General features: G+C 43.5%; 1 protein-coding gene across 4 annotated transcripts; it reads left to right on the top strand.

The window, feature by feature from the left end:
* Positions 1-5,037: 5,037 nt before the first annotated feature.
* On the top strand, positions 5,038-111,587 carry TNFAIP8 (TNF alpha induced protein 8). 4 transcript variants are annotated; one of them, XM_081132255.1, is made up of 2 exons: positions 5,038-5,190; positions 109,885-111,587. In XM_081132255.1, coding segments are annotated over exons 1-2 (567 nt in total). In that variant the 5' UTR covers positions 5,038-5,189; the 3' UTR covers positions 110,451-111,587. The 4 variants fall into 4 exon arrangements, with proteins under 4 accessions (XP_080988381.1, XP_080988382.1, XP_080988380.1 ...); XM_081132256.1 differs by lacking the exon at positions 5,038-5,190 and adding an exon at positions 52,743-52,859; XM_081132254.1 differs by lacking the exon at positions 5,038-5,190 and adding an exon at positions 56,001-56,381.
* Positions 111,588-121,896: the final 10,309 nt, after the last annotated feature.

The following is a 121,896-nucleotide window of genomic DNA, read 5'->3' as shown; positions in this document are numbered from 1 at the left end:
TCTTGGAAACAGCCCTCCCCCCCCCCACTTCCTCTTTCTGCCCCCTATAAAGCAAACCCTCTGTTCTTCAGACTTGCCTACGGTCACCATACTTTTCTTGTCCTAAATTGTAATTTCTCTGATATTCCCAAATAAACACATTTTGCTGGTAAAACAGCTTTGTTTTTTAAGGTCAACGCCTCCCATATCCCATCAATCGCAAGGGCCTGTGTAAGTCTTGAATCCATCTTCTTTCTACCTACTTAGTTTAGGCCTTCAGCATCTGTATTCGTTTCTTATTGCTGCCACAACAGATTGCCCCCATTTGGGGGGTTTAAACAACCCAGACCTATTATTTTACAGGCCTGTAAGTCAGAAGTTCCGTGTGGGTCTCACCAGGATAAAATCAAAGTGTTAGTAGTAGAGCTGAGTTTCTCTCTGGAGGCTCTAAAGAGAGGACCCGTTTCCTTGCTCATCCAGGTTACTGGCAGAATTCAGTTCCGTGTGGTTGTAGGGCACTGGGATTCCCATTTATTGTTGGCTGGGATCCATTCCCAGCTCTTAGAGGGCACCCACCCACATTCCTTGGCTCCTAATCCAGGTCGAGTTCTTCTCATTCTTTGAATCACTGGAACTCACTCTTCTTCCACTTTATGGAACTGGTATTAGATTAGATCCACCCAAATAATCCAGGATAATCTCCCTATCTCAAGGTCTTTAACCTTAAGCACGTCTGCCAAATCCTTTTTGCCAAGTAAGATAAAATAGTCACAGGTTCCGAGGATTAGGGAGTGGACATCTTTCCGGGAGTCATTATTCTGCCTAACAGAGCATCCTGTCAAAATTTATGACAGAATTTAGCCAAGACAGGTATCCGGAGGGCCTGTGAGAGGAGCTCTCACGCACTCTGTCGGTGGAGATAGCCCTGTGGAAGAACTCTGTGTTGACGGCGGAGCTCGGTGGTTGTAGGAGCCCTCCCTTTAGCTTCCTTTGCCCTCTGTAAGTTTCCTGCTGCTTCTTGCTTCCCCTGTGTGCACGTGGCTTGCCATGTCTGCACGCATGGGACTGCAGTCCTTTCTCCCCCCTGCCCCCAGCACAGTCATGCCGGGCATAATGCTGTTCTGGTCAACACCCCACCACATAAACGGCGGCGGTCCCACGAGATTATAATGAAGGTGAAAAATTCCTGTGCCCACTGCCTTTGTAGCACAACCCATTACACAAATACCGCTGCGTTACACTGCCCGCAATATTCAGTGCAGTGACATGCTGTATAGGCTCGGAGACTAGAAGCCGTAGGGGAACAGAATTTGCCACCCTAAAATATTTCTCCTTGGCAGAAGGATTATTTTAGGCTGGTTAATTTTAAGAAACAGCAGACATGGGAGAAGCTCCAAAAACCAAGCAGAACTTGCTCTTTGTAAAAGACATTTACCTTTGTAAGGGACATTTCTATTTGCAAAGGTGTCTCCCTGGCTGTACCAGGAAGAGTGGGGATCATCTTGTCTCTAGAAACTCATCAACACACAAGACAACAAGGTAAAATCTGCATAACAACCTTATTCTTGTTACTGTGCTTTTCCCAATAACTTCCCATAACTGACTCCTCTACCCCCAACATCTTTTGTCGTCAGCTGAAGACAGTATTTAAGGTGGAGGCTTCATCCATTTTGACAATTTACTCAGTTTTCCTGGGTCTCTCCCATGTATCCAGGAGGTATACATGAGACAGGCTAGTAAGCTAGGACAAGCAAAATAGGGAAACTGAGACAGACTGTTAAACAGCAGTTTGCAGCCATCTAGTAAATCCTATCTTCACTAAGGGACACTTAAAAAGAGTAAATGGTTTGCACTTCTCCTTCCAAACCAGAGGGTAAATAGCTTAAATCAATCACCCAACTCAGAGACACAGCAGAAATCTAGTTTGCCAACAGTACCTAAGGACAGATGAAGTTAAGAGAAGAAACCTCATTTTGATAAATCAGCATAAAGCTGATGAATATTCTATTGAGATCCTCCCCCAAGATAAACCCCCAGCCTTTAAAACCCCTCAAAACAAAGGTCCTTCCTGAGCTCTCCCTCCCAGGAGCACACCCACACCTCCCCCACCCAGCTTCCCCCACAGGCGTGCATCTCCTAAACTCTAAGGGACACCATGAGGCCTACAACCAGTGCAGCAATGGGCAGTGGCAGTTTGTCCCAGGCAAACCCCCTGAACCTGTCCCGGAGGCCCCCTTTCCTCTGACTTCTTAGTGAGCCAAAGCAGCCCAGCCCAGGCTTATTTCCCACCCAGTCTCTCTCCTGTAGCTTCTTCTATCCTAGACCCTTCCTTGTTTCACTGTCCCCGGCTTTAATCAACGTCCTCTAAAACTCACCTGGACTTGTGTTGTGAAATTTTCCCCTCACAAAGGCAAGAACCCACACACTACCAGCTGCCCCTAGGCAGGCCCCTTCAAGGCCAGGTCCCCTTTCTGGTAACATACATGTTATTAAACTTTTCTGTTGTTGTTTTTCTCCTGTTAATCTACCTTTTATTACAGGAATGTCTCAGCCAAGAACTCAGAAGGGTAGTCTGAAAATCATCCCCCCCTTCCTTCCACAGAGCAAAAGGCTGTACCACACCGACTAGGTGTGTAGCAAGCTATACCATCTAGGTTTGCCTACGTACAGGCTATGATGTGCCCACATAGAAAAAATCGCCTAACTATGGGTTTCTTACTATGAATCCCTGTCGTTAAGCAGCACATGACTATAAATCTTTTTCTGGAGCCAGAATACCTAGTCGATTTTTGTTTACGGTGAACAGTCCCAGCCTGACATATTTTAACAACTTCATAAGCAAGTTTCATGGCTCTGGCATTCTTTATGCTGTTTTTCAGATTAACCTTTCTAGAACAACATTTGATGTGTCTCCCATCTTTAAAATCCTTTTGGCTTTCCACTAACCAAGGGTCAAATTAATATTCTTTAGGTCCTATAGGAAAACACACTTGGATTTTGTTCTTTTTTTTTTTTTTTTGGCTTCATTCCAATCTCCACTCCACTTCTATCCCAACCTCTCTTAATGCTTGAAAAATGTTTACTGTGCCCTTTCTCCACCTAGAGCTTCTGGTTAACTTTGTTCTTTCTCCCAGACCCACCTCAGACATCACCTCCCTCAGCAAGACCTTCCTGACGCTCCTCAGAGCTACAACCGCAGCATGATCTCCTCTTCTGAACACTTCTGAACCCTGGATATGTTGCTCTTTGGGCCCTTAAACCCAAATGTGTTGTGATTTTTGTCTATTTCACCCATCAAATGTTTATTTCCCTGTCTCCCAACCATACCTTTTCACTTCCTAAATGTGTAATTTTGGGCAGGCAATTCTACTTCACTCCACCTCCCTTTCAGTTTGTAAAATGAAGGTAGCCACAGGATCTACATCTAGGTTGTTGTGAGGATTAGAACAGTGATCCGCACATGTTAAGTTTTGCTGGTATTACTTCATACCCAGCTCTGTGCCCAGAGCCGCCATAAAGGAGGTAGGTGCTTAAGGGATGTTTATGGTATGGATGGGTTCACTCCCTTTCCAGGAAGGCCCAGCGCCCTCGCCCGTGAGAGTGGTCACCCTGGGTCAGGGCTCCTCAGCAGGGGGCCTAGGTTCTGCCCCGTCCAGGTGCAGAGCTAGTCCTCTGCCCGCGTCCAGGGCTGGCACAGGGAAGCCCGCGGGGGTGGCTGAGGCCAGACCGGCTTCCCCGGAGCCACGAGCCTTTAGCTAAGAGAGGAAGCCCTGCAGCGTCCCCAGATGAAATCACAGGGGCCTCAGACATGGCCAGGCAGACTCTTGAGGCCAGTAGAATTAAAAAAAAAAAAAAAAAAAAAAAGAGCACGCGGGATTTCGGGGGTCATACCGATAATAATAATAATGGCAACAGACGCTGACACTCACACGTGCTTTTATGTGCGAGGCCTGGTGCAGAAATACATGAGCTTATTTAAACGTCTCAACACAATAGGAGACTAGGAGGGTGGTATCTCATTTTTACAACTGAAGACACCGAGAGGCCAGCTCCTCCTCCCTCCCAGACGCCGGCCTCCCAGCTCCTCCTCCCGCCCAGACTCCGGCCTCCCAGCTCCTCCTCCCGGCCCCGCCCGCCCTCCCAGCTCCTCCTCCCGCCCAGACCCCGGCCTCCCAGCTCCTCCTCCAGCCCAGACCCCGGCCTCCCAGCTCCTCCTCCCGGCCCCGCCCCCGCCCCAACTCCACCTCCCGGCCCCGCCCCCGCCCCAGCTCCGCCCAGCTCCTCCTCCCGCCCAGACCTCGGCCTCCCAGCTCCTCCTCCCTCCCAGACCTCGGCCTCCCAGCTCCTCCTCCCGGCCCCGCCCCAGCTCCTCCCAGCTCCTCCTCCCGGCCCCGCCCCCGCCCCAGCTCCGCCCAGCTCCTCCTCCCGCCCAGACCCCGGCCTCCCAGCTCCTCCTCCCTCCCAGACCTCGGCCTCCCAGCTCCTCCTCCCGGCCCCGCCCCGCCCCAGCTCCTCCTCCCGGCCCCGCCCCAGCTCCTCCCAGCTCCTCCTCCCTCCCAGACCTCGGCCTCCCAGCTCCTCCTCCCGCCCAGACCCCGGCCTCCCAGCTCCTCCTCCCTCCCAGACCTCGGCCTCCCAGCTCCTCCTCCCGGCCCCGCCCCCGCCCCAACTCCACCTCCCGGCCCCGCCCCGCCCCCGCCCCAGCTCCGCCCAGCTCCTCCTCCCGCCCAGACCCCGGCCTCCCAGCTCCTCCTCCCGGCCCCGCCCCCGCCCCAACTCCACCTCCCGGCCCCGCCCCCGCCCCCGCCCCAGCTCCGCCCAGCTCCTCCTCCCGCCCAGACCCCGGCCTCCCAGCTCCTCCTCCCGGCCCCGCCCCCGCCCCAACTCCACCTCCCGGCCCCGCCCCCGCCCCCGCCCCAGCTCCGCCCAGCTCCTCCTCCCGCCCAGACCCCGGCCTCCCAGCTCCTCATCCCCCCCCCCCCCGTGCCCCCCTCCCCCCCTCCCCGCGGTCCTCGCCGCTCAGCTCCTCCCTTCGGGCCGGCCCGCCCCGCCCCCGGCTCCTGATTTCTTCTCTCCCGCCCGCCGGCGCGCTCCTGGCTGCTCGGTCCGCGGGAGCCCGCGAGCGTTCAACCGACTGGGAAACTCGGTCCGCGCGGTCAGGTCGCCCAGCTCGTCTCTGTCCCGGCGCCGCCGCCGCGCCCCCTCTTCCGAGTAAGTGACTCCTCGGCTCGCGGGTCCCGCACGCACCCTCGCGGGGCTTTCTCGGCTGCTGGGCTGTGGGCTCCTCCTGGGGGCGCGCTTTCCGCCCACCGAGAGTTTCAGGAGTGAGTGTGCGTGGGTGTGAGCAGGTACGTGTGAGCGAGTGTGTGTAGGTGTGTGTGCGGGCGCGCACAGCGTGGGAACTCCCCGGGTTTTACTCAGTTCCTGCGTCGCCGCGACAGTCTGAGAGTCGGGTAGGAGCCCCTACCGACCCGGGCGACCCCTTAACTTCCACACCCCGCCCTGAGCCCCACGCGCGGCTTCTTCCTTCCTTCTGTGGACGCGGCCCCGGCTCCGTGTGTCACGCCCCCCTGGTTACAGCTCGTGCTGTCGAAAGGGACCGCCGGGTTATCAGGGTGCCCCAGATTGCAGACCGAGATGCTGGCCTGAGATTGTAATCCAACCCTCATTGTACAGCCGGCAGGGACTAGAGTTTTGCCCTGAGATCCAACGGTGGAGACTTCCATTGGAGAGGAAAGTTGTGTGCGCACGTGTGGCGCTCCAGCCCTCGGCGCCTGGAGCGAGAACGCCGAGCGCCCTCGGACTCAGGGCGGCTGATGGGCGCTTTCAAGACCAGGCTGACCGACCAGGCTTGGGCACCTAAAGGGGTGACACCGTATCTCTAAGCCAACTGATTTTCTAACACACAGGACTCTGTAGAAAGAGCTCCTCCTCCTCAGAAAACCATGGAAGCCTAGGAGACAGTTGTTGAGTGCCCAGTGTTGAAACAACAAAATCCTTGAGTTACTTAAAACTGATAATTCCCTTCCTCCGTAAATTATTTTGTGTGTGTGTGTGTGTGTGTGTGTGAGTGGGGGGGGCAGTATTATCTCAATGTAGGGCATATTTCTACATTTTAAAAAAGTTGATCAGTAGCATTAATTGAGAGCAGTACTGTACTTGAATCCATCTATGAAATGATTCCCTGGTTGCTGAGGTCCCATCCAATTCTAATAGTCTCTGAATTCTTCTAGCTCTCAGTTTATTCTTGGTGTGTTCTTTCTGTGAAAGTAGAAATACTCAGAAAACCTCCCCACTTCCTTGGTAAGAATTCATTTAAGAGATGCTGGTAGGGAAATGACATGTTGAGTAGAAATTATTCATTTTGGTGTAAGGATAACAGAACTCTGTGGCCAAAGGAAATAACCAGAACAGAGCAGACTTTAGTGGCCATTGTGCACTGGCATATGCAAGTTGGAGTTGTTAAATCACTTTAAGTGCTGCTTATTGCAACAGGTATTTTCATCCTGGTTTGAATCCTGTGTTACCCAAAAGCGTTTCCACAGAGTTTTAACTAAGGAAACATTATGCTTCGAAATGTAAACATATGACTCCATCTCTTTAAGGAAAGAAATAATTATCACACTTAATTAAACACCTGGAAACATTTATTGCCACCTTCTAATTAGATCTGTCATGGGAAGTTAAGTCAGCAAGCTGTTGTTAATACTGGAGCTGTAACACAGTTACCTTTTTTTGTAGATTTTGTGGATGCCTGTGCCCCTCCACACACGTTAATTGCCCCCTCTACCGTTTGCCCACCTTTTGATGTTTACCTGCAATTTGAGTAAATAAAGTTTAGGGAAGTGGACTACTACTTACCTCACTGTAAAATATGAATATCTTAGATATTGAATGTTTTGTATTAAGCTTTTGCATTAACAGAGGTAGGCTTCATAAAGCCATTATATTCATCTAGATTATCTGATAATTTAAGAATCATTAATAATTTATTAATTTAAGAAGATTACCCCCAAAGTAGTGATCCTCCACAAATGGGCCTTTGAAGGTTTTCTTTAAAGGAGACTTCTAATGTGCTGATGTTCCAGTGTGTTTAAATTGGAAAAGGAGTGGTGTGAACTGGAAAATCTTCTCATCTGTGTTGTCTTAATTTTCTGGTTCTGACTATATTGCTAGATATAATCATTTGTGTAGTGAGGTGTCGTGAGCACAGGCTGTTCTGGGATCCCAACAGAATGGCAGAAACAGAGGGTGAACACACACTGCAAGAGCCAGGAGCAGAGTATTTTATGAGGCCTGTTCTTTGCAGGTCTTCATTCTTTTGAAATTGGAGGAAAGGGTGTGTGGAGAGAAATGATTGCATCCAAACAGTACTCATTAGGAAATGCCATGTGGGGGGAGGAGCAGATTTCTAGGTCATTTGTGACTTGGGGAACTTCAAATTGCTTAATGCCACAGTGCTGGGCACCACAGAGGTCTCACAGTTAATGGATCCAGTTAGTCCTTTACTGCTTTGGGACAGCCCCTTGGAGTAACACATTTCCTTCTTGAAGATGTCATTTGTACTCAGAATTGAGCTTTGTTTCCACACCCTGAAGAATAGGTCATTTCCCCTACTCCCTCCATTCTTGTCAGGTATAAATTGAAGGGGTTGAACATGGGGTAACCTCCAGGAGGCAGGGAACGTCAGTGATAACAGTAAGGGCCACCTGTTTTCTCTCGGACGGGAAAGGGAGTACTAATGCAACCCCAGTAGCAGGGGAACTGACTTGGGCAATGGGGTCACGCACAGGGGCCAACCTGGATAAAAAGCAGACAGTTACCCCGTTTTGGCATTCACAGAAAGAATCAGCTCTGATACAGAAGGGAAGGGAAGGCACTGTGCTCTACCAGATTAACTTTCATTACCTTGCCCTTCCTCAAGCTGCTCACATCCTGCATTTAATACCAAACGCACACGGTCAGAACTCAACAAACACTGAGAAGGAGATTCTAACACCCCAACCTTTATGTTTCCTTGTGGGTTACAATCCCAGCGCTCCCTTCTCTGGTTTTCATGTCTTTGGCCCTGGGGTCTGAGCTGACTGCAGTTTCTAGACTTTTGTCCACCAATGGTGCTTCCCAGTAGCTGAAAATGAATGATTCACTGAGAGTAAAAAAAAAAAAAAAAAAAAATCAGCGAACCTTGTTGCAAAATGTAAATGAGGTCAAACATTATCCAGTGAAGGTTAGTTTGCAGTCTACATGCTGGTGGAAAGAAGAGGAAATGAGCTATAAGTAGAGAGCAGATAATTCTAGAATGTGATTGGCAAGAGGCACCTTAGAAACCACCTGGCCTGTGAATCTTAGACCGTAACGTTTGCTGTTATACAAGTTGGGAGGTGTGTCTGTTCAGTCCAGCTTCGAGAGGCGAGCACCATTCATGCAGGCAGCAGGCATTTATTGAACTACCGTGTGTGTGGTGGTGCACAACCCTCTCATGTTCATGGGAAGGCATGGGATCCCAGAGGGCTGGTGACTTGCAGAAAAATGTTTTTAAGAATGGGTCCCTGAAGGTAAACTGATAGTGGCAAAAATGGGTTCAGAATTCTTCTTTGTTTCACAATAGAAAGTAAAGGCTTGGGCACACAGAGCAATATACAGATCTTGTAATGTAAAAACCCACACCTGAAACCTATATGTTCATATTAACCATTGTCACCTCAATAAATTTAATAAAGTGTTAAAAAAAAGAAAGTAAAGGGCCATATATAGGACAATAGAAGAATCCATTTAAAATTTTTTTTTAAATTTCATAATCATAAGAAACTGAAGTGAGCACATTTCTTCTTTTTAAAACACTTTTTATTGATTGATTTTAGAGAGAGGAAATGAGAGAGAGAAACATCGATTTGTTGTTCCACTTATCTATGCATTCATTGGTTGATTCTTGTATGTGCCCTGACTGGGGATCGAACCTGCAACCTTGGCGTATCTGGACGACGCACTAACCAACTGAGCTAACCAGCCAGGGCAACCACATTTCTTCTGGTGTCTATGTGCTCTTAGCAGTAACCACTGTTATAACTACAGTAAACCTAATTCCACAGGATTTTGTTTTCTTGGCCTTTTATGTCAAGCATAGAAGTTACCTGAGAAACTTGTTTGAAAATGTCAGAGACTCCATAATAATCAGATAGCAGCCACCCATCCTTTTGGAGAGTAGTTGCTTTTTCTCTAAAAGCAAGTATTTATGGTTCAGAATCAGCTGCAAAGCTGGATGGGTGTAACAAGTTTGTTTTCCTAGGGTTTTGCTTTTTAATAGAGATCAGGGGGATTATTGAGCAACGTGACTTTATTTCTCTCGAAGTGACCGAGGGCCAGGCTTACAGCAGTCTTTCCCACCAAGAAGAAGAAAAAAAGGTGAGAGGTCATGGGCCTCTACTGGAGCACCCCACACTGAGAGTTTATTTACTTACAATGGAATTAAGTCCAAAGTTTCACTTGTTGTGGTTTCCTTAAACATTAGGAGTAAAGATGACTTTTAGTTTAGTTAAGAAGAGGTTTGGTTCACATGAGTCTGCTGGAATCAGCTGTTCCTGGCTCAGCCACCACAGGCTGTGCTACTTCAGACAATCTACTTAACCTCTCTGAGGCCTGTTTCTTCCCCCGGAAACTGGGAATAGTGTTTACGTCATGGGATTGTTGTATGGATTAAGCCAGAATGTTCCTCTCGTGCTATCCAGTATGCAGAAGGCACCTAGAACGTGGTAGGCTTTGTTGGATTGGCCAAATCTGTCTTGTTTCAAGAGGATGGTGTTTGTACTGAATGATAGTGGCATAGAGCGGGAGAGCAGTAACTTGTACCTTGTGTGCTCTTAGCGTGAACTTTCTTTTTTCCCTCTAATGATGCCAGAGGAGCCCAGATTGCTGCGTGGATGTAGCACAGTTTCAGTGATTCCCAGCTGCACAGTCACGTGCTTATGTAGGGAAATCTGGCCTCGGCCGCTGCTAAAGATAGATGAGCCAGAGTTGGGCACCTGGGTTTCAGGTGTCTGAGCTTGAAGAAGAGAGTGACATCCAGTAAGTCTCCCTGTGTGTGAGCAAAGCTCTTAAAAGACCCATTGCATTGAGTTGTGAACAGTGGGTTAGCTTTTCACCTCTGGAGGCCCTTGTGTAAAACAGGTAATGGGTGAAACCAGATTATCCAAGGAATAGACAGGAAGATTAGACAGGAAGATATGTCTCAGCTGCCCTGGTGTCGCAAAGGGACTCGGGCCAGCATGTCCTCAGGGGAAGTTTTGAGAGTTCTGGGAGGCAGAGGGCAAGGATGCCTCTGTAGGATTATCTGCTGGGGCAAACTTTTCTGGGGACATGCTACTCTTTAGGGCACATAGTATACAGGAATGTTTGCAAAGGGCCAAAAGTAAGAAATAGCCCACCTCGCCAATATCTTCTCTAAGCCTAGCTCTTATTTCTTCAAACCAAATTCATTTAGTTCAAGCCTTCTCCACTCCTGGCTATTGTTTTATTTATTTTTAAAAAATGAACTTCTTACCTTATGGCTGTCAACCATAGTGAGGGAAGCAGAGGCGGCGTGTGCTTGCGGGGACCTAACTCTCCCCATCCTTTCCTGCCTCGGGCTCCTGAGCTGGCTGGGTTCAGGCTCTCACACACATGCCGATGCAGCGCGGGAATTCCGCAGAAGTGCCTTGGTGGCCTTCTGAGAAAAACTGCAAGCACAATGTTGGCAACATATCACAAAGCTCAAAACAAACTTCGATGACTCAGACCTTTAAGAAGTAAGTCCAGTACCTGATCACACCACTCTCTGATCAGGCAACAACTCTTATTTTTTCTTTCTTCTCTTTAAAAAGATCAGGTCGTTTTTTGGGAAATGGCTGGTGTTTGCTTAAATACTGTCACAGCCCCAGAAGAACAAAGTAGTCTTGACTTGGCCATGGACTCCCTTCTGCTTTGGTGTAGACACAGGCCCCCGGTGACTCACAGAGTGTGCTTGGGGAGGTGAGTGAGCCCAGACCTCCCTCCCCGAGCACCCAGTGATGGCCTCTGGGCTGCACATGCTGAGCCATTTCGCTCCTTTGCGTTTATGGCCTGGGGTGATAATGCCTGAAAGAACCGCTATTACTTGCCAGAGCGAGAGGCTCTGTGGCAACAGGGAGCCTTCCGAGGAAGCGGCGTGTTCCTGCTCCGTGTGCCCCTGAAGAGGTGGTTTGAGAACGTTTTTATCTGGGCAGACACAGAGGTGATAAGACAAATGAGACGTTGAACTTGTCCAGTGTGCCGCTGTAATTTGAGGGCTCATCTGGGGCCATAGCTCCCAACTTGACGGCAGGACAGAATCAACTGGGAAGCTTGGTACAAAAGTGCAGATTCCTGGGTGCTACCTGGAGCATCGCAAAGGCATGGCCTGGCAGTCTGCATTTCTAGGAGACTGATGTGCAGCAAACTGAAAACCCCTAGCTTGGGAGACTAGTTTTTATGTCTTGTACAGAGAAGATTATTCAGGAACAGATATCTATAGGGTTCTTTTGGTTTTTTTGGTGTGTGTGTTGTTTTTTTTTTTTTTGGTCAGTGTAAAGAACAAATCTTGAAAGTACAAAGTACAGCTTTAAGGTTTAAAGAAGATTGAAATGAACACCTGTGTAGCCATCCTGAGAAATAATAAAGTGGTTTTTCAAGTAGGTCCTCACTGGGTTGAAAAATGATGACCAACAACCAGGTCAAGAACAAAAAATGACAACCAAACCCAATAGTTCCGGCCCACAAGTTTCCAGGAATCGAAAGCTATGAAGCAGAGACATTGGGGAGTCTGCCCAGTGTTCACTCATTGAAAATCTAGAATTTGCATCACTGGCAGTGCTGACAGCATCATCGAGAGCGCTAGCTGATTTGAGGACATCTCACGCTGCTTTGTAAATCACTGACATGGGTGGATGTCCTTTGTTTTCAGGAGTGTCACACATTGGAAGGAGCCCCAGGCCCAAGACTCTCAGTTGCCAAGTGGCCTGTTTTCCCTACCCCACCAACCCCATGTCCTGAGTCCTGGCACCGTCAGGGATCGATCCTGTTCTCAGAGCACCCCTCTCATTTTAAAATGGTGGGCAATGGGAAAACAGAGAACAGAATATTTTTCCCTTGAGGCCACCTCTTTGTAACTTCTTCTTTCTTTCTGCTCCTTCTCCTCCTTTATTTTTTGCATTTTGATTGTGTGTTTTTAAAAAAATATATCTTTATTGATTTCAGAGAGAGGAAGGGAGAGGGAGAGAGAGAGAGTCATTGATTGGCTGCCTCCTGCATGCCCCCCTTGCTGGGGATGGAGCCCGCAACCGGGGCATGTGCCCTGACCGGGAATCGAACCCCAATCGCCTGGATCCTAGGTCGATGCTCAACCGCTGAGCCATGTCTGGCTGGGGCTATTTTTTGCATTTTGAATTGTGCTAGTACTTGAGATTTTCTTCCCTATTTATGAATTCTGGTCAGTTTTCAATTTATTACTCTAATAAATTCAGTTAATATGGAAATTATGAATAATAAAGTTCTGCTACTGATGACACATGCCTAGCACTAATTTTAGTAGAATTACTATTTTTTCCCTCTAGGTTTAAATATTTGACCAGGGACCAACAAGTATGACAATGGACTCATTTGAGTCTTGCCTCAATCTTCCTTTCTATCCAGCCCTCAGGGTTCTTCCAGCTTCACAATTTGGAAAAGGGGGCAGAGGAAAGAGGATTGGTGGTGGCTTGTGGAGGCAGACAGCAGGGGCAGAGAATTAACCATTTCTGTCTTCCTGGTGCATACCTGGGACTCTGAATTCCCTACAAGCACATCCACCCCTAATTTTACCCCTCAGCCAACCCTTTGTAAGTTCTGTTCCCTTTTATGGTTGTCTTAAAATTTGTATATTCATGACAATGAATAGTATGCTGTATCACTGTAATAGTTTGCTAGGACTGCCATAACAAAATATCACAGACTAGGTGGCTCTTTTTTTATATATATATATATTTTTTTAAAATTGATTTCAGAGAGGGGAGAGGAGAGGGAGAGAGAGAGAAACATCAATGATGAGAGAGTCATTGATTGACTGCCTCCTCCCCCCCCCTCACTGGGGATCAAGCCTAAAACCTGGGCATGTGCCCTGACTGGGAATTGAACTGTGTGACCTCCTGTTCATAGGCTGATGCTCAACTGCTGAGCCAGGCTGGCCAGGCTAGGCCGCTCTTAAACAATAAAAATTTATTTCTTACAGTTCTGGAGGTTGGAAGGCCAAGATCAAGGTATCGGCAGGTTAAGTTTCTCCTGAGGCCGCTCTCTTTGACTTGTAGACAGCCACCTTGTTTCATCACATGGTCTTTTCTGTGTGTGCATGCATTGTTGGTGTCTCTCTTTTTATAAGGACACTAGTCATACTGGATTAGGGCCCCACACTTACAATGTCATTTAACCTTAATTGCCTCTTTAAAGGCCCTATCTCCGGTCACATGAGGGGAATGGCTTCAACACATGAATTTGGGGTGGGGGACAGAATTACCTCAATAACAATCACCTTGGTAAAGTATATTACATATAGTACCCTTTATGTTATTGTCATAGGATTTACATCTGCATATATAGTCTTCAGAAATCATGGTTATTATTTTTTACTCTAAACAATTATCTTTTGAAGAAATTAAAACATGAAAAAATGGTTTTTAAAGTACTTATCCACTTATTTACTATATTTGGGGGCTCCTCATTCTTTAGGGTAGACCCAAGTGTCCATCAGGTATTTTTTTGTCCTTCAGCCTGAAGAACTTCCTTTAATATTTCTTCTAGCTCAAAGCTGCTGGCAACAAATTCTCTCAGCTCTTTTTTTTTTTTTTTTTTAATTCAGTCTGAACATGGCTTCTTTTTTAAAAAAATATATCTTTATTGATTTCAGAGAGAGGAAAGGAGAGGGAGGGAGAGAGAGAGAGAGAGAAACATCAACGATGAGAGAGTCATTGATCGGCTGCCTCCTGCACGCCCCCAACTGGGGATCGAGCCCGCAACCTGGGCATATGCCCTGACCGGGAATCAAACCCCGATCACCTGGATGCTCAACCGTTGAGCCATGCCCAGCTGGGCGGCATCTTCTTTATATCCTTAGTTATAGGACTTATGTCCAGCTAGTCTTCAGTTGGTTCTCCAGGTTGATGGTTCTATAACTTAGTTGTAATTTTGTTGTGGCCATGGGAGGAGGCAAACACAGCATCTACCTATTTCACCACCTTGACCCTCTCTCAGCTTTTGTGTGTGCCTGTGTGTGTGTCCCTGATGTCTGTGTGTCCAAATCTCTTCTTATAAGGACACCATTCAGACTGCCTCCTAACAGCCTCATTTCAGTGGAGTCACCTCTTTAAAAACCCTATCTCCCAAAGATAGTCTCATTTCTAGGTACTGCAGATTAGGGCTTCTACATATTATTCTGGCTGATTACAGTTCATCCCGAAACAATCAGGATGCTTTAGACTTCAAGTAAGAGAACACTCAACTAAGAGTGGTTTGAATAGTAAAGGCATTAAGTGATCTTACATGAAGGGTAGTCTGGGGTTGGTCCCATCCAAAGTTGAGTCAGTGACTCAGTATCATCAGGGGCCAGGTTCTTTTCATCTTTCTCTTCTCCCATCCTTAGCATGTTAACTTTTTTCCTACAAACTTGCCGCCTCGTGGGCAGAAAATGGTTTCCTCAGCAGTGGATTGCTTACACTACCCCCCACCTCATTCAGAGGCAGGAAGTGTGTAAGGATGTGGGGGTGGGGGACCCAGAGAGGGCAGCAACAAATCTGTTCTCTGTAGTGTCTGATTCTTTTCATCAGGGGATAAAATCTCTCCTGAAGCTCCCTCAGGTCTTCTTGGCCAGCACTGAGTCATAGCTGCAAGGGAAGCTGTGAAAGTGCGCAGTGGGTGCTGAGGGGACCTCCTCAGTGGGAGGTGGCTGTGCCAATAGGAAGAAGGGAGAGGGGCATGGTTACTGAGCTACTAACAACATCTGCACTAGACCCAGCTCCCTTGCCCTAGAAGCTGTCCCGCTAAGTCCGTCACTATTACTGATATAATATCCCAGGTTTTATTGGAATGAAAACTGACTACCCATGATGAGTAGTTGGGAGAAAAACAAAACAAAGATGTGGAAGGTGTTGACTATTACATATACTTAATTACTACTACCAGTGACTTTTTGATGTTGAGGACTCTGGGTTTATAAAAATAGCACTAGTTACTTTGCATGTCTTCATCCTGCATTCAGACCCGGAAGATGTCCATCAAATAGAGTGTTCTTTATGTTTTCTGGCAATGTCCACAATCCCAATGGCAGTCATCATGACAAACATTTACTGAGTACCTATAATGGGCAAATGCTTTATACGCACTATTTCATTAAATCTTCATAAGGGATCTATGAGAAAGGTATCACTGTTAATCTGAGTTTACAGATGAGAGACTGTGTGGTTTTGAATGTCCCTGGCAGAGCTGGGATTCACACCTGGCACCATCCCATACTTGTGCTCTGAACTGCTACAGAATTTGACCCCTTAATAAAATGCTGCAAACTCCCTCATTTTCTCTTAACTCTCAAAGGCTGTTACCTCTCCAGCAATCAGGGTCTTCTTCATAGCTTGCATCCAGATTTTATTTTTCACATTTTATTATTTTCAGTAATAAAAAGGTGAACCATGGAGGGTGCACTCACCTGGTGACCTTCAACAAGTCACCAGTCTCCTCTGCCAGACACAGAGGGAGGCGGAGTGTGCAGGGCCCCATCCCGGCACTTAGGATCTGTCATTTAGGACCTGTTTCCATCTGCAGATTGTACCAAAAATCCTGTTTACTTCAGATGTAATTTACATTTCAAAGTAGGGAAGTAGAAGTTCAAAATCAGTGGAGCAGCACGGCCCAAATTGAGAGGATAACATTGATCTCCTGTTTCATATTAAGAAGAGGTTGGACAACTTGAATAACTCAGAGAAATGTGTCTTTATTATTGGCTAACGCTGTTGAGTGCCAATCCACATGATGGCAGATTCATCCTCGGGTCATACTGTCTTTGCGTGAGGAAAGTTTTATAAAAGGTGGGACTTCTCGATGATCCTTGTGCCAGGGTTGCACCCTGCAGAAGGCTTAGGCAGCAGGGAATTGGCCTTAGTAGATTTAGTGCTGTGTGTGCAGTCACTCATAGTGATCACTCAGGTCAAGAAGTAGAACTTTGCTTCCTACCCCAAAAGCACCTTCATATATCCTGTCTCAATCATATGTCCCTCCACTTCCCCCAAAGTACATGCCATCACGACTTCTATAGTAATCACTTCCTCAAATCTCTTTATGGTTTTATCATCCAAGTGAGCAGCCTGACTCATTGTAGTTTAGTCTTGCCCATTTCTTAAAATTTTGATGTCTTTTAAGTCTCTTTTAATCTACAGATTCCCTTAATATCTTCCTCCATTTAAAAAATATGATTTTTCGCCTGGCTGGGGCATGGCTCAGCAGTTGAGCATCGACCTAGGATACAGGAGGCCGTATCCTGGTTCTCAGTCAGCGCACATGCCCGGGTTGCAGGCTCGATCCCCAGTGGTGGGCGTGCAGGAGGCAGCCGATCAATGACTCTCTCATCATTGATGTTTCTATTTCTCTCTCTCCCTCTCCCTTCCTGTCTCTGAAATCAATAAAGATATATTTTTAAAAATTTTAAAAAATATATATGATTTTTCTGTTGGCAGACCTGCAGTGTTTGATTTGTAGTTTCCTTCAGTCTTGATACAGTGAAAGAGGCACATTCATGGTGCACTTCAACTTGTTAATTTGCCCTCTATTTCCTGCATCTGGGTCCAGAGGCTTAATCAGACTCAGGTTTGATCCCTTTGGCATGATGACAGGTGCTGCATCCTTTCACTGGGAGGCACATGATGTCTGTTTTTTCCAATCCTTTTTGACATTAGCAATTGTTGATCCTCACTGTCTCAACTTATTAATTCATTAGGAATTGCAGAATGGTGACATTCTAATTCTATTGCTTTGATTTTATTTATTAGTTGGAATAATTTATAAGGATAAGCTCCCCTTCAATCTGTTATTTGATTACCCAGTGGTACAGTTCACATAGAAAATACAGGTAAATGCTTGATTCTTTCCTTTGATTTGTCCAGTTTTCAAGAATTGGTTTCCTCTTATTCTCAGAAGGTGACCATTTGGTTTTTATAAAGTGTTATGATTTTGGAATTAAATATATTTGATGGGTTTCAATCCATTGAAATTTAATTTTTACTAAGACCGAAGTAGTCCCATCTTTGACCAGTGGGAGCCTCGAGCTCCTGAGTCTTCCTGACATGACCTTAACAACCTGATGGCTCTGTGCTATCTGGTATGTGAAGGTGATTTAGGCTTGTCTTGTACTTGGAATCAGCCATTTCTTCAGTAATCTCTGATTTCTTTCCATGAGAATAGTATTTCAGGGCCAGCATCCAGGAGTTAGGGATGATCATGCACTGGAATGGTCATTGTCTCTAGGCTTTTTTACTGGTTACAGCTGGGAAAATACATACATACACATACATACATTTACATATAAACAGATAATCACATGTTAAGATATAAGACATTGTGCATTCAAATTGATATTTCCAAGCCAAGTTCAAGCCTGGGTTTTTTTGTTTAACCCCTTCTATATGACATTTGTATTTCCTTTCTTTCACACTTAGAATCCTAGTTTTTATAGTCACAGAGGAGACAGGATATCCTATAATTACTCATTTGATCAGCTTTCACTCAACATACAGTGGTCTCCTTATTTCTACAGGTAACTATAACTGCTGCTTATTATCAGTCCTCATATCAGTGTCTTTAGACATTTTGGTTGAAGCTCTTTCTGCAGGAGATTCCTAGGTGGGACTCATGGGAACAATATTCCCTAATTCATTGATAACACTTAGTCTGTAACCTTTTATTTTTATAGGTCAGTTTTGGATATAACATCCTTGGCGCATGTTTTCTTTCCTTGAGAATCTTAAATGTTACTCTATTTTCTTCTGACAAAGTATTGTTGTCAACAAGTCTGATTATGATCATCTCATTTTCTTTCCCTCTATATGACCTGCTCTCTTTAGCACTTTTGAGAGCATCAACTACATATTTGTTTCCTTCAGTCTGCTGTCTTCCTAACATTCTAGTACAGTGACTAGTGAGCTATTATGTTACCAAATCCAAGTTTATGACCTGGCCAACCACGGTGCCATATAAGCTCTCCCTCCTGTTAACTCAGAATAAGCCATTTACTCTCAGCACCTGTAGCTTTTAATCTTTGTAACCTCAGCTGCACCTTGTTGAGTGTGTCTAGCGTTAGCACTAAATATATACTTGTTTATGAAAGAAATGATGAGAAAGGATGTGGGTTTCTTCCTTTCCTTTTTAGCCTGTCAGGAACTTCCCTGTCCCTTTGACTCTTTTCCTCCAATCAGGCGACTTAGCCTCAGACACAGCTGTGCTCACTGAGGCAGGCTCTCCCCTGAGCCTGCACCCATCCGGTTGGGGCTGTTCCTGCGCTCACAGTGTCGGGCTGTCGGACCATGTTCTCGTGTACTGGGTTTCCAGGACCAGCACGCTGGGAACCCCTGGCTCACGGAGTGTCTGGCTCTACACTGGATGCTACTATGGTCTCCATGCCCACTGCCCTGTTGTGGTTTTAGGTAGGGCTCATGGGAACAATGGCCTTTCATTGTGGGTTTTAAGGCCCAGGCCTCTCCGAGGGGGCTGTGGCACCACCTGCCCTTTCCTTTCTTGGCTGACCTTTTCGCTTTTCACTTCTTATCTACTACAACCCACGGCAGGATGTCAGAATGGGAGCCCTAGGCCCAGATGTGATCCCTGATGCATTTTGTTTAACATACTGTGTTTCGTTTATAAATTTTAAATGCCAGTTAGTGGTGCATACATGCCTTTTTGGCCCAAGCCTCTGTTGTATTACCCTGGTCATTCATCTGCCTGCCTCCTATAGACAGTAGGGTTTGTGACCTCTGACACAAGCTCTCCTGTTTCTCAGCATATCTGCTACATGCACAAGACCTTGGGCCCAGCCTGCGCTAGTCCTGCGGTGTCCTTGCCCTGGCTCTCCTTGTTCGGTCCTGGTCTGTGAGCCATGCAGACTTTCTGTTCCAGTCCTTTTGAGTATCTCAGAGCCAACGTTATGATATAGTTTTTAAAAACACTCACCCTACAAAAGCAATGGCGAGAATAATCCAGAGGTAATGGAATAGTGGCTCTTCCCCCATGGATTGAATGCTGAGATGATCTCTTATTTCAGGTATGAAGAAATAGTGAAGCCTTGGCCACACAGGGAAACAGAGTTGGTGATAGGGAAAAGCCCCCATGACCTGAGGAATTTCCGACCCACCCACCGTTCTGTGCTTGGCCAGTGCCCCTGAGGTGACGGCTGAAGTCAGGCTCTCCACTCCTGTGTCTGGGCCCATGGGGGGCAGATCGCCAGCCTGACCAGCCCTAGTGGGTTTTTCCCCCCAGATCTAGCATTTCAAGTTTCAATTGAAACTGTCCTGGGAATGACTTTGCTCCTAGGAATCTCCACAGAAAATATGGACTTGTGTAAAAATGTAATCATTTTTTACTTGGCCTGTATTAACTCAACAGAAGTCATTCTGAAGCCTTTTTTTCTTTTCCTACTCTCAGCTGCCTTTTGCCTTTTGTTTCTTGTTGGCCCTGTGTGAGCCAGCTGTGGTGGTGAGGCTCCACATTTATTGAGCACTTACTATGTGCCAGGTGTGGTACTAAGATGTTTCTATACATTGCCAAACCCTAGGTTCTGTCCTTATTTTCCCATTTTAAAAAGGAGGAAACTGAGACCAGGAGAGTTCAAGTCCTTCCCAGGGTCAGGAGCATAGCTGATAGTCACATCCCTTGGTTCGTGACCATATTGCTATATACTCACTTCCTCATGCAGAAACACACACTTCACTGAGCCAGGTTGCAGGGGTTTATTCTAGGTCAGTAACAGAGCTGGGCTCCGGGGCTTGGAAGGTGGAGCTGGCTACTCTATGATGTTTAGACCTTGAACAGACTTTTCTCAGGGCCTATTTGAGGTCCCTGATTTAGACCCTCGCATGAGTGGGAGTGGGAGTGGGAGTGATGCAAATGTGGCTCAAGACTCAGCCTGGAGTAGTCCCAGGATTGGAAATCCCATGGTCAGGGCTGCAGACAACTGGGCAGTTCCATGCCTTGCTGATAACAAGTCAGCAGCGTAGCTAAGGCCTCAGTGACAGCATAAGAAGGGAGGTGAAGTTATATGTGCCAGTTTCGAAATTTGTTAGACATTCTAGCAGTGAATTTGGTGGAGAAAGAAATTAAAATTATTTAAAATAAGGTTTTTGAATTTCTTACTATTTAGGCTGTCTCTACATATGTTCTCAGATGGTCTTTTTTTTTTTTTAAGCATCATTATTTCTACTCAAGGGAATATATAGACAAATTTTGCTTACATGGTCTTTTTGAAATAATTAAACAAAGGACGCAGACATTATTTGGCTATATGTAATTAGAAAAGCTCTGGACGGACATGGGAAGGTGGGCTGTGCAGAGACTGGTTGTATGATCTCACTGGGATATTCAACCCTCTAGGTCATAATTGCCAAATTTAAGAAATGTAAGGTATAGACTAGATGATCTCTAATTCCTCCTAGCTCTGAAATTCTGCGGTTCTGACTGTTATCACCTGCACATTTAGTTGTCATCTGGAGCATGGAAACTAGGGAAGGCCAAGCCATGGACTGAGCTAGTGCGGTAATCCTGAGGCCTCTGGGAAGCATGCTGTCTGCCCCGGCGTGGGGTGGGGAATTCTGCACCAGCAGCTCAGGGTGGGAAGCCAGAACTTGGGCCCTGAGTCTTTCTAGGAGGCTCCAGGGCTGTAACAGGACATAAAACTCCTGTGAGTAAATGTATTTTTAGATTATCTTTGTGTTCCCTTTAATTGCTAAGATAAGTGATTGTTAATTATAGTAACATATGAGGAAATTTGCTAAATTATGTCTTATACCAGAGAGCCCATCTGTGACTATCTAGGAGGCGGATACAAATGACCACAAGTGAATTCAATTTGGGATAAAAGGAGTTTATTACAGTGTTGTTTTTAAGTATGAATAAAACAAAAATTCTAAATGACTTAAATATGCATTGGCGACTTAAATACATTATGGTGCTTCCTTGAGGTGAAACATTATGCGGCTTTAGAACAAGGTGGCTCTCTGTGCACTGATATGGAAAGATCTCCAAGAGAGATTAAATAAAAAAGCAAAATAATGATTTCATTATGTTTTTTAAAAAGGCACTTTATATGTTTATGAATGTATAAGCATTTTTTCACAGGCATGAACAATATACTATTAATGGTGAAACTATGGTTGGAAGAGGGGAAAGGAGTTTAACTTTTCATTTTATACCTTCTATAATGGTGAAATTTCAAAATCAAAATACATTGGGTAAAGCAGAGAATTTAAATTTCAGTTGAATTTTTGAGGCATTCTAATACTGCCTTAGAAAAATCTGTCTGAACAAAGCATGCTAAGCAAAGCAAGATGTTGTCTGCAAACACTTTAGGCTCTGAACATTAGGTAACTCCCCATTCCACCTCCCAGCCCTACTGTACTCTTTAAAAATGTTTTATTTTTTTATTGACTGATTTGAGAGAGAGAGAGAGGAAGTGAGAGAAAGAGAGAAACATCAGTTTGTTGTTCTACTTGTTTATGCATTCATTGGTTGATAGTTGTATGTGCCCTGACGGGATCAAACCTGCAACCTTGGTGTATGTATTGGGGCGATGCTCTAACCTTACCTGAGCTACCCTGCCAGGGCTGCTGTACACAGCTGCAGTTACTGTGTCCCTCTAATCCCAAATTGTCAATGGTCCCCTATGTCTATCACAAACAAGTTCAAAAGAGTAATGTGGCGGAGCAGCAGAGCATGTTGGCTTGTCACCATGCATTCAAGCAGTACTCTGAGGACCTCTTAAGCACCAGGCACAGTGCTACCGCAGGGATGTGTAGGTGAATGGCATGCTCTTCAGAGACTCTATCTCTTCTCACTTGCAAAACAAGTTTTCTAGACTAAATACTGCAGCAAATGCAAGGCTCCTTGCCCAGGCCCCAAAGGCTAATATTTGCTCACTTGCCCCACCCTTTTCTGCACAGTCGAGGCAAGGTTGGAGCCCCATTATTCCTCCACATGTTTCCTTTGGTTCTTATTCCTAAACTGCGCATATTCTAGGACACACCCCACTCTTCTCTGATTTTGTCTTTGCTGGCTAAAGCCCCCTGTCCTGTAATGCCCATCATTTCTCTCTCCTAGACAAAATTAGACTGTCCTTCAGGATCCAGTTCAGATGTAACCCCCTCCATGTAAGCTTTGCTGGCTCAATTCTTTACCAGAAAAAATGTCCAGAAGTAATTTCTTCCTGTTAAGAATTTGTATAGCTCCTCTGGGTTCCCTATCTTTATGTTGAATTTATCCCTTATGGCATTTTACTTTCCTTTGCAGCCGTCTGTGCCCTTGGCCCCACTAGAGTATCTTCCCGAGGGCAATGCCTATGTTTTGTCCATCTCTGGAACTCAACTCTTTACCCATGTCCTCAGAAATATGTATTAATGAATGACTTCCTTTTAATGATTTGCCCAAATACCCTTTTTACTGTCATTAAAAGGATTATTTTAGCTTGAAACAAACAAAAAGGAACTTGGAAATTGTGGAATTGCTGTCCTTAAAGAATTTTTAGGAAGAGACACTCAGGCATCTATCTAGGGTGGCCCAGGCAGTCACTACCCTTTACATGAGTAACTGGGCTCATGAAGTGAGATCTTATCTTGATATAATTTAAAAAAGCAAACAAACTACACCAGAAGGAAGTAAATTGAGACAACCACAGTAGAAGTCAAGGAAATTTAGAAAGAAAAAACATAAGGTTATAGGTGTGTGTGAGAAAACAACTTCATTTTTCATATTACTTTCCATCTTTAGCCCTAGTCATATATTATAGCTGTGACCATAGTGTATACACAGCTTAATGTTCTGCTTTTTTCTTAACATTATTTCCTACACAGTTTCCCATGCTTTTATGGACCTTTGATTCTGTTTCTCAATGAAATGTTTGGGGTTCAGTTGAATGTTGCCTCTCTTGAGCAAGAAACGGAGACTATAAAACAAAGATGCAGCCTGAGGGAGTGTCGGCATTGAATCTGTTTAGAAGACCTGATCTTATTCTGATGTTGCTGGGACATACAGGAGCAGAATATTAACGAAATATTAATCCGATTGAAGTTTGCAGCACAATAAACGAGGTTAAGATCATGAGCCTCTTTAAAAATGTTTTCTTGAATGAAATGTGCATCTTTAGGAGATTAGAAAGTGTTTGCCCAAGCAATGGCTCTTTATTTACAGAGGCTTGCTGGGAACAGCTGGAAGGCAGCTTTCCCTTATCAACGGGTTTGTAAAACTAGCCCCCGGTTGTTTGCTAATGATTTTAGGTCTCCAGCACTAATGGGATGGAATAATTTTACGTAGAAGAATCAATCTCTAGTCTCCTTTTTCAGAAGAAACTAATCTGACTGGTGCCTATAGCAATGAGGTGTGTTTAACATATGGAAATCATTAGACTAAATACCAGAATCTCTTTGAGGTCTCTTGATATAGTCTACAAAGCGGGGGGGGGGTGGGGGGGTGGGGGGTGGCTTTTAAAACTGAACTTCACAGAATTCTAACAAGCACTGTACACCCATTCTTGGAACTCAATCTTCTTACGTTAGCCCTAGGCTAAATTGACTAGGTTTGTGCTCCCTTTATTGACTGAAAGCCACATTCACTGCTTTTTACAATGAGAACCAACTGTCTGCTAATGTGTTTTGTAGCTTTCCTATAGAGAGGCTCTTGATTATTTTGCTACTTTTATCATTGGTCAGAGTCATTAATACAAATGTTGATTCAAGTAAATTTACCTTCTGGGCCAGGTTACCTGTATGTATGGTTTGGTCTATAAAAGGACCCATGAAAGATTGGTCCTGTTTTGTTCTGTTTTTATTTGTGACTTAACAAGAGATATTCGGTCTTATTGGTCACCCAGCCCAGCTACAGTGAGTCCCCAGAAGACCTATGAGAAGGACTCTGTTAAGACCATGTTGACATAAGAAAAGTCCAAATCTGTAGAGAACTTTTATGAGTATTTGAGCCAAACTGACGACATGTGTTGGGAAGCAAGATTTCAAATGCTCCCAAGAATAACAGTTTTGCAGCGTTTATGCATTTGATGTTGAAGGAACATAAAGTAGATTACATGGAGGTGGGAGAAAGCATGTGCTCAGTTGACGGTGGTTATGGCTTATTTCAAAGGTGTGTTACCCTAGATGCACAGAAACAATACATAGGGCTTGCTTAAGGCAAAAATAAACCTTTTACTAAGATTTGTGCCTGGGAGTGACTACCTACCATGACCTGTCCAGTTAAGAATTTATGATCAGATCACCCAGTGAAGTTACTTGCCATAGAATCCCCCCCACTTTTTTTTAATCTGTAACCATAACAGTCCTGAATTCAAGAGAGGATCTGCATTGGGTTTTAATTTTCTTTAAAATATTGGAGGATTCAGAAGAAATATCGATTAGAAACCTATGAAATGCCTTCAGTTCCTGGGACTGGGGCCAGAGTACCTAGAATAGGGATTCTGCCAGGTGTAGGCTGCTTAGATGGCTGATGGACAGCAAACCCTTGCTGTTTATAATTGCCAGTCTCGCCCGGCCAGGTGTGGCTCAGCGGTTAAGCGTCGACCTAGGATCCAGGCGATCAGGGTTCGATTCCCGGTCAGGGCACATGCCCGGGTTGCGGGCTGCAGCCGATCAATGACTCTCTCATCATTGATGTTTCTAGCTCTCTCTCTCCCTCTCCTTTCCTCTCTCTGAAATCAATAAAAATATATTTAATAAAAAAAATGTATTTATAATTGCCAGTCTCTTCCCTCATTCCCTTCCCTGACTCCTGCCCTGTCCCACTTCCTATTTATCGCCTGTGACACTGCTGAGCGCCATGGGGTAGGTTAGGAATGTCTGGGTGGGAAGCAAGTCCTGAGAGGCAGAGGTGAGACAGATCTTTCTGTGTTCCTGGCAGTATTTCCTAAAAGCCAGGGCTGGGATCAGAATCCAAACTACCAGCTGCTACTACTACTACACTACCAAGTCCTTGAAGCCAAAAATAAAAAAGTTAAAAAAGTTAAAAATGACAGCATCAGCCAAAACTTACATGAACTCAGCCCAAGGCACAACTTTGCCAAGAGTTTCATTTAGTTTTTCTTTTCTTTTATCATTCCGTCATTCAACCAGTGATTACTAAGCGTCTCACTAAAGCATGCAGAGAATTGAAAAATGGCAAAGAAGGTGCCTGCCCCTTGGGAAATGTTGATCTGGTTCTATGAAAAAAGTTACAATGCAAATAATCGGATGGGTATTTGCTTCTATTGCTGCCTAACAAATTGCCCTAAAACTTAGCAGCTGAAAACAAGAATGAGCATCTGTTACACACAATTTCCGTGGGTCAGGAATTTGGGAGCAGCTTAGCTGTGTGATTCTAACTTGGGTTCTCTCATAAGGTTAGAGTCAGGGAGTTGGCTAGCTCTGCAGACATCTGAAGGTTTTTCTGGGGATTTTTCTGTTTTTCCTGAGGATCCAGTTCCAAGGCGGTTCACTGGCAGAGGTGGCAAGTGAGTGCTGCTCTGAGTGGGAGGCCTCAGTTTCTCTATAGTTTACTAGAGTGTCCTCATGACATGGTGGGTGGCTTTCCATAGAGTGACTGATCCCAAAGAGCACAAAGTGGAAGCCTCACGCATCTTTTATGATCAAACCTTGGAAGTCACATACCGTCACTTCCACAGTATCCCATTGGTTATACAGGTTGTCCCTATTTGATTGGGAGGAGACTGTACAAGGTAGTGAACGCCAGGAAGCAAGAATTATTGGGGGGCATCTTGGAAACTGGCTGTCTCAAGAAGCAAAGATCTGTGTAGTAATGAAAAAAAGTGTTGGAGTGCTTCCAAGAAGAAGGTGGATTATAAAACTGATGGATTTTCAGTAGCTGAGGTTATGGGAAAGGGTGTTGAGAAGGATAGGCCATCAGGAGCAAAGAGGGTTGACAGTGACAAGGTATTTTTGGCTGGAGCAAAACCTGGCCAAGTGATTGGGACCAAGCCAACGCCTATGAGGTCTTGGAGGCCAAGTTAGGGAGTTTGGGTGTCCTTACTCCCCTCACCTCTTTAGTTTCAGTATCTTCCAGGTTTTCAACTAATTTCTAAAATTCTGCAACACTTCTGTCCATGCACCTTGATCACATCTACTTTATACTGTTTAACTTTTTATGTTTTTGTCTTATCACAGGTAGATTACAAGGACCATAAGGGCCATATCTTTATCCATTTCTATTTCCCCTGCTGTACCTGGCTCACTGGTGTTCAATAAATATTTGCTAACTGATTGGATAATAGCAGCCAATTACTATATGTGTGTATAGCCACTGTTTCCGGCCTGCGGTGCATAATTTACAGTTAAACATTTTTCAAAAGAGAGCAATTGCAGTAGGTTTGATTTATGTAGGGGGGGAAAGTATTTAGAATCAGTTTTGTTTGCTTAGCATTTGCCAAAATAGTTACAGGAAACTTGGAATAATGATTTTATTTTTAAAAACCCATGGATTATATTTAATTTCAAAGGGAGTTCTTATTTTGTCTAAAGCAAATGGATTAATAACCAAATGGAGTGAAGTAAGGACTGCTTGCCTCTCTGAGTAGTGAGGGGCAGCCTCTTTCACGAACATATAAGACATTTACGGAATAAAACTCATGTTTAGGGTTTGGGGCAGGGCTTTGTCTTCCTCCCCCTTCCTGTGTTTGAAATGATCATTATTCATGTATTTTCATTTGGCAAGTAAGTATTTCACCATAGCCTTATGAAAGTTGGAGACTTCTGGTTTCAAGCTAGCAAAGATAGTTTTCTGAAAATCCCCCTCAAACAACTGGAAGAAAAAAAAAAGGAAAAAATAAACCCCAAACCAAACAGGAATGCAGACTGTAGCCTCATAACCTAGGAGTCACCTGGAACTCTGAACAACACAGGACTTGAAGACAGAAATCACATGAAATGATTGCAATGAGCTTGCTGGGAGAAGGGGGTCAAGACTAAAATGCCTGCAAGGGGATGAAGGGAGCAACTGATGTGCTCACAGAATCCCAGGAAAGCTCAGAAATGAGAGTTCCCAGGTCCCACAGAGGTAGGGCAGAGGCCTTAGGATGGGAGCGGGGAGTGAGAGTCAACAAGAGGTGACGGGGATTCCCAGGACGACAAGGAGGGAAGTTCCTCGAGAGCAGCTCTGGACCAGAGAGCAGCCGGGCCAGAGCGGAGCAGACAGGGGGGCTCCAGGAAGGATGTTTTAGGGAGAACAGTGAAACTGATTAAAAAAGGAAAGAAAAAAAAGAAAGAAAGGGCAGTTGCGGGTTTGAATTCTCTCTCTGTCATCAGTGAACTGTGAATATAAACAAATCAGTTCATGTCTTTGGACTTCGGTTTCCTTATTTGTTAAATAAAAGATTGGAATATATGATGTTTAAGGTCCATTCAGACACTGATATTTTGTGATCTTTTGGGTAAAAAGGCAATAAAACCCCTGGCAATTCCACTCCTAGGTGTCTACCCAAAAGAAATGAAAACATAGGTCCACAAAAATACTTCTATGCAAATATTCATAGAAACATTATACATAAGAGCCACAAACTGGAAACAGCTCAAATATCCATCATTTGGTAAATGGATAGCAAAATGTCATATATTTATACATTAGAATACTATTCAGCAATTAAAAAAAGAAGGAAGTACTGTATCTGCTACAACATGGATGAACCTTAAAAGCATTATGCTAGGTGAAAGAAACCAGACGCAAAACACTATATATTGTATGATTACCTTTCATGTGATGCCCAGAAAAGGCAAATGTATAGTCAGAAAGTAGATTAATGCCTGTCTGAAGCTGAGGTGAGAATGGGAATTAACTGCAAACAGGCACTTTGGGGTTGATGAAATGTTCTAAAACGAGTGTGGGGATGGTTGCACAGCTCTCTAAATTACCAAAAATCATTGCACTGTACAATCACAATAGTAAATTATACCCAACAAAGCTGTAAAAAGGAAAAGGTAGCCAACTAAACGTAAGGGATGGAGAGTTGTAAATGAAACCAGACTGGCAATTATGTTGATTATTGTGGAAGGTGGGCGATGGATAATGAAGGCTCATTATACTCTTTCTTTCTCTTTTATGCCTGTTTGAAATTTTACATAATTAAAATTTTAAATTTATAAGGATAAAAAGGCAACCACAAGCCTGTTATTGTGTGGAGGTCAGATAACACTTGCAACCTATGTTTTACCTTTTATAGTGGGGAACGTTCTAGACACTTTTAATATATAATTTAACCCCTATCGACACCAAATCAACATTGTAACAAATCGCTTCTCATGTGTTAGCTCTTCCCGATACCTCAGAAGGCCCCCGAGAAAATGTGGTGATCCCATCTTCAGAAAGAAGGTTAACATTTGATCATGGTGTTCTGTATAAGTAAGAGTGATACGTTTTAGAAAGACTGAAATGAAAATAAGCTTTAGTGCTTTACAGGGAAACCCTCAGTCTTAAGAAACATCAAAAACAACATCATTTCCATTAGCTCTGAAGAGCTGGGATTTTTTATACTTGAACCTTAGCAGCATTATTTCATTCCAGATGCAGCCTCTTGTCAAAAGTGAGTACGAGAGTGACCGTTGTTTTCCTTGCCTACTGTGTTCCTGTACAAGGATCTGTTTTCAGCCTTCGCATCTACATTCTGAAGAAGGTGGTCTTTTGTCCCCACTTTACAGTGAGGAAAGTCGAGGTACAGGGAGGCTGAATAACTTGCCTGAGATCGAGCAGCTGGTAAATGCTAGTGCTGGGACTGCCTGCGATTCTACAGGCTGTGCTCTTATCAGTTGTATTCTCCTGGCTGTACTGGAACATATTTTCTGTCAAAAGGCCTTTCTTCCGCAAACCTTGGTCTAACCTACGTGGTATGCTTCCTTTCTGGAATTCACATGAGGAAGAGAAGGTGGTGGCCTTCTGGAGAGAGGAACTGCAGGTGTCGATGCCAGGTGAAGGCAGTGACCATCTCCAAGGCACTCGAGTTTTGTGCTGCCTCATGCTAAAAACATCACAAGTGGGTCCCAGGCTTTGTTTCGAAGGTCATGGAGACAGTTGTTTGGAATTCAAAATTCAGATCCTTATTTATTGGCAGAATAATGTCTTCTAACTGGTCTTCCAGCTTCCAGTCCATTCTTGGACTTGACATCCAGTTGTGTTGATTCTGTTCGTAAAAAACCATTAATGGTCCTACATTGCCTGTGGATTGAAGTCTGAACTCCTTAGTTTGATGTTCAGAGCTCCTCATGCCTTGCTTTGGCCTGTCTTTCTATCCTTCCTCCCAAAGTTCCCCATTGGGCACCCTGTTCTCATGTCATCTGGAACCCTACACAGTCTTACCCTCTGTGAATTGGTTTGTTCCTACTGACTATAATTCTCTGGTCTTGCTTCTCTATGGAGCCAGCTTCTATTCAGCCTTCAAAGCCCCAGTGAAATGTCATCTCCTATGGGAAGCCTTCTCTGATCTTACCTCAGCAGCACCAGCTGCTTCCTTCTCTGGATTTTCATGACACCTAAAATCTCAATTATATGTGATTTTATCAGTTATTGATGTGCCCCAGCTCCTTCAGGCTGGAGACCTTGGAGTCCCATCTTTGTGACTCATCACCTGTATCTGTGTCTGGCATGTAGTGGGCTCTCATGGGATATGGGTGGAATGAATTTTTCCATGGAACTCTGATTTACAGTTTTTAACAAATCATCTTGATGTGGAAAAGAAGTGGGAACTGACCTGGAAGTATTAAGGTATATATTCACAATATAGTCTAGTGTCTTATGGTCTCAATAGCTCATCTAATTGTTTTGTGTTGGGGAAGGTATGGGAAAATAAAAAGAGGGAGAGACATGTTCCTAGGAATTTTCCAGTTGATCTTCAGGAAAGATTACACAATTTTGAAGGACCTGTCCAGCTCTGAAATATTTTTGGTTGTTTCAGTTCCCTTTTTTACAAATAAGAAAAAGGAAGGATTATTCACTCACTAGATAGAGGATCAAATTTGGTGACCTATTTGTGGTCATACTGGCCGGTACATTGAACTGGAGCTTCAAAGCACCTATTGTATGTTCAGGTCATTTAGTTCTAATGTACAGCTTTTCTGTAAATGCTTACTGGTATTTTATGGACTAGAAGATCCCTGTGTTCTCAGAGTCATCCTCAAAAGGCTTACATTCCAAGGGAGATAATCCGGAAATCTTGTCATTCTTTTATTAGATAAAGTAATTTCTAGAGAACACTGAATAATTTTTCCTCTACTTCTAGTATGTTTCCTGCTAGTCACTGAGTAAATGTTAAAAATAAAACTTCACGTTCCTTTGGGAAGGATGGGCTGAAAAGGACGTCTGTTTCTGTTGAGAACGGGTTCTGTAGAACTGTCACATTCTTCACCTGGATCGAGTGAGACAGCTTCTGCTTTTCCATAGCCTTTTTTTTTTTTAATTTTATTTTTGTTTAAAATATTACAGATGTCCCTTTTTCTCCCCAGTGACCTGTTCCACCCCGTCCCTCTCCCCACCATTGTCTGTGTCCTTGGGTTGTGCATATATGCACATAAATTCTTTGGTTGCTCTCTCCCCCTCCACCCACCCTCCTCCATCCCTCTGACATTCCTCAGTCTGATCTATGCTTCCATGTCATTGAATCTGTTCTGTTCATCATGGACATCTTATGAGCTCATCTGGGGGGTGTTGCTCACCTGACCATCTTTTCCTGAGGGTTAGCTCAATCAGTGCATTGATTTCCATTCTTAATTAACGTGAAAACAGATGTATGGTCTGAGATGGTTCGCCTACAGAAACAAACAAACACCCCAAACAGCAAAGCACAGCAACTCTCCTGTCAAATGCAGAGGCGAAAAGGGGGAAAAGTGAAAACATTCCTGGATTTTCTTCCTGCCCTAATTTTGCATCAGTGTTGAAGTAGAGATCCCTCCTAATTGTGTGGAGATTTGATATTATAAATTATTATGCTTTGAGCTATTAAAACTCTAATTTCTGCCTTCATTCACTTGATTTTATTGCGTTTTAGAACTTTGCTTGGAAAGACCCACCTGTCACCCCTGCAGTTCTGTCCTCTGCTTCTCTCTTCTGAGGACTGAAACTCCCTGCGCCCTAGAGCCCTCCAGAGCAGAAACCACAAACTCGGAAATTGGGGAGCTGGGGCGCAGTTTCCCAGCGGACTCCTTGAGGGGAACAGCTCTGCAGCCAGAATAAACATTCCAATTCGGTTAGAGATAACTTCTTGGTTTTCCATTACCCACACCAGTGAGGTCATTTAAGAATATGCTCGCTTTAATGAGCATTGTGTTTTGTTTGAAGTGTGTGTTGTCTGGTAGAAAATGCTCAGGGCCTGGAAGCTAGAGGCTTGGGACCCAGTTGGTGTTTTGGTGCTGACAACATGTTCCACGGAAAACTCTGCACCTCCTCCCTTCTCCCTCTTGTCTGCCCACGATGTGAGGGTGAGGGTGAGGGTGAGGGTGAGGGTGAGGGTGAGGGCGAGGGCAGGGCCAGGGCAGGGCCGGGGCAGGGCCAGGGCAGGGCGCTGCTGTGCGCCCCAGCTGCGCTCTCCTGGGCACGGCAACGAAGCTTCTGGACGCGAATCTCAGAGCCCCCCTCACTGGAGACACGCTTTCCCTTCTGCCATCACGGGAGCGCCAGCGGGTGAAGTAAATTCACAGCACTGTGCTGGGGCTTGGAAACCAGGAGGACTGAATGCTTGCTCAAACAGATAAAACAGAAAGGAAAACAAGCGGAGTTCAAGTAGAAGTTTCCTGCAGGGTGTGCGGAGGAGTAAGGGCAGCGACAGAAACCGAGAGGAGGATGGGGGAGCCTGTCCCCAGCACTGGCAGGGCATTGATGAGGTCAATGGCCACCCCTCCCTCCAGCTCTCCCGTCACATTCCGTGAACTCTGTGGGAAGGGTAAATACGAAACAACATCATTTGGCTTCTGGCACCTTGTGCTCTAGTTTCCCATTGTTGGGGAGTGAACTGTTTCATCGAAGTAAATTTACCAGGTAAGTGGTTTCCAAGGGTCAACGTTTCATCTAGTTTGAATGGAATTTTTCTCTACCCTTTTCTGTCTATCTTCTGAGCATAAATCTAGAGACTGCCCTTTCTGGGTCTTCCTCCCAAGGGCTGGAGTGATCTTTCCAAGAGACAAATATCACCCTGTCATTCCCCAGCTTGAAATTCTCAAAAGGGCTCCCCCTGCTTTCAGGATCAAGTTCACTCACACTCCTTCACCTACCATATGAAAGCCCTTGATATCTGGTTCCAGTCCAACATTCCAGCCTAATTTCCTTCCCCTCTTCCAAAGGCCTCTGTGCTTCAGCTGTTTGGAACTATTTCTTATAGTTAGTTGAATCTAAACTTTTACACGTATTGCTCCTTCTGTTTGGAGCGCCTAACCTTCAGCTGGCCGATTCCTCTGGACTTATGCTTTGAAATGCTCCCAAGGGTGCCTTCATCCCCTATAGCTCCTGGTGCCCCCATGTAAATTAGATCTTGCTCTTATGGATTCCACCAGGGCACCTCTCCAGAACTTACTATACTGGACTCTAATTGTAGGTCTGTTGGCCTGCCTCCCCCACTAACAATAATCATAATAGCTAGCATTTGTTGAACGCTTACTAAATACTAGGCCCTTTACTAAGGGTTTTATTTGTATTAACTCATTTAATCCTCACAGCCACACTTTACAATAGATGCTATTATCATCTCCATTTTAAGGATGAGTAAACTGAGTCACAGGACACCATGCAACTCACCCAAGGTTTTATTGCTACTAATTGGTAGAAGTAGGATTTGAACCCAGGAATGTTGGCTCCACAACCTGAATCATTACATCCACTGCCCACTGTCAGCAGGGACTGGACCCAGTGGGGGCACACAGTGGGCATCCTGGGTTTAAGGGGACAAGTGAATGAGTGAATACAGGGATTCGCCTTGAACTTACAGAGGCCAGCTAGTCTGAGACGAGGGGTGTACCAGATTGGCATTTAAAAGTCTCTGTTTAACTTGACTACTTCCTCCTTGTTGGTTGTCATTTTTTGATGTGATCACTACTAATCTTACCTTGATCAGTAAGAAAAATCCTGAGTGCCTTCTTGTTTAAACACAGACTAAATTACTTTGGAAAAAGAGCTTGTGGGGATGAGGGTAGAGTGTTGACTAATACAGAAGGCAGTGATGACCTTCTGGAAACTTCTGGACCTCCATGACCCACAGGGAAACCTGAAGTCTTTCCCTGGCATGATTCATGGTGCAACTGTAGGCAGAGTCCTTAAATCCCATAGTTCAGTTAGATTCTGCATTATATTCCAAATCTTGTTACTGTCTTGTTAGGAATATGAAAGCAAAGACTGTGATTTACATAGACTCACTTCTATCAGGTGGAAGTGGGGTAACTATCCCTGCCCCTGCCCCCCCGCCTCCCCAAGAGATAATTAATTCCCTTTTAATGAACTGATGCTGTCCTTTCAAAAGTTATTTTAAATTATCATCTATGTAAACCTCATACTGTATACAAGTTTCCCTTTTGGATGCATCAGGAAGCAAATGAAAACATCGCTGTTTAATACAAATTGATTTAAGTGGTACCTTTTGCTAAATTCTAACCCTGGGATTGAAGCTGCATTGCACCGGAATAGAAACATCCCGAAGGAATGGTCATGTGCAAATTATCTTTGAGAGGGCATATAATTAAATCATGTGCAAGTAAGCCCATGTGGTATGCCTTCAGTCATGGTATAAAGAGAAGATAATACCATGCCACTCAGAGGGAGGAGTGAGATAAGCTTAAATCTTTAAACTCCAAACAGCAGACGAGCCAACAGACGGGCAGGTTTTGGTGCTGTGAGCTCCCATGTATTCAAATACAGGTTCATAGTCCAAATTCATGAGCGTATTATGATTTCTTTAAGAATTCCCTTAATTGTTGAACATTCATGATGTTTGCACGTTTTTATATTTCAAATAACGCTACAGTAAACATTCTTGTTTACATGTCATGTATACAAGCAATTACACCTATAAGGCAGGTTTCTAGAAGTGGAATTGCTGGGCACAAGGTGTGCACACAGTACATTTTGTTGGTGCACCTTCTATCGGACTCTTACTAGCTTCTGTGTTTTCGGTGTTAGGAAGGAACCAAACACACAGATGAATAGCTTCTCCCAAGATGCCTAGTAGAGAAAGCTTCTGAAAAGGTGGATAGACACATCTAGTTAAGCACCTATGTTCGTCCATTCATACCACAGTCTTTTTGTTCTAAGATGCATATTTTTCATTTTATAAACAATTCTCACTGAGGGATGTATGCAAATAATATCGTAGCCCTTCACCAAAACCCCTGCTATTAATTTGTGTATCTTATGATCGATGGCATTTTGGAATTGAGGAAATACAAAATACAATGTATTTTAGTAAGTGTGTGGATAAGTCTCCCGAGACTTATTTGGAAAGTATTCTTATTCTAATTTAATGATGAAAATATAGTTCTAATTATTTCCCCATCAAAGCAGTCTTGGAAACCAGCCAGAATTTTGCAGACAGAGTTTATCAGCAGCTGCTACTCTGCTTTAGAGTCTGCACGTGTCATTTAAAAGGAAACCTTCCTTTACTAAAGAGCCCATTTCAAGGAAAAATCAAGTCCCAAGCAGCACCTTGAGAAATACTAAAGCCATGTCACTTAGAATGGCAGGATTTAGAGGCTGATTCCAACCCCTTTAACTTGCAGAGAAGGAAACTTTTTATAGCTCAACATGTGGTATTTTGTGCATCTTGCCCAACTGAGAATTGATATGAAATAATATTATTAAGTGCCTATCAGAGCGGAGGCACACTTGAGTCATGAAGGGATAGCTTTGCTGCAGATGACGCACCCCCTGTCCTGCTGACGTCCGTCCCGCAGTCTTCCACCTGCGAATGCTCTCAGGGTCATCTGCGTCATTACCCTGGGGCTTGGTGTTGGCAAGTCTGGCCCCTCACATCTGTTCCTCCTGTTTAATTAGGTTTGAAATTAAGCCACCATTCTTCCTCCACCTTTATTTTTAAGTTTCTCAGCTGGTGTGCAGCACATCATGCAGGCCGCACTCTCCTGCCTCTTGGCACTGAAAAGCTTCCATTGCATCAGGGACGGCCTTGGGAGTAGGTCTGAAACAGTCGGCACTTAATAAATATTCTTGGCTGTCTTAGCTTTTTTGGTCTTTCTTCAGACAGTTCTAATAGCTCACTGGCAGGGTGTCCGAGCCAGGGTGCCCCACTGCGCCCCATGGACGTCAACTCTTTCTCTTCAGTTATCTATCATGTCCCAATCCCATATGCAGAAGAGCAGCGTGCACGTGTGCGATAGGATTGTTCAACTGTGCTTGTTAACTGTCAACTGGTATTGAAGGAGACAGTTATTTTACATTTTCAGTTGCTTTTTGTGAAATATGAAGATCAAAGCCCTTTTCTGCACTTTCCTCTGCTCAAACCACAACTTCCTTCCTATGTATTAAAAGCCTCTGCAACATGCATTAGCATTCTCCTTTCTCACCCTGGGTGGCAAGTAGTTATTTTATTGGACCAAGATAAAATGCTCCCACTCCATCTGTGGGCACCTCTGAGTCTCTGAATGGACACCATGCGAGACGCTTAGAGGGCTATATTTAGAAGCATATTTTGTTTTTATTTCTTAAAGAAAAAAAGACTTTGTGGGGGTGCTTCTCAGTAGTTCTCAACGTCTTTTGGTTGTGGACCTTCTGAGAATCTGATGAAAGCTTGGGGGCGGGGTGGGAGTGGTGGTGAGGCTTGGCGACCAAGGACAGCTGTGGTTCACTCCAGCACAGGTTCCGAAAGCCATTCCCTTTCAACAGTTGTTTAAATGATAGGTTAACAAGATGGTTCTAAGACAATGAAAAGGTAACAGTAGAGGAAATAGGGTAAGAGCAAGGGTAGGTCATTCTATGGGAGATTGAAGCACCAGTGTTCAAAATGTGGGAGAAGCAAAGTGGGAGTAACCCCTCTCAGGACAAGAGGCACAGCACCCAGTCTCAAGACATTCTGACAGCCCCAAAGCCCACTCAAGGGCTGCCAGGGGTCTGTGGCCTTAAGGAGGAAAGTTCTGCTTTCCAACTCGATAGGAGCTGTGTATGGGCCCAAGGAGCCCAGGGTGAACCGTTACTCTTATGCTTCCCATGTGTGGGGCCTCGGCTGGTCAAGTTATTTCAGTTCTTTTAAGCTGAAGTAACTTCTAGGTTTTCCCAGTGAAAGTGGGAAGAAATAGGACGAGGCACACAGGATTGTGGGAGGCCTACCTGGAATAACCTGAATGAAACACCTGGCACATAGTGGGACTCTGCAAGTGGCTGTTCTTTCCCTTCCTCTGTTAGTCTGTGATTTCTTTTGTGGGAGAGATTTTCTTGTCTAATGAGATGGATTTCAGAGCAACAGAAGTCACTAACTGTACCGCGGGTGGTTATATCTCTCAGAACTCAGATGCCTTTGCAGACATAGGCAATAGGTGTTACTCTTCAGTGCCACCTACACATAGAATGCCGCCAGGGGGCAGTGGGACTGGTCCTCTCTGGTAGGCACCTCAGGAAGACTGGAAAGTCTGTGGGGCCCTCCCTGGAGGGCTCAGAGGAGAGGAACCCCTGTGCTCACTCACAGGTTGAACCTCCCCCCAGGACATTAACTCCAGCAGGGGACACTGCTGGGAAAGGCCAAGGCTGTAGGCCAAGGCAGTTGCCCCTAGAGGATTATGGGACAGCTTTCCACAGTGGAGGGAAGGAGGGTCTCAGAAAACTTGGAGGGGGAGAGAACCAAGCCTGCTCAGGGCCGATGCCTAGCCTTTCAGGCTGATGGAAATAGGGGTTTCCCCTTCCCTTTCTGCTCCTTTCCTCCCCCTTCTCTGTTCTCCACGATCCACCCAAGTGTTTTTCAACAAAAACTTTATACTCCAAAGGCGTAACTATTCCTAGCTTTATTTGGTGTTTATTTTAAAGGGAACAAGATGGCAACATGAATTTTGAAAGGTAAAATGAAAATTAGGAACCTAATGAATGAACTCTTTTATATGGGGAAATAAGGTGATTAGCAAAAGTGGAGTAAAATTGGTATGAAGTGCTGATGAAGGGACCTTATGGATGTTCACTCAGGAAGGAGGAACAGAGCTCTGGATTGTGGGGTTTGGGTGTTAAGCAGAGGAATAAAATATCCACAGAACTCTGTGGTTCTTTTGAGGTTCAGCAGAATGTTACTTCTGTTGTTTCTCCGGGGCGATTGCAAAGTCTGGAACTGGCTTCTTCAAGGCAAAGTGTTTCTTCATCTGGTTTCCACCATACCCTTCAAGAACCATCCCTCCCCTCTCTGAATTGTCTTTCTTCTGCATCCTTTCTATTTCACCTTTTTTTCTGGGCTCTTTTTGTTGTGCAAAATAAATGTAGTGTCATGATAGGGACTATTGCAGCACTAGCTAATAACCTTGTAATTATAAATCAGAATCAGTATACGTGGGATTCTTCTTTGGAACATTTTCAGTGGGAACGTAGGCATTATGTTTAGCAGAGGGAAGATGTTAGGTAACTACGGAGCAGTACCAGGTCTGTGTGCTTTGAAGGGATATCATTTTTTTCATGCTATTATCTGATAAGCAGAGTTTGATAAGGCCCAGGGTTGGAGAGAAGTGGGCAAACAGAGGCATTCTCAATCTCAAACACTACTGATAAGATTGCAAACTGTCAACTTATGTATTAAAATTTGAAACACATATACCTTTTAACCCAGCCATTCCACTTCTAGGAATTTATTCTTGGGTAATAATTGGACACATGCAAGAATGTATGTACTCAGATATATTTTTAGGATAGCCAATGCAGTATTATATGCAATTGAAAAAGAAAGCAAAACTGTAAACAACCTAAATGATCATCCAACTTAAGCAACCCTAGTTTAACTCAGGTTAACTTAGTTGGGGAACTGCCCCATGATGGGCTAGTGTTGAACCATGACAGAAAGAAAAGAGAACTATATATTGACTTCAAAAGATGTTATTACATTATTAAATTCCAAAATAGCATGTATAGTGTGATCCTGTTTAAGTAAGAGGGAAGACAGTGGGGCTAGGGGCAGGCATGCTTATTTGGCATGTAAACTTTGGAAGAGGGAGATTGGGGGTAAGAGGTGTGAGGTGATATGGCATGTGGTTGTGATTTGCATTCCCTAGTGATCAGAGATGTTGAGCACATTTCTTGTACCTGTTGGCCATTTAAATATCTTATTTAGAAAACGTCTGTTCAATTTCTTTGCCTATTTTTACTCAGATTTATTTATTTATTTTTTTTTGCGCCATTGAGTTGTGTGAGTTCCCTACATCGTTTGGATATCAATCTGTGGTAAGACAGACGTTTTGCAAATGTTTTCTCCCATTCCATAGATTGCTTTTTCATTTTGCTGATCATTTCTTTTGCTTGCAGAGTGTTTTAGTTGGACATAATTTGCTTTTTTAATTTTTGCTTTTGTTATTTGTGCTTCTGGTGTCATATCCTTAAAATCATTGCCAAGACCAATGTCAAGGAGCTTTTCCCCCTCTGTTTTCTTCCAGGAATTGTATGGTTTCAAGTCTTACATTTAAGTATTTAATCCATTTGATTTAATTTTTGTCATTGGTGTAAAATAGGGACCGATTTTGTTTCTTTTTTGCATGTGAATATCCAGTTTTCCCTGTACCATTTATTGAAGAGAGTATCTTTTCCCTTTCAAGTATTCTTGACTCCCTTGTCAAATATTAGTTGACTGTATATGCAGGGTTTTATTTCTGGGCCCTCAATTCTGTTCCAGTTGTTTATGTGTCTGTTTTCATGCCAGTATCATACATTTTGATTACTATAGCTTTTTCATATAGTTTGAAATCTGGAAGTATGATGCTTCCGGCTTTGTTTTCTTAGAATTGCTTGGTAGTTTCATATGAAGTTTGGGATTTTGTTTTTCTATTTCTGTAAAAAATGGCATTGGAATCTTGATAGGGATTACATGGAATCTATAGATGGCTTTGGGTAATATGGACATTTAACAATGTTAATTCTCTCAATCCACTGAACATACAATATCCTTCCATTTATTTGTGTCTTCTTCTATTTCTTTCATAAGTGTCTTCTAGTTTTCAGTATATAGATCCTTCACCTCCTTGGTTAAATTTATTCCTAAATATATTATTGTTGTTGATAATATTTAAATGGGTTTTTCTTTATTTATCAGATAATTCCTTGTTAGTATACAGAAATGCAACTGATTTTTGTATGTTGATTTCATATTCTGTAAATCTACTGAATTTATTTATTAGTTCTAACAATTTTTTGGTGGAGTCTTCAGCGTTTTCTGTATATAAGCTCATGTCATCTGCAGAGATATGTATGTTTCTTTTTTATTTATTTATTTCTTTATTGATTTCAGAGAGAAGGGGAGAGAGAGAGAGAGAAACTTCAATGATGAGAGTCATTGATCAACTGCCTCCTGCACACCCCCTGCTGGGGATCGAGCCTGCAACCCAGGCATGTACCCTGACCGGAGTCAAACTGCAATCTCCTGGATCCTAGGTCGATGCTCAAATGCTGAGCCACACCGGCTGGGTTATATGCTTCTTTTAAATTCTGAGATTGTGTTTTATGAAGCAACCTTAAGGTGAGTGGTTGTAGTTGGTACATTGTTATAAACACAACATGGTCCTTGTGCTTAAAAAGTCACATGGTCTGCCTGGGGAGACAAGGCTCAAACCCATGAAACATTTTCATGCATCTAGCTTAGCTTGTAAACTAAGTGCTAAATTCTGTGGCATTGACTGATTTATTTATTCAACAAATATTTGAGTGCTTACTGTGTGCTAAGCATTTGTGTGTGAAGCCTGGGATTAAAGTCAAGAACAAAATTAAGTTAGTTCCCCACACTGTAGACAGCGTAGTTTCTTCAAATGCAATTAGCATACAATATACAGAGGCAATGCAGCAGGTGGTTAAGAATGCCTTGTGTCTGTTTTGTTCACCTGTGAATCTCCAGCAGGTGGGACGGGGTCTGTCTGATAGAATGATTCAGTAATAGCTGTGGACTGAATAAATGCTCATAAAAATAGTCCGTGTGCTCTGGGAACTTTCAAACTACTGGTAAAATAACTTTTCCCATCATCTATAGGATGTTTCTCTGTCTCTCCCTCAAATGAGTTTCTTTGACAAATGCTAGGTTAAGTCAAGTAAAGCGGCACTGTGTACTCAGGACCTCTCATTTTGATTTGAGAGGGGTGCTAGATATAGTACGTAGCATTTACTAAGCTCATTTGAAATGGGTGTGTATCGGTCTGGCTATAAAAAGCCAGGAGAAGGAAGACTCTAGAAGTACAGGGAACTTTATTCTTGTACTTACTAGTCTTGGCACAACTTAATAAAATTTTGGGGAGGAAGGAGAGCGCCCCAGACCCAATGATCAGAGCGTCTCAGTAGGCTAGTTATGCCTTAGACTTATTTTTTAATATAAGTGTGTGTATATGCATATATATGCATTTATGTATATATATAATAAATGAATGCAATAAAGGACTAAAATTGAGGGAGGTGGGTATTGATCCAGACATGGAGAACGGGACTCTCAGAGCCAGGTCACAGAGGTTGGTGTGAGCAGTGTTTGTGGAAGACAGGGGAAATTGGTCAGACCAGAATTTGAGGTTTTATAGTGGGAAATAGTAAGGAGAGCACTAGATGGTTAGTTTAGGATCTGAGTGAAAGGAGTCTTCAGAATTGTGCAGAAGAATCAGGTCCATCAGAAAGACGGAACTTGCAGATTTTTGAGCAGAAGAGGGACACTGAAAGAAGATTTGACATCTGTGTGCAAGACGGGTTGCAATTAAGTGAGCTGGGATGAGCCAGCTCAGAGGCACTTGCAAATCCAAGGGTGAGACTGGAAAGAAGAGTGAGCCAGAAAAGCACAGTGAGTGCGAGAAATCCAATCTGACCTCCAGGGTTAACTTGGGGCAGGTTCTGAGTGCCCTGTAGTCTTCATGGTGTGTCTGGAACTAAATCTGCATGTCATGCACACTCTCTATGTCTGGGAAATTTTCTCCTAACCTATCATTTTGAACCCAAATCAGTGAGAACTTGAAACATTCACAGTTGGTGGAGTTCAAGTCACTGATGTGGATTCTCCAGAACGAGGGAGGCAGCATTTCATGATGGTTAATAGCATGGACTTTGGTGCCAGAGAGAAATGGGTCTAAGTTCTGGCTTTGCCTTGGATAAGTATCATAAAGTGCCTGAACCTCAATAACCTTGTCTTTCAAACGGGGACACTAATGCATCTCCTTTACGGTGCTATCAGGAACCAGTGAGAGAAGGCGTACGTGGCGCTTAGCAAAACACTGTGTGCATCCCACAGCTTAGTACAAGTTGCTGATTGCTAATGTTCCTGAGCGAGGAGAAGCATCTCTGTCATGTGTGAATGCGTGTGTGTGTGTCGACTTGCTTTTTTCCTAATTGAAGAAATGGCTGTTAGTCTCTTAGCATAACCAGTAGGCTGGCCCGTGGTTGGTGGGGAAGCCATAGCCAGAGACTAGCACCTAAGGGTCATTGTCTGCAAAAACTGGAACTAAGTCCCGTGTTGGTGAACAGACTGAGGAAGCTGGCAGGGGACGCCAAGGTGTAACGGGCAGGAGGGACGAATGTCGGCTGCTCACGGCCATGGAGCTTTTACACAGGTGTCAAGCTTTGCTGTCAGCTCCAGGTGGGTCCCTGGTAATGTCATCTACAGTGAGGATGTACCCCCCAGGAAGGGCTTGATTTCTCTTCCCATGTGGGCTCTCTGGGTATCTTCCCAGCCCATAGATTGTTTGTTTGTTCATTGTTTTTAATGAACTCAGCATTTGTCCAAGGCTAGTTTCGCGGCACTCATTAAAGAGACGGTAGCTCTTCATTGTAGAGCTGGCGTTTTCACCCGTGAAGAAAGACTGCTGTGTTTCCTCTCTGTGAAGCTTGGTTTCTAAATATCCCAAACCGTGCAGTATGTTAGGATACAGTGTTAAGATTCAAGTAAATCTTTATGCTTTAGCTCCTGTCCTCCCTAAAGGAGAAAAAGAAGTTCGCAGATCAGAGCTACAGCTCACCTTCCTCTGTGCCCTCTGCTTTTTTTCTGTTTACTGTAATCATGTAGATTCCAATACTAAGGTAAGGAATTCTCTAATTTGGGGGAATACAATGTCGTCTTGTGTTGTGTTATATTGATTCAATGATTTACTTGACATCATTGATACACTCCAGGGAAGAGAATCTCACACTTGCTACACATAGAATCTTCTGGCTTCAAAAACCTAGCCCAAATGAATTAAATCAAAATCTCTGGGGGGTGAGACTTGGAATCAGTATTTTTTAACTCCTCAGGTGCTTCCAATGTGTAGCCTAGTACCAGTGTTCTAGAACAGTGGCTCTCAACCTGTGGCAGTTTGGTTCCTCCTCCACCCACCAGGGGACATTTCACAGTATCTGGAGACATTTTTGGTTGTCACAACCAGGTGAGTGGTGTGCTACTGGCATCTAGTGGGTAGAAGCCAGAGATGTTGAACAACCGACCGTGCACAGGACAGCTTTGCCATAACAAATATAATTATTGGGCTCAAAATGTCTATAGTACTAGGTGGAAAAACAATGTTCTAGAATAATCAGGCTTAAGGAATGTGATACGTCAGAGCAATGTAGATGCCCACTGTGAGGAAAGCATAGCATGTAGAAGTTTACATTACTGACCTCCCAGCAAGATGAGAGGGAGTTGGCTCAGCAAATGCCTCTACCCCTTGAGTCTCCTCCGTCCTGCCCTCACGGTGGTCCTAGCCTGTCCTTGCAGCTGGTGCACCTCCTAGCTCTGATTTTTTTGGGCAGGATCTCTTCCTGTGGTTCCATAAGTTTATTGCACTTGAATGGCTTGGAAGAAGACTAAAGTTAGGAAAATTAAACCCATAGAAATTAGCCAAGATAAATAATTTAAAATCAAGCTTTTGACTTGCTTATTTTTTTATATAAAGTTTCCTAAAATTAGGGAGTGAACCATTTGAAAGTGTTCTACATGGGCTGTAAGAAATCAGATTTTATGTGCTATAGAGAGTTCTTTTTCTTCTTTTGATTGGATAAGAGGAGGCTAGGAAAGGCATTTTTCATTTTAGCACGGTACAATTTTCTAATTTTGGGATGTTCAGAAATACTTTTATAGCAGGTTAACTGTAACCTATATTTATTATATTGTATAATTACTGTTATGAACATTATCCCCCTTCACCCAGTTTTCCAGTGGGACACACATAAAAGATCTTTGCTGCAAATAACTTGTCTTTTTCCTATGTACACTGTCAAATTTAAAGTGTTTAATCAAGGTGGTGAATTGTAATATTAAATATAAATATAATGTAACATGTTAAATATATTCAAAGCTGTTTATGTTTCCAAAAACTGATGAAAGTGGGTAGTTACAGCTTTCGAAGTGGCTCTGAATTCATCGATCTGATGCAGGTGGTTGATTGCCAATTCCGTTTTTTAAAAATGTGTCCATTTAAAGGGATTTTAAGGGATTTCAAGTGGTACTTTTAATGCTCTACATCAACCTTTCATACTAGAATTAAATTTGTGTATATGAATCTGGGGTTATGCCTATAACAGTTCTTTTTCATTTTCTTCTCCCTTTTTTTTTTGCTATTGCATGAGCCCCTAGACTCCAATATAATGGAATTTATTCAGTAAACTTTTCAGGGCCTACTATGTGCATTTTGTCTTAATTGCTGTAATAGCTTTAAAAATGGTTTGAGCCTCTTTTAGTGTGTGGTTTGAGGCACTAAGCCAATACTCTTGATTGCTGGGTGCCTTTTACACCTAGTGGTTGGAATGTTTTAAATTAAGACTAGATGAATAACAGCTCATGTAATATTTGGCATGAACACTCCAAACTTCTGTGTTGGAATAACATATCTTGTTTCTTCATTGAGTTTTAGCAATGATCCCATAATCCAGGGGATACTGTAATTTTAGTCTAAACTGGTTTTTGTAGCTGTGCTTTTAATTTAATTTATAATTGCACTTAAAAATAATTTTCTTTGGATATGTGAACATTCAGGTTTTTCTTGTGACTTTGGAGTTTTGTTGTATGAAGCTTGCAGAAAATTAATCCAAGTTTACGGTGTAGAGGCCCTTTCCTAAAAATCTGATTGTCATGAGAACCATTACAAGGTGTGCTTAATAACGAATGATCAGATATCTCCTTGCAGTCTGAGTGTGCATATGTGGTGTGTGTGTGTGTGTGTGTGTGTTGGGATGGGGGGATTGTTCTCTTTTGCGATTGGGTGACGAGATGAGGAAGAAAAGAATTCAGTTAGTGCTTAAGGATTGAATGGGCCAAGTATGAACTTTGAAGTGGAAATAAACTGGAAGCGTTCTGGTTTCTTGGAAACCGGGGTTATGTGTATATATATTGGTGTAACTTTATTCCAGAATGCTTTTTTACACCTTCATCATTACTAAAGAACAGCTAGGTGAATTGTTGGCCCCTGTCTAGATATTTCCTAGAATCGGGACCTGTTGGTCCATACGTGTAAAAAGAACCCATTTGGTTTAGGGAGTCCTGGAATAACGGGGCGGGGCAAGAGTTAACAGTTTTCCAAATGTCTGAAAGACGTAGAAGAGGGATTACATACGTTCTGTGTATCTTGAAGGCACAGAACCAGAGCCAGTGAGTTGAAATATAGGAAAAAAGATTCTGGCTCAGTTCAAGGAGTGTCCGAAGAGATTATAAACATGGGCTGGGGAGGGGGAGAGCCTGGAGGAAGCGAAGAGGTGTAGGAATTCTCTTCCCGTGTTGTCAGGAGGACCGTGAACAGATTGGACACAGGATTCCCACAGTGGACTGGAAGTAGATGTTGGATTAGATCAGTGATTTTTAGCTGGTGTGCTGCAAGAATTTTTTAAACATGCATACCTGACGACTTAATTAGGACCACTGACCTCTTTTGCCTTAGATTGTCAAATTAAGAAATGACAACAGCCAACACAACAATAGCCGTCTGGCATGAATGAATTAAAATTATACCTATTTTTTTCGTCAGATTGGAAAAAAAATATATATATATATTCTGGTGTGCCACAGAATTTTAGTAATTAGCTTATGTGTGCCATGAGATGAAAAAGGTTGAAAACGTTAGATTATATGGACATTGGACATTGAACTGGACATTGGACTAAGTTGCATTCCAGTCTAGCCACTCTGTGATTTCTAGGACATATCATATCCCCTGAAAAATGAAAAATGAAGATACCTGGCATTTGAAGGGAATTTCAGATTCATTAGTTCAGGGTCCCCAATGGCTTTTTCTCTCCAGCCTCTGCAAGACCTCTGACAATTATATCCCCTCTATCACAACATCGGTGTCTTTCCCGGTATAGGAACATCCTCATCAGCATCAAAACAGCCTTTTTACTACCTGGCTTAAAAAGCAAATGAGAAACAAAATTCCTCAATCTGATTCCAGCTGTAGCCCAGCTTCTCTCCCCTCGGTCCTGGAGGAACTCCCCAGAGGAGTTGTCTCTGCCTGCGGTGTCCCTGGCTCGCCGCCCTCCCTCATCCCTCCACTCCCAAACCGTTTCTGTGCAAGCCAGAGACCTCCGGCTTAACAAGCGGCGTGCTCCTCCCTCCTTACCTCGCTCGGTTCAGCAGCGTTCCACTGGGTTTGTCCTTCCCTTTTCTTAACACACTTTACTTGGCTTCCAGGCATCACACCCGCTTCCCCCCACGTCCACAGCTCTTTCCACTGCTTGTGCTACTGACGTGCCCCAGGGCCCAGTCCTGACCTTTCTCCTCTGCACTCTGAGCAGTGGATCTTCACCTGGCTTGGGCTGTTAAAAAAAAAGTCTGGGTCTTAATTCGAGTTTAATTAATTCGATTAATTAAAGTTTTTAAACTTTGTTTGTTATCTGGGCATACTGATGTGTAGCCAGTGTTCTGGGGTGACCCGTGACAGACGACCACCAGAGTTTGTGTTTGGATTTTTGGAGCCTTTATTAGCTGCCAGCGGCTACAGTTGCAGCGTCTCACCCATGTGAGAGCCGAACTGCAGCCCCGACCCTCAGTTTTCCCACATTTTATACTCAGTAACTACAAAGGCAACTACGGTAAAGGGGCTTCTGATAATTTGATAATTTGTTAGGTTGTCAGCTTTTGTAACATGAAACAAGGGGGGGACCTTTAGTAACATAAAAGGGATGATTTAAACACAATGTCTTACAATGAGTAATGGGGTTATGCTTGCCCGGAGTGTGACTGGTTTGTTTTGTTTTTCTATAGGAACTCAGGGGGAGCGGTAATTACTGGGCTAGCTTGTCGGGCCTTGTCCTGTACAATAGGGATCTTTTTCTACCTTTACTGTTAGTTCCTTAAGTGTTCTTCTGGCCATGGTAGCCAGAACAATGATGGCCAGAACAGCCAGGAGTGACATTCCAGGTGATTTCATCTAGGCCCAAGAAATACATACCAAATACTAGCAAATGACTCCCAAATAAAAGTTTGTAACACGTCTTTTCCAAGCTCCAGACTTGACTGTTCTGTTGTCTATTTTACATTTCCTGTAGGAATAGGCATCTCGATTTCTACCTCACCCTCCCAGCCTGCTTCTCCCCTGGGTATGCTTTTCTCAGTCTACACGTTTATACGGATAGTTCTCAGGCTGAAAGCCTAGGTGGCATCTTGAGTCCTCATTTCCTTGGCACTCCACAGCTAATCCAACAGCAGGTCTCGTCCATTGTCCTTCCAAATATGTGTATCTTAAATCTCACCACTTCTACTGCCACCATCGCTCTTCTCAACAGCCCGTTGACCTCCCCTGGGCTCCTGACTGTCCCCCTCACCGCTTCTCCTCATGGAGTCAGAGTGCTCTTATAAAACACATCAGACCATGTCATTCCCTGGCTTTAAACCCTCCTGTGCCTTCCCATCACAATGAATAAAGTCCACCTTTCTTACCATGAGCTCAGGACCCCCTGGACGTGGCCTCAGCCCAACTCTCCAACCTCATCTCTCACACCTCCAGCTTTCCCCACTCCTATTAAGCCACACCGACTGCCTTGCTGTTCCTGAAACTTTCCAACCTTGTTCCTGCCTCAGAGTCTTTGCACTCACCCTTCCCTCTACCTGGAAGGCCCTTCCCCCAGCATGTTCCTTGGCTCTCTCCCTCACTCTTTTCAACCTTTAGCTCAGATGTCACCCCAGTAAAAGACCCCTCCAAAATGCTCCATTTTCTTCTGGTGTATTCCCACCCAGCCTCCCATGGCATTTATTTCTCTTTGGCATCCTGTTTTCCTGGCTGCTTTATTGGAACTTCGTCAATGCTCTATCCCCTGTCCTGTAAACAATGCCATACATCATAGATGACCAATAAATACTTTTGGCTGAGTAACAGAGTGCCACTCCTTGAGGCCTAATCCCAGAACCTTGCATTTTGTCACTTCTGTGGCCCTTGGTCCCTTTTCCAGCAGGACCATGCTGCCATAGCCAGGGTCTGCTGCTAAGCTAATCTCAGAACCTAGTTTCTTACTCTGCTGCCTCCCGTTTGGCCCCTGCCTGCTCACAGATGACCCCAGAAATATCGAGGGTGGGGAAGAAGTAGAGCAGCATCCAGCAGTTTAGTGACTGCTGGATGGACACCTTGCAGTCCTCCCTGGACTGCTCAGTGCAAGTCCGTATGCTCCCATTTTCTATATGCAGATGTTTCCTTGAGTTTCTTGGAATTATCTGCCTCCCTCACTTCATGCCCCCACCCCACCGTCCCATTATATCACATATCTCCTTCAACTCCCTTGTTTATTCATCCTAGGGGGGCTACCACTGGGCACAGTAAGGCCTCAGTAAATATTTGTTGAATAAATGTGGGAAGGCAGTGGCCCTGGATTGTAAATCAATGTCCTCAAATTCTGATTTAAAATGCCTTAAAATTTTAAAGGCTTCCAAAGTAAAAAATTTCTGTTTTGCTGTTTGGTCCAGTGTATATGCTTTTGTCAGCTCTGTAGTTTCCAGGGGATTGTTAAAAACAGAACTAAAAGAAGTATGTGGGATTCTGCTGGCAAATCACTTTCAATTTGTGCTCTTTGAATAGCCTTTGATTTGTGAGCTTAGGAGGCTGCCAAACAGGACTTGGGACCAAACCACCGTAGTGACCCAGTGGAGCCGGGAGGCAGATCAGCCGAATGGGCCTCCACGGTGAACTTTTTCAATGTGGGCATGTGTAAGCCAGGATCCAAATGCCTGAGACCTGTTGTGGCTCGCCCGAACTGTTTACGAAATTCTCAGACCTGTTTGGGAAGTCGGCTTGAACACAAGAGCGTGTTTGGGTCTTGAGCAGCAGATCTTATTTAAAAGAAATAGACAAGAAATTAATCAAGTTTAACCTGTACTAATTGAAGTGGGACTGTTGGTCTCCATTGTAATGAATCTAAAGAAGAATGGGGAAAGGTTTTTTTTGCCTAAGATCAGGTCAGAATTTTACACTTTCCCCCAGGGCTGGGAGATTCTGGGTGAGGTGTCCAAGTCTCCCTCCTCCCAGAGCTCCTATCTCTAACTCCCTCGGAACAGGGATCAGAGGGGCTAACAGTCAGTGCTGAGTCAGAAGGGTAAGCAAGAAAGGAATGACACACTTCCTGCCCTCAGTTCCAGGGAGTTTTTACGGCTTGTTTTTCTGTTTGGCTTTGAACAGTCCCTAAAAAGACAGAAGGTTGCCCTGGCCATCCATCTCTTGATCAGCAGCCTCGATTTATTTTTGTGATCTCATGAGACATACACACTTGTGACACAGAGTTTTTAAAACCTTTTTTCTTGTTACAAAAGTATATATAGTATATTTATCAACTATAATTTGCCTCTCCCCCAAATGGGAAGAAAAGGTATTCCTTAATTTCACCACCCAGAAAAAAAAACACAAGTGTTGTGACTATATCACAACAGGCTTTTATCTGCGTGCCTGTAGTTTTTCCTCTATAAAAATTACATACCACTTAATATAATTTCTTTGCTTTTATGTATTGCTTTGTGGCCTTTGTGAAGAGTTCTCATGTTATTAATTGCGCCACAAGATCATTTTTAAAGGCTGTATTACATGCCACTAGATAGATGTGCCTTAATTCACTTAACCAACCTCCCATTTGGATAGTTGGGCTGTTTTGTTTCCACCGTTGGCATAACAACACACAGCTCTCTTGAACTACAGCTGTCCACACTTGTCTCTGTTTCATTAGATGTATTCCTGGAAGCGGTTCAAAGAGCATGTGGAGTTTTAAGGTTTTGATCTTTATTAACACTTTGCCTTTCAGACATATTACCTGCTTTACATTCCCACCATATAATATAAACGTCTTACCATGTCCTATGTGGCCCTTACCTATTCTGGTGTTTGCCTAACTCCCAATTCCTTCTCACACCCTTCTTCCCGGCGCTTCCAACCCTGCAGCCACACCGACCCTTTTTCTGCTCCTTCCCCTGGAGTGTGTCAAGCTTTCCTTCTTGGGGCTGGAGCCCTGCTCTTCCTCTGGCTCTGGCGTACACCTCCGATGCCACCTCTGCCGGAGTGCTCTCCATCAGAGCCCCCTGTTCCTTCCCATCCTGGCAGCTCTCACAATCTGCCCTGTATTTATTGATGTGTTACTTGTCTGCCATCTTCTTCTCCAGGAATGTCAGTTTTGTGAGACAGGAGACCGCATGCATTTTATTTCCTGCTGTGTCTCCAGCATGTAAGGTAGTGCCTCACGTGTGCTGGATACTGGATAGATGCAGGCTGGTTTTGTCGAATGAGTGAACTCACCCCTCACCTAGGAATGTGCAGTATAATGGGGATAATGAGATGTGAATAGTGATTGCTGCTCCTCGGAGCAAAGCGTGCTGAATGCTGTAAGAAGGCTTCCAAGTGAGAGGGAGACAGAGGAGTGGGAGCTGGCTTCTGGCTACAGGGCCATGAAAGGCCTCATAGGAGCTAAGCCTGAGGAGACTGGCCGTGTGTTGTGTGTTTTTCTAAAATTTATTTATTTATTTTAAATTGATTTCAGAGAGAGGAAGGAAGAGAGGGATAGAAACATCAATGATGAGAGTCATTGACCAGTTGCCTCCTGCACACCCCATACTGGGGATTGAGCCTGCAGCCCAAGCATGTGCCCTGACCTGGAATTGAACCATGACCTCCTGGTTCATGGGTCGACACTCAACCACTGAGCCACACCTGCTGGGCGACTGGCAGTGTTTTGTAGCTGATAGTGGTGGGAAGGACCTGGGAGGCCAAGGCTACCGGGTGAGCAGAGGCCCAGAAGCGAGCGGGCAGGGCTGCTCTGAGCAGTTGGGAAATATTGCACATTCCTCATCCAAGTGACATAGGGAAGTGAGGACTGGAAAGCACTTTTTAAACTCAATTCTAGACACAGATGGTGATGTGCTTTGGGAAGATGTGCCATGAGGGCAACTAAGTGAAAGGAGCAGGAAGGATGGGCCAGAGGATGGGGCTGGAACAAGGGAAAGGCAGATGGGGCATCGCAGAGGTGGGGAAACATGACTACTTGGTGGCTGGTGGGGAGAGCCACCAAGTTCATGATGACACTGAGGTGTCAAGTCTGTATGACTGATGGGAAGGTGAGATCTGGAGCCCAGAAGAGAGGCTGTTTGGGGGTAAGGAAGTGTATAAATTTAGTTTTAGCCTGCCCCGTTGCTCTGTTAGTGAGCATTTTCTAGATTAAACTAGCCCATGTGCCCTCCTTTGTCCTGAAGGGCCTTGAGAAGATAGAGATAGACAGAAATATACACCAGGGCAGGGGCTGTGGGCTCCTGTGGCCCCCTCCTCCTCTGTAGGAGGGAATACAGGGCTCTGATGCCTCTCCAGGGTACCAGAGGTGGTTTGCTGGTGGTATCTGCTCCCCTGCATGTAGAAGGAGATTGTTTGATGTCAGCTTGTTGTGAGGTGAATTTGTTCAGTCATTAGGCTGAGGAGGATGGGGTGGAGGACAGGTGCTGATTGCTGGGTGCAGGAGTGTGGGGGCTCTGGGGACAAATGGGTAAGATGCAGAAGGAGGTGGCACATTGACCTTCTCCTGCAAATGGACAGAATTGCTGTGTTTTTCCTGGGGGAGAGGGGCGCCAAAGAGAAACTTTCCTCAAGACACAGTATAATTTTTTTTATTGCTCTTGAAATTGAAACGTTTCTGGAAATTACTTTTTAAAATTTAAGTTTGAAAATAACCATGTCAATAAAATGACAAAATGACAAAACTCTCTGTCCCCTGAAGAGGGAATGGAGAGTAGAACTGCTTTGCTGGCACTCTGGAAAGCTGTCTTTGCCAGAAACCACCTTCGACTACCTTTTAAGCAAAGAGTTTAGCAGAATCCAAATGGAAATGAGAACAGGAGAAGCACAGATTAGAAGACAGCAGAGCTTAGGGAATGAGTGACCATCCAGACCAAGAGAATTGGTGATGACAGGATGACAGGGTGGTGATGGAATCCAGAGAGTTCAAAACAGAGAAAAACGGCCAGGTTTGGCCATGGAGGGAGGGTGAGGAATTCGGCCTGGGAAATAGCATATGTTGCGTGTTAACTAGAAATTCTAGAAATTTATAGAGACATTTACTCTGAATTGGAGAGTTTTTCTTGGCAAATTGGGAGTTTAATTAGTTTAATATTTTATTACTAGGGATCATGTTCAATTTCACATGAAGGTCTGCGATGGAAGAATGCTATAAAATGTCAAGACGCTGTTTATACTCAGGTCAGGAGAAAATACACCTCAGGCCAGCGCCAGCATATTTATTGCAGCAGAGGTCCAGTGTCTCTCTGCTTGGAAATGCTGATTTGGTGTTTTCATCGGTGGTGTAAGTGTGAAGAGAGATTTGAGCCCGCATCATAGAAGACAGACATACACACTCATTCTGGAGTCCTGACACCTGGCTCTCGCTGCAGCTGCGTGCTGAGCAGCCCACGGTGTGATTTCTGGGCTTGCCTTCGGCCTCTTTGGGTGCCTCTTTCTCCTTGTGAAATGAGGTTAGATGATATCAGAGGTCTTGCCAATATGCTGAAGTTAGGTGATTGTAAGAGAGAAAAGAGACAGTATTTTTGTTTGTTTGTTGTTGTGGTGTTGTTGTTTTTTAATATATCTTTATTGATTTCAGAGAGAGGGAGGGAGAGGGAGAGAGAGAGATAGAAACATCAATGATGAGAGAGTCATTGATCGGCTGCCTCCTGCACAACTCCCACCAGGGATCAAGCCAGCAACCTGGGCATGTGCCCTGACCGGGAATCGAACTGCAATCTCCTGGATCATAGGTCGATGCTCAACCTGCTGAGTTATGCCAGTTGGGTGTTTGATTGTTTCTGAGTAACATTTCATAAAATTTATACTTAAAACATAGAAACACATACTATCTGGCGGAAAGGTCTGCCTTCCCACACTTATTTTACATGCAGCCCGAATGTGGGGAGGCCATGAACGACAGCTGAAATGATGGCCCACTTGAGAAGTCTCCACCCCAGCCCTGCCTTTGACGCCAGCACTGGCCCCCAGCAGCTCTGCTCACACTGTTTAACTCACTGCTCTGCCTGGCCTTGAAAGGTGGGTTTCCAGGTGTCCTTTTTATTTTCCGGACAGTTCCATATTTGTGCTTTCTGCTGGTAAACCAAGGACATGTTTATGGTACGATATGAAGAGAAAAAAGCCAACAGATTGGGAGTAAGACATACCTGCGTTCATATCCTGGCACTGCACTGAACAAGTATATTAACTTTATGGAGCTCAGTTTCCTCACCTGTAACCAAAGTATAATAGAGCCTACCTTCCAGCGTTTCAGTGAGGCCTGAGTGAACATAGGGAGAGCATCATGCGTGCTGCCTGGCATCCAGCAGGTGCTCAGCCAGTGGGATTTCCCTGCCCTTGTGTAGGCATGAACCACGCACTTTTCTGCCAATGTGAAGCCTCCTTGGGTGAGAGAGGGTAAGTCTGACCGTCGTCATCTCTGTGATAATCTGTAAAATGCTCCTGGAGCACCTTGCCGATCTCAGGTGGTCTCCTGGGATGATTTCCCCCCAGCCTGTCTTTTTCCCCACTTCACCAATAACTGCTTATATTCCTTGAAGAAGAGGAGAGGGGCAAAGAAAAGATGAATCAAGGACGAGGCTCAGGTGGGCCCATGGTTTTAGGGAGGCAGGTAAAAGAGTGAAGGTGGCTGAGAATGCAGAAGGGTCTAGAGAGAATCGATGGGGAATGGGGGGGCGGGGGAGGATGCTTGGAGTTTGAACAGAAAAAACACACCACTACTCTTGGCAGCCACCCTGTCTGGCCCTAGGGACCAGGGAGCCTCTTGGGAATGGCCAGAGCAGGAAGGTCAAGGTGTTTTGTAGACCTTTCCGGTTCTGTCTCTGAGGCTATAGGGTCTGATGAAATAAACAGACGAAGATATCTTTCTCACGCAGGCACATTTCATTATTCTTGTGGTGATTTTGTTGACTGTGCTGCTGATAAGGATGTGGGTGGCTATAAAGGAAGTATTTTTCTCGGGGTATGTAATAAGCAGTCGATGAAACTAGGCCAGAGAGAGAGTGTGTGTGTTGTGGAGATTGTTCTGGGAGGGGAGGGCCTAGGTCTCATGGCTTCTTTTTCCAGCCCTGCCTCATCTGACAGAGCCCTGTTGAATGTGCTGCTTAACCTCTTTCGCTCTGCCAGTCCCTTTGGAAATTGGGATTGCCACCGACTTTCGCTGGGTGTGGGGACAGTGAAATGATTTAAGTGATAGTGCCTTGCTTGAAGATGCCTAGATAATGCATGCTCATGAAAGAGGAGGATCTGGTTTTCTAATAGCCAGCGTCAGTCACCTGGTTGCCGATAGGTGGGAAAGATATCAGATGAGATGGATCCAGACTTCCCTAACAAAGGCTCATTCAGTATCACTGAGAAGCTCTGGGTGCCTCCATCACAGGCAATGCCAGTTGTACTCCCAGGGGTGGGAGGCTGGGGCACCCTGCTTCAGCTGCAGAGCTGTGCTCACCAGAAAAAGGTGGAGAGCCACATGTATTCCTGAGCACACGTTGCCCTAACAAAGCTGGCTCTGGGCAGATTTCTCGGTCACTGGGCCACCACGCAGGGTTTCTAGAGCTGGAAGTCCCTGCTGCCTCCTCTCCCTTCCCTGCTCAGGGCATGAGGGATGCCCCTGCACTGGGCCACCACACCTGCTGATCCTTGCATCTACTGAGAGTGTCCTAATTTGCAAGTCCTGGGGATGCATAGGAGAGCTGTATTCATATCTACAAAGGTAACCGAAGAGAGATATTTTTTTTTACATAAGGCTATTTTGTGAGTTTTGATGGCTCCACAAATCTCCCTGACCTTTAGCCCCTATGATTCTTCTTTCTTCCCAAATGAAGTAGCATGGCCAGAATACATAATTATAACTGCTGAGGTTTCTTAAAACAGCAGACTTTGAATAAATCTAAGCCTGTAAGACATGGGCATTCTGGTCTCAAGGACACAAGAAGAGGGAGGGGTGTCTTGAGAAAACGTCCCCTGCTGATTTGTAGCGCCTCCAGATGTGTTGCTCGTTAGTTGTTTTTATGTGATGCTGCACCACTCTTCCTCCAGCCGGCCCTCCCCACAGCCGCACTGTGCTGCTCCTTCCGCTCCTATCGGTAGTGGACAGAGTGGTTCCTGGTAGCCACCTAACCATGCAGCTACCTCTGGGGCCACATTTTAAGGAAATGTGAGAGACCAGGCCTTCTGCTTAGATGTAGCCTTTCTGCTCTTTGCACATTGTAACTTACCCTTGGACTTGCCGCTGAGTCAGGGTTTGGGAAATCCTCGTGCTTCAGAAACCTGCACTTACAGGAGGAGGGTTCTCTTGGCACCTTCTTTGACCCTTAGTCCCTGATGAATTCATAACATTAAGGGGCCAGTGAAAATTTGGGGCGATAACACAAAGGGTGCAAAAGGAAGATTTCTAAGGTATAAACTTCAAAACCATTATGAGTTAGTCGCAGGATAATGTAGGCTAACCAGGTAGTAGAGGTAAGATGAATAAGTCTCCACAGGTAATATAAGGACAGTTGTGATTAGGCGCCCACAAAGTGTTACCAAGAAAGCTCTAGGGAGATGCCAGGGGGTTAAAGGAGGACACTGAAGTGCTACATAGTTGGTGGGGACACTCATAAAAAGGCTTCAGGGAGGCGGTGCACTTGGAGCATGCCAGGTAGGACTGGCCGAATCTTCGTGGTGGGATGGAGAAGGGAAGGCTCTGTGGGTGGTGATGACTGTCAGAGCGCCGGTAGATAAATAAGCTCCTAAAGGACTGTTCGATAGCGTCTGTGCTTATATCTGTGTGTTTGTTTTGTGTGTATTGTGTGTGTCTGCATATAGTCCCATGTACGTTTTTTATAAAAACCTTATATTCTCTTCAAAAGACTAAAGATTTTAAGGAGCAACACCGCCCAAACTCTGTTGACTAGTTCTGAGAACAAGAACACCTCCAAGCAGTACTTACTATTAATAGGCATTCATGTTTATACTGGCCAGGTTGGAATGAGGTGTTTTTTGATTTTCTTTTGTCCAGGTATCTATGATTGGGGCTGCTCCCTTTTTTTTTTTGAAGTATGTACTTCTGTTTTCTGGCATGTTGAAACGTTAGACTTCCTGTTTCTGCTTGATTTTGAAAATACCTCCTGTTCGCCTATCACAGGTAATCCCCGTGTTCCCGTGTAGCCGTAGTTTACAGGTAGCAAGTGCAGGAAGCAACCAGCCCATCCTCACTGGGATGTGGAGACCTCTCTGGATTCACAATTAAAGGCTACCGAATGTATTCCACTACAGGTGACGAAACCCAGCTCCCAGAATAACAAGCAGGACAACTTTTAAAGTGACTGTTGTTGACCAGTGTCTTGTGTGCATCTGTTTGGTAAGCTCATGGTGGATTTTTCTAAGGGACGGTATAGGTTCTTCTGAATTATTCTCAGAGGACCGACTCTTCCTGAAGGTGATACAGATGCCATAGGATACGACAGGGTGGCTGTGTACGTCCCTCCTGTCGGTGTGACTCTCCCAAGACTCTGTGAAGCTATCCTGATTGACACAGGGAGGACATGCTGAGACTCGGTGAGTTAAAACTGCCCTCACGCTAACTTGGATGTCACAGCCACGTAGAAACCTGGTGGAGAGTTCAGAGGACTGAGTAACCTGGTGTCGCTGTGTACGAGGGAATGACTTTTGGCCGTGGCTTTAAAGTGATTGTGTTCAACAAATCACGGCTTTTCTTTTGCTGTGACTCTGGGTGCGGAGAACTGGTATTAAGCTGAGGGAAGTTTCACTCTTGTGGGTGGAAAAAATGGCATCCAAAATTTGCATGTAGACAGTTTCATTTGTAGACAAATGAAAGCTTGAAATGTTTCAGAAAAAGGGACTCTGAAAAGATTGGGTCACTTTTTCACTTAAGGTTTCTTCTTTTTTACAATTTCCATGAGTTTATTAACTCTTAAGACATCTCGGTTGCCAGTGGTCTGGTAGTAGCGGTAACGCCATAGGATGGCCTGCAAACTAAAGGGTTTTTATTTCTGCTCTCCCATTGTGTAGATGTTTGTCAGAATATTCCTGCTACCATTTCCTCTAACCGCCATTACCAATTTTATCCTATAGATAATCTCTTTTGTACTTAAAAAGTATACTTTTTGCTTGTTTTCAGCCATATTTAATGCTTCTACGAGTAGACTTAATGCTATTTTTAAGGTGAATTGGAAAAGTTTTTGAGGATTGAAATAGAGTGCTTTTATTTATTTTTTATTTTAAAAAAATATATCTTTATTGATTTCAGAGAGAGGGAGGGAGAGGGAGAGAGAGAGATAGAAACATCAATGATGAGAGAGTCATTGATCGGCTGCCTCCTGCATGCCCCCAACTGGGGATCAGGCCGGCAACCTGGGCATGTGTCCTGACCGGGAATTGAACCACGATCTCCTGGACCTGCAGCCGACGCTCAACCACTGAGCCATGCCTGGCCGGGTGAGAGTGCTTTTAAATAGTCCTTAAAGTTATATGGGTATTTATAGAAATTTTTTTCATGCTTATGTATAATATTTTTTGAAGTGTATCTAGAATTTTTCTACTCAAAAAAACTTTCTGGAGCTTAAATTGAATGCTAGGAAGGAACTAAACCTGGGAGGACAGAGGTGGGCATTAATGTATCTAGTTTCTTGACTCATTAACTGAATGCTTGGCAGCTAATGCTCTTATTTCCTAGAGCCATGACTTCTTCTGTTATGCAGAATGTGGTCACCGGCACATCATTTGTGTTAAATGTGCATTTGCCTACCAGATGCCCAGAGCTGTGCATATGATTCTCTGTCAGTTTTCTCTCTATGTATATAGGCACATTCTATCCAATATATAAAAATGGTTATGTGTCTGTGAGTGTATATCATGGCATATATGCCGTTGGGATCAGAGCCAGGTTTGGTTGGGAAGGTTTTATGGAATAAACGGGTTTTGGGTAGAGTTCCAAAGGGAGGGTGAGTTATATACTTTGGCAGAAAGAAGCATACATAAAGCTTCCAAGGCTGGAGTGATCAAGTGAAATACATTCATGAGGAAGCATGAACCAGTTAAGAGCAGATGATACATTACTGGTTGAAAATAGGCAGGCTAAAAAGTGAAGGGGCAAGGGGATAAGTGTGGAAGGAGGGGCTTGTGGGAGCTTTTCTAGTCTGTGTTGCTGGTAAATGTCACCCTTGGATGCCAGCACCCTGACCATGTTGCCATCGGGTGGGACTGCCCCTGATGCATGTGGGAGAATCACCCACCTCTTCTCACTTCAGGTTAACAGTGTGGTATCTTGGTGGTAGGGAAACTTACTGCTCTTTCCCCCAGGGATTTTTAGATGAAGACTTAGATGAAGGAGATGGATGCAACTATGTTCTCCAAAATGCTATTAATTTTGTCTTAGGGGAAAAAATGGAGCTGAATACCAAAGTATATATTTAAAGATATAGAATATATTTATCAAATATAAAGAATTTCCCCATAGACAACATTTGGAGTCTGTGGTATTGCTGAGTGCAGGGTGGTAGATGGCCCTTTGGCTCAGGGCATGGAGCGTGCAGAAAGCAGCATTGGAGAAATTCTGCAGGGGGTGAAGGCATTTCACATTTGGCTGTGGGCTGGCTTGTTTCATGTGGTTATAGAGTCCATCCTGGTTTAGTGGTGAGAGAGGAGAGCCCTGGCCCATAGACCCCCACAGACCTTAAACCTCAGAGCTGGGAGGCACCGTAAAGAGCTGTACCTGCCTTCCCTCCCACCCATCTGTGCCTGCATCCGTTCACCAGCGCCTACTGAATTCCTGTTACGTACCAGGCACTCTTCCAGGTACCGGGGAAATACCAGTGAACGAAGCAGATAGACGTCCCTGCCCGTGGAGAGCCAACCTCCTGGACAATAAGCAAAACAAATCCGTAAAACATTCAGAGGTAGAGCGGGGGAAGCTGGGTCAAAGGAACACTGATCCAAGTATTCATGTTAGGTACAGCTTTTAAAACAAGGTGATAAGGCTTTCCTATGGCATGCCTTTCTAGCTACCTCTGGCCTTTGGCACCTGTATCCTTGATTGTTCTTGTTGATCCATTCTGGATTAAAAAAATAAATAAATATGAAAAGCAATCATATATATATATTAGGTGGGATACCGTTAACTGATAAGAAAGGAAAATCTTTTTTTAAGCTGAAAGGGGAATAAGAATTGTTGGGGAGGGGGGGCTGAGCGCAGGGAGGATTTGAAATTGTGTGTCCTCACTGAGAATGTGATATTAGACTCACTTGAAAGATGTGAAGAAGCCAGACCTGTGAATATCCTGGGCAAGAACACTCTAGGCAGAGGGCAAACAGATGCAAAGGCCCTGAGGCGGGAATGGGCCTGGTATTCCAGGAAAAGCCAAGGAGCTGATAAGAGTAGGGGAGATGAGCCAGACAGGTGGTGAGGAACCAGAATAGGTGGCGCCTTGTGGACAATTATAATGAACTTGACTTTTACTGGGCATGACAAGAGAAGCCATTTGATCTAGTCTAATCTACTCATTTACAAATGAAATTTAGGACAAAGAAATCAAGTCAGGTGTCCATGGCTATTCAACATCATAGTGCCAGAGCTGGGATGAGAACCTGTCTCTGACCCCAGCATTCTCCCCAACACCCCGCTGCTCAGGTGGGACGTGGGACCACACACTAGTCCAGACTTCCAAGTGCAGTGGTCCTAGAGGAAGCCAAGTGGTGTGGGCTCCTCCAGTAGCTGGTTCAGCACGGTTCATTTTGGTTGTTCCCCCAGTATGTCCTACTCATCCATAGAGGACCCACAGCAAACACAAGAAAGGATCAGGCCTCTCATCTCCCAGGAGTCTTCTGCCAAATAGTGCCTTCCTTTGTTTTAACCTGGAGATAAATCCTTTTGGTTTTCCAAAAATTATTATCTCATAAGCCCCAGGATCTACAGTCTCATAAAACCTCCCTCCGTTCATTTTTAAGTTACTTGGATATAGTTAACATAAGATAAGAATGATTGATTGTTATCAAATGCTGCTTGACCTGGGCAATTTTCGCCTGACATTCTTTGTCTTCTTGCTTTACTGTGAGCCAGTTCAAGCCTTTTTTTCTCCTTCCACCTCCTTTAGGTCTTATGACTGTTGTCCTCTGGACACAGGCCAGATCTTCTAATTTCACTTTCTGTTGAAGGTCAGACGAGTGCTAAGTATAGAGGAAAATAACTTTGTGCTGTCTGTCACCTGTGCCATCTCCTCTCCTTTAATCACCAATGGCCTGGATTCTGTGGACAAAGTAATGCAAGGTATTTGTGCAAGTCCCTCCCACCTTGTGGAGAGAACTAGCTCACCCCTTCTTTCCCTTCCACCCGTTATAGGTGAGATTTACATTATCATCTTAATTTGTATTTCTGTTTGTTTGTATAGGACTTTTTCTGTGTGTTTTTTTTCCCCATACGATCATTTGTGTACATTGTCCATAAACGAGCTCTGAGATCCCACTAACTCAAACCATTGGGGTTAACGTTGATTGGCGTCCTTCGGCATCAGTACTTTCAGTTCTTAGTTCTTCATCTCCCCCTAGGCTCAGAGCACGAGGGTGAAGACCCCTGTGGTCCTTTGTTGGTGGTCTGTAGGAGAGTAGTCTAGCTGGCTTTGGGGAGAACCTGAGGAGTCCTTGCTGGAGGAAATTCCATGATCAGAACTCAGGACAACAAAGCAAATGCAGAAATGCAGGTATTAATGTGGGGGTTGCTGTGAGCAGCAAGTAGGCCTTAAGAAAACTTGACAAGGAACATTTCTTCATTTCTAGCTTATGAACAAGTATTTGCTGCATGTGAGTGGTGGAGACAGAGTGTTCACTTACAGGTGCCTGCATAGACAGCCTAATTAAAACACTGACCGATGTCCCCAGCTTCCAGAAAGTTATTCTATTGGAATTCAGTGTTTTAGCTGCAAGACTGCAGAGTGGAAGTGTGGGAATGCAGTGAGCTGTGTGCTGGGTGCCTTCTTAATAGCAGCCCCAGGTGGACTTTGAGCATATCCTAAGGCAAAAGCTGGCCTGACCCTAACAGACCAGTGCTGTCCATTGTTGATCTGCCCTCCCTCTGCTAGCTACTTAATACATTCCTGTCCTTCACCCATGTGTCCCTGAGCTCCTTACCACATGCTTGGCTCCTGGGACAAATCCCAGGGCAGGCCTGACCTGGCTCCTGGCTCCACATTAGGTCTGGAGCTTTTGCACACCTTTTCATACCTTAAAAGTCTTGCCCTTTCTGCCCTGTCAGGAAGGCGGCCACCCCTTTGTGGCAAGGCTGTCCCCACACAGGCTCCATCAGGAAGCACATCAGGGATGGTGAGGCAGCACTGTGCCAGCTGGGTGTGGAGGAGGGAGCCCAGAGACCCTGGTCCTATCTCTCAGGCTCTCCTCCCTGCCTGTGCCACTGAGGCTTCTCCGCCCCTCCTTCCCCCGGGGATGCAGCGATCAGTTACCTCTGCATCACACAGGCAGACTTGGCCTTGCAGGAGAGGGCCTTCCAGACTGCGCTCTGGCCTTTGTTCGGCAGCAGGCTGGAGGAAATGGAGGAGAATGGGCTGGTCATGCGGGGCAGCTGGCAGCAACATTAGGAGTCCTCATTAGCTGCCCAGGATATGATGTCAGTTAGGGCTGTTAGTATGCAAGAAAGAGAAACCCAGTGTAGACTGGCTCATACCAAAGAGAATTTTTTATTAGCTTATATAACTAGAATGAGTTTCGATTTAGCAGTTCAGTGATGTCAGGAACCCATTTTCTTTCCTGGGTTGAATTTCATCCTCAGCTCACTTCTCTCATGGTGGTTAAATGCCTGCAGCAATTCCAACTTCATATCCACAACACACTGTCCAGAGGGAGAGAGAGAACTGGCTTCTGGTCGCTCAATCACAGGAGTGAGTGGCTTTTTCTAGAAGTCCCCAGCAAATTTCTGGTGTCTCATTGACTCACATTGCGCCATGTGCCCAATCTCAAGCCAATTTATTGACTGTAGAATGTGCTGGGTCGATTGGCTTAGGCGTGGATTGCCTAAATCAGTCACTATGTGGGGAGGGGGATGGGAATACTATGACTGAGTTAAACTGGCCAGGACTGAACCTGAGAGCTGGGGGTAGGGGTGGTTCCCCCTCAGACAGCACCTTGCTGAGGAGAGTGATGCCAGATCAGCCACAGCATCTACCACGCAGGCTTCCTTTCACTGTTTCCTTTTATCCTCTCTTGCTTCTCATTGGTGACTGGCTATGATATAATACTGCGAATGGAGCCCTGCATACTGGATTACCAACCCCTCATCCCCCAAGACAATGACACAGATGCTATCAGGGAGACCAAGGACACACACTCCAGGAACCACAGCACTGCAGATCAGAAAGGGAAATTCTCAGAGGTCCGTAGAGCATCCCTGAGGTACCGCAGGCCTGGTCTGGTCAGCGCTGAACAAGGAGAATAAGAACTGGAGAAAATTAATTACAGGCAGCCTTCAGCCTGTGTCATTATATGTCCCCACAAAACACTGAAGCCCAGTATTCTTTTTCTTTTAGAAGAGTGTAACAAGGCCATATGTCCCTGTAAAGAATACCCCTATCTTGAACATATATGAGCTTAATTGCCATTTGATTGTTTTATCTATTTTAATTGATATTACCAGCTCTGCATAATGTAAAGACGTTGATGCTGCACACAAATAAACAAAATGTCACAGTCAGTTACATAGGCTTTATTTCGTTTACTCCGGATGTTACTTCTAGGAGAATGGCTTCTAGGGTGGGGAAGGGCTGGGGCAAACTCAGAGAGCTCTTGGAGAGAGAAAAACATGGTGATAAAAAGCCACCACTTTGTCATGAGTAAGTTGGAGCAGAAGAGAAAGCAGTTTATCTTTGCAGATGAAATTCATGACTGGGGTACAGGATTGCAAACTCCAGAGCCTTGTCTCCAGCCAGCCAATATTCCCTGCCATGTCCCTGTGGGAAATATATGCACAGAGGACCAGCCAGGGCAGAGGAGCCCTTCATTACGGGTGGGCTTTGACTGAAGCCCTAATGGTGACCTTGAGTGAGCTAGACTGTCCATGTGCAGGAAATCCAGTCCAGGAATACTGGGCTAGGTGCAAAGGGACATTGGTGCAAAATGCATGCTGTATCCCAGGGTGACTGTTTGCAGAGAGGACACCTCCACAGTGGAGGTCTTGGACACCTAGGTTCTAGTCCCTGTTAAGTCACTTGTAGGACAGCCCTTGCCAGTTTGGCTCAGTGGTTAGAGCGTCAGCCCGTGGACTAAAGGATTCCGGGTTCGATTCTGGCCAAGGGCACGTACCTCGGTTGCAGGCTCTGTCCCTGGCCCCTGTTAGGGTGCGTACAGGAGGCAACCAATTGATGTCCCTCTCACATGGATGTTTCTCACTCTCTCTCTTCCCTTCTCTCTGAAAAAGCAATGGAAAAAATATCCTCGGGTAAGGATAAGACAAAAAATGACACTTGTATGATAGATCTTTGAGCATGTCCTGTCAACTTGCTAGGCTTAATTTCTCATTCATGAACAAGTTTGAGGAAAGAGGACATTAAATGAGACGACCTCTAAAGCTTTCTTTGAGCACTAGCTTTCTGATTCTTGGGTTCTGTGCAGGTGTGATAGGAAGTGTTGTGAGGAACTAAAACAGGGTTGAGGTAGGGTCTTTCATCCTCTGTGCCAGGACAGACAGACAGGTGATGGCACAGTCTTGACTGGCTGAGTGCCAGGTATGAATTGCTCCAAGTTGAGTGTGGTTTGGACACTACAGATACTGCAGTACAGCCACAGCTCGCTGAATAGCAGGGTTGTTTCCTTTGCCAAGCCTGGGTTGGATTGGGTATTGGCTGCCAGCCTCGTGTTCTGTGACATCCAGATGTCAGGGATCTGGTGGGATCAGTGTCCATGAGGCCAGATCAGAGGGTGACTCTGGCAGATACTTCTGTTAAAAAGTGGTTTCAAAGCCATAGTCACATGGCTTATTTGGAGACTGATGAGCACCACTGGTGTTTTCAGTTTCCTCTTTTGTTAAGAGTCTGATTACCAGTGGGATTGCACACTGTTGTGGTTTATCGTTTTTTGGTGATCCTATTGCTCAATAACACACATGTGCTCCACTCTGAAACGGTTAACACTGGAGCTCCACCTGAGTAGGAGAGAAGTTATCTGCTTTTAATATCAGTTTATATAAACTACTGGTCCCAAACTCAAGTGTCTGCAGGAACCAGGCAAGAAATATGAATGTGTAAACAGTGCTTTGTATGATCAATTGGAAGTCAAGGGACCTGTGGCCAACTTGCAAAGAATAGGTTCCATCTAAAGGCATTGAAGTTCAGGATAAAAACAAAACCTATCTGACCCAAGAGAACCCCATGAGCTGGATTCAGACCTAAGGTTACCAATTTGTGATTCTTGAGCTATATAAACTGACTCTCCAGCTATAATCGATATGTTTGCTCAACTTCAGAGTTGCCAGATTTTGTGAATGTGAGCCTTTTGTAATTTTGTTTTTATAACAGATTTTAGCTTCCTACCTTACATTAGAAGACTGGCTCTTGTTGGGATAAGTGATAAAAAGCCATAATTTTTACCCACAAATTGGAAATATGTAAGAAGAAATAACGTCCTCATGAAAATCATCTCTTTGGTTCATGGCCATTGGAGGCTGAATCAGTTTGGAGAAGCAGAGATCAAAATCTCAATCAAATCAGTTCTGAGTATTTTACATCATTTAAAAAAAATTGCATCACTAAAGATAAGGAACCCCAAGCATTTGACATTTATGCTTCTGCCCTGAAAGTTGTCTGCTGAGTATATACACTCCTTTTTGCTTTTTCCTGCTGTTTGCAGGTGCAGGGTTAGAGACCAGGGTGGAGTTGGGAGTGGGACAAGCTTGTGTTCATGTTCTCCCAGCCCTGCAACCCACATTACACTTCTACCTGGGACAGGCTGTGAAAGAAACCAGGGAATTCATTTATTTTTAGGTGTTAGTCCCCCACAGGACTTTCCTCCAAGGAACGCTTGTATTTTTAAAAGAACCTGATGGTGGAACAGAAAATAGGACTTAGCCCAAAGTACCACCTGAGAGTATTTCCTGTCCTGCTGAATGATTGGAGGTTGGGAGCGTCCCAGGTCCCTCACAGGTAACACCTTGAGTTGCCCTGCTTCAGGTACTACCTGCTGGACTAGCACCAGCCACTGAGCAGGGAGCGGGGTTCAACTTCATTTTTTTCTTTAATTCTCACCCGAGGATATTTTCCCCCCACTGGACTGTAGGCTCTGTGAGGACAGGAGCCATGGTGACTTTATCTACACCATGTGCCTTGTATCTGTATGTGGCAGATGCTCAATAAGTATTTGCAGAATGGAGAACTATGTAAATGAAGATGACTTCTGAGCAATGGCATCTACAGCTTCCTGTAGAGCAGACAATGAAGCCCTGGTTTCCTCCATCAACCTTTGGTTCTCCTTGGGTCCCTGGGGCCTCCAATTAGAAGATGTAGAAGTGTTGTTAGATGCTGTCACTAGAAAGTGACATGTAGCCCTGAGGAAGAAGACAGCTGTCAGGAAACCCTGGCCATTCGCATTTAGCCACTTCATGACCAGGGAGTGACTCTCCGCATTGCTTATGTTCAACAGTGATGGCTACCTGTAGCTGAAACCAAAGGAGAGGAGGAGTTCCAAGGGTTCTGACTACCAACATAGTGGGAAACCCCTTGTTCAGGAGACCAGGCTAATGGGTGGTGATGATTTTATCATCATCTTGGAGAAAGAACTTGAATATATCTGACTGGCAACTATAGAGAAACATGCACTGCAAGTTAGAGGAACTAATAAGTGTCGTGTAGATATAAAACTGTGTAGACGGTACTGTACTTTCTGGGCTGTTTAAGGAATTTCCAAGGTAATTTAACTGTATGCAATTTCACTTTAATGATCTTAGAATCTAATGTCCCTCCTCTCACCTCTGAGAACATGATTCTGCTATATTAAGGGTGTTACATCCGTTCTGTAGATCTATATTGGGACAGGCTTTCTAGAGCATTTAAGAAAAATGTGAAATCTTGCTTGCATATATCTTTTTGTCTCCTGAAATTAGTAGAAAACGTTGACTGGGTATAATAACAATGAAAAGAACAACTCTATTACACAGGATTTAATGAGCAAAAAGTAGGTTCATATCTATCTATATTACAAAATAGTGTGATTAACACTATTTTTTTACAATAGTTTGTAAAATAAGTATGTTCCATAGCCCTTGTATAGTGAAGAGGAGATAGTCTATGCAACCTATTTTAGAAATATTTTCATCAAAACTGTGAGTTTTATAGAAGCAGCAGTACTTTCTCTAAGAGCTCCAGTTATACAGGAAACCAGTCTGATAGAAGAGGCTTGCACTTGGACCACATTGGTTGTCCTGCTCAGACCTCAAATGTGTGTAGTGGAACGCCTCGCCTTCCCTCTTGCCACAGCTCTTCCTCGTCTGGACTTCCCCTTTTCTATTAATGTCTGACTCCCTCTTTCTCCGAATCGGCCTGGTTCATAGCCTTTGTGCTGACTGTGCCATCTGACCTCTCTTGGAGCATATGGCATATTTGCCTTGAAATATAATTATTTGTGCTCTGATCAATAAGAGACACCATAGTACAGAGAAAAATAGCAAGGAATGAGGTCAAAGGACCCACATTCTAGTCCCAGTTCACACTTGGTCTGATCTAAGTGACCTTGGGCCTATAACTTAATTCCTCAGAGGATCTGTATCCTCACCAGAGGCAAAGGAACCAGTGATACCCAAACTTCCTTCCTCACAAGGTTGTTATGAGGGTCCGTGGCCATGTACGTGGCAGCACTTTTCAAGCTAGAATGTACCACTTTGCTGAGATGTAGTAAGAGTAGAGATATGCTCTGTAATGTATCTTGCATAATACCCAGCGCGTAGTAGGTGCTTGATAAGTTATACTTAAACACATACATTGTTTGGTTCTAAGCTGGTTGCTGGTTCCGAGTTTGGGGTTATGGCCCAGTGGAGTACTTTTTCCTTCCTCTGGTCCTCATAGCAGGATGTTTGGGACAACCAAGGTGCTGCCTTTCTACATTCACAGGTTAATTCCATCCATTAAGAAAACATATGACAAAATTAATTATATATTATGCAATGATGGATCCCAAAGTGGCTTTAAAACACACCATATTGTAAACGCAAACAGCCTCTGAGGAGAAGCTCACTCCTGAGAGACTTGCCTAATAGAATGTTTATCGCCTGAGTGGAGTTCATGCCTTGAGTCAGGAGGTGTCTGGAATTCCCATCTGGGATTTATTAGTATATCGATTCAGGTGGTCCAGTGCCGGATGTTAGTTCTTAATGTAAAGGAAACAGAGCTTCCACTCTGAGGATGGTGAAGTTGCTGCTCTTTTAAAGTGGGCCTTGGAAATTCCAAAAACTAAAATGGAATTTTGTCCAATATATCTTATTAATGGCTCCTAGGACAACTGTGGTGGGTTTGATAGGTGGCTGGGAAGGTTGCCTCTGTGCAGATCAGTACAATCCATTAGCTGAAGCCTGGACTGGAGTGGCTTTGACTACGGGTGTTTGCATTTGCTCAGCACTCTCTTGTTTATGAAGATGTTAAAGGAAGTGCATGCATTCTGCTCATGTTGTAAAACAGAAGGGTTGCAGCTGTCACAACTATTTTCTTCTTGGCTCTTTTTTTGATAGATTTTTTTTTTTTTGGTAAACCTGGTAGATTTATGAATCAGTGCAGATTACCAGCCTCAGTTCTGCAGATGCAATGCAAGCTTTCTTTTCTTGAAGAAAGTTTTCTTTCTTTGAAGATAACAGATATTTATGTATGCAGTTCCTTGTACTTTTCCAGTAAGGGGAAATTAAGCTTATTCTTATGTTCTCATAATTCAATAATATGAAACAATAAAATTATTAGTTATTTGGTGCCTTCAAAGTATCCATAATGTGTTCTTTTTTCTAAAAAGAAGGGGAAAAGTCCCCACAAGGTATAATCTTGTGTTTTAAATAGCTTACAAATCTGCATCGGAAGATAGCTAGCGTCAAGATGATCAGCTTTAGCATAGTAGAAGTTCACTGTGGAAGTATGAGCTCACCACAGCCTCCGCAGGCTTACTGAGGGGAGTTGAGGCCTGAGCAGGGCTTTGGGAGGGGTAGAAAAAGTATGTCACATAGAAAAACCACCACCAGCAACTGCTCTCGCAGTGTGGCTACACAAGGTGTTAATTCATCATAAGGTTTGTTTCAAGTAATTTTCAGTTAATGAAAACAAGTACCAAAGTTTCTGAACGGTTACCTACTTTTCAAACCATCCCCATCTACGTGCGTGGGTGCACATTCATGATTTTGCCACTAGTCACATCATTCACACGCACTGGCATTGCTGTTGCGTTCTTTGGGAGAGACAGGTTGATGTTTCCGCTGGCATCCTGGGTGCCTCGCCCACAGCCTGATGATCTCAGCTGCCTGCATGGGTGCGGAGACTGAGGCAGCCCGTAGTTATGGCAGGTATGAGTTATTATATTTCTAGCTTTGGTGGGCACTTGAATTTTCAACCCGTGGTCTCATTTAAAGGAATGTGTGTGTGTGCGTCTGTGCCTTCAGGGGTAAGGATACTTCTAGACAGGGTGAGCAGAAGGAACCAGCCAAGCAGACAGGTCCTACTGGTAGCTGAAACATGTAGACTGGATGGAGCAAAGGTTTCCGAACGTTCTCCACTCACAGCACCCTTCGCTCATGCATCTGTCATTTTTTCATGTCATTTCCATAATAGAAGAAATATCCGACAGTTTCATTAACTGCTTGGGTCCAAATAATAACTAATTATGTACTAGTAATTTTGTAGCCTTTCTTCACGGCAGTTACCTCCTAATGGTATGTGCACCTGCTGGGCCTTGCACGTTTCGGTCAGGGTCCCATCAACAGACAAACCACACAATAATTTGAGCAGGAAATTTTAATATAAATAAATATTACTTATCAAAACAGTGTGGTGGCTCCTCAAAAATTAAAAATGGGATCACCGTATGATCTAGCAATTCTACTTCTGGGAATATACCCCAAAAGACTGGAAAGCAGGGACTTGGACAGGTTTCTGTGCAACCATGTGTATAGCAGCATTATTTACAACAGCCGAAAGGTGGAAGCAACCCAGGCATCCATTGATGGATGAATGGACAGTCAAAATGTGGTATACACATACAGTGGAATATCATTCAGCCTTAAAATTTTAGGAAGGAAATTCTGACACATGCTACAACATGGTTGAACCTTGAGGGCATTGCATTAAGTGAAATAAGCCAGTCACAAAAATACTCTGCAATTCCACTTACTTGAGGTACCTACAGTAGTCAGATTCAGAGACAGAAAGTAGAGTGGTGGTTGCCAGGGACTGAGGGGAAGGGAGAAAATGGAGAATTGGTGTTTAATGGGTACAGAGTTTTGGTTTTGCAAAACTAAAAGGGTTGTGGAAATGGATGTGGTGAGAGTTGCCCAACATTGTTGCCCAACAATGTAAATGTAAATACTCCTGAACCATACCCTTAAAAATGATTAAGATGGAGAATTTTATGTGATGTGTTTTTTACTACAATTAAAAATTATAATAAAGAAAACAAACTTTTTAAAAAAGGAAATATTAACTTTGAGAAGACTGGCTATTAGAAAGTAAGGAGAATTCTGAAGAATAGAGGGATAGCCAATGTAAGGGGCAGTCCCTTCCCCCAGGTTTGAGACGGAGCACCAAGCATGAACCCCCTCTTCCACTCCAGACTTTGTGGAGAGGGGATGGCTGGCGCCTTGGATGGCAGAGAGGTCACTGTGGTGCCATGCTGGTAGAACTTGCTGGAAATCTACCCTCTAGGATGCTGAGGACATCTGCTCAAGGGGAGGTTTCTCACTGGAGGTGCTCTGCTACAGAGCCACCCATGGGGGTGTCAGCAGAAGCCGCTGGAGTCTGGGTGCTGCTGCCCACCGGGCACAGCAGGAGGCGGCTGCTGAAGAAGGTGCCCAGGTGTCGGACGAGCCGTGGTGCTTTAGGAGTTTGCAGCAGACCTCACCAGAGCCAGGGAGGAAAAGTTCTTGCTGTAATGTTTCTACACTTTGTGTCACTGACAAAGCTTAGAATTGTACCAGCTGCCAAAAAAAAATAAATAAATAAATAAAATAAAATTTAAAGCCCCATCTTTATTTTCTCATAGCAGGTGATGAAGGGTGAATTGGGAGCTGTGAGGTAATAAAGGGATCACTGACCACCTCACAACTTCTCAGACCTTGAAGTCTGATTGGATCCCATCACCCACGTTACTTTTCACATACTTGCTTTTTATCACAGCAACCCCCGACACCTAGGTTTTCAAAGAAATGATGTCATCCAAAGAAATGTAGCACAATCTAATGTTACACCATGAGGTAACTTGAATCAGTAGTTCATGCTGTGTCTGAGAGATATTGAATAATGCTGTGTTTCCCTCAAAATTTAAAATATCCTGCCACAACTCCTGTGCGTTTGCTGTAGTGTCCCGAGGCACCAGGGCACACAGTTTGGGGGTCTGAGATCTAAAATCATGCATCTCTTTCAGCATTTCTGACTGCACCACTCTAAGATACAAGAATCTAAGATGCTGACTTGGTTAAGAGTACAGAAGAATTGGGTGTAAAGTGAACATTGTGTGGAGTCAATATTATTTTTGAAAGTCTCTTAGAAAGCTACCAGGCTGGAGAACATACCGTAATCTTCCAGTAAGTGTAAGACTGACTGTATCAGTGTTTCCTTTAGCATTGGAACAGGTGGCTGCTTCTTTGGGACCAGATGAAATGGTTGGCTTGTGATTTGAAAAAAATACATAGTCTTAAACACAGCATTTACCAGCAGTGCCTGAGATGCTTATAGTGTGAGAAGCAATGCAAAACGAGAGGCAGGGAGGGACCAGCAAATTCCCAGCTCTGCCTCCTGCTTACTCTGCAGCATAAAATCATTACATGGGAATGGTGGCTGATGCACCGTTTAGATTGTTACTTTTCTCTCTCTTTCTGTTTTGGGCTGATTGTACAGAGCTGAAACTGAGAAAGTTAAATGGCATGTGATGGGACTTTGCTGTTGAAATCGACTTTTAGATTATGAAATTAGTGATTTGTAGCCGTCTTCTGTTTCTACTAGGAAACAAAGGGGCTTAATAAGACCTTTTTTAGGTAGGTAGGTAGGCACACTGTTCTATTAGCAGTTTCCCAGAAAATACATTCATTTTGGCGATGGCTACAACTTTGTGAATTATAACTGTTACCTATTTCTATAGCTCTTCTTTAAGGATAAGGTGAGTAACTTAACTTTTATAACCTGACCTATTCCAATGGAAAAATTCTGACCTGTGCCTTTCTGGGCTATCTGCAAAATAGCCTACCCTCAACCCTGTTTGGATGAGTTCTGCTTTGGGTCACAGATTTACCACCTGCTGAGTTTGTCTGTTGAGTTTCAGCCTTGGCTGCTGTCACCTGACAAGCCTGTTTCTTCACCTCCCAGGCTTTCCTGCCTCTTAAACAGTGACTAGTTGGCATAAAGGTTAACTTCAAGGAGATCCTACCCAGGTCAGAAACTCAATCTAAAAATCAAATTATGACAACTTGGAGTGCATTAGACTTTCAAATAAAGCTCTGACCAGGAGTCTGTGATACAAATTCCACATATGAAACACCACTTGGTTTTCTTTGAACAAAATTTCAAATTTTGTTCAGAAACCTGAGTAAAGCTCTTAACTGCTCAGACACAGTCTAGGAGGGCCCATTACCCAATCTGTCTTGGCATCATTTTCTACCCCCTTAGATTGAGCACACAGAAAAGAAATGCCATTGTCACTGCTGCCACCTCCACCCGAGCTGCTTGCTTCTGAATTCCTAACAATAATCAATGACAGATGTGTGGCTGGCACTGTAGAGCTGAGTTCAACTGCAGTCTGCTAGCCAGTAGGAGGGGGTCACCACTAGGTTATTGAAAAAGAGGATTCAGTTAAAAATTTATATCTGTCTCGTCACAGAATTATTTCAATGCCTTAAGGAGCCAAGGCAGTGGTTAGAGTGGAAATAATTTGACAATCACCACCCTCAAACTTGAATTTCAGCTCATTATGAGGCGGAACTTTCTAATGATGAGAAAGGAAATGGGGCTGTCTCTGAAGGGAGCGAGTCTTTGTGAATAGAAGCAACGAGGAGATTTGGGTGAATGCTTATTGCCTGTGAGGTGTCTAGAGAACTGCTTCACCAGCCAGCTAAGGATTAGAGTAAATGACCTCCAAGCCTGAGTGTCTGTGACTATGATTGTTGTGTGTATGTTTCCTCCTGCTGCTTTTCTGAAGGAAAGCCAAGGATTTGTAGGTCAGATGTGACACATCTGGGCCCAGTCTCAGCCCTGCTGCTCTCCTTACTGGGGAATCCCTTCTGTACCCGTCCTCATGTTATCCCCATGTCCTTTACTGTTCCCTTTCTGTCATTGGACCACACCCAGGAAATTGCCACAGCTATCTCGAATAGTATCTGTAAGGCCAGCATTTAGGGATTCCAAATGGATGCTCCACATCCTAAAACAATCTGGCCTCATTCATGAAAAGTATTTGGAAAAGTCACAAAGGGAGACTTCATAATTTTCAGTGCTTAATCACATTCTTGACTCATTATAGTTACTATCCTGTTTAATAGGTGACAAAATCCCTGTTTTACAGGTGTGCAAACAGAAGCTCAGAGAGGCTACATGACTTGCCTGCTTTTAGGAAAAAACCGAGAGCAGAGCAAATAGGGAAAACAAAGCAAAACATCCTAACGCAAATGAGGTGGTATACTTACGGGGCTGTGCGATCAGGCCCAGGTCTCCCAGGCCCAGTGGCGGTCTTCTGCAGGCTCCGGACAACTTCAGGCAGCTTCATGTCAGAAGGGTTAGTTAGGGTCCTGACCAAACTTTTAATTTAAAAAAAGATTTGTAGTTTCATGTACCTAGATAAATAGAAGCTGTCGGACTTACAGCTTCTTTAAAGCATTGAATGTCAGCAATGGAATCATGATCATAATTTGAGGCCGTGAGCTCAGCATTCGAGTGGAGCGGCTGGAGCCTGCTGTGTAGAATCGTGGCCAGCGCACACTCTGGAAGTCTCCCAGGGCAGCGCTCTTTGCGTTAGTCTTCTGCAACATAAAGACGTGAACTTGACATGAGTAGTTTAATAGAGTGAGAAAGTCTGGAGACAGGAGACAGGAGGCTGAGAGCACATTCACTGTAGTTTAAAGAACAGCATTGCTTAGTCTTGCGACCTTGAGCAAATCATATAACCTTCCTTTCTTTAGTAACATGTCTGTAAAATGGGTTTGATGGCCCAAGGGAGCTATTTGGAACGTCTGAGTGAAACCTCTATAAATGGAAGACATTATTGCTAAGTATTATCAAAGAAAGACTGTAAGTCATAAATTCTTCAGGTAGTATTTTCAGACCTGATTTTGAGTGTGTGGTTAATCATGTATTAAAAACTTTTTAGCAAGGACGATTTCTTAGGAGAGAAATAAAAGCAAAGAAGGAAAGCCTAGGAGACAATGCATCCCAGATGCATTGCCCTCCCACCCCCCCACCCCCTTGTGCGCGCTCCCTCAGATGTCAGCACTTCTTCCTGTTCCCTTGGAATTCTCCGCTCACTCGCAGGGCATTGGTGAGCATGGGAGGCTTACTGAGGATGGCACTGAGGAGAGGGTTCACCCACAACAAACTGCAAACTCCCGGGCAGGGCCCTGGAGGCAGCTTGCTCCCTCTTCCTTCTCTACACTCACCCTCAGCATCCTTCCCTGATTTACAGCAGTTCTGCCCCATTCCCCACCCCCCCCCCCCAAACTCCCCAACTTATCCCAGTGCCCAGCAATGCATAAGCACAGGTCTCTTGAGGCACAGGGCATGGCTTTCCTAGAAGGTGCCTAAGTGGCCTCCGCTGTCATTGAGTGTCCCCTTCTCCAGTTCTGGTAAGTAAATCTTAAAGCAAGGAGAGTGAGATCACCTGGACCAGGCAGGGGCTGGGGAGAGACACGCTTTTGTCACCCCCTTCTTTTGTAAGGTTAGATGCAGCAGTGTCTGAGGAGGGTGAGAGGGGTGCAAAGCCTCCCTCCCCAAGCAGGTGAGACCGAGAACACAGGTCTTTCCCACATGTGAGGAGAGAAACTGAAAACCAGCTTTATATATAGATCATGGAAGTTTCAGAGTTCTTCAAAGCTATAGACATAATACAAGGGAAGTTGAGGAAAGCCTCAAAGTCAAATAGAGGAAAGCTACTTTTGATAGGCTCCACCTACAGGAGTATGAACAACTCCCCCACCACCCCCCTGACCTACAATGCTATATGTACAGATTCAGCCTCTTATCAGCAGGGTAGAAATAAAAATATTGATGAAATGGCTGTGTTTGTGACCTGGGGTTCTTATGACCTAGAAACTGGAGGTCTGTAATTTACAGAGCTGCTGAGTATTTTTCACTGCAGAGAACGGACAGCATTCTTGAATGTGAGCAGAGTATGTGATTCCTCCTGAATAAACTGCACCTTCTCCTCCCAGGCCTGCTGGTCTCACTTGTGTGTCTAAAAACTTGCTGACCTCCCCCGTACATCTTTTTAAAAAAATCCCCACCCAAGGATATGTTTATTGATTTGAGAGAGAGAGAGAAACATCTATGTGAAAGAGAAACATCAATTGGTTGCCTCCAGTACACCCCCTAACCCCCTGTTCTTAACAGACATCTGGGCAGCTGTAAGCAAAGGGGCCAAAAGCCCAGACTTTTCTTTTTTTAACATATTTTTGAGGTATAATTTAAGAGGAGATTTTTCTGTTGCTCTGTGATACAGTTCAGTTTAGATGTGGTATTAATAAACCTTCCTTAGAACCAAGGTGACATGGAAGGTTGAGTTCTTTAGGTCTGTGGTCAAAATTATACCAGTAAACTCCACATGAGTGGGGCCCCTTTTCCTGTGACGTGTAAATATTTGGTACTGACTGACTGAAAAGACCATCAGTATCTTAGCCAGCATTTTAACGCCCCCATCTTGACATAGAAGGTGGGAGATTCATTATTAGACACGGGTTGGAGTTCAACATAGTATTTAAATGCAGTTTGATATTAAATGAGAAGTGTTGCTAACTTAGTTGCTATTTTTTTTATCAGGTTGTCTATAATAGATTGTTGGTATGACTTCCAAGCGTTTTCCAAGCCACACTAAGTGATGTTGGAGTGTTTGTTAAACATACAAGAGTGAACAGGCTCCACCTACAGGAGATAACATATCATTGTGAAATACTAAAGCATTAGTTACTAGGGCTAGAAAGTAGCTAATGCCCTTTTGAATAAATGCAGAGCAAAATCAAGAGAAAGTGACTGACCTAGAATATACCTGGAAGCCCCAGAGAATCAGCTGCCCTTTGTCTTCATTTTGCAGGGTGGGGGCATCGGGCAGTGTAGTGCCCAGGGCACAGAGAGAGGGCTATGAGGTTACACAGGTGAATGACAAGCATCCTTGTGTATGTACGATTTTAAAAAATGAGCTGAGCATTCCTTGCACTTCAGCTAGATCAGGACATTACGTTTCTTTCCTGAAGATCATGGTGAATGTTCAAAGATCACCCGAGCTGCTGAACTGACTAAATTGAATTCGAAGGCTGACGTGGCCACGTTCAAACTGTTCATTCAGCAGTTGTTCTCCTTGGCCAAACTGAGCAGGGCTGAAGGCCTTCTTGTGAACCCTGTGGGAAAACAAGTAGGACATTAAGGACATGTATTTTGACAAAGCTTATGTGGTTTGTACATGATTAGACTTGCAAAAGGGCATTTGATAAGTCATTCTTATGGGGGCACTTGCTAAAAGAAGGGGTTGAAAGTGAGTTCTGCCTGTGGTGGACGGGGCCTGGAATTCCAGTTGCCTGACTTTTCATAATCATCACCTTGAAAAGGTGTTGCATCTTCCTCCAATTATAGATGAGCTGGTGAGATCCTGCAGGGTTCCTGGGGGACATCTGGGCCGCTGTGGAGGAAGGCAAGGACAGATGGTGGTAGGGGGCTCCTAGAATGTCCTTTCCCTGGACTGGACAAGAAAGGTCACTTCTGACTGGTGAGGGAGCATTTCTTTGTCTCCTCCACAAATCTAAGGTTACTGGGTAGAGGACACATCTTAGCAGCTCCTACCCCAGGATGGAGCAGAGGGACCACGCAGTGAGCTGAGACTTTCCGGAGGGTGCAGCCTGTTATCCTTTCGGTGGTGAGGTCAGTTTCCGGGAGGCTCGACAGTACTGATATTTTCCAGATGTTTCTCCTCTCCTCTCCTCTCTGACTGGCTATGTCTTCCTCTCATCATCCTTCCCATTCAGTGACATTGAGATAAAATTCTTCTTGGGGTCTTAGGAGTGTTAGAATCATTCAGCAGTTGGAAGTGATTTAATACCTAGGCCTTGTATTAATATTTATAATAGCCTTCACTGCTTGTGAAGAGCATAAACACTGTTTTTTTCCTGTTCAAACCCAATATTGAAATAAAACCCAAGAGTATCTTTTACAAAAACTTACTTTTAATGGCGTGATAGTTTGTAATAACCTGTGTGGTGTTTTATGGTTTTTAAATCACTTTTTGTTTACATTACCTCATTTAATACCAAACATAAATCTGTGAAGTAAATAATACTATTTTTATCATTTTCCAGGTGAGAAAAGGAAGGCTCAGGGAGGTTAAGTGATTCGCTCGATCAAGGTCATGCAAATAATAAAGGGCAGAACTAAATTTTAATTCAGACTCTTTAAATCCGTATCTTTTGTATATTGTTTTTCTTAAGTTTATCATAGTGCCTTCCTCTTGTTTTTTTGCCCACATGAAAAATGGGAAATGAGGACAACGAAGGTAGCTGGAAAATAAATTTATTAAAAAAATATAACTTTCCTCACAATTTCCTAATCGATCTGCAGACCTCTTCATAAGACAGATATATTGGTGGCAGCTCTTGTTCCCACTTCTCCGAGGTAAAAACCAAGGCTTTACAAAACTAAAACACCTTCCTCTCAGCTAGTTGTAGGAGCCTGTGGCCCAGACCAGGGGGCAGAATTGAGATCTGTTCTCTTGGCTCTCCAGCTTCTTTATTCTATCAGCATTTCAAATTCCTGGATACTCCCCCCCCCCCCCCCAACCCGCCTTTGGCATTTTGAAGGAATTTATCCTTGGTGGTAATGAGTAGCTGAGAAGGGAAAGGCGCGCTCCCTCTGAGGATGGCCCTTTGGGCTAACTGCAGGACAGTCAGTGCATCCAGCCTGGGGTGTGAGTAGAGTGCTCACCCCGGTTACACCGAGTAAGCGGCCTCGTCTGCTTTTGCCTGTGAAGGTAAGGGCTGGAGGCCCACCCCACTCTTGGAAAGGCCCTCCTCTCGGGGTTGTGAAGCAGGCCCTTCCAGTCACATGCACCAGGATCCACCTTACTTTCCTGCAAAAATAACGTACACTACCGAGCAGTTTCAAAATCCGAAGTTTTTGGCATATAAGACCCCAAGACAAGGAAAGTCAAATGGCCATCGAAAAATGTAACCCAAAGATTCAGAAACATCTATTGTCCTGCCAATGCGTTTACTATTTCTGCAGCGCGCGCTGAGATGAGCCTTTTTTTTTCTTCTTTCCGTTTATGGCACATGTAGTTCACTGGCCTAACCTGTCTGTTTCCTTCGCCGACGGCAGCCCTCTGCCCTGCCCCTCCGAGAGCCAGGCTGGGTCTGGGCCTCCCCGCAGCGCCGTGCGCCCCGAGCCGTGCGCCGCCGACGGCCAGCCCGCCAGGTCGCCTCCGCCCTGGGCCGGGCTGGGGCGCGCGCCCCGGGGGCGGACTCCTGCCTCCCAGCTGAGACGCGATTCGTCACTCTTGCAGAACTTTCCCCCTTAAAATCCCTGCTCCATAAGCAGCCCTCCCTCCCCGGGGAGGTTTTGATTTTAGTGGCTTTCCTTCCTTTTATTTCCCGTCGTGTTTGGGTTTGGGCCGCGGAGCGAACTTGCTGCGGGTCCGAGCGCCGTTTCAGAGGTCACCGCCCCTGCAGCGCGGGGACCGTGGCACCATGCACTCCGAAGCCGAAGAATCCAAGGAAGGTACGGTGTTGATTTCTCTGGGGGCCGGCCAGGCTTGGCGGAGGAATGTGGAGGAAGGGCGTGGGAGGGGAGCGGTGGGAGCCCAGAGCGAGCGGGGTACTTTGTTCGCTTTCCCTGTGCCCTCGGAGCCCCGTTGGGGCTGCAGCAGCCGAGCCCTGTGCCCGTGTCCCTCGGCCGCCTGGCCGAGCCCACGGGAGGAAGAGCCCGATCCAGCTCAGCCAGCCCCTGGAGGCTGCGCTTTAGATTTCTCTGGAAACGGAACTGCCCCGGTACTGACTCCGAGAGCGCAGAACGTGCCCCGAAGAGCACCGCCCGCCTCGGGCGGCCCAGAGCCCCGTCCCCTGGAGCACCCTCCAAGCCGAGGGTCTCTTGAACAGGGTTTCAGAAATTGGAAACGCCCTGGGTTTCAGGCTGAAAGGGGAAGCTGAGGGAGGGGGAGAAGTGAAAGCTCTTTATTTGGGGAATAGATTCTCCCCCCCCCCCCCTTGCTGGCTTTTCAGCAGCAAATTCATTTTGTTGGGGGCTGAAGGGGCTGAGAGATATGACTGGAGCCTTGTGCGGCTTGAAACTGAGGCGAGTTTGTCTGTTTCTAACTTTACCAAAGCAAAGGGTTTCATTTACTCTTAACAGAGAACGGGTGACAAGGCTGGAAAGGCTCCAACCCAAACACAATTATACGCCGGTGTGAGTTCGGGGAGTTTATTTGTGTGTGAGTGTTTGTATGCTTTGTTTCCTGAAACTTTATGTGTACAAAAAGTCCTCTTGTACGTGGGGGTGGGAGCGGGGATAGTTGGGGAAAATCGGAGGAAGGAAGGCGAATGTTCAAGATTGTGAAATTCCTTTTCTTTTCAAGTAGCCTCTTGGCCAACTGGTAAATTTCTAAGTCATTCACAGCAGCTCTGGGAGCCTGAGAAGCAGAAAGGAGCCCGCTGATTTTTTCTCCATTTGGTAGATAGCAGTTAGGGAGAGCCCTTGGAAGTTGTCCTCTCCTGTCTTTTACTGATTCTCCTACCAAAGTAAAAGTTCTGTGCTTCACGATGTCATCTCTGTGGGCTGACGGTTACCTTATTGTGCCCTGTGAGGGAAACAGTCAATTTAAAAGAGGCTTGTTTAACAGAAATATGGGGCTGGTGTGAATGAGAATGACAGCCAGGAGCATTGTTTTTGAGCTTGGTCGTGGAGCTTGGGGGATTAACGTTTTCTTGCTGTGACCTCAGTCCTGAAGGAACTGTGTGCTGATGGATACTTCTCTTTTCTGTCTTAACAGCAGTTTCTATTAAGTCAGAAGTACTTGAAGGAAGGCAAAGAAGAAATGGGCTGAGAGAATCCAATGGTGAACTTTTTTATCAATGACAAGTAGCGCTTTAGTTGGTATTTTCTCCAAGGCATGTTTTTTTCTTTCTTTTGGGTGAAAAGAGAGAGGGGACAAAGTAGAAAAACAGCATCCCGAAGTATATTATACATTTCTGTAGCAGCATCCACGTTTTTTCCTCCTACCCACCTCTCTGGTTGTAACCCTGAACATGAGTGTGAAGAGGTCCCTTACTGGCCGCCCACCTCCCTGTTCCTCACCTCACCTCCACCTGTAGTCGTTTCCATTCTGTAGCTCTGCAGCAAATTATCTGGCCTTCCTGCTTCTTACAGAAAGCCCGAAATGTTTCTTGTAAAATAATGAGGTGCTAGAGTTTTAAATTGATGGCAGTTAGGGTAGGTTGTGGAATAACTCTTGAGGAAGATTGATCAAATACTTTATTAATAGACGGAATTATTGTAGCTTCTGCCAGGAGGTAAAGGATGAGTGCCTCTGTGTGTGTGTGTGTGTGTGTGTGTGTTTGTGTGTGTTTGTGTGTGCTCGTATGTGTCCCAGGCAGCTCTTGCAAGGCTGGTTATTGGCTGGGATCTAGAACCACTGAGATATCTATGAAAGGAGCTATGGAGCTATGCTGTATAAATAACATCTTCTCTATCCTTATTACTCCTTTCCCCTCTCCTTAGCTTTTTTTTTTTTTTCCTCCTGTGGACTTATGTATCCCATTCAGTGTGAGATCACCATAAGCTCCTCACAATGTCTACATTACAAGAAAATTATCTTCAGATGCTTCATGCCTGAATTGCTGTAACGGGAGACACTTTTAAGTCATTATTCTGAACTGCAGTGCGAAACTAGTTTACTTTGTTTGGGGTTGAATCTGAAAAAAATATCAAGTCAGGTTCAGAGGTCCTTAGAGGCTAACATATCTGTGAATGTAGAAGCAAATGACTGGGGATATTGTTAAGCCATCATAGCGTAGAACATGCTTGATTCCATGCCAGGAGTGCTGGACTTGCATCTCAAATCTACAGTCACCTCCTAAAGAATTCATCTGATTTTTCCTGCTTACAAATGAATATGTAATTGTGCTTGAGTATTAAACAGAGAAAAGTTGTCTAGGCCTCACTTTAGTAAAGCTGAATATATTTAAGATATTCAGGCATAAAATGATAGAGAAGCAAGTGAAATGAAGGAAAACCCCACTTTATTAAAAAGCGGAGGCAATTAAAAGGAAAGATATTAACAGTTTCCATCCAATAGATGAGGGCTTCCTGAAGAGACAGATTGATGGCCGCAGTTTTAGCACTTTGTTGCTTTCTGTTTGAGTAAATTACTTAATTAGGTAGTAGGAAAAATGAATGGTAGTTAAGATCTCTGAGGACCTTCCTAGTGCTAAGCATCCAGGGACCCAGGGCTCCTTTGCCTGGTGATTGAAGCTTTGGTACCAGAAAGTGAGGAAGCCATTGTTTGGGAGGGGTTGCCTTGAGAGGACTTGGGGAAGAGTAAGGGTTGAGCTGTGAGCGAGCTCGGCGGCTCCTCCATTGCCCATAAGAGCGATTGTTTCCCGCCACCTCGCCCAGTCGTGCATGCCTCACCAGGCCTGCTGTTTCTCTCAGAAAACAGTAGCCATTAGACAACTCCCTCAGCTTCCTGCTTCCAGACCCACAGGCTCACCTCCACCCACACCCACCCTCCCCATGTCTGTGGAACAGGGAAGTGTGTGTCGTTCTTACTGCAGAAGGCCCAGAGTGGCTTGCCGGCATCTCCAATTGCCTAGAAGACTGAAGAAACAATTTTGAAACTAAAATGTATTAAGCTCTTCCATGTGCCACACATGATGCTAAGGATCTGACTGTGTATATTATCTCACTTAATAGTTACATAATAACTCTCTGTGTTAATTACACATAACAGTTAAGAAAACTGAGGTTCAGAGAGGTTAAAAATGGGGCCTAAAACAAAGCTATAAAAGGTGGAATCAGGATTAGAACGAAGACCGACTGACCATAGAGCCTGAGATTTCAACCCTAACACTGTGCTTCCCTGATGTCCAAAAGCTGCCCTCCCCATCCTCAGGTAACCTTGCCACTCAGGAGGATGCTCTCTGTGATCCTGTGTCTGCTTGTACCAGGTGACATCTGCCCGTGGGAGAGACCAGGTGTCTTGGAGGCGAAAGAGAAGAGCCCAGGCCCTGTCTCTTTCTCTGCTGCTCAGGGCATAGGCAGGGAGTCTTGGGTACATTCTTTTACCCCTGATCCCGCAGACCAAGGAGCCCAGCAGGACTGGGTGGGAGATGCCTGGAGCCTGCTGCTGAGAGGGACCCTTGTACATGTGGGACGAGAGAGAGATCTCACTTCCCGGGGCAGTGGCCAGCTGAGAAGAGAGAGCGTGGACTTCCCTAGTCGCTGGTATGAAACAAGTTTCAATTAATGTCTGTTATGTTGTCACAACTGGGTGACCTTGTAGCATCCACGGAGTTCAAGTTTCTTTAAAATCTGCAAGCTGTGTGTACATACAAATGTGTGATTCTCAGCATAGTTGTGTTCCATTCAGTCGATTCATCATATCTCCTAATAATACATTAATTGGGGGGAAATATGAACAGGCACCTGACTCTCAATTATAGCCCCACTTAGTTTCCAGATAATTTAACAGGCTCCTAACCTGTCCTCAGTGCTTCTGCAGAAGTTTTTTTCTCTGGGCTCCATGTTACCTGGAGTCCATCTCACCATAGTCTGCCATACCTGTTTCCCCAATTCCCTCGTGGATTTTCAGGAGGCCCTTTTTTGATCAGTCAGCTTGCCAGTCAAGTGACTAAGGTCAGCCAAGTGCCAGGGAAGAGGGATGCCTGAAGGCTTCCCCCAAGCACATTGTGCCAACAGGCTAGCTTGCAGAACCTTCCAGGGACTTCGTGGTCAGCATTGCCCAACCTGCTAGGGCTTACGGCTCTTCCGGGGCACAAAAAGTAGAAACTTCCACTAGAAAGAATGGGACCGGGCAGAATATTCATCATAAAAAGTTCAGTTCCGTGGTGGTGACTTATGAATATCCTCTTCAGTCATTGAAAAGCCCAATGGCATTATAGAAGCTGCCACACCATGTGGTGTCCTGACAGTTTTAACCTCACGTGGCGTGGCAGCTTCTATAATAGCACCATTGCTAAGCATTACGGTACCAGTCTTGTCCCCTCCCCCAGCCCTTGCTTTGCAGAGGAAATGGAGAGGAAAGCAGGTGACCCAGGGGGTCAGCTCTGATGAGATGCATGGCACTTAGTGCTGCTGACCTTGATGTCGTATATACCGTAAAAGGTACAGCTATGCTCGAAAACAGTGGACTTTGATGTGATTGTTTCCTTTTATGTAGTTATTAGCCTTGGAGGTGTGCTAACAAGGGCTAAAAGTGGACAATCCAGTTAGAGACCTGTGCCCTGCAGTCTCCTCTACAGTGGGCATCACTAATGACCTGGGATTGCCTGACACCCCCAGCTCTGTAAGCTTCTGTATATTTGGGTCTTTTATCCCTCACTTCTGAAATCTCCACCAGACTGTAAATGCATCACACCTTTGTTGTCTCCTAATTATGATGCCATAGAACAGTCAGGATAACATGGATGATTAAATTCCCTGGTCCTGGCTGTTGGTAGTCCAGGAAGTAGCCAAAAAGCGGGTGAAAGAGAAAGCAGTAGGACCAGAAAACCTCAGGACCCTGTGAGTTCATTGCAGAGTGATATGGGCTTGCTGGGCTTGCTGCAACCCGTTTGTCAGCATTTGTCTATATGAGAAAGGTGCTAACTACTTCGGAAACAGTGAGATCACCATGTGTGCACCTCTCTTCATTTAGTGGGGTATGCCTAAAATACAGTGTTGACCGGATTATTTAAAAAATCAAATCATTATGTGTACCTGTGATATTTAAGGAAGATCTGAAGTGAGAAGACTTTTATAATTAAAATGATTCTAACAATACAAGTAGAACCGCCATCAGTTAGAGTTTAAAGCAACTCTGCAGGTCCTTCGTCTAACCTCTTCACTTTAGAGAAAAGGAACTGAGGCCCAGAGAGGTTGATGTCTAGGACCTTTCTAACTGCCTTGTGCCTGTTTGGCAAATAAGAAATTTTGCAAGTATAGGTCTTGCATTTTTATCTGGGATCTCCCTGAAGCAGGACAGATCTGTTTGTATAGGTGTCACTCATTACCTTTTGGGGGAACTTTAATGGAATGGTGGTACACATGGAGATTTCCTGGTTCACCTTCTCCTGCGTGTACCAGAGGAGAGTAAAAGACGAGGCATTGTGAAATCAACTTCAGCTCTGCAAATAGAGCCTATTAGAACCCTGGTTTTGAAAGTGGTAGACCCGTGAGAGGCAATTAAACAGTGAGCTCACTTGTTTTCATTCCTTTGGTAGCATCATTCAGGAAAATTAGCCATTGAGGGTCCTGGTTGGGCAGGGGCTCTCTTCCTGGGTGAGAAGGTGTGCATGTGTGTGGGTGGGAAGGGAGTCGGCATTCAGACACCGGGCATGCTGTTGCAGGAGCAGATGGGCGTCCCACAGCCCCATGCCCCCGGACCACCTCAGGCCTGGTGTGCTCCGGGAGTCAGACGCATTCTTTTTCAGGAAATGGCTGTGGGGCTGCAGCCCACTGCTCCCCCAGCCACAGACCAAGATATTTGAAACAATAAAAACAATTGCTTAAAGCTTGTAAAGGCTTAAGAACCTTGAAGAAAAGTTAGACATAGAGCCGTAGTGTGTCCTGAGTGACTGACTGCTGAGTGGGCAGTAAATGGCTGAGGGACTGCTGGTCTGGGACTGGATGACTGTGCAAAGTCTGTGTTATTAGGCGGGTACCTTGTGGTATTTATGGTTTTAAAGATGTATGGGGGTTTGTGTTTGTATATGTAGTATTATCTGCAGACTTATGTTAAAATACACTTGTAGTGACAAATAAGATTTAATTTTATAAATAGCTATGATCAAAGTTTCTTCCAAGGAAATGGTGAAGCAAAGAGGCCACGAAACACAATGCCCCCGGTGACCACAATAGCTTAGGCTCCTGAAGCCTTAAGGCCTTCTTTGCCCAAGTTAGGGTGACTCCTAAAAAGAGAATTGCAACTCAGACTTCCCTTCCAGTTTGACAGGCTGTCTGTGCTTGATGCCAGCTCACCTGACCCAGGTGTGTTATCACGTAGCCTGCTCAGCTAGGCTAAGCTGGGGGACAGAGGTTTCCCCAGAAGCACAGGCCGTTCTGCTTGCCATGGACAGTTTGGTCTTTACTTCCAGGGTGTAGCCTCTCTTCCGAAATCACTGCCACCTTCCCTGAGCCTCAGATACTCACAGCAACAAATGTGGACTGAGCTTGGGGACGCAGAGATACGTGTGTGTGTGTGTGTGTGTGTGTATGGAGGGCCCTGCCCTCCAAGAACTTCTGATTCAGAACATCACATACAGCACATGTGCATTCATAGGACAAAATACATGATGGGGAGCTTAGGATGAGAACAGCTCAGAGGAAGAGGCAGCAGACCCTATGAGAATCTAGAGGACGGAGTGTTCATCAAAAGCCATGATGGGCAGCAGTGACTTCACAGAGGGGTTAGTGGGGACTTCAGCTCGCCCCGTAGGCAAGAGGAGAGTGAAGGAAGGAGGTTTAGAGCATTGGGTAGTGGATGGTTCATGGAGGGCATTGGTGGGCCGTTATTGCAGCGGTCCCTGGGGCCAGACTTGGCTCCCCAAAAGGACACGGTGGTAACAGACAGGCACTGGGAGTCAGGAGGAGAACTGGTCTCCGTGGTTGTTCGTGCAACCTTCAGTCACTGATTAGTCTCTCTGAACTTCAGGTTTCTGGTTAGAAAAATGCAGGCATTGATATTAGACTAAAGCATGCCTGAGATACCTTCTAGGAGGGAAGCACAATTGTAAGGAATTGGGGGTGGGGGTGTTGAGCTGGAAGAGGGTAGATGCAAAGTTGTGTTTAAAGGACACCAAGCTGACGAGAGCCCTGGGTGGGTCTGGAGGACAAGACTGAGCCGGGGTAAAGGAGCCTGGGCAGTCAAGTGTGTGAATATCCAGTCCTGATGGGGGAGGCGATTCCCCTTACGTGATCTCTGAGGGAATGACTGCAGAGAGAGGAGAAGGCTGGGCCATGGAGTTAGCCTCTGAGAACACCCACTTTTACAAGGGAAAGAGGTAGATGCAATCAGTAAAGGGAACAGAAATGGAGTAGCTCAAGAGGTAGGAGGGGGATGTGCAGGAGGCAGCCGATCAATGACTCTCATCGTTGATGTTTCTCTCTCTCTCTCCCTCCCCCTTCCTCTCTCTGAAATCAATAAAGATATATTGGAAAAAAAAAAAGAGGTAGGAGGAAAACAAGGAAGGAACATGAGAGCCCCGGGGAGGTGTGGCCAGCTGTGTCTAAAGAGAGGTTCCGTGGATGGGTGCTTTGCCCCCTTCTCCTTGGGCCTCAGCGAAAGCTGGGAGTCTGGGTTTGGAGAGCTTGTCTGCTAAGGATGAGACACATCATGAGTGTGTACTCGGCCCTTAATGGGAGTGAGGGAGATGACTGCCCAGCGGGGAGGCGTGCTCATCTCCTGAGGAAGGGAGACTCATCGTCTGCATCGGCGCACACCTTCAAGTCCCAGGTGCCAGCAGGTTCCTTCTGACCTCCTCGGCTGTCATCTCCGACCCCTCCCTGTGGCATCGCACAAGATCAGCACTGTGCCTAAGGGTGACAAGTGACTACAAGTAGGAAATTTAATCCAGCTCTTCACCCTGGGGAGGAGCTTTGGCCCACCGAGTAGCGCATTTTTCTCTCCTCCCTTCCGCCTTCACTTTCTCTCCCCCATGCTTTCCTTCCTGTAACAGCGACACAAGTCTCGGAAAACCGCTGATGCTCCAGCCAGGAATGTCCTAGATTTGACCCAGCATGGACTCCAAGGGCTTTAGTCTTAAACGTGTTAAATAGGACTTGGGCCACACCCAAATTGAGCCATTAAGTTGCGCCATTCTGAGGTGGTAAGCAGTTGTCACACCAGTGGAAATATGCTGGATGGCTCGTCCGTCTGAGAACCAGTGTGAGATAATGCTTGTGTCAGTGATTAGACAGCTTCACTCCGTGCCGTGTAAATAAGGAGGCTTGTAATCACACCCAAAGATCAGCCCCCCGGGGCCCGCGACGTCTGCCTGATTGAGGAGTACTCATTCCACGTTCTGTGAAAGGCAGCCGGGCCTGCCCGGGGAACCTATGTAAAGCTGTTGGATGAAAGTAAAGCCTTAGTGCCCACCGCTCTCCTTATTGTGAAGCACTTACAGAGCTGTTTTCACCTTTCGAGGGTTGAAGTTAGAATTAAGTCAGTTACGAAATACCTAGAATGAAAATGCACCCCTTCCTGATATCACAAGTATAAACGTTGGTCTTCAGAGAAAGGAGATGACTAAAGAAGGGTTCTCTCAGGAGCGTTTTCAAGGAGGCAGGCAGCACCTGCTGAAAGGGAAGGAGGAGAATGGGGAAACCAGGTCAGCAGAGGAAGTGGACGGGGGCCCATTTGGCAGGTTTTGACATTTCAGGGGAACTGTGAGGTAGAAATAGTGAGTGGGGACGATGGGGAGTGGGAGGAGGCGGGAGCCACGGGGTGGGATCCAGGCCTGATGCCGAGCCCCCAAGGGAAGGGGTAGGTGGGTGGGGAGAGAGAAGAGAGTAAGGAAATAACTAAAGTGAAAAAACAAAACCAAAAAAAGCGTGCAAAATTAGGGAGGTGAGCAGCAGTGTAACTAGGATAACTGGATATTAGAAGTTTTGGCTGCTTATTTTGTTTGATTCTGCAATTCTCAGGAGGCGCGATGGTGTGCTGGTCTCGAGAGTAGGACACAGACTTGCAGTCGTGAAATAGTGCTGTTTGCAAGGCAGCGTTCCAGTTCTCAGGCCGATTAATGCAGACCCAGAAACAGGGATGTGACACTGAGGAATGCTGCTGCTTAATTTCCAACTGCTGAGTTGGGGCCAGTCAGAAGCCAGGGCTGTGTTGTGTTGGCTTGGATTGCTAGTGACTTTCTTACTGGTTTATAAAAATGATTTCCTCAAACAGCTTGCAAACGGAAGATGATGGATTAGAAAAGCAGGAATGCCAGCTTGTGGGCATCCTTTCAAAGCCTTCAGCTGGACTGTGCCAACCATTTTCTGGAAGGCCAGTGGAACTTTGGAGTAGAGAGCCGTCACCGCCTCCTATGAGACTGAACCTCACTTCTGGGGGGCTCGCTCCTTAACAAGCCTGATGGTAAGCGGGCTCACTGAAGAATTTCAGGCTGTGGGTTTTTATGGGGAGGACTGGTTTAAATCAGTTGGCCCAGTGGACCGTAGCTCTGACTGGATGATCAGGCTGATAACCTTAGGAATACAGGAGCTATTACCGGCTGTTTCTCTCCATCCCAGCATGCTTTGGCGTTGCCCTCTGTGCGCGGTTAGGTCATGGGGGAGGGGAGGTGTTCTTGCTTCTCTCAGCAGTGGAACTTTAGCTGGCTTGTCTCAACATGTATAAGGGTTAATCAGGTAAATTATAATGCTGTTGGGAGAGGCGGCCTAGCCGAAGCCTGGCATAGCCCTCAGGGTTGCTGGGGAAAGGGTCATTCTTAAAATCCTTAATTGATTTCCTTTCTTTCCCAAGATGGGTTCTTAATGTAACCCTATGGTGTTAGACCAGTTGATTAGAGCAGTTGATAAAGTTTACATTCCTGATTTATATTTTAGTCCTCTGCATACTTGTTTCTTTAAAACTCTCTGAAGACCCTTCCTTTAAAATGTAATTGGACCAAGTTAAAAGGAAAAAGGAGTAAGTTGATTTGGTTGAGACATTCTACAGTCTTTAGGCATTTTTGTAATTACCGGCAAATTGTTCTTAAAATAATATTATCTGTTGTTTTCTGTATTTTCCCCTGTGGCACCATCCATCCCTAGTCTGTGAAATAGTCAAACCTGTTTTCATTGTATATCTTCAGTTAGCCAGATTTTTTTTTTTTAAATGTTTGCTTCTGTTTTTTAGTCCATGAATGACTCAATTGACTCAATGTAGGCAGCTACTAAACTTGGCAGTTTGTTGCCATCATCCTGCCCCTGGACAGGAAGCGTTCAGTATAGATATGACTAACCAGTTTCCAGGCTTAAAAATAAAGTAAGTGGGGGATTTCTGGACAGAATAGGTCTTTGTCACTCTTCTCAGCCTGTCTGATAAGTGTGAAGCTCAAAGCCAACCTTACTTGGGTTTCTCATTTTTTCCAGGCCATTACTTCACCTGAAATTTTCTGTTGTGCAGATTGAAACTTCTTTTATGGTGTTGGTAGTTTTTTTTTTTAATGGATTAGGAGGGTATTTGAATAGTCATGAGAATCAGCTAGAGTCAATGTTCTCTCCTTATTGCCTCTTTTCTTTTTAGCTCCATTAATTAATTAATTAATTAATTAATATTTTATTATTGTAGTTGTTATTTAGCTCCTTTTAAATCATCTCCCTCCTGAGATAGGTAATGGGGAAATAATCGTCACTTGCATATGTAACACCTTAAACTCCAAGTAGTGAGAATGTGCCTGGACAGCTACATATACTGTGTGACTTGTCTTCTTGAAGCTAAGGTCCACTTGAAGTAGCATTTCCGCCCCCCCCCCCCAAAGTTATTTCCATTCAATCTAGTGATTCTTAGATAATTTTTTTGTCAGGTAGCCCTTTAACAACCCAGGAAGAATTATACTATTTTAACAGATGCCAAATGTTTTTTGGCATCTTGCTACCTATAGCTATTGTTTCAGGACTTTAAAGACAATTTCATATTTTATTTTTTCTTGCCATCTTCCTAAATAATGTAATTTTCTCTCCCTTAGTAAAAATGTTTTCTCTCTCCTGTGTTTCTTATTCTAAGTAGCATTTTTTTCTTATCTAAGGGATGTAAGAAATCTTAACACCACACTTTGCGGAAGTGCTAAAGCAGCATTTATTAGATGAGAATGTCTCTATTAACAGCAAAAAAGGGTTTCTCTTTCTGAATCGTTAACTCTGTGCAAGAGTTAGTCTCTGAGTTTTTATTTGTTTTTCAGATAAGGAATTGTGCCAGGGAATGATGATTTAAAAGACAAAATGCATGCAAATATTTTTAGTTTGGGTTAGGGTAAAGTTAGTAATGATTCTTTGAGACAAGTAGACTTCTTTTGCCAAATTTAGAAATAAATCATAAATTTATAAAGAACAGGATTGGTTGCTATACTTGGGTAGAATGTGACTATGGCTCTGAAATGCTTGTTCTTCTGTTCTCACTGTCTCCTCCTCTGTTTTCAAGATCAAGGCAGAGCAGAGTAGAGTAGCCTCTGCTATGCTTTGGATTAGAGCTTGATAAAAATCTGGTCTTTTGAAAATATAGGAATCCTATGCCCCAAATACCTGTCCCAGTAGGATGCTTTCAAGGGAAAAAGAGAACTGTTTATACAAGCCAGGCTTTCACTGAGTGAAATGATTCCCTGATCTAAAATGTTAATCTCCTCTACCTTTGCAGTGATCAAGACTCTTGTAGTTATTATAATGATGGGCACATTGTAGGGAAACAGAAAATGCTTCATAACCAATAAAGTGTGAGATAGACATATGGTCCAGAGGGTAAAATATTTTGCAGCATTAAACGCTTTGCTGTTTTCATGAGATTCATGGATCATCCAATGACTGACTGATGATGGTCCATCATCTGGCCTTGCTATCTGTTTTTTGTCTGTTGTTTGTTTTGTTTTTGCTGTCTGGTTTTTAGGTACAGGAGAGCATTGTACTTACTAGGTGGTTATACCATCAGTGGTGCCAGCAGTCAGCTAAAACCAAGACGGGCATAAGAATATACTGTGCATGTGTGGAGCATTTAAGAAGGCCCGGTAGGACCTTCTCTTTGCTGGTTCCCTTGGAGGCCATGTGGGTGATATTCAGTCTCCTGGCAGGTGTTTTGAATCACAGTGGTTAGGCCTTAGCTCAGTGCAGACCCATGGGAGGCCTTTAACCAGACCAGGTCTGCCCAGAGGTGGAAACTGGAGTTGTCTTTCAAATTTGGGGGCAGACTGGCTTTATTATCAAAACACTTCTAACACATCTTGTGGGGCAGTGGAAAAGGGAGTGTTTTAGGTGTAGCCCTTGTGTTTGAAATACCTGCCCCCCCACTAGTGTTTTTGTTTTGTTTGTTTTCCCACAAAATATCTCTGTTTCAATTCATTGGCATTGTATATCTGTGGAGTTCTTCCTGGATTCCAGCCACTGGGGCATGGATCACCCCAAAGAAATTTATTACCATTAAGTCTAGTTTAAGCAATTTTTAGGAGTAAGATTAGAAAAGAAAACTGTTGCTTGACTGGGAGACAGAGAAACAGTGGGTGAATTCAAATGGAAAATTATTTAGGCTGAGTAAAGGAGGCCTTTAAACCTGATTTAATGCTTTTAACAACTGACATCCCAGCTTTCAATTGTTAATTTATACCTAGAAGATGAGAAATGAACTTTATTAGACTTCGACAGCAAATTAAAGGCCTCAACCCTCTTTAACCACAAATATATATACCCTGAAGTTCAATCAAATAAGGGGTGATAAAAACAAGCTACTGGTCAAAGTGATCTCACTTGTGCCCGAAAAGAAAATCTTGCCTCTAAGACCAGAAGGGCCCACCGTTTCGCATTGAGCTAGAGACAAAGGAATAGCTGTTACTAAGACCTCTGCTGGCCCAACACCAGCCTCCAGCCAGAGTTTTAGTCATTTTCTCAGCTACCCCTAATGATTTAAAAATATGTATGTTAAAATGTTTCAGATTCTTCACCCTCCATCAGAATGCAATGAGCCATAAGTCAGCTCAAGAAAAAATGACCCAACCCCTGATCCTTTGATACTTTATTAGATGCCATTGAAACCTTGGAGAGCTGGGAGATTATTACGGTCTACATTTGGAACCTGGTCTCTTAATCTGGAATTCTTCAGCTTCCTTTTTTTGTACCTGTATCTAAGATTGTGATATTTTTGATAACACCAACTTAAAGAAAAGTTATATGAGACATTTGCTATTCGAGAATTAAATTCCTTTTGATGTTGGCTAGAGTCTCTAAACATTCATTTAAACATGGTCCCTAAATTTTGGTGGGGGTAGTATAGTTTTACTTAATTCTGTATGATGTATTGAAAAAAATTTTATTTTGATTCATCAACAGGGAAAATATGACAGAATTCATTTTGGCTATTTGCTATAGACTATGCCCTGCATTGGATTATGGGTGGGGTTCTGGCATTTATGTATTTGTATGTTTCAGGGAAATAAAGGTACAGAGAAGCACTTGTTTGTGGCCTATATAAAGACTAACTGTACAGCTGACAGCTTAAAAATACTGTATGAGACAACATTTCATGTCAAACAGTAGCATCTGTTTCCTTCATTCCAAGATCAGCAAATGGCATTAAAGATGGATCATGCTGAAAATGGAAGAGGAAAAAAACTTCTTTTTGGCAAATCCATTAACTCCTCTCACCGTCCTTTTCAAAGCAGGAGTAGACTGAATGGCATAAATGGAAAATTTAATAGGAGTTTAGTTCAAGGGGGGAAAGTGTTCCTTTAGGGTAGATTTAATTTTCAGATTTAGAAACTGACTCAAATCATACATTCTAAAAACTTGATTCATCTTTTTCTTAAGCATGTATTACTTATACATTGTCTCGAATGTTAGAGATAAATTCAGTATTATTTTTCTACAGTATCTTCTGCCTTTTGCAGCAATGAGAACATTAGAAATCATATGAAGAAGAAAATTTCAATGAAGCAGGTTGACTTTATCCATAGAAACATTGTTTTAATTGAAGGTTCTATTATTTATCAAGAACTTAATATAAAATATTCACTACAGATGATCAGTAATATTTCTCAGGAACAAAGATATGACCATAAACCATGCTAATCATTTGACTCACTGGCCTTATAAAATGAGCATCGAGGCATCATGTGTTTCAGTCTTGTAAGGCCTCCAGTCTTTTAGAAAATTAGTCTAGGTACTTTAAAAGTACAAATTGACCACCATAAGTTGTCTCCTAATATTTTATAACAATGTTAGTTAATCCTGCTCTTATTTACCTATCCTGTAAAGATCTTTGTCCTGTGTCTCCTGACCAAATTGACCCTGATAGTGTGAACTGATTGTTTCTAGGCATGAAAGACATTTGGAGTTATCATAGAAAGTAGTCAGCCCCTTTGTCCACCCCCAGAAACAGAACCTGGACACGGTGCCCCCCCTTCCCAGCCAGCTAGACACACTTACTTCCCTTTAAAACATAAACTGCCCTAAATAGGGCAGCTTTTACTTAGCACACCAAGAATGACTCCCCAATAATAATAGTGTTGCTATTATATTCATTGCTGTATAATACCCCCAAAAGTAAGAAAGAGCAAAGAGATGCAGATATTTATCCCTGCGTGTTTACCACATTGATCACTTTATCTATTGGGACATGTTTCAGTTCATCTGGAAACTGGTTTGGAACTTTTCAAAACTCCTCAGCAGGGATATCAAGGCAGGTGTGCCAGGAATCTGTGCAGGTGTAAGGTAGTGAGGAGCCTTCACCAGAGAGGGATGTGCAGTGTGGGAGACCTGGCTCTGTCCTTGCAGAGTCTCGTTCTGGAGGAGCTATCACACGTGCAGGTAGAAGGACGCACATGCAGGGGGAAGGCCGTATCCAGTTAGTAGAGAGGTTCAGGAAGGGCCCTCTGTGGCTGAGATGTTTGAGGTAAAACTGTTGAGATTGTGACATTGGCAGGAAGCTTTGGAAAGAAGGGGCATGTGGTTGTTTCCAAACTGGAGCGTGTACCGTTGGTGGTGATACAGTAAATGATTCTAGGAGGCTCCAGGCCGAGTGTGAAATCATCTTCAGTCACGAAAAGGGACTAATGAGAAGATTAGTCCCTTTTCGGTCCCTTTGGAAATACTTTGCTTCATTCACGGAGAATGCCTGTGTTTGCGGCTGAATGACTTTTGCCACCTTACTCACACTGATTCACCTTTTGTGCCATGCAGGTAGATATGGGGCTCATGGCCTTTGGCAGGGAACAGTATCTGGCTAGAAACAAATAGCATTGGGAATTTTTTTCTCATTGAATTGATTTTTATAGTTTAAAAAATTTTTAATGATTTTTATGATGATGATATGTTTAGGGGAGTAGTACCAGTTTCCATTCACATAGAGTATATAGTTTTCTTTTAAAACAAAATTAGGTTTTTTAATAAAAAGATATTAAGTAACCGTAGGAGAATAAAATATAGATAGTAAGTAGACAACAAAGGCAAATCATGATAGTGGTTCATAAAAGACAAGGAATTAGGATGTTGCTCAAGTAGATACAGGGTGGCTTTTTGGGTGGAAAGAGATTTCAGCAAAAATCCTGGGGTGGAAAATCCAAAGCATTTTGAGGGAAAAGTGAATAAAGAAGTTGGGTAAAGTCAAGAAATCTGTTGGGAGTCCAAGCTAGGAAGCCATCTGGCTCAGCTTGATTGTCAGCCAGGGGAGCAGAGGGCCTTAACCTATTGAGTCACCGCTGGAGTCACACCCAAGACTCTCTAACAAGTGACTCACAATGGTTGATCACGAAAGGCAGGGGTGGCTAACGCATATGCCATGGGGAGCTTTCTGGCCCCTGTAAGCATATTGCCAGGTGGTGATATATTGGAAAGGGCCCATTGCTCCTCTGTCACCCCTTTCCAGTGTTGCCAGGTCATTTTTCTTGAAAAGTTGGAAATGTAAATTTTTATGTCACTGCTTCCAACTTTTACATGTTTTTATTTTTTTATTTTTATTAAGTATAAGAAAAAAAGCATTATGAAGGTCCATTTTTAAGGTGATGAAAATGTTCTGAAGTTAGATGGTGATGATGCTTGACATTGTGCATACAATAAAAATTATTGAAATGTACACTTTTAAAATGGTTACAATGGTGAATGTTATGTTGTGTGAATTTTACCTAAATTTTAATAAGAAAAATCATTTTTGAGGCCCGACCAAAATGTGTTACCAGCCAAAAGTTTGTCAGTTCTGTTTGAAATGGAGGAAGTACTATTTGTAATTTTGAAAATCCCAACATAAAGCACCTTTCATAGGGGAGCCAGTGACCAGGCAGAGTTAACGGGGGTCACATTGTAACCCTGAATTAACCTCTGGGCCTCTGTGGTTCTCTCGGCTTCTTCCATCTCTAAAAATAGGACTGGTGATAGAAATGGTGAGAGGTGGGATGGCAGCTTTAATTCCAGAATGCTGAATGAGTGGCTGAAAAGGCAAAGCTACAGAAAGGTGGGGGCTGCCAAAATGTTATAGAGAAGTGATTTATTTTGTTGTTATTTGGCAACTAGTCATAAAATTGATCCATTATGTTATTTGCCAAAGTTTATTTTACCCAAATATCTACCATTAGGGAAGTAATCCATCTCCAAGACGGCAATTTCACATATTTAGGGAAATGTTTTTCAGTTCTTAGAAGAGAACGACTATAATGGTCTTTTTAGTTATTTTCTTTAACTGAAAAATGAGTTTAACATATCAAGCATGTGTCATCAACACCAAAGCATTACAATTATTTTAACAAACTATATGTCTTTATGGTTCTCGGGGACTTTATTATTTTTAATTCTAAATTTAATATAAGTTAGCCAATTTCAGTGATGGCAAAATATAAAACTTAAGATTTTATATTATATCCCAACTTAATCTTCAACTTTTTCTTTCTTAACAAACTAGCAAAGAAAGGTAGAATTTATGCCCTTTTAAGAGTCTAGTTTTTATGAGTTAATCCTTTAAAACATGCTCTCTTTTGCCCTGGCCATTAGGTTAGATAGTTAGAGTTGCAGGTTTGATCCCTGGTCAGGGCACATACAAGAATCAACCAGTGAATGCATAAATAAGTGGAACAACAAATCGATGTTTCTCTCTCTCTCTGCCCCTTCCTCTCTCTCTTTAAAATCAATAAAATAAAACATGCCCTTTTTAATCTTAAAAAAGCAACATCTATCTTAGGAACAGAATTATCTTATCTCATTAAAGTATGGGTTATACAATAATTCTTACCAATTCCAAATGTTATCAAGAGATGATTTTTGGGGGATGCTTATCTTTAGTTATGAGTTGACTCATTTAGAGTAAACATTTTCCAAAGAATTACACTGGAATATTCATAGTTTACATAAGATTATTTGAGATATGATACCTAATTAATAGTAATGTAATTTATTTATAGTTTCTTATTTTGCTTGCATCTCATAAAAAATATTACTCATTTCCCATTCCTCCCCCCTTATCTTTCTGCACCCTCAAAAGGACCTGTGAATAGTTTTAATCCAGCAAATAAAGATCAATTGAATATGCATTATGGCAAGAAATAAATAATAAATTGTAACCAGTCCAAGGATTTTACTTTCAGGGAAAATGGAATCTAATAACTATTATATAAAGTAGTTTGTAATAAGAGTTAGAGACAAGATAGAACATTTCTGACTGAATTAGTCAATAAAGGATGGGTGGAAGAGGTGATATTTGGGAAAGACTGTGAGGGAATGGATAGGATTTCGTCCGAGATGGCTCCCCTTTGCTTCCTTCACATCTTTGCTGAAATGTCTTCTTTTCAGAAAGGCCTTCCCCCACTACCCTGATAAAACAGCAAAGCTTTCCCACCCCACCCCCCATCTTTCCCAACACCCACACACATACACATACCCCATATTTTTCTTCGAGGCCCTGCCACTACTTAACACTTTTTTACATGTTTATTTATGTTTTATATTTCCCTGTACTAGAATCTGTACTTCTTGAGAGCAGGCACACAGTAGGTGCTCAGTATAAATGTGTTGAGTGAATGAATGAATGACTGGAGGAAGATGTTTCTGCTATAAGTCTGTTTACTGGATAGAGCTCCAACTGGTATGGAAGAGCCAAGTTCAGCTTTCTCATGGGATCTCTATAAATTTGGCAAATTTACCACCTCTCTGTGACCCAGTTAACGCATATAGAAATATGGGGAAGAAGTTGGTGCCCAAATTAGCTTCCTGAAGTCTGTAGCTAAATAACAAGTGTTATAAAAACAAATCATTATTACAATCTTAACCTTCCCCCAACAAAAACTCCCCTTAGAATCTCACTGGCTATACATAACTTATGTGTAAATTATTTCTAAAATCCATAAGACTCACACATGTTCTTTGCTTTCTGACATACAGGTACACTGATGGGCAGAATTTCTGATTCCTAACTAGCTAAATAGGAGTTCTGTAGATCGACTCTGAATTATAGTCACATTTATTTCTGTAAGTAAAGAGTTGCCCACGCCAATGCCTACAGGGCTGAGAAATGTGTGAAGGTGTCCAGGGAAGGCTTGTGGTAGTCTCCTTCTAAAGGTGGCAGCCACAGTTTACCTCAAGACAATTGTTGCCATGTGCAAATGTGGGACCATTTTGGTCAGATCTTATGATGTTTCAAAGAAAATCAGAAACACAGATTTTGAGGCTCAACTTCCCAATTTTCTAACAACGACCACTAATTTTAAGAACAATATAACACTGTGCAGGCCAAATAATAGGGTGTCCTGGTTACAGCCTTGGCAAGATATCTTGATCTTAATAAAGTGGGGACATCTGAGCATTAGGGGCCCAGAGGAAAAGTTAGAAGGGGGCAGAACCCCCCTCTTAGAGTAGTGCCACTTGGGTAGTACCTCACAGGGAGCAACACTGCTCCTGTAGCCATCTGGGGTTTTCCAGGGCTTTATCCTAGAGTGTCAGAGCTTCAGTGTATCTTGATACTTAGAATGAGATGGTTTACTGTAAGGCCCAGCAGATCCCATCTTACCCTTTGCTTGCCTTTAACAGGACCTAGCCTATAGGACGCTGACATGGCTATAAAATGCATGACTAGCTTAACATTTTAATAGTTATTGGGAAAAGGTTTTGACAAGAATGTTGGGAGGCTGTGCCAAGATGCATATTTGAGAAATGCCCCAACTGAGGCCAAGAGGTTACTGCTCCCAAAATATTCAAACAGATGGGTTTGGGATATTTTACATGGGTGATTTCAGAACACTCTGTAGCGATGAGTTAGCTAAATATGGTCACTTCTGCACACAGCAGTGGCTGGTTATTCTGTATGTTTTGGCAAAGGGCAGGGAAGTAAGCAGTAGACCAAAGAAAAGGCATGTCTTTTTTATAGCATCCACTCCTTTAAAACAAAGAGGATTTTATATCTCACATGTAAGGCTATGGTTTTGTTCATGGAGTAGAAGTAAAAGCATTTGTTAAGCTCTAGATATATGGAATTGAATTGACTTCCCGATACAGCTTCATGACTTGCTGTAAAAATTAAAAATTGCGAAGAACATACATGCGTAACCCATAGACACAACAGGGAGGTGGTGGCCAGAGGGAAGGGGGTGGGGGCTGGGTGGAGGTGGGCAAGGGTGGGGGAAATCTGTCATCTGTAATAGTGTCAACAATAAAAATTAAGTTAAAAATATATATTGATGGGTTTCATGGAGGCAGATTAGAGAATCGGCGTTTTCACGCCACGCTAGCTGGAGCCCACATGTTAAACACTTTGAATACAGAGCTGAGTGGACATGGTACCTTAGTTGTCCAAAATCATAATCAAGTGAGATAAGACAGAAAAGCATGTTGAAAGGAGAGATTTATTGCTCATTGGATTTGGAGAGATCATTCCGCCCTTGGATTTGGAAAAGCATCTTGGCAAAGGTGGCATTTAAACTGAGCCTTACAGAATGAGCAGGATTTTTCAGGCAGAGAGGAGCAAGAGGGGGAGGGTAGATACACGGCTTCTCCTTAGTGTCTGCTCTGTATTGTGTAAGAAGTGGGACTCTGCAGCTGGCTAAGCAGCATCGTGGTATTCCGTAGAAAATTCATAAACAATGAACACTGTCTTCACTTCACTTTTCTCTTTTTCCCCCCCAGTATGTCTTTATTGATTTCAGAGAGAGGAAGGGAGAGGGAGAGAGAGAGAGAGAAACATCAATGATGAGAGAGTCATTGATCGGCTGCCTCCTGCACGCCCTTGACTGGGGATCGAGCCCGCAACCCGGGCACGTGCCCTGACCGGGAATCGAACCCGGATCGCCTGGATCCTAGGACGCCGCTGAGCCGCTGAGCCGCGCGCGGCCGGGCTTCCCGTTCCTCATAGCGCGGCCGTGTGGGCAGCAGTGTACCTTCATCTGCCTCTGACTCCATGCCCTTAGACAGTCACTTGGTTTCTGAGCCTCAGTTCTCTCATCTGGCTCCCACAGGGTTAGGTAATAAGACGGCCAAACCAGAATGAACATTTTCATATTAGTGAAAGTATTCTGCAAACTGTAGAGTTCTATGCAAATGTCAGCTGTAATTTTGTTGTCTGGTTGTCCTTGTTCTGTGGCCAGGAGCCACCTGATGAGACGAGACAGGGGGTGTTGACCGCCGGTGCCAGTTTTATGGGCTGGTTCAGTAACTAAACTGCGCTTCAGTGTGCTGGGTTTTAAAAATCTGTTCCTGGTTTTCTAAACACTGCGTGGGTATAAATATTCATCAGAAGCCAGGGCCTCTGGCAGGACAGGAGAACTCGGGAGTGGAGAAGTATAGAAAATCATGGAGCTTGTTTAGAGGATTTTCCTCTGCATTCTGGTGAAAGATTGTATTATATCAACAGTGGAGAGGCTTCATGTCCTCAGGAAAATATGTCAGTAAACACAGCTTAATTGAAAAGTCTTTAAGGAAACCGTGACATACGCTAACCAACATAATAAGTAAGGAAGGTTTCACTTAATTAAAAAAGAAAGGATAGTTCACTAAGGTCAGTTTTGTATAAATGCTTATCGGATGTTTTTATTTAATTTGAGGCCTCATGATAGAGTGAGCCCCTGTTTAAATTTTGGTTAAAATATTATGTGAAAGAGACTAACTTTTCTATTCTCTTGGATACATTGTTAAAATTCTTTGAGGTTTTTAATATAATAAGCTATATCCTGAAAGCATTTTCTCTGGATTCTGTGAAGAAGCTCACATCTATTTGTGTGTGTGTGGGGGGGGGGGCGGGGGTCTGTGTGTGTGTGAAAAAATTTTGAGAGGGAATCAAATCTGTTCCTAGTCTACTCACAGCATGTCTTCATAGCCAAAGTCTACTCTAAAGCTTAGTCTATTTGAAAATTGTAAAACACCGCCTTCTAGGAGTTCATCTCAGAGCTGGCGTCCTCCAACTTTGTTGTACAACTGAACCACATAGGCTGCTTCTTACAAATGCAGCTTCTTACTGCAGTCCTGGGGGTTCTGATTCAGTGAGCCTGGCAACCTGTATTTCTAAGAGGCCTCCAGGCCCTTCTGATGCAGAGGAGCCATGTCAGAGAAGGCCACCGCAGATGCCTGCTGTGTCTGTCCTGTCCCTGCTAATACACTCGGGGAAACCAAGTACCTTTGTAATGAATTTTCCTGGGCCTTGACCTTTTGCATATTTTGTGTTTAAAGTTTTTCTAAAATCCATAGGACCCACACTCATCCTTGGATATCAGACATGCAGATCCACTGCTGGGCAGAATCTTTAGTCCGTAACCAGCCAGGAGGAATTCTATAGGTCAGCTCTGGAATGCAATCACATTTATTTCTGAGGCAGAATCTTTTTTGTCTTCAAGGTCAATCTCTTGGGTCAATCTCCTTATGTGAAACCTTCCTCAAACCTTGCCTCCCTCTAATACTCCATGTGACAAAATTAATGTCCCCTCTTTCTACTACTGTTGCATCTTGCATTCTGAGTAGCTGTGTGCTCACTGCCCTGTGTTACACAGATGCCTGGAAGCAAGGGATGGTGTCATTTATATTTGAAACCACAGACAGTAACTGTAGAGCAGGGGTGGGGAACATCCGGCCCTCAAAATCATTTGTTCTGGCCCTGCCAAAGCAACCACAGACAGGACTCAAAATTCAATAAGTCCAGGAGCTTTTTTCATAGCTAATTTTTAAATTGATAATTTTGTATGGCCTGCGAATCATGTTATAAATATCCAAATGGCCCTTGGCAGAAAAAAGGTTCCCCACACCTGCTCTAGAGCCTGGTTCAGTCACCCTTTGCATAGCTTTGCCCAACTGCCTGTCTTGCCCTCCCCTATGTGCACGAGACGATTGTGAATCCAGAAACTCCAGAGGAATGGCCAGAACCTAAGTCAGTTGGTTAGCCAGTAATTTTCACTGACCGTATTCTACAAATTTGTTCATGGGTCCTCTGTGGAAAACTTGGATAAGTAAAGTTAAAATGTCCTTTTACTGCCTGATGCTCAAGACCTTTAATATTATTAATGCATTTTGTGCATCTCAAAGGGGACCTTAGTATATAGTTTCCCAAACTTAACTAGAGAAAATTTCTTTTTCCCATAAAACTCTTAACTTCTTGAAGAACTAGTTTTTTGTTGTTAATGTAATTTGGAGGAAAATGCTAGCTAGCACTCCTGTGGGTTCCCAAGAATTTTCTCAGATCCTAAATATGTGGGTAATCCTTACTTCTGACCCTTTCTTATTTAGTCTTGAGTGTCTCTGGTGCTTAGGTACTTAAGCAGTCTTTAGCGACTACTTATGTTTACCTTGGATAGTCACAGATCTGCTGTCAGGGTGTAATTACTAATAGTGCTCTTTGCAGAGGTATCTTGTTTAGATGATAAACGTTATGATTGCCCTAATCATAACACTTATACCTCCTCCCCCCCCATTAAATAAAGATCTGTGTTTCACACTCACCACCTTCTCATTGCTGCTTGAGGGCCTCTCATTGCTATTGTACGGGTGGGAACAAAGGTAATAGCCAGGTGCCTGTAGCATCTCATCATTTTATGTCGGAGTCATGCATGGAATTATGGATACTTGCATAGTTTATGGTCTCTCATCACTCAGAGTTGTATTTTTAAAGAATTGCAGGCCTTTAAGACTTACTGCTAAGTCCCTATTCATAAATATGCTTGTCAATGCAGGAAAAATAAAACTGCTTCAGAAAGGGTACCAAAACTCTAAGAACAGTGATGCTCCTGGAAGCAGGGGTTGGAGCCAGGACTATACAGTGCGTGGTAAAGCTGAGAGAGAGACTTTCCATTTTATATATTTACATTCTGGCCTTTGAACAACATAAGCATATTTTTTGTATTTTAAATTATATTTTTTAGTGTTTTAAAACTTCTCAGTGTTATCCTGGAAAAACAGACTATTTCAAGCCCAGCTGGGCTGACCTACCTTATGGAATCCATTTCCTCCCCCAGGGAGACTGGGCCTCCTTTTCTCCCTTCCCTTCCCTTCCCTTCCCTTCCCTTCCCTTCCCTTCCCTTCCCTTCCCTTCCCTTCCCTTCCCTTCCCTCCCCTCCCCTCCCCTCCCCTCCCCTCCCCTCCCCTCCCCTCCCCTCCCCTCCCCTCCCCTCCCCTCCCCTCCCCTCTCCTCCTTTTTCACTTAGTTGAATATTATTAGGTCTTCCTATACCTTCCAGAGGAAGCCACTCTTTTAAAGCTTGTGTAGTATAATGAAATTCTTTTTTAAAAAATTGATTTTAAAGAAATAAGAGAAAACATCAATTGGTTGTTCCATCTATTTATGCATTCATTGGTTGCTTCTTGTATGTGCCCTGACCTGGGATCAAACCCTCAACCTTGGCTTATTGGGATTGCAGTTCTGGGGATAATGGAGTAAAAGCTCAAAACATGGTAGCTAGCCAGTGGGCTCTCCTGGCTGTAAGCCTCCCACTCTGACTTTGGGTAGCCACAGAATTCATTTCTATTCCTGTAACCTCTGTCCTAATATTTATCAGACTGACATTCCTTGGGGTCCAATACTACTGCTTCATATAAATATTACCAGATTGTCTTCCAAATCCTGGTAATGGTGAACCTGGAGGCAACTGGGATCTCTTGCAAGAACTTATGCCATGCAGAGAGCAATCTTAAGATTCCTGGAGCAAACTGACAGCAAAGAGCTGAGATGGGGTCTAATATGAAGTGAAAGGAGTTAAAACTCAGAAAATGACATTTTTCTATTTCAAGTCATCCCAAAACGAAGCCATGGGAATCAGAGACACAAAATCAGGAAGAAATTCCAGAATTAAAGTGACAAAAATAGTCTGAGATCACACAGGGAAAGTCTTCACAGTGCTTTCTTTAAAGCGTAATTTCTCTTGTCCGCAAATTTGGAAAACGGAACAGAAGGGGAAATGAGTAGAAAGAACACAGTGTGTGCAAGTATTTGGTGTGAGTCCCTGCTCCTCCATTTCAAGTGATAGTAAATAAGGGAGCAAACCTTGGCGTGCATTGGTCGTGAGCCTTGCACGCTGCTGCATGCTTTCAGATTTGTGCCTCATTAAATCTCACTTAAGCTGAAATGATGCTTCACTTAGCAGATGAGAAAACTGAGATTCAAAGAAATTAAATTGCACCCAAGTTTACAACCCAGGACTCTTGACCTTGAACCTTGTATTTCCATCCCTGCTGTTCTTCCTTGGCTCCCTGCCCTGCCTCTGGGTTCTCTGGGAGGCTTCAGAAACGCTGGGTGAGATAATGTCACTTGAGTGATGTCGGCTGCTATGGATTTTCACTTCAACTTTATCTTTGCCGCATTTCCTTTACACCTTGCTTCTGCTGCACAGTTTTGTGTGGATGTTGACACTGTTTCTCCTCCTGTTTTTAGTAGTAGCTTTTAATTCTGTTCTCCAGCTTTCTCTAGACAAAATACCCTTACACTACGTATCAGAGTCCCTGGACTACTGACTCTATTGCTAACAAAAGATTCAACACCTTAAAAGAAGGGAAATTCCCTGATAAAATTTTAATATGTATTAGATTTTTTTTTTAAATGTCATCATGAAAAAGGAAATATAGCTCCTTACTAACTGAACTGTGTGAGGTCTCTGTTTTCACACAACCATCTGGTGTTTTGCATTTCTCAGTTCCATATTACTTCCAGAAGGAGTTGAATAATTTTGACCAAATGTGATTCAGAACAAAAGACCATCAGAATTTATTTGAAGTTTAATTTGTGGGGTTCTTTATTTATTTTTTAAAAATTATTGTTAGAGTGAGAGAGGAAGGGGGAAAGAGAGAGAGAAACATCAATTTCTTGTTCCATCTATTTATACATTCATTGGTTGCTTCTTGTATGTGCCCTGAGCAGGGATCGAACGTGCAACCTTGACATATTGGGATGACGCTCTAACCAATTGAGCTATACCCAGCAGGGCCGAATTTGTTAAGTTCTTTAAACAGACCTGCAGAGAAGGCTGTTCTGTGCCAGGCATTGTGTGAGACATGTCCTGTATGGTCCATGTCCATCTATCTTTGAAACAACTTCTAGAGGTGGGGATCACTATTCTCGTACTATAGATGGGGAAGCTGCGTCTCGTTAATATCCCTGAGCAGTATGGAAGTATGTGGAGCTATTAGATATAGAATGTTTGGACTTTTATAAGTAAACTCTTCTTTTCCAGGATCCTGGGGGAATAAGTTGCCACAAGAAATGTGTACTAGAAGACAAGCTTATACTGCACTTTTTAAACTTTAAATTAATATGTGTCACGGGGCATGTTTTTAAGAAGGTAAACTCATGGCTCTCATACAAATACAAAATATGCATGTCAAAGATATTACTTAACTCATTTATTAATGACAAATCAGTAAACTGTTTTTTAAAGTTATTATTTTTTAAATATATCTTTATTGATTTCAGAGAGAGGAAAAGAGAGAGAGAGAGAGAAACATCAATGATGAGAGAGTCATTGATCAGCTGCCTCCTGCATGCCCCTGACTGGGGATCGAACCCGCAACCCGGGCATGTGCCCTGACCGGGAATCGAACCCCGATCGCCTGGATCCTAGGTCGACGCTCAACCGCTGAGCCACGCCCGGCCGGGCCAAATCAGTAAACTCTTATACTGGGTTCAAAGGAGAAGTCCGAGTGCAACACAGGCAACACGGAAATGAGAAATCAGTTCCACCTCCTCTAGACGTGTATCTCTAGAGCCCTTTGCAATGCTATCAGTTTTCTGCAACCCAGAGTTGTCAAATAACTAAGTAAAGAACAATAAGAAGAATCTGGAAGTGGGTGTTTTACAATTCCTAGTATCCCACTGAAAACTCCCCTGTGATATTTTTTTCTTTATCAGCCCATTTTAAAGTCACCACTTGCCCTTATATTTGTCTTTTTCATTATGTTGCCTTTTTAAGTGAGCATGTGCTTTTTGGAAGCGGTAGGTAACACAAAGGAAATGGCTTAGCTTGTCACTGCAATGATGCAAACCGCTGGTTTTTAACCACTCGGGGTCAGGAAAATTCATACACAATTTGCATTCAGCATCAGGTTAAGGGTCCCAGATGTATTGAGTCTTTCAAGACTGTGCTCTTTTGTGTTAGGGCCTCCATCTGTGTGACCTAAGGCCGATTTTGGGGTTAAGGTGTGTGGCACCTGTCTTTTCTCCCTGGCTAAGATTGCCTCCAGCTGGCTTCCATGGTCTGTGCTCTGACCCTTCCTGGGCAGCCCCCTCACAGTTGGCATCTCTGCTGCTTCTGCTGACTGTGGTCCTACACCGCCAGCCCCCACCCCAGCACTCTCTTCTTCTTTCTGTTTGCTGTTTCCTCTCTATCCTGTTAAATTTCCCACTGTGGGATTTTTTTTAAGTTTATTTTTTATTGTTGACATTATTACAGATGTCCCCTATTTCTCCAGCCGTTCCGAATACTCCTTGCTTTTCTGGAGAGGCACCAAATCCCAGTGTTAGAGAGGTCAACTCTCAGCCTGTTGACTTCTTGTGACAGTGTTTACGGTTGGTTATGGCCACTTGTTTATCCCCAAAGCTGTCCTTTTGTTAAGCCCCCATTCAAATTTGGAGTTAATCAGATGCAAGAAGTAAGGTTTTATATATTTGTTTAAAGAACTTTAATTAACAGACCACAACAGCCAGACATGCTCTCCAAATTGTTTTCTTTTTCATCCTTTCTGATAGTGGGCCCACTTGATCAAATTTTAATTGGGCAGGAATTAGCAGCAACATAAATGTGCATCTGTCATCACCGTTTAAAAGTTCCAGGTGTAACAAATTTGATGGTGAAGAAGTGATGTATTTGCTGGGGAGGTTGTAAAGAAGTGACTGGAGTGCTTCACTGTATTAGCAATTTCTTAGTTGAAGTAATGTTATAGGGAATTATTGTCAATCTCGTAAAACTAGTTTTTCATTAGTTAATGCTATAAAATATATATATTTTTTATCTTCTGAGCATTATTTTTTTTTAATGTATACAGGGGTCAGCATATTTTTACCATTAGTGTATATCTCCAGATTTATAATTGTTGATGCTAAAGCCAGGATTCCCTGGATATCAATTTGCTTTTCAGCAAACATTGCTGAAATGAACTGTTTGATTAAGCCAAGAAAGGAAATATAGGGGGCGGGGGCAGTAAGATAAGTAGGTGCAAAATAACATTTAGTATTGTTTCTATAAAACACTCTTAAATAGTTTTAACATAGCAATAATCCTTTGTTTACGTTCAACAAGTCTTCATTTATCATTAATCAACAACATACATGTATATTATCAAACACAAATGAATTCATCGTAATAGGTGAAACACTAAATCGGTACTTTCAGCACTTTCTCCTTGAGAACATCCATTCACGTGTTGGTTGCCTTCCAGGACATACCTTTGGTCCACCCCTCTGTTACATGTTTAATCATAGATCCAGCCAGAAGTAGAGGTGGGCCTGTGCTTTGGCTCCCACTGTATCTCAGTCAGAACCACTGCATCCTCCTTTTACACGGAATATCTGTACCGTTGTCCTCTGCTGTTTCCTCGTTGTGCATAACACATCTTCCCTCTGTAAGAGAACTGACTGATGACTGTAAGAGAAACCACACTCTAGAGTGCACTTAGGGGAAGAAAACCACATTTTTAGCTAGATAAAACAAACATCTGCTTTGCTAGCCTGTAAAGCAAACAAACAAAAACACCCATATATGTATTTAAAACTCTCATTTTGCAGGTCAGCATGTTTTTACGCAGAAGTATTTAAGTATAGCAAAGAGAAGGGGGAAATTGGTTCTGCTTCTGTCAGAAGCCCATGTAGGCCTGGGAATGACACAGAGAGCAAGATACACAGTCTCTGTTCTCAAAAAGCTTAAATTCTGGTAAGGAGAGGCAGACATTAAAAATTTAGGCAAATGATGGGAGTTTCAGGAACAAGAAAGTGTGATGGTTAGCAAACAATTTAAGGTGAGCAACATTTCATAATTTACATTTTTAAAAACCCTGGCTACTATGGGGGGGAAGATTGGAAAGGGGCATACACTAGACTGGTATCTGTGGAGAAGGTGGGAAGTGGGTAGAATTTAGAGAATTGAGGCAGGTAGAACAGAAAGAACTTGGTAATAGACCGGGTGAGGGGGAGGATTGGTGGCTCCCAGGGTCTCTGACTTGAGCAAATGGATGGAAGGGATGCTATTAATTAAGACAATAAAGAATGGAGGAGGAGTACTTTGGGGGCAGGAGGGAATTAAGGATTCCTTTTTGGACATGGTACATTTGAGATGCCTGCAGAATAGCCAAGGAGAAGAAAAACCTTGAATGCATTTGCAAAATGAATCCGGAAAAGCGGTCAGGGCTGAGTTATGACTGTGGGTGTTGTTGGCACGTGGATGTATCTGAAACCGCGGGAGTGGGTGAGATCACACAGGAGTGAGGGTAGAGCGAAGCAGAAAAACTTGGTGCAGGACTAGCGCTGAGACATACCAGACCTTTAAGGGATCTGGTAGGGGATGTGGAACTGACAAATGAGCCTGAGCAGGAATGGCTAAAGGCAGTTAATTTGCTAGGGGGAAAAAAATCGTATTTCATGATCACAGACCACACAGTCCTGGCCAAGAACTCTCAGCCACAACCCCCAGTTGGCTCCAAAAAAGTCTCACTAATGCGAGAAAAGAAATCTACTGCAGGCGTGGCTTCCCTGCAGCAGGGAGAGGGAGCTTCATTCTCATTTTAAAAGGTGACTGCACCGGATATAATCCAGAGACAAACAAGGAGTGTGTGAAGCTGCTGCTGTTTCTAGAGCAGGGTTTGACATTCCTCTGAGACAAGTGTGAAAGGCTCAGAGATCGAAGTCTCTGTCCTGGTTCAGACGCGGTGACCAGTAAATGGGAATGATCTTGCTTAGCTGGCAGCAGCCTTGCCTTTTATGCTTTCTCTTGTGGGAGGTTAAAGTGCTGCAGCGCAGAGTTTCCGTTTGGTCTTTGTGTTTGAAATTAGATGGGATGTTTAGATTTAATAAGAAAAGTAGCTTAGACGAGGTGCAAACTTGCAGTCCAGCCTTGGGAAAAGGAGCACAGAGGAATCTAGAACCGCTCTCCCCCTGGCTTCAGTTATTTTACAACGTATGACAGTATTTCCAGCTAATAGACATTGCAGTAAATCCCAGATGGGATGTTTGCAGACTGGGCCATGTTCAATAGAAAAAAGCAGAATAACCTTTCAACCTCATATAAAATAAATTCCTGAAATCCTGTTACTTACTGCATATTTGAAAATTTGGGGGGATATATCTTTCTGTATAAATCAGGTTTATTTATTTGTTGAGGTCCATATCATAAGCTTGGCAATGGAAGATAGTCCCTGGTCTTAATATGGTAATATTAACTACATGTGTGCCCTTTCTTTGGATATCAGTTCTTTAGTGTGAATTAACCTACATGCACTTTTGCAAACCGCTGAAGAATAGGGTAGAAATGGACTACTGCTTAAGTGGTGAAAGCATAGAAAAGCTTGGAAACTTTCATAAAGTTGCCTGTTTTTCATGCTTTTTCATTTTCCTTTTCTTTCTCAAAATATATTTCATTTCTTCTTCTGCAGTTTCAGTTTGTGTTTGAGAAGTTTAAATATCGACATTTGTTTGAGGGTACCATCTCAATCGAGATGTTCTTTCACGGTGTGTGGCCCTATATATTTGTGAATGATGTTCTGGAACCACTTGGTGGCTACTTATACTATATACCATAAGCTACTTTGGCCCAAATTTCAAATCCAGCATGGCTGTTCCACACTGAGGGAGTCACTCTTCCTATATGTCCTACCAGCCTGGATTTGGGAGCAGCAGTTTTCTAATGTTGCTAGAAATAATTTTACATCATTGATGATGCCCTGACTCATTTCTACATAATCTGTTTTTAAGCCTTTTACCTTTCATTACGGAATGACTGCTTTCCAACAGGTAGGCCTAGGCTTCTACACTGGCATATGCAGAGGGAACATCTGCTCCTGGACCCAAAAGTGGAATAGAGACCCTGAGATCTACAGCTCTAAAGACCTAGGGAGAGGGAGAAAGCACAGCTGTAGTGGAGCAGCATGTACAGAGTAGGGGGGAAAATTGGAGAAAAACTACACTGGGTTTGGGTAATAAACATTGATTGAGCATTTTCACTGACTGGCTGTAAGCTGGGAACATTACAGTGTCTTGTTAATATTCAACACTTATAACTATTATAATATCTACCTTAAACCTGTCAAATTAAGTTATGATCATTCCAAAAGTGAACTCTAAGCATCATCTTTTTCAAAGTATATTGTTCAGGTAGCACATTTTATTAGCCCATACGGGATGGTTATTTTCTCAAAATGTATAAAAATGTAAAGGGAGCAGTAGCCATTCATCAGAAATAGCAAGTGACAATAAGCTCTCCAAAGAATGTTTTCATACTCAGCTTCTGGGAGTTGAAATTCAGGGTGGTTAGGATGACCAAACTGGTAGGTATTGGCTGGTATCTTGGGAAATTTGACTTTTTGCAATTGGATTATAAAACAGGGCTCTCCTTTGGATTTGCTTCCATGCATTTGCCATTTTACTCAGTACCATAGCTTTGTCATCTGTTCCTCTTACATTTAAATGAGTTTCTTTACATTGTTCTTGGTAACTGTTTTCCAGAGGATAATTGTGGAGTTGATTTTATATTTTTGATGCACTTTTTATGAAATTAAGCTAGGGAAAAATTGCATAAAAACTTACTGCCTTGTGAAACATAGTGTTCTTATAATCAGAAAGTGTTATTTTTAAGGAGGTTGAACTCTTTAACTTCTAAACAAAGTATTGACTACATTGCAGAGGGTATAAAATACTTGAATTGCCACCCTGGCTGGTGTGGTTCAGTTGGTTGGGCATCATCCAGTGCACTGAAAGGTTGCTGGTTCGATTCTGGTCAGGGCACATGCCCAGGCTGCAGGCTTGGTCCCAGTAGAAGGAGTGCAGGAGGCTGTCGATTGATATTTCTCTCTCTCTGTCCCTCTCCCTCTCTCCTTAAAAATAAATTTAAACAAATACTTCAGTTACCAAAGACCTTAAAGATTATGCACAACAACCTGTTAAATTCACAAATGAGAACCTAATGCACAGAAATGTAGGGAAATTTCTTTTTTACCTCTTTTTGAACAGAAACAAATGTCAGTAGATCGGAGGCAAATCATACATATAGTGGGAAAATGAGAAGAAAAATATACCTTAAGATCTGTTTTTAATTTGCTCTGTCACAGAAACTAATCTGTTCTCCCCCCCCACCCTTTGTTTTTAGTGGCCACAGATGTCTTTAATTCCAAAAACCTGGCCGTGCAGGCACAAAAGAAGATCTTGGGTAAAATGGTATCCAAATCCATCGCTACCACCCTAATCGATGACACAAGCAGCGAAGTGCTGGATGAGCTATACCGGGTGACCAGGGAGTACACCCAAAACAAGAAGGAGGCTGAGAAGATCATCAAGAACCTCATCAAAACCGTCCTCAAGTTGGCCATTCTCTACAGGAATAATCAGTTTAATCAGGATGAGCTAGCGCTGATGGAGAAATTTAAGAAGAAAGTGCATCAGCTTGCTATGACCGTGGTCAGTTTCCATCAGGTAGATTACACCTTCGACCGGAACGTGTTGTCCCGGCTGCTGAACGACTGCAGAGAGCTGCTGCACCAGATCATTCAGCGCCACCTCACCGCCAAGTCACACGGACGGATTAATAACGTCTTTGATCACTTTTCAGATTGTGATTTTTTGGCTGCCTTGTATAATCCCTTCGGGAATTTTAAACCCCACTTACAGAAACTTTGTGATGGTGTCAACAAAATGTTGGATGAAGAGAACATATGAGCGTGTGAATGAAGATGGGGACTGCTCGCAATTGATCTGAAGATGGAGCCCTGTTGGTTTATGAAGGAAAAGAAGGATTTTTTGAAGAGTAAACATATTTCAGAAAGACTCTGCCCAATCCAATTGTCAGACGTTAATGATAATGTTTCGTGAGGCTCATTTTATTTGAAGAAAAGCATATTGCCAAAAATTATGGTTAACAGCTTCCTAAGGGGTAACAAGTACTGGGAAAGATGTGTGGTCGCAGAAGGCAAATACTGAGTTACACAGAGTATGCGTGACTCCAAACCTGGAGACATCTTTTTCAGAGCAGTTGTATTGGCGGCACGTTGGATATTTCTAACATGTACAGAGTTACGTATTTTGATTAACTTTTGTTCATTACTATGTATATATACCTCTTTTAAACAGCCAAGAACTTTTCTTGCTGTCATTTCTCCTTTCGAAGCCATTCCATTTTCAAGTCTACCTTTTGTTAAAGATTCTTTTGTGAAAGATTTTTGTCATTGACATCCAAGAATTAAGTCTTAATTAAGAATTAAGACATTAAACAATTGAGGCAGTCCAATTGGAACCCTCAGAGAAATGGAAAACTGCTTCTCTGAAATCAGTATTGTAGAAATCAAAACTGTGTCTGACATTATGCATAATGCCTAATATAAGACTATGCCTCTGGAGTCAAGTCCTGTTTTTTAATACCAACCGTGATATTTCCTAGACGTGATAATGCCCCAGAACGTAATGCCTTGAAATGCTTGCTGAGGGCTTAGCTTTCATGTTATCTTGAAAATGTGCTGATGGAATCTCCCTTTTTAATATCCATTTGAAATGTAAGAGACAAAGAGAAAATCTAGATTGTTCTTGATATTAGGACAATAAAAAGTAAGTGGTATTAAGAAAAATAAACAGTCTTTATTTTAGAAATTGAGTCCATCAAAATAATGTAAGAGGATGAGGAACAAAAAGGGAATAAAGGATATTGCTACAGAATATGAGAATGAAAATTAATGCATTTCAATGTTTAGTAAGGTTTGATAGGTAAATAAAGAATGCCACTTTTTTATTTAACTGATAAGGTTTTTGCTATTTTTTTATTTGCTGTTTTGATGAGTAAACCAAAGACTATTTGCATTTCAAGCAGTTTGTGTGTTGTTTCTATATAATTTTATGTGTGTGAATGATAAAGTAAACACTCGCTTATTTTGTCAAAAAAGAAATGGAAACCTGCTGGCCAAGAATATCACCTAGGAAATAACAGACAACCAGCAACACTAAATATTTGCATTGTCACCATGCCTGTGATGCAGTGTACTCTTGCCTTGAATTTGCCTCCCAGAATATTCACATTCAAATAATAGTTCTTCAGGAAAGGGCCTACAACTAAAATTCCAGAGGTTGAGATCTGCTTTAACCCGCTGCAGCCTAGAGGAGGTGACCAGTTTCTCTGGGACCCTCATGGGCTTGTCTAAGACAATTAGCAGAGGCAAAGTATCTATCTCCCTGTTTGATACTAAATCCTGACATAAAGATTTGAACTTAAATTACTATTCATACTTCCCAGAACTGGTAGGTGACCCCTATGTGTTATAGGAATAGCATAGTGACTGCAGAAATGGCCCCTTTAGCTTCATATCCTGCAAAGGAGCTTATAAATTTAGTTCAGCAGCCTTCCTTGGCCAGCTCTGCTTTCCTCAAAGCAGAGAGTGTGGCCTGTGGGAGCTCCTGACTTGTTCATTCTGTTCTCTCCCAGATCTTCCTCAGCGGGTGTGGGAAATGGAGTGTCCTGGCCGTTGGTGGGTGCTTCTTGCTCATCTCTCCCTATGGAACAGGACCACCAAAGAGGGAGGAGCTGGGAATGAATTCAGATCAGTCTGGGCACGTTGCATCGTTGCATCCAGGGTTATGCCTGCAGGCTAGCAATCAGATAGACATGGGGGAGGGGGAGAGCTACCCTTAATCTCACACGGAAGAAAGGTCGTAGGCAGTATTCTGAAGAGGGGGACCTGTTTATTATCTCTCAGCTTCATCTTCTGGGAGGAACTCATCTTCTCACCAGTCCTGGGCCGGGGAGGCATGCCCTAGAAGGATCCGTTACAGCGTCTTGATCAGCAAGTTCACCTCTGATGAAACAGGACGTTCTTTGTGCATGAATTTAGTTGTGGGGTAGAGGGTAGGGGTGGGTGGGGGTGGTTAAAGCTGGAAATAATCCAAATGTATTTAGGATAGATAATTCTGAGCCAAGTGATAGTCATTTTGGGGTCTTATGGACATTTTTTAAAGATTGAGTTTGCATTTTGGAAAAAACATACCAATTGTGTTATAATTGATTTTTAAAGTTCAGTGCTAATAGCTCCTCTGCAAACAGGAGTTAATCTAATAGATGAGTGATAATACTAATATTAACAATTGACACAAAGTGGCTGTTGTGTGCCAGGCACATTAACTCATTTAATCTCTGCCACAACCTTCACCATTTTACAGACCAGGACACTATGGCAAGAGAAGTTAAGGAATTTGCCCGGGGTCACATAGCTATTACGTGTCAAAGCCGCAGTAACACTGTATTTTAGTTGAATGATAGCATGGATAAAGGCAATTCTAGAAACATCATTGGTCCAGAGAAGAGTGGGCAGTGTGCTTCTGAAGTAGTTTTCACATAGTGACATTTTAGATGATATTTAAATCCTACAGGTGTGACCTATTCTCTCAGATCTGAGTGTAATTTATACCAAGTATTTTATGAAGTTTTCAACATGGCTCCTCATTTGGGGCCATCTCATGGCTCAAATGTCTGTCCCTGCTGGAACTTTAAATTCAAGGCGCTTGCAATGAACAGTGACTTGGAACGCTGAAACACGAGGTACAGTGGACCCAGCCCCAGCTGGTCTTTCAGCGGACACACAGTGAGCTCTGTGTGCACACGCCCAAGGCAGACGCAGCAGCTCACCGCTGTGTTCCCCAGAAGAGGTATGGCAGCAATTTGCTGCTTCATTATTTTCCAGGTTTAGAGGTTGGAAATATCTGAACGAGTAAGTTTGAGGATAGCCTTGTGTTTTTCTGATTATTAGACCTTTTGTATACAACTAAAAATTAGTTTTAAAAAAAGGAAAATGTTAGGAACTTTAGTAGTACAGAGATACTGCTCTTTTTTTTTTTTTGTCTTATATAACAGTATCTCACTCAATTATCTGGAAAGTTTTTTTCCTCCCACCATGTAAATACTTAAAAAAACACAAAGCTTAAACTTTGTAATGGATTTTCCCCTCAAAGGATTAATATAGCACTTTTTTGGTCTACATTTCAAGTCAATTGGATTTTTACTGAGCATTTTCATTTATCCTCGAGACACTTGATAAGAGCACATAAGCTGAGTTATAATTTAGCATATCAGTCTTGACAGATAGTAAATGAAAGATGAAATATTTCATTCCATTCCATATGATGGAATATTTGTAGTAAAGAGTTAAGTGCTATTTAATTGCTAGGAAATTAAAATAACCTAATCAAACAAACTTAATTAGCATGTTAATAGGATTTATACCTATTTTTAGCCAACTTGCATTTCCAAACTTGTGTTATCTAAGTTAATTGAACTTCGCAGTGTTTGAAAAATTACTGCTTTGCTTGATAGATTGTATTCCTTGGCATAAAGCTTCTGTGTAATTTGTTAAGCTCAGAGCAGGTTTTAACATTCAGTGCTGTTTATGACAGGTAACATTTTATCCTAGCTCTGAAATAATTCTGTTTCTGTGATTCAGATACAGTCTTTATAGAAACCCCCTAATGAAAACATTGAGGCACTAACCAGAAAAATGAGTCAACTTTTTGTTCCTAAAATGGAACAGAAACATTTTTAGGAGCTTATAATCACATATTACTATTATGGCAAACTATTGAAAATCCATTTTCTCTTTTATTGAGGTGTCTTCATGGTTAGTTATGTAGGCCCAGAGCCAAAAAGACACTTTTATTTTGGGGGATTTCCCAAAATGGAAACATTTTTTGGTACTAATGATTTATGTCTGTCTAGCCAAAGATGTGTTTTCCATCTAGCAACGAACCTCAGTCCCAAGTTATGGGGGACAAGTCACTGCAAAACAGCACGTCTGCTGAGCTCTAAATAGGGCTATGTGCAAGTCAGCCAGCGATCACAGTTAAGAGGAAAACATCTGTGCTTTGGAAAATGCCCTTCAAGTACAGAGCTGTGCCCTGTGTCCACCACATTTCCATCGGATCTTTGTAAGATGAGCCAGCCCGTGGGTAAGGCCCCTTCCCCTTCCTTCATGGGTGGCTGAGGAAATTTCCTGCCTTCCCCACTCACAGCTGCATAACTGTATTTCTGCCTCATGCAAAGAAGAGGGCTGATCGGGCACTTAGGGCTCGTTCTTCACACAAGGAAAGAATATTTGATTTTTAAAAGTATGCGTTTTGATGTGCAGAATGATCCAAGACCATATGCTTCTCTGTACTTCAGTTTTTCCATTTAAAAGCTCACAGGTAGATGGATTAAGTCATTTAAAACTGCCTGATACAATATGTTATAAACATAGGGCAGGGAAGTGAAAACTCAGCTTATGTACCTAGATGGTCACCATTATCTGGGATGATGGGTGTTTTATAAGAAGCTGAGGTTGCATTTTCCTGGAAATGGACTTTTATTGGCCCAGCAAAAGCCACTAGGTACCCATCCTAAGTGACTGTCCTGCTGCTAAGACCATTTGTTTTCACTAAAGGATAAATAACTTGCCAAGCAAATGATATATTTTTATAAGACATTAAATGTCCTGGAAGAGGATTGCTGCTAATTAGATAAAGGTGCCAGCATTATTACTGTCCCCTTATCACAGCCATTTTCAACCGCTTTCATCTCATGGCACATAAACTAATTGCTAAAATTCTGCAGCAGACCAAAAATACGATTTTTGCCCATCTGACAAAAAAAAAAGTATAATTTTGATTCATTCACACCGGACAGCTATTGTTTTGTTGGCTGTCTTTTATTGGACAATCTAAGGCAAAAGAGGTCAGTGTCCCTGTCTAAACAGTTAGGTGCTGCATGTATTAAAAATTCTGTGGCTCACGGTTGAAAATCACTGCCATATTGTATGGACTTTGTGTTCTCATAGCCGAGGAGTCACATTCTTAGGTTGCTGAAATAGTCACTGGGAAATACTCAGTGAAAGCTACGAGTGGAAACATCCCGTAGCATTTTCAAACACCACGTGCCAGGAGTTTGGCATCTCTTCCTGCTGGGGACACACTGGAGGGTGGCCAGGTGGAGCCCTGTTTTCAGGGTTTTCAGCAACTAGTCTGCCAGGGAGCCTTCTCAACTTATCTCCAACATTTGGACAAAATCAATTACCTCATATGCTCATTTTTAGGATAAATTAAACAAAACACGGAGGGCTTTGAAACCTCCTGAAGACTATTCCTGCATGGAGTGTTTACCTAGGCAAAGAAAAGAAGTCTAGAGCCTAAAGTAAACAACAGGCTTCCGCAGCCCCAGATAATTTTATCAAATCTCAGTCTCTTTTAAAAAATTGTCTTTTGTTTTTAGTTTATGATGCACATCTATTATGTGTCCAGCACCAGGCTGGGCCTTGGATCCGCACAGTAACACCTCGATCCTGTACTTGAGTAGTTCACTGACTGCTGGGGACACTGACAAGGCCACAGGTACGTTCCCTGAATTAGGATTCCCAGGGTGAGGCAGATCCCAGGAAAGGCTTTGTCAGCCTCAAATACTCTTGCTTTCTGGCTTTAAAATTTTCACGGCTTTTTGAGTTTTAAATTCATGCTTTAGAAACAATGAGCTCAGCCCTGGCTGGTGTGGCTCAGTGGGTGGGCTTCGTCCCATGCACTGGAAGGTTGCAGGTTCGCCCCCTGAACTGGTCCAGTGAGCATGGCCCTTCCATGGTTCTCGGCAGCCGGGCCACTGGCTGGTTTGGTTCTGTCTGCTCACTCGTCACTTGCTCATCGCTGCCTGGAGCTCCCTGAGTCTTGGAAAAGAAAAGTTAAGAAACCCTGGCCGGTGTGGCTCAGTTGGTTTGGCTGGAACATCGTTCCGTACACCAAAAGATTGCGGGCATGAACCCCCGTCGGGGCGCATGCAGGAGGCAACCGATCTTTCTCTCTCACATCGGTGTCTCTCTCTCTCTCCCCTTCTTGGCCCCCTCTCTCCCACTCCCTCTCTCAAAATCAATAAAAACATATCCTCAGATTTAAAATAAATGAATAAAAGAAAAAAAGAAAAGTTAACAAACAGCATGTCTTCTTGCTGACAAAGGATTGGGAATCAGGCCCAGAAATGCAGCCTGAGGTTTAGACCCTAAATGTATTTCATCCCCAGTGGCTTTCCCTGTGGCTCTAGACAAGACAGGGATCTTTTCCTTTTCGTTGGGTTACGTCTAGAGAGTTGGTATCCAAAGTCCTTTTTGGACACATCACACCACTTCTGATACTTGCTAACTCATGACAGGAATTTTTATTTCTCCTGATTACAAAAAGATGGGCTTTTGAAGTTTTAGTTTGTTTATGAACCACGTAATTTCAACCAAGGATAACAATATAAACACGGCTGATTGTGTAGAAAACCTACCCTGTGTGCTGAACCAGTGTTGCTTTTATTAGCAGGCCAAGAAAGACGTCTGCTCTACTCTGTGTCCTAGTGGCCTTTGCCACACTCCTTCCTCCCAGACTTTAAAAGCAGCAGTCCCCTGCTGGGACACTGGCTCCCACTCCTTCCAGCTGGCATCTTGGGAAGAGCCTCTGACTTCCCGGCTACTGTCGGCACAGCTGGAGTTTGGAATTTGACAGCCTGTTTGTCCATCTTTTTCCAGTGCTAATTTCAATACAGATGTTTTCCCCAAGAAGCTTACCTTTACTTCTTCTGTTTAGCTCTCATAATACTTGAGAAAATCTTTCTGCACACATATAAAGATTCCACTTTTAGAAAAAGAGCCGTAAATTCTAAGTTGATGTGAAACCCATTATGCAAATCATACAAGCCCAAGGAGCAAGAGATATGAACCAGCGAGCCTCCGAAACATAGTTTGGTTGCCTTTCCTTCACCCTGTGTGAGTATTATCTGCAAATGCACTTGCTTAACACTAAGATCGGGGCAACGGCCCTGCCTGGGGGAAGCAGCATAGACGAACGTGTATGGGGCTGATCGAAATGAGAGGGTTGAAGATTCTTCTCTTATTTAAAAAAAGCTTTCATAAAGACAGCACAGAGTCCTGTGTACCTTCCCCGGCTTTCTCCAGTGGCAACCTGTTATATAGGTTGCACAATAGCAAAACCCAGAATTGACATCGGTATGTTGGTGCTAGACTACAGGCCTTATTTAGGGTTCACTGAATAGGGTTCATTTTTTTTAACGTGCATTTATTTGTGTGCATGTGTGTGTAGTTCTATGTCATTTTAGCCCATGTATAAATTTGTGTAACCACCACCATTATCAAGGTACAGAGCTGTCCCGTCACCACAAAAGAACTCTCTCATGCCACCTACCTTTCTGTACTCACACTGCCTCTCACTCCATCCACCTCTCTATAGTTTTATCATTTTGAAAATGTTATATAAATGGAACCGTAAAGTATATGAACTTTTGAGATTGACTCTTTTCACTAAGCATGGCACCCTTGAGGTCTATCCAGGTTGTTGCATGTATCAGTAATTCATCCTTTTTTATTGCTGAGTAGTATTCCATTATATGGATGTACTAGAGTTTGTTCAACCATTCATCCACTGAAGGATATTTGGGTCATTTCCAGTATTTTTCTACTGTGAATAAAGTTGTTAAGAATATGTGTTCACAGGTTTTTGTGTGTGTGTGTGAAATATGTTTCTATTTCTCTAGAATAAATGCCCTAGAATGTGATTGCTGAACCATATGGTAAATACTGCAAAAAGCATGTTCCAGGGTGGCTATGCCATTTTACACTAACACCAGCCACAGATGAGAGACCCAGTTTCTCCAAATCCTCATCAGCATTTGTCATCATCACCATTTATACATTTTAGAACATAGGTGTGTAATGATAGCTTATTGTGATTTTACTTAATGAAGCATCTTTTCAGGCTCTTATTTTACTTTTTTATTTTAAATTTCTACTTATTTCCTTTCAATCTTTCTATTGTTTTTCCCTACCCCCCTCTTCCTCCTCTCACTAAACATATTGACATATAACATACATATAGAAAATCATAAGGTTACAGTTCTAGAAATTTCTCACAAAGTGAACACACCTGTTAACCAGCACTCTGATTTAAAAAATTTTTCTATCACCCAGAAGTTCCTCATCCAAGTTATCCACTATTATGACTTCTGTCTAGCACTAGAGATTAGTTTTGCCTGTTTTTGAGCTTCATTTAAATGGAATCATTCAGTATTTACTCTTTTGTGTCTGGCTTCTTTTGCTCATAAGATTCCTCAAATATTCTCTTGAACCATCTCTGACAGTGACTACCAACTTTAGGCAGCGAGTCCCAAGAGGATACTCTCCACAGTATGTTGTGCAGTTAAATATAAGGATACAGAGGAATAAATGATGACAGAAGGAGACTTGACTTGGGGTGGTGAACACACAATACAATATACAGATGATGTATTGTAGAATTGTACACCTGAAACCCATATAATTTTATTAACCAATGTCACCTCAATAAATTTAACAAAAAAATAAACAAGTGAGAGTGCATTTAGAAGACTCGCTTAATCTTAACTTGGGGCATTTTAAATTAGCAGTTGATGTTTGAGGAAGATTCAGAATTAGAGGTAAATGTTAATCTTCATTTTGAAAATATTCACTAGCTTTGCTGTACTTTACTTTTGGAACAACCAAGGGTACCAGAGCTCTGCTAACAGTTTTATCCAACTAAAACCAAATTCCATCCAGCCAGTCTGCTGGTTCCCTCCAACAATGACCCCTCTCATTCCCCACTGCCTGGCTGAGATCGTGCTCTCAGTGGATTCCTGCTCTAGGAAAGGTTATTGGTCGGTTCCTTCTGCGTCACCCTTGTCTCTAGCTGTAGATTTGACATAAATGCTATGCACACAATATGTAAACCATATGGACACCATCTGAGAAGAGCCTTTCTCTTCTGTTAGCTCTTTAGGATAAGCTAAAAACTTCTGAGCATGCTTGCCTCTGGCTCCTTTACTCTCTGTTACGACTCCTTTGTTTTAAATCCTAGAATTTCCAAGGTCATGACAAAGTGAGTGTGGATAAAGAAGGGTGATTGACACTTGTTATGTTGCTCTGGATTCACAGATATTGACTCTGGCATAACTTAATTGTTGAGTGAGAGGTCTTTATATTAACTGATTAAATCTATACTTTGCCAGAACACACTGCCGTATGTTCGCAGTAGTTATCTGGTCTGGGTTTTAGGAATTGTCCTGATTTCTAATGTTATGTCTTATTGTCATTACATGTGCCTGGAGTTTAGTTAAGAATATGTACAGTAGATACTTACCTGGCAGGGGAGATATCATGATCATAAAGGTGGTTATCCCAGGGTGAGGCTCACTGATTGCACGCCGGATGTTCTGACCTCTGCGATTTCCCCAAATGTGGGAAACTTGACTGCACAAATTATGGTAGTAGGGGACTGCATTTGCGTTCTCCCCTGTTTAAAAAAATAATAATAGTAATATGTATAGTTGAGTACCTAGGCTCATAGGACATTAAGACCTATAATCGTTTATGTTTTGGTCATTTACATTTCCAGCTAGGCATCAATTCTCTTTCTATTGTTAACAGTATTTTTGTTTCTCTTTAGGAGTAGCACTTACCCCCAACTCCTAGGCGCTTAAAAATAAACCAAAATAAAAAACAAGAACAGTAAAACACAAATCAAAAAGCGTAATTCAAACTAATGTTTGTTTAGTATTATGTGCCTGGCACTATGCTAAACTCTCTTTATGGACCATCTTGTGTCTATCACAACTCTAGAAGGTAGGAACTTATCACCATTTTATAGCTGAGAAAACTCAGGCTCAGAAGGAAAGGGCTGTTGAAGGACACACAGTTGGTAAGGGGGGGCTGCGGTGACAGCCCAGGCTGCCCGACTCCAGAGCCTGCCCTTTCAGTCCCCTCACACTGCCCCTTGCCCGTGTCCTCTCGAGTCTAGCAAGGTGGGAGTCCTTACCTTCCGGCTCCTGAGCCCACATTTGTTCACTGAGAGAATCGGGAGACCTGGTTCCCACGAGTCAACACCCCCAGGATCACCCGAAAGGCTGATAGTGGGATTTTCTGGTGGCCGGCTACAGACTGCGTGGCAGAACTGAATCACTTTGAGGAAAAAGAATGTCTCTTGGGAAAAATTGTTCTATTCTCATCATATATGCTTCTTGCTTTGCAAAGCTGGAGAAGATGTCTCATTGTGGAAGGATAATCACTCCTTCCTAATGAACCACTCAATAGTTCATTAGCTTACATGGAATTACTACAGGAATCAGACATGAGTAAAAATGTATCTACTCTTTATTTTAAACACAAATGCTAAAAAGGAGAAATTGAGATTACTTGAAAGAATGATTGCTATTATGTGAATTTTCTATTGACAACATGCCTTGTTCTGAGATGAATCTGAAAGTGGGAATGAACACTTTCCCCCACCCTAAACATCCTTGAAGTTTCCCCGTCACCATAATGGTTGTCACCTGAGGTCTTTGTTGTTGCTGTCAGATGTTGTCATTAGCTTGGCCTGTCTCCCTGTGGGGGGTGTGTGTGTGACTTGGTAACAATAGAAATTAATGAAAAATAGGAGCAGAGACTGAAACAGTATAGTCCTGCACCACATAATAATATTTCCGTAAAGAATGACCATATACACGATTATGGTACCATAAGGTATAATTAAGCTGAAAAATTCCCATCGCCTAGTAACATCGCAGAGAGAAATGCTCATGGTGTGTTATGTGCTTACCTTAGTGGCACTGTTATCACAGGAGATGACAACACCATGCGCCTTGTTGCCTCTGGAGACCTTCCAGTGGGACAAGACGTGGAGGTGGAAGACAGTGACGGTGATGATCCTGATCCCGTGTAAGCTTAGGCTAGCGTGGGCATTCATGTCTTAGTTTTTAACAAGAACTTTAAAAAGTAAAAAAAAAAAATTCTAATACCAAAAAGCTTTAGAATAAGTACATAAAGAAAATATTTTTGTGTAGCTGTACAATGTATTTGTGTTTTAATCTGTTATTTTTAAAATCTAATTTTTAGAAAAAATAAAAATTTTGTGAAGTAAAAATGTTACAATAAGCTAAGTTTAATTATTGAAGAAAGAAAAATATTTAAATCATTTCGTACAGCCCAAGTGTACAGTGTTTATAGAGTCTACAGTATCGTACGTAATGCCCTGGGCCTTCCCAGTCGCTCACCACTCACTCACTCTCTCACCCAGAGCAACTCCCAGGCCTGCCTGCTCCATTCACGGT

The sequence above is a fragment of the Miniopterus schreibersii genome, assembly GCF_964146895.1.
Source record: "Miniopterus schreibersii genome assembly, chromosome: 3".
In the NCBI taxonomy this organism is placed as follows: domain Eukaryota; kingdom Metazoa; phylum Chordata; class Mammalia; order Chiroptera; family Miniopteridae; genus Miniopterus; species Miniopterus schreibersii.
The sequence above is the reverse complement of the archived record's forward strand: the minus strand, read 5'-3'. Positions and strand labels throughout refer to the sequence as shown.

Excerpts from the sequence above, each read along its gene's own strand:
- TNFAIP8 (XM_081132253.1), top strand. The coding sequence starts at position 77,941 with ATGCACTCCGAAGCCGAAGAATCCAAGGAAG. Across the intron at positions 77,972-109,884 it reads AGCCGAAGAATCCAAGGAAG|TGGCCACAGATGTCTTTAAT; the intron begins GTACGGTGTTGA and ends CTTTGTTTTTAG.